General features: G+C 45.1%; 4 protein-coding genes across 4 annotated transcripts; 1 reads left to right on the top strand and 3 right to left on the bottom strand.

The window, feature by feature from the left end:
• The first annotated feature begins 46,626 nt into the window (after positions 1–46,626).
• Positions 46,627–126,293, top strand: LOC120992511 (phospholipase A2 inhibitor and Ly6/PLAUR domain-containing protein-like). Its single transcript, XM_040421539.1, has 5 exons — positions 46,627–46,686; positions 97,245–97,361; positions 119,519–119,665; positions 124,325–124,465; positions 125,990–126,293. Exons 1-5 carry the CDS (start codon positions 46,635–46,637, stop codon positions 126,208–126,210), a joined length of 678 nt encoding a protein of 225 aa, XP_040277473.1. The 5' UTR covers positions 46,627–46,634; the 3' UTR covers positions 126,211–126,293.
• Positions 126,294–129,110: 2,817 nt separating this feature from the next.
• On the bottom strand, positions 129,111–132,315 carry LOC120992497. The gene is made up of 2 exons (XM_040421513.1): positions 131,504–132,315; positions 129,111–129,159 (listed from the first exon to the last, which is right to left on the bottom strand). Exons 1-2 carry the CDS (start codon positions 132,212–132,214, stop codon positions 129,151–129,153), a joined length of 720 nt encoding a protein of 239 aa, XP_040277447.1. The 5' UTR covers positions 132,215–132,315; the 3' UTR covers positions 129,111–129,150.
• A 1,276-nt stretch (positions 132,316–133,591) lies between these two features.
• On the bottom strand, positions 133,592–136,797 carry LOC120992489. The gene is made up of 2 exons (XM_040421501.1): positions 135,986–136,797; positions 133,592–133,640 (listed from the first exon to the last, which is right to left on the bottom strand). Exons 1-2 carry the CDS (start codon positions 136,694–136,696, stop codon positions 133,632–133,634), a joined length of 720 nt encoding a protein of 239 aa, XP_040277435.1. The 5' UTR covers positions 136,697–136,797; the 3' UTR covers positions 133,592–133,631.
• Positions 136,798–138,073: 1,276 nt separating this feature from the next.
• LOC120992507 lies at positions 138,074–141,279 on the bottom strand. Its single transcript, XM_040421525.1, has 2 exons — positions 140,468–141,279; positions 138,074–138,122 (listed from the first exon to the last, which is right to left on the bottom strand). The coding sequence occupies exons 1-2, from the start codon at positions 141,176–141,178 to the stop codon at positions 138,114–138,116; spliced, it is 720 nt and encodes a 239-aa protein (XP_040277459.1). The 5' UTR covers positions 141,179–141,279; the 3' UTR covers positions 138,074–138,113.
• Between the last annotated feature and the right edge of the window lie 2,900 nt (positions 141,280–144,179).

Raw genomic sequence — 144,179 nt, 5'->3', positions numbered from 1 at the left:
TCTCTCCTCCACCTGTGATTCATCTGAACAACTGCAGCTGAGCTGCTTTTTTGATAGGGATTGGCTATTTTTAGAGTGGCCAGAGTGATTTTTCCATCCACATGTACCTGGGCTGACCGCCGGCCGCCATTTTGCGACTTGTAGTGCTGCAGCAGAAGCTGCCACAGTGTGCATTCCAAAGCTCCAAACAAGTCAGACATCTACACCTGGGATTCAGACCAATAGCGATTTAGCAGCACAGTCCAAGGCTATTTTTTTTAAAGGTTGTGCAGACCATTTTGTGGCACATGTTACTGGGCTGATAGGCGGCGGCCATCTTGGGACTAGTGCTGCAGCACAATCTCTCCCAACGTCCATTAATCACTTGTAATAGTGGTCTGTGCCATAGAAATCCTACATCAGGGACTTGGGTGTGCTTGTGTCACCCCTACTAATACCAGTCCACCTGTAATCCATACAGTGAAAAGCCATAAAGTATTCCAGTGAGGGAATTTTTTTTTTATTTAAAAAAGGCCAAGTTAGTTTATCTGGCGTTCAATATACTAGATACAGTTAGGCCTGCGTTTCATACATCTGGAATTAGCAAACTAATGTGCTGGGGTTGGGAAAACATATATGTACCCATACTAGAATCTGTCAAAGAAAGCGGTACTCACATATAACAGTCATTCCATCTGTAATCCATACAGTCAAAAGACTGAAAGTATTCCAGTGAGTGGATTTTGCTTATAAAAAATAATATATTTCATTGTGGTGCGAGTTGAATCGCAACAATGAAGAAAAATACTATTAAGGGACGAGGACGCGGTCGTGGTGGTGTCCGTGGAGCCTCTGTTGCTGGTAGAGGACGTGGCCGTTCGGCCCCAGGCGCACACAGTAGGGAACGAACTCCCTCAACTAGCCGGCAGAATGTACCGCAATATCTCGTGGGGCCCAATGCCGCTCTTAGGATGGTAAGGCCTGAGCAGGTACAGGCATTAATCGATTGGGTGGCCGACAGTGCTTCCAGCACGTTCACCACATGGTCTTCCACCCAGTCTTCTGCGGAAAGCGCACAGGTGGCACCTGAAAACCAAGCCCATCAGTCTGTCACATCACCCCCAAGCATATCAGGGAAACGGTCTGAGCCACAAGTTATGCAGCAGTCTCTTCTTCTGTTTGAAGACTCTGCTTCCAGGGTTTCCCAGGGGCGTCCACCTAGCCCTTCCCCAGTGGAGGAAGACATACCATGCACTGACGCACAACCACTTATGTCTCCAGATGAAGAGGACATGGGAATACCACCACAGCAGAGTCACCGACTCTCTGATGATGACGAAACACAGGTGCCCACTGCCGCGTCTTTTTGCAGTGTGCAGACTGAACAGGAGGAGGTCAGGGAGGGAGACTGGGTGGAAGACGATGCAGAGGACGATGAGGTCTTAGACCCCACATGGACTGAAGGTCGTGGCGATGACTTTCACAGTTCAGAGGAAGAGGTAGTGGTGAGACCGAGACAACAGCGAAGCCAAAGAGGGAGCAGGGGGCCAAAGCAGACGAGCCGCCGCCCCCAGAGTTCGCCTGCTACTGGACATCGCCAACAGGGACCCAGCCCCACAAAGGCAGCTTCAAAGAGTTCCCTGGCATGGCACTTCTTTAAACAATGTCCTACCGACAAGACCCGAGTGACTTGCACGCTCTGCCATCAGAGCCTGAGGCGAGGCATTAACGTTCTGAACCTCAGCACAACCTGCATGACCAGGCATCTACATGCAAAGCATGAACTGCAGTGGGGTACACACCTTAAAAACCAGGCACTCGCTGAGGCTCCCCCTGCTCCCTCTACCGCTGCTGCCTCGGCTTCCGCCTCGAGAGGAATGTTGCCACCTGCCGAGCAGCAAACAGAGGATGTGCCACCGACACCACCACCACCGCCACCGTCAACTAGCGTCTCCACTATATCACACAGCAGCGTTCAGCTCTCAATATCTCAAACCTTAGAGAGGAAGCGCAAATTCCCCCCGAGTCACCCTCGAGCCCTTGGCCTGAACGCCAGCATTTCTAAACTGCTGGCCTTTGAAATGCTGTCATTCCGGCTGGTGGACACAGACAGCTTCAAACAGCTGATGGCCATGGCTGTCCCGCAGTATGTGGTTCCCAGCCGCCACTACTTCTCCAAGACAGCCGTGCCTTCCCTGCACATGCAAGTGTCCGATAAAATCAAGTGTGCACTGCGCAACGCCATTTGTGGCAAGGTCCACCTAACCACAGATACGTGGACCAGTAAGCACGGCCAGGGACGCTATATCTCACTAACTGCACACTGGATGAATGTAGTGGCGGCTGGGCCCCCGGCGGACAGTTCCTTGGCGCACGTCCTTCCGCCCCCTAGGATCGCAGGGCATCATTCTCTGCCTCCTGTAGCCTCCTCCTCCTACTCGGCTTCCTCCTCCACTGCTTCCACCAGCTCATCCGGTCAGCCACACACCTTCACCACCAACTTCAGCACAGCCCGTGGTAAACGTCAGCAGGCTATTCTGAAACTCATATGTTTGGGGGACAGGCCCCACAGCGCAAAGGAGTTGTGGCGGGGTATTGAACAACAGACCGACGAGTGGTTTCTGCCGGTGGGCCTCAAGCCAGGCCTGGTGGTATGCGATAATGGGCGAAATCTCGTGGCAGCTCTGGGACTAGCCGGTTTGACGCACATCCCTTGCCTGGCGCATGTGCTGAACTTGGTGGTGCAGAGGTTCATTCACCACTACCCCAACATGTCAGAGCTGCTGCATAAAGTGCGGGCCGTCTGTGCGCGCTTCCGCCGTTCACATCCTGCCGCTGCTCGCCTGTCTGCGCTACAGCGGAACTTCGGCCTTCCCGCTCACCGCCTCATATGCGACGTGCCCACCCGGTGGAACTCCACCTTGCACATGCTGGAGAGACTGTGCGAGCAGCAGCAGGCCATAGTGGAGTTTCAGCTGCAGCACGCTCGCGTCAGTCGTACTGCCGAACAGCACCACTTCACCACCAATGATTGGGCCTCCATGCGAGACCTGTGTGCCCTGCTGCGCTGTTTCGAGTACTCCACCAACATGGCCAGTGGCGATGACACTGTTATCAGCGTTACAATACCACTTCTATGTCTCCTTGAGAAAACACTTAGGGCAATGATGTTAGAGGAGGTGGCCCAGGTGGAGGAGGAGGAGGAGGATGAGGGCTCGTTTCTAACACTTTCGGGCCAGTCTGTTCGAAGTGGCTCAGAGGGAGGTTTGTTTAAGCAGCAGAGGACAGGTTCACAAGTCGCCAGCCAAGGCACTGTACTGGAGGACGAGGAGGATGAGGAGGAGGAGGTGGAGGGGGACGAGGATGACGCAAGTTCACAGCGGGGTGGCAGCCCAGGCCCATCACTGGTGCGTGGCTGGGGGGATACGGTGGACGATGACGATACGCCTCCCACAGAGGACAGCTTGTCCTTACCCATGGGTAGCCTGGCCCACATGAGCGAATATATGCTCCAATGCCTGCGCAACGACAGCAGAGTTGCCCACGTTTTAACGTGTGCAGACTACTGGGTGGCCACCCTGCTGGATCCCCGGTATAAAGACAATGTGCCCACTTTAATTCCTGAACTGGAGCGCGACCGTAAGATGCGCGAGTACAAGCGCACGCTGATAGAGGCGCTCTTGAGAGCATTCCCACATGTCACAGGGGAACAGGTGGAAGGTGAAGGCAGAGGAGTGGCAAGAGGTCGCCAACGCAGCTGTGTCACGGCCAGCTCATCTGAGGGCAGGGTTAGCATGGCAGAAATGTGGAAAAGTTTTGTCTCCACGCCACAGCTATCTGCACCGACACCTGATACGGAACGTGTTAGCAGGAGGCAGCATTTCACTAACATGGTTGAACAGTATGTCTGCACACCCCTCCACATCCTGACGGATGGTTCGGCCCCATTCAACTACTGGGTTTCGAAATTGTCCACGTGGCCAGAGTTAGCATGTTATGCCTTGGAGGTGCTTTCCTGCCCGGCGGCCAGCGTTTTATCTGAACGCGTATTCAGCACGGCAGGGGGCGTCATTACTGACAAGCGCAGCCGCCTGTCCACAGCCAACGTGGACAAGCTGACCTTCATAAAGATGAACCAGGCATGGATCCCACAGGACCTGTCCCTCCCTTGTGCAGAGTAGTCCTTATTAACTGCCTAAAACATGTCTTGTTGTGCTACGGGCCACTTCTTTATTTGATACAAATTTTATGAAACCCACAGTTGAATGAAACTCTTCTCTGTCTGGGCGCCGGGGCCTAACCAGATGAAAGTGGCCGGTTAAACTAACGGGTGACATGAAGCCATAACCTCTGCCATGCTACCTCTGTCTTCTGTCTGGGTGCTGAGGCCTAAGTCAAATAAAGCGGTCTTCTGCTGTGCTGGGGGATATGAAGCTAATCTCTGACCTCTCTCCTCTGTCTGGGTCCAAAGGCCTAAATCACTGAAAGAGGCCTTCTCCTGTGGTGTGTGATATGATGCCAGAATATGTGCTGTGGGGCCTCTCTCCTCTTCCTGGGTGCAGGGGTCAAATAAACTAAATTGTGGCCTACTTCTGTGGTGGCTGATATGATGCCAGAATATGTGCTGTGGTGCCTCTCTCCTCTTCCTGGGTGCAGGGGTCAAAGTAACTAAATGGTGGCTTCTCCTGTGGTGGCTGATATGATGCCAGAATATGTGCTGTGGGGCCTCTCTCCTCTTCCTGGGTGCAGGGGTCAAAGTAACTCAATGGTGGCTTCTCCTGTGGTGGCTGATATGATGCCAGAATATGTGCTGTGGTGCCTCTCTCCTCTGTCTGGGTCCAAAGGCCTAAATCACTGAAAGAGGCCTTCTCCTGTGGTGTGTGATATGATGCCTGAATATGTGCTGTGGTGCCTCTCTCCTCTTCCTGGGTGCGGGGGTCAAAGTAACTCAATGGTGGCTTCTCCTGTGGTGGCTGATATGATGCCAGAATATGTGCTGTGGTGCCTCTCTCCTCTTCCTGGGTGCGGGGGTCAAAGTAACTCAATGGTGGCTTCTCCTGTGGTGGCTGATATGATGCCAGAATATGTGCTGTGGGGCCTCTCTCCTCTTCCTGGGTGCAGGGGTCAAAGTAACTCAATGGTGGCTTCTCCTGTGGTGGTTAGTATGATGCCAGAATATGTGCTGTGGGGCCTCTCTCCTCTTCCTGGGTGCAGGGGTCAAAGTAACTCAATGGTGGCTTCTCCTGTGGTGGCTGATATGATGCCAGAATATGTGCTGTGGTGCCTCTCTCCTCTTCTTGGGTGCGGGGGTCAAAGTAACTCAATGGTGGCTTCTCCTGTGGTGGCTGATATGATGCCAGAATATGTGCTGTGGGGCCTCTCTCCTCTTCCTGGGTGCAGGGGTCAAAGTAACTCAATGGTGGCTTCTCCTGTGGTGGTTAGTATGATGCCAGAATATGTGCTGTGGGGCCTCTCTCCTCTTCCTGGGTGCAGGGGTCAAAGTAACTCAATGGTGGCTTCTCCTGTGGTGGCTGATATGATGCCAGAATATGTGCTGTGGGGCCTCTCTCCTCTTCCTGGGTGCAGGGGTCAAAGTAACTCAATGGTGGCTTCTCCTGTGGTGGCTGATATGATGCCAGAATATGTGCTGTGGTGCCTCTCTCCTCTGTCTGGGTCCAAAGGCCTAAATCACTGAAAGAGGCCTTCTCCTGTGGTGTGTGATATGATGCCTGAATATGTGCTGTGGTGCCTCTCTCCTCTTCCTGGGTGCGGGGGTCTAAGTAACTCAATGGTGGCTTCTCCTGTGGTGGCGGATATGATGCCAGAATATGTGCTGTGGTGCCTCTCTCCTCTTCCTGGGTGCGGGGGTCAAAGTAACTCAATGGTGGCTTCTCCTGTGGTGGCTGATATGATGCCAGAATATGTGCTGTGGGGCCTCTCTCCTCTTCCTGGGTGCAGGGGTCAAAGTAATTCAATGGTGGCTTCTCCTGTGGTGGTTAGTATGATGCCAGAATATGTGCTGTGGGGCCTCTCTCCTCTTCCTGGGTGCAGGGGTCAAAGTAACTCAATGGTGGCTTCTCCTGTGGTGGCTGATATGATGCCAGAATATGTGCTGTGGTGCCTCTCTCCTCTTCCTGGGTGCAGGGGTCAAAGTAACTCAATGGTGGCTTCTCCTGTGGTGGTTAGTATGATGCCAGAATATGTGCTGTGGGGCCTCTCTCCTCTTCCTGGGTGCAGGGGTCAAAGTAACTCAATGGTGGCTTCTCCTGTGGTGGCTGATATGATGCCAGAATATGTGCTGTGGGGCCTCTCTCCTCTTCCTGGGTGCAGGGGTCAAAGTAACTCAATGGTGGCTTCTCCTGTGGTGGCTGATATGATGCCAGAATATGTGCTGTGGTGCCTCTCTCCTCTGTCTGGGTCCAAAGGCCTAAATCACTGAAAGAGGCCTTCTCCTGTGGTGTGTGATATGATGCCTGAATATGTGCTGTGGTGCCTCTCTCCTCTTCCTGGGTGCGGGGGTCAAAGTAACTCAATGGTGGCTTCTCCTGTGGTGGCTGATATGATGCCAGAATATGTGCTGTGGTGCCTCTCTCCTCTTCCTGGGTGCGGGGGTCAAAGTAACTCAATGGTGGCTTCTCCTGTGGTGGCTGATATGATGCCAGAATATGTGCTGTGGGGCCTCTCTCCTCTTCCTGGGTGCAGGGGTCAAAGTAACTCAATGGTGGCTTCTCCTGTGCTGATTGATATAAAGCTGATGGTTGTGCCATCTGACATGGTTGCCAGGGTCTGATTCAATGGGGGCCTACTCCTGTGGTGGGTGATCTAAATGCCTGATTCTCTGCTGTGAAACCTCTCTCCTCCGTCTGGGTGTAGGGGTCAAAGTCTTTCAAAGTCGCCTTCTCCTGTGCTGATTGATATGAAGCTGATGGTTGTGCCATCTGACATGGTTGCCGGGGTCCCATTAAATTGTGGCCTACTCCTGTGGTGGTTGATATGATGCCTGATTCTCTGATGTGGAACCTCTCTCCTCTGTTTGGGTGAAGGGGTCAAAGTAACTAAATGGTGGCTTCTCCTGTGGTGGCTGATATGATGCCAGAATATGTGCTGTGGGGCCTCTCTCCTCTTCCTGGGTGCAGGGGTCAAAGTAACTCAATGGTGGCTTCTCCTGTGGTGGCTGATATGATGCCAGAATATGTGCTGTGGTGCCTCTCTCCTCTTCCTGGGTGCGGGGGTCAAAGTAACTCAATGGTGGCTTCTCCTGTGGTGGCTGATATGATGCCAGAATATGTGCTGTGGTGCCTCTCTCCTCTTCCTGGGTGCGGGGGTCAAAGTAACTCAATGGTGGCTTCTCCTGTGGTGGCTGATATGATGCCAGAATATGTGCTGTGGTGCCTCTCTCCTCTTCCTGGGTGCAGGGGTCAAAGTAACTAAATGGTGGCTTCTCCTGTGGTGGTTGATATGATGCCTGATTCTCTGCTGTGAAACCTCTCTCCTCCGTCTGGGTGTAGGGGTCAAAGTCTTTCAAAGTCGCCTTCTCCTGTGCTGATTGATATGAAGCTGATGGTTGTGCCATCTGACATGGTTGCCGGGGTCCCATTAAATTGGGGCCTACTCCTGTGGTGGGTGATCTAAATGCCTGATTCTCTGCTTTGAAACCTCTCTCCTCCGTCCGGGTGTAGGGGTCAAAGTCTGTCAAAGTCGCCTTCTCCTGTGCTGATTGATATAAAGCTTATGCTTGTGCCATCTGACATGGTTGCCGGGGTCTGATTCAATGGTGGCCTACTCCTGTGGTGGGTGATCTAAATGCCTGATTCTCTGCTGTGTAACCTCTCTCCTCCGTCTGGGTGTAGGGGTCAAAGTAACTAAATGGTGGCCTACTCCTGTGGTGGGTGATATGATGCCTGGTTCTCTGCTGTGGGACCTCTCTCCTTTGTCTGGTTGCTGTGGTCAAAATAATAGTAAGTGACCTTCTCCATTGGTGGGTGACTTGAAGCCTGATTCTGTGCTATGGGACCTCACTCCAATTAATATTGTTTAATTTTTATTTATTTTATGTTTACTCATCATTTCCCTATCTACATTTGTTTGCAGGGGATTTAACTACATTTTGCTGCCTTTTGCAGCCCTCTAGCCCTTTCCGGGTGTGTTTTACAGCCTTTTTAGTGCCCAAAAGTTCGGGTCCCCATTGACTTCTATGGGGTTCGGGTTCGGGATGAAGTTCGGGTCGAGTTCGGATCCCGAACCCGAACATTTTTCGAAAGTTCGGCCGAACTCGTCGAACCCGAACATCCAGGTGTTCGCTCAACTCTATCCAGGACACTAGGGGCATTCACCCTTACTCACACGACCCCCGCCTCGTTTAAACCTATCCAGTACACAGATCTTAAAACAGACTAATATCCACACCCAGGCCATCCCACCTCCTTTCGCTATAACCCACCGAACCGTTAAAAATCACCAACTTTTACAGTCCCATCCTGAATCCCAAAAAGGCAAAACCCCATTACAGAGGATGCAGAAGTGGTAGGAAACGACACACCAATAAACAAAAAATACAAACCGAAAATCCCATCCCCCAAAAGTCAGACTCCAAGTATCTAAAAGAAAAAGGCATTTTTAATCTATCTAGTTACACTCTAAAGTAGAATAAGATCCAACTACTTAGCAAGGGTCTGTCTTTTTGCCCTACCAATAAACCGGACCTGTTTGAGCTCTTTGTAGACCTCAATCAGTTTGTTAGAAGACTGACTCTTCAACGCCATTTCTGTTTAAAGAATTCTCTTGTTAAAAAAAAAAACACAATCTGTCACCCCCCCCAATATAAGCTTGTATGGCTTCCACCTCATCAACACAAGATGCAGACAACACAACCACTTTACAAACAATAAGTCCCATAAAACCACAGTTAAAAAGCAGATCCTCTTTCTACCCTCTAGAGAGCAGAGGCCCTCATTCGGAAAGCTACTATAACATGGTTTTAGATTAGCTTAAAGAAGCCTTCCCCACCTTTTAGTCAAAAAGACCCACCCCCCAGTAAAAAGAGAAAATCAACATTTCTCGAACCAGAATCGGACAACCTTAATCTTAACCTCAAAAAAGCCCTAAAAAACCTTAAAGAAAACAGAAACATTGTTATATAAAATGCTGACAAGGGGGATGGAATAGTCATCCTCGATACAAGTTACTATGAAAAAGAAGCTCTAAGAATCCTATCTAATAGCGATTACTATAGACCCCTCATAGATGACCCCACAAAAGACTATAAAGACCCAACTCCATGACCTCATAGATCATGGATGCTCTATAGGGGTCCTAGACAAAAAAGAAAAGAACTATCTAAAAGTAACACACCCCACCGTTGCACGTTTTTATTTTCTCCCCGAAATACACAAGTTCCTAATGAACCCCCGGAAGACCCATAATGTCTGGTATTGATTCTCTCACTTCAAACCTATCAGAATACATTGACGGCATTCTCCAAAGATATGTAAACACACTACCTTCATACTTGAGAGATTCGGCACATCTTATCCAAAATCTAGAAGATGTAACCTGGCAAGATGACTTCATCTGGGCAACTTTAGATGTCACGGCACTGTATAGTAATATTGTTCACCTAATAGGCCCAAAAGCCGCTAAAGATTTTTTAGAAGCTGATACCCTCATGCCCCCCACACAGAAAGATTTTACCCTTAGATCCATAGATTTCATTTTACGCCACAATTATTTTTCTTATAATGACAAATTTTATATCCAAGAGAAAGGAACAGCAATGGGTACGAAATTTGCACCGTCATAAGCTAACTTATTTATGGGTGCTTTTGAAAACCACTTTGGCCTACTGAAACACCCTAATGTTGCTTTTTACAGAAGATACATTGACGACATTATCCTTATCTGGCAAGGGAGCAATGACAATCTGAGGGCATACATTGAGACATTAAATAAGAACGATTGGAACCTAAGCTTCACCCTCGAGTCCCACCACAAAGAAGCAATTTTTTAGACCTTTATCTTAACAGTATTAATAACACCATCTCCACCAGTACACATTTTAAAAATGTTGATGCAAACAGTTTCTTAGATTTTAGAAGTTGCCACTATCACAAATGGAAGACCAACATACCATTTAGCCAGATGAAACGAATTAGACGCAACTGTACAAACAACGACACTATGAAAAAACAACTAGACGTCCTCGGTATAAGGTTTATAGATAAGGGCTATCCCCCACAGCTTATTAAAGACTCGAAAAAAAGGATCTCACAAATTGATCAAAAACAAAGCCTCCTACCCAAAATAAGTAAAAATAAAACTACAGAAACCCCATTCAGACCAGGCCTTACAACAAGGTACAACCACAACCATAAACTAATTAGACAAATAATAACAAAACATTGGACCATATTTTTAAAAGACCCCATACTGGGCAAATGGGCCGTGTTCATTACATAATATGCGTCAATACAGGATGGCGCGCACGTGCACGTGCACGTGAGGACGCGCGCTCGTAGGTGGGGAGGTTGAAGCGCTGGGAGCCTGAGGGGGGATGAGGACGGACCGCATCCAATGAGGGAGAGGGGCTGGCAGCTCCCCGTCTGTTAGCCGCACGCCGCACGCCGCACATCGATCGCGGCGTTGGCAATCAGCTGCCCAGGTACAACAGCGGCGTAGAGGGGGACGGCTCCCTGCACGGACCGAACGAGCTCAAACAGCACAAACGACGTCAAGTCAAAGATGCCAGGAAGCAGGTCAGTGCAGAGGAATACAGCAGGTGAGAGACGGAGAGAGTGCTGCCGGCGGTCTGTATCCTAAGGAATGTGGTAAAAACAGCAAGGCCCTCCCGCCACCACCGGAGTCAAGGTCGGATTCTCCTTTTATGTGTGTATTATTTGTATTATTTGTGTCCTCTCTCGGTCTACCCTACTGAGCATTGGGAGGAGGAAGGAGAGGTAAGATTGAGGACTTTTAAGGGCCCCTAAGGGGAAAGGATCAACTATGAAGAAAGGGTTAATGCGGTAGAGATCTGGAGGAAAGAGAAGGGGAAAAAAAAAAAAAAAAAAAACCCTGTGATGTTACATGATTGTTACTAATGACACTGGGAAAGTGAATAATACACAAAATACCTACTGATTCAACGATAAGCATAAAGTAATATCCTGGCGCCGTGACAACGAGTGATTGATCTAAATAAGGGGTATCGTTAAAGCCGGTCTAAGGGGACTAGACTAACCCTTAAGCTTAAACGCAGAGACATGTTTTACTTGAATATAGAAGCATCTCACACCGTATAGATAAGTGACCCAAAGGGGGAGGGAAGAAGAAAGAAAAAAAAAAAAAAAAAAAAAAAAGAAAAATAATAATTTCTTGGATAAAATAAGGAAACACCACAGACATCCCCCCCCCACCCTAGGAAGTACCATACTAGGCCTGGTTGGGCCGGGGCCGACAGCGGCTAAAAGAACCGGCAAATAGAGGGGTGAGGAGGAGAGTGGACCGAGTGGTAGGAGGTCTGAATTAGAATAGACCATATAAGCTCTCTCTCCTGATTCTCTTCGGAAGGGACCCCGTGGAAGGTATGAGAGGAGACCCCTAAAAAACGGGGGAAATTTGCTGGAAAAATCAGAAGAGGGACACAGCAGCAAAGTTGGAAAAGGAAGGAGAAGGAAAAAAAAAAAAAAAAAAAAAAAAATAAGGAGGTCACATGACTGCTGCCAATGTATTGGGGAACGTAAATAACGCACAAAATACCTTCTAATCCAATGATAAGCATAAAGTAATAACCTGCTGCCATAGCAAGAGTGATTGACTCATATAAAGGGGTACTGTAAAAGCCGCTCTAGGGAGACTGTACTAGTCCTCAACCTAAATCGCTAATTTTCCAAGAGGAGGAAGGTTAGTAGAGAGGACCCTTATAAAGCGGAGGAAATCTTCTGAAGGAATCAGAGGAGAAGACACCCCCCTCCCGCCCGGATATAATGCTCATATACCACAGGGTCTACAAAGGGATTTTCTATCAGTGTGAGAAATATATGATAAGATCCTAAGATCCTAAATCCTTCGAGAACTCGCCCAGGATTTCTAGGGCCAGGAAGACAAATACATAAACAAAGGCATCTGGGACTATTCCCCCTAGAACGGAGGGGAACGTATATATGCCGGACTTGTGGGGTACCATTACTTAGAGTATCCACATGACAAGGGAGGCTCTGAAAAAATTGGAAAACTAGGGAACTCACAAAAAAAAAAAAAAGGGAACAGACACCCCACCGAGTACTTCCCCCCTTGCCTTTTGGAAGATAGGGGGGGCTAGGTAGAGAGTAAAGAGGAAACCGGGGGAGGCAGTCGAAGGTCAAGCTGGGGAAAAGAATTAGAAAAAGGGAAAATATGAGCAGAATGACGAGTAGGTCTACAAGGGGGGGACCCCCGACAACCCCGAGTAATACATCAACAACAAGCTCTATAAGATCTTTCATGACTAAAGGGGTAAGTCCGCAAACACAAGGAGCCCCGGGAGGGACAAAGCAACAGCAATCTAATAAAGACCAAAAGTCTGTAAATAAAAAACCCCAGGGGGAAAACATCAGCGAAACATCAATAGAGTCAAGAGAAGAAGGTAATATAGAGCATAGATCGGAGAGCAATGGGAATAAGGGACACCGATCAGATGCACAGCCCCCCCATAACGGAGAAATTGTAGAGATGCTACAAAGGATGGAAATGGCGATTAAGGAGGAAATCAAAGGGGAAATACGGAATCTGCGTACAGACTTGGGACATTTCATGTCCAGAATTGAAACAATAGAAGGACGAATAGAGACGACCGAACAAGAAGTAAAAGGGTTAAAGCATCAAATAGACCAGACACAACGACAACAGAGACTTATCCTCTATAAAATAGAAGATCAGGAAAATAGAAACCGCAGACAAAATCTAAGGATAAGATCGATCCCAGAGGAAAGGGGAGAAGATCTCAGGAAAAAAATGCAGATGATATTCAATCCCTTCTTGGAAAAACCAATAGAAGAACCCATAAGGATAGAAAGGGTTCATAGAGTGGGGAATCCACAAAGAGTGAACTCAGAGCGAACAAGAGATGTGATAATTAGATTCCGACTCTATGAGGATAAAGAAATAGTGTGGAAGAAACTGCGAGGTCAATCCCCGATAGTGCTTGATGGGAGAGAGTTACAGATATTCTCTGACCTATCCGCCGAGACCCTGGCAAGGAGACGAGTACTGAAGCCACTTCTAAAGCAGATGATAGACTCAAATATTAAATATACTTGGGGACATCCGGCATGCCTGATTGGCACAAAAGACGGAAGATCGACAACACTGAGATTTCCGGAAGATTTAGAAGAATTCTGTAAAAAACTAGATATTCAGATACCCGACCTACCAGGATGGGAATAGAGGAGTAGGAGATAAGGGAGTAGGGAGAAGGGGAGAGGGGAAGGAGGAAAGGGAAGGAAAGGGAAAGAAATATAGATGAGTCAGGTTATGATGATTTAGTCCTTTCTTTTTCCTTTCTGGGAGGATCCGGTTTTTTACTGTCTTGACCCTTGTTGGTGGTGTTGGGTGCGTTGGGGGATCTACCTATCCCCCCTCCCCCCCGCACAATGAGTGGAGCGGAGGAGAGGCAACCCCAGGACCCCACCTAGAGGAAACTGGGCCAGACATGGAGGATGGCCCAGAGGCCAAAAACTGGCCGAATGGGGAGGGAGGGGGAGGGGGGGGGGGGGGGGGAGGGGATTGGAGGAGATGGGGGGGAGGAGGGAGGGTGGAGGGGCATGGGAGGAGAGGGAGGGAAGGGGGGGGAGGGACCTATCTCACCAAAATAACCAGAAAGAAGGGGAAGATTAAAAGATGCCACAAATCAAATGTATATCTTATAATGTGAAAGGTCTCAATAGCCCGACCAAGAGGCATAAGGTCCTCAAGGAATTGAAGGGATATAAAGCAGATATATCCTTTTTACAGGAAACCCATATTACCCTAGGATCAAATATTAGACTATATGCCCCAGAGTTCCCCATTTGGTACTACGGGGATTCAATATCCAAAAGAGCAAGAGGGATAGCAATCGGGATCTCAAAAAGGGTACGGTTCGAACTAACCGATAGACTGACAGATCCAGAGGGGAGATTCCTTTTCCTTAGAGGAAAATTGGAAGGATTAGAATGTACTCTGGTAAATGTCTATGCCCCAAATGACTCACCGACAAAATTTCTCTTGGGGATACTAGGGAAATTGATAGACTTCAGGAGGGGAAGTGTAATCATAGGAGGAGATTTCAACCTAAGTATGGACCCAAAAATAGATAGGACATCCCAGACGTCGAGCGTGCGGGGCGTACAGTTAAGAAAGCTTAGGGACGCCTTATTTAGGAGTCAACTGATAGACGCTTGGAGAGTCCTTAACCCGGACAAACGAGACTACACTTTCTACTCCCCGGTGCATGGGACCTATTCTAGGATCGACCACATATTGGTAGATCACAGAACCCTAGATATCGTGGTGGAAGCAAAAATAGAAACCACGACGATTTCGGACCATGCACCGGTTAGTATTATAATAGATATATCAGGAAATCCGAAGCCTAAACAAAATTGGAGGCTAGACGAACATCTGCTGATAGAGGAAACCAGTTTAATAAGAGTAAAAAAAGAGTTGGAAGAGTATTTTAAGTTAAACGAGACGAAGGAAGTATCGGTGGCAACAGTGTGGGACGCCCATAAGGCAGTGATAAGAGGAACTTTGATCTCGGAAGGGGCAAGGAAAATAAAAGAAAAAAATAGGAAAAAAGAAGAATTAATAGAAGAAATTTTCCTCTTAGAACAAGAACATAAAAAGATAGAGAAACAACGGGATCTATATTTAAAACTGGTTAATAAACGTAATGAACTGAAAGATATTATGAATCAAGAAACCCGAAAGGAATTTAATTTAATCGCAAGGGAAAGATATAGGTGGGGGAATAAAACCAATAAACATCTAGCAAGAATGGTGCAGAAAAAGAAATCAAAAAACTACATAGATAAAATCAAAAACGAAAAAGGAGAGATTTTACATACAACAAAGGAAATCGCGGAGACCTTTAGGCTATATTATGAGAGACTGTATGCGGTGGAACAAAGGAAAGGACAGGAGGGAGAAAAAATAAAGAAAACGGTAAATTTCCTAAGGGAAGCAGGACTGCCAAAAATAAATAGAAGCGAATCGGAGATAATGGATAGACCAATATCGGAAAAAGAGATTAATTTTGCATTAGCGAGTACAGCATCAGGTAAAAGTCCGGGACCCGACGGTTTCACCAACCTGTATTATAAAAAGTGTAAGGAGATCCTCCTACCAAAATTGTGCCAATATTTTAATGGGCTGGGTGAAGATTTCTTTTTTAGCCGGGAGGCCTTAGAGGCTAGCATAACAGTTATCCCCAAGGAGGGGAAGGATAAAGGGGACTGCTCAGGGTATCGACCAATATCTTTGTTAAATACAGATGTAAAACTTTTTGCAAAGGTCTTGGCCGAGAGAGTAAAACAGGAAATGGTAAAGTTGGTACACCCAGACCAGACGGGATTCATCCAGGGAAGAGAGGGGAGGGATAATGGAGTCAGAGCGGTATTAATAATGCAAAAAATGAAAATAACTGGAATCCCCAGTCTGCTCTTGTCGATAGATGCGGAGAAGGCATTTGACAGAGTAGACTGGGGATTCATGCTGCGTACCCTGGATGAAATGGGGTTTGGCCAAAGGATGAGGAAGTGGATAACAACCTTGTATCAGGAACCAAGGGCAAAAATAAAAATAAATGGAAGCCTATCCCAAGAATTGCTAATGAAAAACGGAACTAGACAGGGATGCCCCCTGTCTCCACTCCTGTTTGTGCTCTCCCTGGAGCCATTATTGGCCAGGATACGTAAGTGCCCCGACATAAGAGGAGTCAAAATAGGGGAGGACGAACATAAACTCTCAGCATTTGCTGATGACGTCCTCTTCTATTTGTCAGACCCTAAAACATCAATTCCAAAATTATTAGACTTATGCACGTCATATGGAGAATTATCAAATTTTAAAATTAATGTAGCTAAAACTGAGATCCTGAGTATCAACGTCAACGGACGAGAGGAAAGGGATTTGAAACAGAAATACTGCTTCTCCTGGGTAAAAGCACTTAAGTACCTTGGTATTCTCCTTATCCCATCAATAAAAAAAATGTATGAGAAAAATTATATTCCTTTGCTAAATGAAATTAGGGAGGAAATTGGGAGGATAAAAAATAGACCAATATCCTGGATAGGACGAATAAACTTTTGCAAAATGGTAATCCTACCAAAGATTACATATAAGTTCCAGATGATACCCATAAGTTTACCCGGAACACTATTCTCAGCTCTTAAAAAACAGATTATGAACTTCATATGGAGAAATAAGAAACATAGAGTATCTCTCCAAATCCTAAGACAACCCAAAAGTAAGGGGGGACTAGCAGTACCAGACATTAAAACATACTATGAGGCAGTGGTTCTGTCGAGGGTGGTGGAATGGGCTAGGGCCAGTAAGGAAAAAAGATGGGTTAATATCGAAAACGAAATGGCAAAAGCCAGCTTGGACAAGATTATATGGAACCCACCTCAATATAGGATACTAGATAAGAATTCTCACGAGATAACTAAAAATGCACTAAAAATTTGGGGTATTAAATATAAAAAAATAGAAAAGGAATTTAACTCACCATTACTGGCACTAAAAAATAATGATTATTTTGCACCGGGCAAAACACAGATTGGTGGAAATTGGATAAAAAATGACACCACTCAATTAAGGGAGGTAATAAAAGATGGGCACATTATAACACTACAAGAATTAAAGGGGAAAAATTGTTTTTTGGAAATTGACGAATGGAGATACCATCAGCTAGCCCACTTTATACAAAGACTGCCGCATCCACTGAGGTCAGGGGAGCAGCTAACCGATCTAGAAAAATTATGCACATCGGAAAAGGTTAAGGGAACGATCTCAAAATTATATAAGATCCTGTTAAAGGTGGACGAGCGGATGATCCCTCCTTTTGTTAAAAAATGGGAGAGGGAACTTGGATCAAAGCGAGATAGGATCACAATAGAAAAAATGCTGACACTGGTCCATTCATCGGCAGTAGACAGCCGTACAGCTGAGATGAGCTATAAATGTATGACTGGATGGTACATGACCCCAGATAAACTATCTAAATTCAAAGAAGGACAAACGGGAGAGTGTTGGAGGGGATGCGGATCCCTAGGAACTATGGCACACCTGTGGTGGAAATGCCCTAAGGTGGAAGAATTCTGGAAAAAAATATTGGGATGCATAGAAGAGATCATAAAAGAAAAAATTAAGCTAGACCCGTGGGTAGTATTGTTTCATGGGGGTGGGGAAAAAATCAAAAAATATAAAAAAACCCTGGTCCCACATCTATTAAATGCTGCCAAAAGAATAATACCGAGAAATTGGCAGGAAGTAGACTGCCCCCACATTTGGGAGTGGATAGACTCCGTGGAAGAAACTTACAGAATGGAAGAATTGAGAGTAGGAGTGGAAGGCAATGATATAGTCCAAGATAAAAAGTGGGAAAACTGGAGGATGTTTAAGAGATCCTGGAGTTATGCCGAAAAATTAAGGGCTGAGACCTAAAGATAAAGCGAAACAGAGAAGTAGGCATCAGGAGAAAGTATTCTGGATTGTTTTTGGTGAGATAGGGGGGAGGGGGGGGGGGATGGGGGGGGGGGAGGGAGGAATGGGGATAAGGTAAAGGAAGTGAAGAATCATCCTACCTGAGATCACTAACAAAAAAAAAAAAAAAGGAAGGAGTAATACCTTAAACCCCAAAAAAAAAAAAAAGGGGGGAAAAAAAAAAAAAAAAAAAAAAAAAAAAAAAAAAAAAGATATAATAATAAAAGATTTTCACATATTGGGGTAAGAGAAAAATAAAGTAAGAAAAAATAACTACACTAATGATGCGAAACCTGCTTAGAGACGCTAATGGGCTGGTAAACGGAACATGAGCGTATAAGTGTACACCCTAGGAGGTTGAAGTCTGAAGTGAAAGAAAAAAAAAAAAAAAAAAAAAAAGAAGACTGACTCTTCAACGCCATTTCTGTTTAAAGAATTCTCTTGTTAAAAAAAAAAACACAATCTGTCACCCCCCCCAATATAAGCTTGTATGGCTTCCACCTCATCAACACAAGATGCAGACAACACAACCACTTTACAAACAATAAGTCCCATAAAACCACAGTTAAAAAGCAGATCCTCTTTCTACCCTCTAGAGAGCAGAGGCCCTCATTCGGAAAGCTACTATAACATGGTTTTAGATTAGCTTAAAGAAGCCTTCCCCACCTTTTAGTCAAAAAGACCCACCCCCCAGTAAAAAGAGAAAATCAACATTTCTCGAACCAGAATCGGACAACCTTAATCTTAACCTCAAAAAAGCCCTAAAAAACCTTAAAGAAAACAGAAACATTGTTATATAAAATGCTGACAAGGGGGATGGAATAGTCATCCTCGATACAAGTTACTATGAAAAAGAAGCTCTAAGAATCCTATCTAATAGCGATTACTATAGACCCCTCATAGATGACCCCACAAAAGACTATAAAGACCCAACTCCATGACCTCATAGATCATGGATGCTCTATAGGGGTCCTAGACAAAAAAGAAAAGAACTATCTAAAAGTAACACACCCCACCGTTGCACGTTTTTATTTTCTCCCCGAAATACACAAGTTCCTAATGAACCCCCGGAAGACCCATAATGTCTGGTATTGATTCTCTCACTTCAAACCTATCAGAATACATTGACGGCATTCTCCAAAGATATGTAAACACACTACCTTCATACTTGAGAGATTCGGCACATCTTATCCAAAATCTAGAAGATGTAACCTGGCAAGATGACTTCATCTGGGCAACTTTAGATGTCACGGCACTGTATAGTAATATTGTTCACCTAATAGGCCCAAAAGCCGCTAAAGATTTTTTAGAAGCTGATACCCTCATGCCCCCCACACAGAAAGATTTTACCCTTAGATCCATAGATTTCATTTTACGCCACAATTATTTTTCTTATAATGACAAATTTTATATCCAAGAGAAAGGAACAGCAATGGGTACGAAATTTGCACCGTCATAAGCTAACTTATTTATGGGTGCTTTTGAAAACCACTTTGGCCTACTGAAACACCCTAATGTTGCTTTTTACAGAAGATACATTGACGACATTATCCTTATCTGGCAAGGGAGCAATGACAATCTGAGGGCATACATTGAGACATTAAATAAGAACGATTGGAACCTAAGCTTCACCCTCGAGTCCCACCACAAAGAAGCAATTTTTTAGACCTTTATCTTAACAGTATTAATAACACCATCTCCACCAGTACACATTTTAAAAATGTTGATGCAAACAGTTTCTTAGATTTTAGAAGTTGCCACTATCACAAATGGAAGACCAACATACCATTTAGCCAGATGAAACGAATTAGACGCAACTGTACAAACAACGACACTATGAAAAAACAACTAGACGTCCTCGGTATAAGGTTTATAGATAAGGGCTATCCCCCACAGCTTATTAAAGACTCGAAAAAAAGGATCTCACAAATTGATCAAAAACAAAGCCTCCTACCCAAAATAAGTAAAAATAAAACTACAGAAACCCCATTCAGACCAGGCCTTACAACAAGGTACAACCACAACCATAAACTAATTAGACAAATAATAACAAAACATTGGACCATATTTTTAAAAGACCCCATACTGGGCAAAGAAATACCGAGACAACCAAAAGCAGGTTGTCAAAACCCTCAAAAACATGTTGGCCTCTTATCTACTGTACTCTTCTTTTTTTCTTTTATAGTTTATAGTTTATATAATTGGTAAACTTATTATAAGTATTATTTTGCCTATCATTAATAATTTATTTTTATAGATGCTATATCATTACCTATAACATACAATAGAAAACATATAATCACACAAAGGCTGTATGCCAAAAGCTAGGTATGTGCAAGCCAACAATCTATCCATAAGACAGGTAGTCAGCATACCTTACAAGAGCAGCCTTGCATGTAATGAGACATTCAAGCCGATCTCTTATCTGACTGAAAGCTGGTAACCCTTAAAATTGCCTGATCTGAGTTGGATGGCTTGGGGGACCTGCACACCTATACCATTATAATTAGAGGGGCAAAGGCTTAAAAGCAATATCAGGAAGTATTACTTTACTGAGAGAGTAGTTGATGCATGGAATAGACTTCCTGTAGAAGTGGTAGCTGCAAATAGAGTGAAGGACTTTAAGCATGCATGGGATAGGCATAAGGCCCATCCTTCATATAAGATAGGGCCAAGGGCTATTCATAGTATTCAGTATATTGGGCAGACTAGATGGGCCAAATGGTTCTTATCTGATGACAAATTCTAGGTTTCTATGGTGACAAAAATAGTAAAAAAAAAATTGGGATGCCAGATAACTTTTCTCTCACTGCTTTGGAGGGCTGAATAAAAATGTTCAGTTTTTTTATTGTCCTAACATTTATATTCAATAACCTTTCTATACTGTTTTGTCGTGTAAACTAATTTGCATAAACATGGGCATATGGGAAAGACATGCAAATTAGCAGAATCTGTTTTTCAGCTGAAACACTATTTGCATGTCTTTCCCGTATGCCCATGTTTATGCAAGTGAGTTTACATGACAAAACAGTATAGAAAGGTTATTGAAAATAAATGTTGGTACAATTAGAAAACTAAACATTTTATGCAGCCCTCCTAAGCAGTGAGAGAAGAGTTAGACGGCAACCAAATAAAAATGCGCAACTTTCGTCACCATAATCATAATGGTCTAGGCGTGCAGGTCCCCCAAGCTATCCAACTCAGACTAGGCAAATTTGAGGCTTACCGGCTCTTAGTCAGATAAGAGATGGGTTTGAATGGCTCATTGCACATAAGGCTGCCATTGTAAGGTGTGCTGACTACCTGGCTAGATTGTTGGCTTGCACATACCCAGCTTTTGGCATACAGCTTTTGTGTGATTATATGTTATCTATCGTATGTTAGAGATAGCATATATATATAGCATTCATAAAAAGAAACTATTAATGGTAGGTAAAATAATACTTATAACAAGTTTATTAATGATTAGGGTTGAGTGAACCCGAACTGTAAAATTTGGGTTCGTACCAAACTTTAGGATTTTTGGACCCCGAACATTTCCGTAAAAATTTGTGTTCGGTGTTCGGCACTTTCTTGGCGCTTTTTGAAAGGCTGCAGAGCAGCCAATCAACAAGCGGTTAACTGTCTGACCTTAGAAGCCATCACAGCCATGTCAACTAATGGCTTGGCTGTGATTGGCCAGTGCAGCATGTGACCCAGGCTCTATATAAGCTGGAGTCACGTAGTGCTGCACGTCACTCTGCTGTTACTAGTGTAGGGAGAGGATGCTGCTGGACTTGTGATTTCAGGGAGAGAATAGGAGAGAATCCAACTGAGCGATCTACAGAGAAATAGTTGTGTGGGTGCAGGGCACAATTGTTTTACCCTGCCCTAAGGCCATTGACCAAAAAATCTATATCTTTTATAATTCTGTTAGGTGGGCGGCAGCGGTGGCCATTTTATGCAAGCTCAGTGCACCAGCACTGCATCTGAGCTTTTGGGACATTGCAAATCACCTTTTTTTTTGCAAACTACAACATCTGGATTAGTCAGTGTGCAATTTAAGCTAGAAATATACCCATCATTTTCTGGGGTTTGAAAAACACTTTTCTTTTTCCAAAAAACAGTATTTTCCTTATCCGCAAGTGTTAAATTGAAGTTTAATATATACAGCTTTCATATTCTGTTACCAAAAAAAAAAACACTTTTTGGGCAATCTACATCTGTATTAGTCAGTGTGCAATTTAAACTAAAAATACACACATCATTTTCTGGGGTTTTAAAAACACACTTAAAAAAAAAAGAAAAAACAACACTATTTTCAGGCCTTGCAGCATCAGCACGTGTGAAATTATAGGCTTACAGTATATACTGCTGTCAAATTCAGTTGTTAAAGAAACACTCGTTTGGGCCAAAAAAAAATTGTTGCCAGCCTTTAATGCAGATGTCATTGTGAGATACACCCTTATTTCATTTGGGTTAGATTCAGAGATTTGAAATACAGCCATTTGGTGCATCAATATTGAATTCAGGCCTACACTGGTTCAGGCCAAGTGAGATACACCCTCTACATACAAGGGTTTGATTCAGGCATTTGAAATACAGAAATGTGAAATACAGCCATTTTGGGCAAATAAATATTTAATTCAGCCCTACACTGGTTCAGACCGTGTGAGATACTCCCTCTACATACAGGGGTTTGATGCAGGCATTTGAAATACGGCCATTTTGGGCAAAGGAATATTTACTTCAGGCCTACACTGGTTCAGACTGTGTGAGATACACCCTCTACATAGAGGGGTTTGATTCAGGGATTTGAAATACAGTCATTTTGGGCAAAGGAATATTTACTTCAGGCCTACATTGGTTCTGGCCCTGTGAGATACTCCCTCTTCATACGGAATCAAGCGGGAAATCACTCTCTGACGCATGTGACGTCACCGGAAGTGACGACAGCAGCAGCAACCAACGGCTGGAGCGCACAGCAGGCGGGAACATCGCACGTGGACGCCGTCCTGCAGGTAAGAGCCGTCTACTATCCCACCAGGAGAGTAATGTACCTGCTTACATAGCAGCAGTCGTTTTATTACACAGATGTTGGATCTGTGAGGAATTATCCATACTCAATTGAATGCGATTATTCCTGTCATAAGGAGACATTTACCCCACATAATACTCTTTAAATACTTACCAGACATCTTTTTTTGCAGCAGGATTGTATACAAACTGACATTGATTAAATGATATATCAGGACATTGTTCTTTAGGCTACCTTATCCAATTTTTTTTTCCTATCGGACATTATAACATGAGACTGGATTTCCTTTCAACACGTTTTTTTCCAACAGGCCTATAAAACCTGCTTCCTTTTTCCAACAGGATTTTATCAAATTAACATCCATTATACCATTGTACCATCAAGACGTTTTTTTACGTTTTTTACATTTGATACTCATCAGTGATTTGTTTTATGATATTTGTTGTATGATATTGCACTTAGTTTTTACACAGCTTTTACTCGACCAGGCACACCGGGCCATCCCCTTAATAAATATATTTACCCATACAACACAAATGTTTTGAGTGCCATCCCTCTACTTTTACTTACTCTTCCCCACTACAAGCGTTGGGTTTGCTTTGTCTGGATTGAGCACCTTATTCCATCTTTTTGAATTATAGAGAGCCGCCACACTCTTGTACTACACTGGTTCAGACCATGTGAGATACCCCCTCTACATACAGGGGTTTGATATCCAAAAAGTCAACCATCTCTCTACTGACGTTAGTAGTAAACAGTAAATTTCTCTCATTAGTGCCTATATCTCGAATAAAAGACTGTAATTCCTCCTCTGATTTTTTTCCAAATAAAAATAATATCATCTATGTAGCGCTGCCAGAGCACCAGGTCAGCCCCCAGCCTAGGGCCAATGACATCCTCCTCCCACTGGGCCATGAAGAGGTTTGCGTAGCTGGGGGCAAACCTGGTGCCCATGGCGGTACCCCTAATCTGCAAATAAAAATCAGACCCATGATAAAAATAATTGTGATGCAAGATGTATTTTACACCATCTACTATAAAATCTATCTGGTCCTCCTGGAGGTCCCCACTACACAATAATCTATTTCTTAAGGCATTCAATCCTTGTGAATGATCTATAATCGTATATATTGAATGTACATCCATGGTTCCTAAAATCCAATCATCCTCTATTTTAAAATTCTCTAATATTACTATGATATCTGTTGTGTCTTATAATGTATGAAGGTGTATTCTTTACTATCGGATGTAATAACCTGTCTATATATTGGGATAACTTTGATGTGATAGAACCTATACCCGAAATGATAGGTCTACCAGGTAGGTTCTGCAGACTTTTGTGAATTTTAGGAATGCAATAAAATACTGGTACTCTCTGTTTTGTTTTTGTTATGAACGTGTATTCTTGCTCCAAAAGAATACCCTTCACAAGACTTGACTAATTCTCACAAATAGTCCTGTGTTGGATCTCTTTTTAGGGGTCTGTAGGCGTCCTTATCCATTAATTGTTTAATGCACTCTCTATTATAATGCTCCAAATCTAATATAACAATGGCCCCTCCCTTATCTGCAGGTCTTATGGTAATATTTTAAGATTTTTGTAACTTTTTACTAGCCTGAATCTCTTGATTTGACAAATTATTTTTCATTATTAATGTTTCTCAATTTCCTAATATCTGATTCTACACTCCTTCGGAATGTCGCACTTTCTTAGCCAATTTCATTTTTAGGATATTTTTTAGATTTCTGTTTTAATCCTGTATGTATTTAGATAAATCTGAATCGTTTTTTAAAAACAGATTTTTCCAAAAATATTTTTTCAAGCAAATCTTTCTAATAAATCTCTCTATTCCTATTTAACATAACATTTGTCCATCCCCACAGTTGGTGCAAATTTCAAACCCTTCTTTAAAAATTGAATTTGGGAATCTGCTAAATTCGTTTTGCTCAAATTAACAACTACATCCTCATTCAGTAACGTGTTTGGTGTCTTCTGTGTATTTCTTCCTCATCCCCCTCTACGTGTCCTTTTGTATGCTTGTTCCTGTAAGATATTTTGTGATGCTGATTCCTCTGATGGGTTCCTCTCCAGTGGTGTTGTTTGTCTTGTGTGTGTGGACCCGAATGTCCATATTGGTGATATATTTCTCATGTACCTCTGTTCTTGATGTCGGTGTCTTAAATTGTACTTGTGTGTTGGTGATGGTGTCCTCTGGTGTCTTTTCTCTATTGATTGTGGTTGAGCCTGACAATCTCTTATCCGATGATGTGGTGGTGTCCTGTCTAGAAAAAATGGGGGTTAATTAGTGGTTCAAAACGGTTTGTGACTGAAATATCGCATTGTGTTTTTGCTTTAATCCGATTTTTATTCTTCTCAGTTTCCTTACCATTTGTTGTCTCCAAATGGGTTGTTGTATTATTATCTCTATTTTTATTATGCATATCTGTTTGATGATTATATCTCAGTTTTTTTGTTTTTTTAGTAATAATTTCGTGCTCCAGTTTGTTAAAGCCTTTACATATACGATGTTGCCATTCAGTAAACTCATCTATTGTTTCTTTAATCTAACTAATTTGACTAATGGTCTCTTCCAGGATTTGGGTTCTCCTTTTAATAATCATCTGCACCAACACTATTGACTGCATGTTCAAAAAAGTTCTCCACTCTCTGTCAAAGTCCTCATTTACAAGGTCTTGTACTGGATTTTTCACCAGCATTAGACCCTTAGGTATCATTCCTATCTCCAAGTATTGAATCAATAATTTTATTTCTCATTTTTATCTAAGTTGTTTGTGTAACAGGTTCTCCAAATCTCTGAATATATCAACCATTGATCTAGATACACTCGACATATTAGACCCATCTATTTAATCAAACTTATACATTTCCACCATTTTACATTTATGCTCAATACAGTTCCAGATGTCCATAGTAGCAAAAATGAGGAGCAGTGCCAAAAGGAAGTGAAAAATTGCAATAATTTCTCTATATATGGCGGCTCACCCTTATTGGTCTACAGAAATAGGTGCACTGTATATAGATTGCCCACCAGTCTATAATCAAAACAGAAATAAATATAGGATAATACAGGCACTCTCTCATCCAAGAACGTATCAAGGAAATTGCAAAAAAATAGAGGATTTTATTATATCCACAAGTAGGTCACATCATACATATTAGTCAATAAAACCCGTTAAAATTGGGGGTCATGCACATGGGGTGCAATTCTTCACCCGGCCCGTGGACACTAGATGATGTAGTCCAGAGCAAGTGAAGGCAAACACCACCGTATGCAAACCACCCAAATCTCAAAGGGCACTAGCTGAGTACTTATAACATAAATCCCACCCTAAAAATGTGAATCCCACCCTAAAATAAATAGATGAAAAACTGTAACTGCAAAAGGTGTATAGTGATAGATTGTGCAAATTTGAAGCCAGATGTAGTTGATAGTCAATATACATGATTGATTAATCAATTTAAATCCATGATTGTTGTTAGTGGCTGAATTGATAAACTGCTCACGATGTTACTCAATATATCAGTTCAAATATGGCTTTTGAATGTCAGTGGCACGTTGTGCATCCCAAACATACAGGTGGCAGATGGGGTCAGCAATATAGCCAGAGCTAATGTTCATAAAACGCTCTGTAGCACAGCGGATGTTACCACATTTATTCACATATACCCATGCTGGGTGAGAGAAATATCTTGGCAAAGGACAACTTTTCCCATTTTTTTATACAAAGTTGGCATTTGACCGAGATATTTATCTCACCCAGCATGGGTATATGTAAAATGACACCCCAAAACACATTGCCCAACATCTCCTGAGTACGGCAATACCAGATGTGTGACACTTTTTTGCAGCCTAGGTGGGCAAAGGGGCCCACATTCCAAAGAGCACCTTTCGGATTTCACAGGCCATTTTTTACAGATTTTGATTTCAAACTACTTCTCACGCATTCGGGCCCCTAAAATGCCAGGGCAGTATAACTACCCCACAAGTGACCCCATTTTGGAAAGAAGACACCCCAAGGTATTTCGTGATGGGCATAGTGAGTTCATGGAAGTTTTTATTTTTTGTCACAAGTTAGTGGAATATGAGACTTTGTAAGAAAAAAAAAAAACATCATTTTCCGCTAACTTGTGACAAAAAAATAAAAAATTCTAGGAACTCGCCATGCCCCTCACGGAATACCTTGGGGTGTCTTCTTTCCAAAATGGGGTCACTTGTGAGGTAGTTATACTGCCCTGCCATTCTAGGGGCCCTAATGTGTGGTAAGTAGTTTGAAATCAAAATGTGTAAAAAATGACCTGTGAAATCCTAAAGGTGCTCTTTGGAATGTGGGCCCCTTTGCCCACCTAGGCTGCAAAAAAGTGTCTTTTCACATATACTCATGCTGGGTGAGAGAAATATCTCGGCAAAAGACAACTTTTCCCATTTTTTATACAAAGTTGGCATTTGACCGAGATATTTATCTCACCCAGCATGGGTATATGTAAAATGACACCCCAAAACACATTGCCCAACTTCTCCTGAGTACGGCGATACCAGATGTGTGACACTTTTTTGCAGCCTAGGTGGGCAAAGGGGCCCACATTCCAAAGAGCACCTTTCGGATTTCACAGGCCATTTTTTACAGATTTTGATTTCAAACTACTTCTCACGCATTCGGGCCCCTAAAATGCCAGGGCAGTATAACTACCCCACAAGTGACCCCATTTAGGAAAGAAGACACCCCAAGGTATTTCGTGATGGGCATAGTGAGTTCATGGAAGTTTTTATTTTTTGTCACAAGTTAGTGGAATATGAGACTTTGTAAGAAAAAAAAAAAACATCATTTTCCGCTAACTTGTGACAAAAAAATAAAAAATTCTAGGAACTCGCCATGCCCCTCACGGAATACCTTGGGGTGTCTTCTTTCCAAAATGGGGTCACTTGTGAGGTAGTTATACCGCCCTGCCATTCTAGGGGCCCTAATGTGTGGTAAGTAGTTTGAAATCAAAATGTGTAAAAAATGACCTGTGAAATCCTAAAGGTGCTCTTTGGAATGTGGGCCCCTTTTCCCACCTAGGCTGCAAAAAAGTGTCTTTTCACATATACTCATGCTGGGTGAGAGAAATATCTCGGCAAAAGACAACTTTTCCCATTTTTTATACAAAGTTGGCATTTGACCGAGATATTTATCTCACCCAGCATGGGTATATGTAAAATGACACCCCAAAACACATTGCCCAACTTCTCCTGAGTACGGCGATACCAGATGTGTGACACTTTTTTGCAGCCTAGATGCGCAAAGGCGCCCACATTCCTTTTATGAGGGCATTTTTAGACATTTGGATCCCAGACTTCTTCTCACGCTTTAGGGCCCCTAAAATGCCAGGGCAGTATAAATACCCCACATGTGACCCTATTTTGGAAAGAAGACACCCCAAGGTATTCAATGAGGGGCATGGCGAGTTCATCCAAAAAAAAATTTTGGGCACAAATTAGCCACATGGATCGGATCCGCAAAACACATACGGACATCTGAATGGAGCCTTATAGGGGGGGTGATCAATGACAGGGGGGTGATCACCCCATATAGAGTCCCTGATCACCCCCCTGTCATTGATCACCCCCCTGTCATTGATCACCCCCCTGTATGGCTCCATTCAGATGTCCGTATGTTTTTTTACGGATCCACGGATACATGGATCGGATCCGCAAAACACATACGGACATCTGAATGGAGCCTTACAGGGGAGTGATCAATGACAGGGGGGTGATCAATGACAGGGGGGTGATCAGGGAGTCTATATGGGGTGATCACCCCCCTGTCATTGATCACCCCCCTGTCATTGATCACCCCCCTGTAAGGCTCCATTCAGATGTCCCTATGTGTTTTGCGGATCCGATCCATGTATCCGTGGATCCGTAAAAAACATACAGACGTCTGAATGGAGCCTTACAGGGGGGTGATCAATGACAGGGGGGTGATCAATGACAGGGGGTGATCAGGGAGTCTATATGGGGTGATCACCCCCCTGTCATTGATCACCCCCCTGTAAGGCTCCATTCAGATGTCCGTATGTGTTTTGCGGATCCGATCCATGTATCTGTGGATCCGTAAAAAAAACATACGGACGTCTGAATGGAGCCTTACAGGGGGGTGATCAATGACAGGGGGGTGATCAATGACAGGGGGGTGATCAGGGAGTCTATATGGGGTGATCACCCCCCTGTCATTGATCACCCCCCTGTCATTGATCACCCCCCTGTAAGGCTCCATTCAGACGTCCGTGTGTTTTTTACGGATCCACGGATACATGGATCGGATCCGCAAAACACATACGGACGTCTGAATGGAGCCTTACAGGGGGGTGATCAATGACAGGGGGGTGATCAATGACAGGGGGGTGATCAGGGAGTCTATATGGGGTGATCACCCCCCTGTCATTGATCACCCCCCTATAAGGCTCCATTCAGATGTCCGTATGTGTTTTGCGGATCCAATCCATGCATCCGTGGATCCGTAAAAAACATACGGACGTCTGAATGGAGCCTTACAGGGGGGTGATCAATGACAGGGGGGTGATCAGGGAGTCTATATGGGGTGATCACCCCCCTGTCATTGATCACCCCCCTGTCATTGATCACCCCCCTGTAAGGCTCCATTCAGACGTCCGTGTGTTTTTTACAGATCCACGGATACATGGATCGGATCCGCAAAACACATACGGACATCTGAATGGAGCCTTACAGGGGGGTGATCAATGACAGGGGGGTGATCAATGACAAGGGGGTGATCAGGGAGTCTATATGGGGTGATCACCCCCCTGTCATTGATCACCCCCCTGTAAGGCTCCATTCAGATGTCCGTATGTGTTTTGCGGATCCGATCCATGTATCCGTGGATCCGTAAAAAACATACGGACGTCTGAATGGAGCCTTACAGGGGGGTGATCAATGACAGGGGGGTGATCAATGACAGGGGGTGATCAGGGAGTCTATATGGGGTGATCACCCCCCTGTCATTGATCACCCCCCTGTCATTGATCACCCACCTGTAAGGCTCCATTCAGACGTCCGTGTGTTTTTTACAGATCCACGGATACATGGATCGGATCCGCAAAACACATACGGACATCTGAATGGAGCCTTACAGGGGGGTGATCAATGACAGGGGGGTGATCAATGACAGGGGGGTGATCAGGGAGTCTATATGGGGTGATCACCCCCCTGTCATTGATCACCCCCCTATAAGGCTACATTCAGATGTCCGTATGTGTTTTGCGGATCCGATCCATGTATCCGTGGATCCGTAAAAAACATACGGACGTCTGAATGGAGCTTTACAAGGGGGTGATCAATGACAGGGGGGTGATCAATGACAGGGGGGTGATCAGGGAGTCTATATGGGGTGATCACCCCCCTGTCATTGATCACCCCCCTGTAAGGCTCCATTCAGATGTCCGTATGTGTTTTGCGGATCCGATCCATGTATCCGTGGATCCGTAAAAAACATACGGATGTCTGAATGGAGCTTTACAAGGGGGTGATCAATGACAGGGGGGTGATCAATGACAGGGGGGTGATCAGGGAGTCTATATGGGGTGATCAGGGGTTAATAAGGGGTTAATAAGTGACAGGGGGGGTGTAGTGTAGTGGTGTTTGGTGCTACTTATTACTGAGCTTCCTGTGTCCTCTGGTGGTCGATCCAAACAAAAGGGACCACCAGAGGAGCAGGTAGCAGGTATATTAGACGCTGTTATCAAATATACCTGTTAGGGGTTAAAAAAATCGCATCTCCAGCCTGCCAGCGAACGATCGCCGCTGGCAGGCTGGAGATCCACTCGCTTACCTTCCGATCCTGTGAACGAGCGCGCCTGTGTGCGCGCGTTCACAGAAAATCTTGCATCTCGCGAGATGGCGCGTAGATGCGTGACTGTGCGCAGGGCTGCCGTCTCCGGAACACGATCCTGCGTTAGGCAGTCCGGAGGCGGTTAAAGGGTTTCTGTCACCAGATTTAACCCTATTAAGCTAGCTGACATTAGTGATGTGCTAATGTCAGCTAAACCTAACTAGCCGATTCCTACTTTTATCAGTGCCTCCGTTAAGCCAGAAATCGAACTTTTATAATATGTGCAGTACGCAGCCCTGCAGGGTGAGCGAATGTGAGGTCATGGTTAATAGGCAAAACGAGGGTTGCTCTTGGTACTCACAGTTTTTATTTACCCTGGGCAGGCGTACAGCAGTGATGGAGAGGCTGGCACATGAATCCTCTGGGGCACTCTCTGTGTATAGGGACCAGGCCAGGTGGTAGGTGAGGTGCCCTGGGTGTTGGAAGTTTAATGTGCCGGTGGCAAGATCCCTTATAGTTCGTGACGCCAGTGCCGGTAACGGTGGCACACCGATTTGTTGTAGGAATAATTGAGGTACACAAAGCTGCAGTGAACCAGAACTTCTTTTTACTGAACAGTTCAACTATATACAGTCCTCAGTTAGTTCCATAGGTATAATGTTGAATACAGGCAGGCTTCATACAAATGGCAGGCAATTGCTGGCTTTATCCTTGGGTTGGGAAAACTTCCTCAGGTATATATCTTCTTGCTGTAAATATCCTTCTGCCCTTTAGCTTTCTATTTGGCTGGATAAAAGTGGCTCTGCACTGTACTTGGTAGAGTGCTATATATCCTCAGGAGGTAACTTCTTCCCCTGGAAGCAAGCTAGGGGCCTGGGCTATCTAGCTGCATGTCAGAAGCTGCTTCCCAGCTAACTTCTGGTTGAAGTGCACACTGGCTTCAGACTCTACACTCCCTCTCTCTGGTCTGGACCTGACTATATATACTAGGGGGTTCCCTAGCTCCTTCTACTGCCTAGGAGGAGGAACTACACCCCTAACAGGCCTGGTACACAGGAGATATGAAAATACACATTACAATGCAATGTAAAATGCCATAACCATGTTCCACAGGAGGTGGAGAACAACGTGATCCAATTGACCCTTGTGTAGTGCCCACCCTTACATAGTGGGACAGTACATACCCCGCTACTTTGAGGTTGCCCGACCTCGGCGCAACATAGGGGGCCCGCCCAGCTGGAAACTGTCACCTGAAAGACAAAGATGAAAAGCAGGCATATACACAATCACTACATTTGCAAGAAAAATATCAGGCAGCTCCGCTGGCAAAGGAACAAGTGCGGTGAAAAGGGGCGTCGTTCTCTTCACACAGGATAATACAGGGAACCAAAACCTAAAAACATCAATAGGAATTATATTCCAATCATGATCAGTGATGGGGTTATTTAATTTGCTGTTTGTCTTGCCCATTTTTGATGAGTGTCTATGTATGTTGCCTCTACTCTTGGATGTCGTGTTATTATATCATATACTGCATTCGCAATTTACCATTTGGAATGAAATGACATCCATTCGATTAAAAATTGGTGGCGTGCCTGTATTTGTTGTGAATAATGTGAATATGTAATAGGGGTCGGTCCACATGCCCTCACCTGACATGATGGTTGCGGAGCGCCTGATATTCCACGCATACGCCGGGTTGGGGCGCCGCCCGCCGCTCCTGGATGACGATAGTCGCGCAGGAAGTGCGTGACCTCCCTCCTCCGGGCCGGCGTGGCGTGGCCTACGGCACGGTGTTCATTGTGGAATGCCGGGCGCCATGTGTGGGGCACTCACCATGTGATAGTGTTCAGGTGAGTTGAAGCATGCGGATGACAGGCCAACCAATAAATACATTAGTTTTGTTGAATGACAGCCCACTAGTAAATGAGATACAGTTGTTCCACCTACTTAAGGCATCATCTTCACCACACCAACCAGTACCCCTTGAAAAAGCTGTACGCGAAACGTGCGTTGGGGAGTGGACCAGTGGTGTTGCTGTACGGTATACTATAATTGTGTGGTCAGTATATATGTGCTGGTTACAACTTTATTTACCTCATTGCTCCAGATAGCCAAAGGTGGTGTGTATTATCACGTCCATTTCTGGCACCTGTTGTACAAATAATGCAATTAGGTAACTCATGATAGCTTTTGAGCCATAGTGTGTGGATATTACATATCCTTTTATTGATGACCAACTGGAAAGTCTTATGCACATGCACTTTATTCATATGTACCGGCAGTTCACCATCGGTCCCCTTGGTTTTTAATATGTATTGTGACCTGTATTAATTGTTTTTGTGTGACTTGTGCTAATTATGTCTCCTCTTGTAAAATTATGCTAATTTTTGAACTATTCCAGTATTATTAGTGATATTTGTAATAGATTTGACTCACTCCTCTTGGTCGGTTTTCTATGCTTTAATTAGGGGTGGGCCCTTAACTTTGTTTGGGCTATATATAGGTTCCCTATATATACTAGGGGGTTCCCTAGCTCCCTCTACTGCCTAGGAGGAGGAACTACACCCCTAACAGGCCTGGTACACAGGAGATAATATGAAAATACACATTACAATGCAATGTAAAATTCCATAACCATGTTCCACAGGAGGTGGAGAACAACGTGACCCAATTGAACCTTGAGTAGTGCCCACCCTTATATAGTGGGACACTACATATGCTAATTAGCCTCTAGGGGTAGGGGGGGGGCGTTGTTCCTGCTCTTAGAGGCTCCGTTCTCCCACTTCTGTCACCTCCTTCCATGTCCTGATTGACAGGGCCAGGCAGCGCTCGCATCCGTCTGCCAGCCCTGTGCTCTGATGAAATCTTGTGCCGTTCAGTATTCGTCACAGACGCGGTGAGGAAGCTGGCAGCCGGCGAGCATCTTTCCCTCACGGCGCCTGCGCTGAATACTGAACGGCGCGAGAATTCACCAGAGCACAGGGCTGGCCGACGGATGCGAGCACTGCCTGGCCCTGTAAATCAGAACATGGAAGGAGGTGACAGAGGTGGGAGAACGGAGCCTCTAGGAGCAGGAACAACGCCCCCCCCCCCCCGATCCTAGAAGCTAATTAGCATATTATAAAAGTTCTGGCTTAATGGGGACACTGATAAAAGTAGGAATAGGCTAGTTAGGTTTAACTGACATTAGCACATCGCTTAATAGGGTTAAATCTGGTCACAGAAACCCTTTACCTATGTTGCAAAGAAGGTGTGGACCCAAACGTTCTTTGCTACATAGTTAAGTTAATTAATTTCTCTGGCCCCACCCCACACCTGCAAGTATGCTCAAATATAGATGTAATTGCTGACACATGACACAGATTGACTATTCTCAGAAATATCTGATAAATATGTCCCTGACTCTATGATATGTAAGCAAACCACATACCAAGCCCCAGAGACACATGCTTGAAGTCAAGGAGGCAGCGGCCTCCTTGCTTCAGGTCACGGTAACCAGCCCCCTTCGCTGCCCCTTCGCTGTGACTGACAGCGCTCATGCACGAATGTACGGCTGCCTTTGCTGAACAGCCGGCTGTCAGTCACAGCGAAGGGGAAGGGAAGGGGGCTGTTTACCGTGACATGAAGTAAGGAGGCCGCTGCCCTCTTGACTTCAAGCATGTGTGGAGAAGCGCGCCGGGCAGGGGATAAAACAACGTTTTCAGTACTTCTGTTGCATCTGCCTTCAGGAAGAAAGGCATCATCAGAAACACGCTGCTCGCTACACGCAGGTACTTCTGGCGGCTTGGGATGGTTTTGGGAGGTGACAGGTTCCCTTTAAAGAGGTTTTCTCACTAGTTACAAAGATTAGCTTTCAACATAAAGTTAAAAGAAGACATTTTCTAAATACAACTCTGACTGAGGTAGCAATTAGGGTGAGTGGGCTACAGGACTGCCAAGAGCAGGAGGAATTGGGTCTGGACAGTGCTACTGCTGCCATATCGTTAGCCTCATCAGATGAGGAGTTTAAATTGACAAGTATTTGGATGAAATGGAGCAGGCAAAGCGTTGCCACAGGGGAAAAGATTCCGCTCCCAAAGCAAACAGATTGACCGTATTTCGAAAATTATTTTCACTTGTTCTCACAGAAGTAGAAAAGTTCAACCGATCATCAAAACTGACTGTGCAGGAGGCAATTCCTTCATACCCTGAGATTGTTAGAGATGTTGTCCATGTGGTCACCGCTTTGCCACCAACCCAAGTTGGTGTAGAGAGGCTGTTCTCTAGCCTTAAAATAATTCGATCAGATTTGAGGTCATCTATGAAGGAGAATCTGATGGAGCTAATACTACAATACATCTGTATTGTAATGCATTGGCTGTAAGTGTATTACACAGTGAAATAGCTTTCAGCCTGCTTGTCTGTGAGACCCAGGGGGCTGGATCTCACAGGCTAACAAGTAAGGCAGCCACGATGCCTAAGGAAGGCATCGGGCTGCCCTTCCAGCCATCGGGTCCTTGTCACCGCAGCGCAGGTAACCGATGGACACCCAGGACCTCGGCAGTACAAGGGAAAATGCACCAGCATCAGTATTTTCACTGATGCCAGCGCATACAGCAGGGGTCCTATCAGTGGCTGCCGGACCCCTGTAGCTGATCGGGCGGGCGCAGCTCCTGCTCCCACCCGATCAGCGCTGTAGGAGAACTTAAGGCCATCTGTCCACCAGCTGAAGCTCAACAGAAGATGGATGTTGCAAAAGGACAACGACCCAAAGCATAGTAGTAAATCAACAACAGAATGGCTTGAACAGAAGAAAATATGCCTTCTGGAGTGGCCCAGTCAGAGTCCTGACCTCAACCCGATTGAGATGCTGTGGCATGACCTTGAGAAAGCAATTCACACCAGACATCCCAAGAATATTGCTGAACCGAAACAGTTCTGTAAAGAGGAATGGTCAAGAATTACTCCTGACTGTTGTGCACGTCTGATCTGCAACTACAGCAAACGTTTGGTTAAAGTTATTGCTGCCAAAGGAGGTTCAACCAGTTATTAAATCCAAGGGTTCACATACTTTTTCCACCTGCACTGTGAATGTTTACATGGTGTTCAATAAAAACATGGTAACATTTAATTCTTTGTGTGTTATTAGTTTAAGCAGACTGTGATTGTCTATTGCTGTGACTTAGATGAAGATCAGATCACATTCTATGACCAATTTGTGCAGAAATCCATATCATTCCAAAGGGTTCACATACTTTCTCTTGCAACTGTATATATGGTGCTGGTAACCTATGGGTTAAAAACTCTCACTTCCCCTGGTCGGAGGTAATAGAGTTTGGAAACTCCGCCATTTCCCAGGAGAATTAGGAAATTATTCATGAGAGTTTGGTGAATATGTAACACTTTTAATCACATTTTAAATGTATTATCCGCACTTATATAGCGCTGATATATTCCGCAGCACTTTACAGACATTAGCATCATGCCGCCCCCAGTGGGGCTCACAATCTAAGTTCTAGGAAACCGGAGAACCCAGAGGAAACCCACGGAAACACAGGGAAAACATGCAAACTCCATGCAGATATTGTCCTTGGTCAGATTCAAACCTAGGACCCCAGCACTGCAAGACACCAGTCTAACCACTGAGCCACCGTGCTGTCCACCAGTGCTAACCACTGATCCACCGTGCTGCCCACCAGTGCTAAGCACTGAGCCACCATGCTGCACACCAGTGCTAACCACTGAACCACCGTGCTGCCCACCAGTGCTAACCGCTGAGCCACCGTGCTGCACTCTATGCTTTGGTTCAATTTAGTATAATTTATAGGTTTCAAAAGCTCCCATTCTTATAAATTAGATGGGAATTAAGGCTGTAATGATCATTCGGCTGATTTATTACAATTTAGGGGTTTGATATTCAATGTTCTAAAAGACAGACTGAAAACACAGATCCCATTTAGGGCACAATATAGAATTCTTAAAGTGTAACTGCCTGTCACAGGGCGCCGGCGGTGTGCTTCTCCTCTCCTGCGCCGCCGGCTCCCTCGGATAACACGGCGGCAGACACGCTCGCCATGTCTTTCTGTAGCGCCGAGTGGGGAGCCGCTCGGCGTCTTGGATGCCGGAGTAACGGGGGGCAGAGCGCGCCCGGCCGCAAGCTTCCTCTCTGTGTGGCCGGCGTCCCCCGTTCCCATAGTTACCCTCAAGGGGGCTGAGTGCCGAGCTGGACAGGTAAGAGACACCGTTGACACCATTATCGCCGCCATACAGAGACATTACACCACTCTGGCATTCCTTACCTGGGGCGTGAGTTATAACATCCTTAAAGGGCCCTGTGATTGTACCCTGCTCACGCTGCAATTGGCGTCATGAACAAACTATAGACTATTATACCCATATCCTGACCCACTGCATAATTTGGCATCGGTGTAACCGTACCACGGTTCTGCTCATTGCACTTGCTGAGTTCTTATAACATAAATCCCACCCTAAAAATATGAATCCCACCCTAAAATAAATAGATGAAAAAATGTAACTGCAAAAGGTGTATAGTGATAGATTGTGCAAATTTGAAGCCAGATGTAGTTGATAGTCAATATACATGATTGATTAATCAATTAAAATCCATGATTGTTGTTAGTGGCTGAATTGATAAACTGCTCACGATGTTCCTCAATATATCAGTTCAAATATGGCTTTTGAATGTCAGTGGCACGTTGTGCATCCCAAACATACAGGTGGCAGATGGGGTCAGCAATATAGCCAGAGCTAATGTTCATAAAACGCTCTGTAGCACAGCGGATGTGACCACATTTATTCACCCGATGATCTCCATCTCCTGGACTCGGCCTCCCGACTCTCCCAGCTGCTGCCGGCGTGCGCTGCTCCTTGGCGTCCCACGTGATCGGACTCTCCCCTGGAAGGTTGGTGGGAGCGCGCTTGTATGGCTTAGAATAGTCCAAGTTTCTTAAGTCAAATTCTTTCTGTAACCGCCGGTCATCCTAGGCAGCTCGGTCAGGGGTCTTTTGGGGCTGCTTATAGTACCAAACGCGTTTCGGAGCAACAAGCTCCTTCCTCAGTGGCTCCTATTCTCACTCCCCACTTCCTGCTTTTTATACCCAAAATATGGGTGGACCGGCTTATTCCATAGGTTTCACAAAACACTGGGATGGATTCCTGGATGGGTATATATGCTTAGCAAAAAGAATAGCATAAGTCCATATGCAATGAGCAGGACCTTGGTACGGTTACACAGACGCTAAATTATGCAGTGGGTCAGGATAGGGATATAATAGTCTATAGTTTTGTTCATGATGCCAATTGCAGCGTGCGCAGGGTACTGTCACAGGGCCCTTTAACCACCTCAGCCCCCAGTGCTTAAACACCCTGAAAGACCAGGCCACTTTTTACACTTCTGACCTACACTACTTTCACCGTTTATTGCTCGGTCATGCAACTTACCACCCAAATGAATTTTACCTCCTTTTCTTCTCACTAATAGAGCTTTCATTTGGTGGTATTTCATTGCTGCTGACATTTTTACTTTTTTTGTTATTAATCGAAATTTAACGATTTTTTTGCAAAAAAATGACATTTTTCACTTTCAGTTGTAAAATTTTGCAAAAAAAACGACATCCATATATAAATTTTGCTCTAAATTTATTGTTCTACATGTCTTTGATAAAAAAAAAATGTTTGGGTAAAAAAAAAAAATGGTTTGGGTAAAAGTTATAGCGTTTACAAACTATGGTACAAAAATGTGAATTTCCGCTTTTTGAAGCAGCTCTGACTTTCTGAGCACCTGTCATGTTTCCTGAGGTTCTACAATGCCCAGACAGTACAAACACCCCACAAATGACCCCATTTCGGAAAGTACACACCCTAAGGTATTCGCTGATGGGCATAGTGAGTTCATAGAACTTTTTTTTTTTTGTCACAAGTTAGCGGAAAATGATGATTTTTTTTTTTTTGATTTTTTTTCTTACAAAGTCTCATATTCCACTAACTTGTGACAAAAAATAAAAAGTTCTATGAACTCACTATGCCCATCAGCGAATACCTTGGGGTCTCTTCTTTCCAAAATGGGGTCACTTGTGGGGTAGTTATACTGCCCTGGCATTCTAGGGGCCCAAATGTGTGGTAAGGAGTTTGAAATCAAATTCTGTAAAAAAAATGACCTGTGAAATCCGAAAGGTGCTCTTTGGAATATGGGCCCCTTTGCCCACCTAGGCTGCAAAAAAGTGTCACACATCTGGTATTGCCGTACTCAGGAGAAGGTGGGGAATGTGTTTTGGGGTGTCATTTTACATATACCCATGCTGGGTGAGAGAAATATCTTGGCAAAAGACAACTTTTCCCATTTTTTTATACAAAGTTGGCATTTGACCAAGATATTTATCTCACCCAGCATGGATATATGTAAAAAGACACCCGAAAACACATTCCCCACCTTCTCCTGAGTACGGAGATACCAGATGTGTGACACTTTTTTGCAGCCTAGGTGGGCAAAGGGGCCCATATTCCAAAGAGCACCTTTCGGATTTCACAGGTCAATTTTTACAGAATTTTATTTCAAACTCCTTACCACACATTTGGGCCCCTAGAATGCCAGGGCAGTATAACTACCCCATAAGTGACCCCATTTTGGAAAGAAGAGACCCCAAGGTATTCGCTGATGGGCATAGTGAGTTCATGGAAGTTTTTATTTTTTGTCACAAGTTAGTGGAATATGAGACTTTGTATGAAAAAAAAAAAAAAAAAAATCATCATTTTCCACTAACTTGTGACAAAAAATAAAAAATTCTAGGAACTCGCCATGCCCCTCACGGAATACCTTGGGGTGTCTTCTTTCCAAAATGGGGTCACTTGTGGGCTAGTTATACTGCCCTGGCATTTTCCAGGGGCCCTAATGTGTGGTAAGTAGGTAAATGACCTGTGAAATCCTAAAGGTGCTCTTTGGAATGTGGGCCCCTTTGCCCACCTAGGCTGCAAAAAAGTGTCACACATGTGGTATCGCCGTATTCAGGAGACGTTGGGGAATGTGTTTTGGGGTGTCATTTTACATATACCCATGCTGGGTGAGAGAAATATCTTGGCAAAAGACAACTTTTCCCATTTTTTTATACAAAGTTGGCATTTGACCAAGATATTTATCTCACCCAGCATGGGTATATGTAAAATGACACCCCAAAACACATTCCCCAACTTCTCCTGAGTACGGCGATACCACATGTGTGACACTTTTTTGCAGCCTAGATGCGCAAAGGGGCCCAAATTCATTTTAGGAGGGCATTTTTAGACATTTGGATACCAGACTTCTTCTCACGCTTTGGGGCCCCTAGAATGCCAGGGCAGTATAAATACCCCACATGTGACCCCATTTTGGAAAGAAGACACCCCAAGGTATTCAATGAGGGGCATGGCGAGTTCATAGAAATTTTTTTTTTTGGGCACAAGTTAGCGGAAATTGATATTTTTTATTTTTTTTCTCACAAAGTCTCCCGTTCCGCTAACTTGGGACAAAAATTTCAATCTTTCATGGACTCAATATGCCCCTCACGGAATACCTGGGGGTGTCTTCTTTCCGAAATGGGGTCACATGTGGGGTATTTATACTGCCCTGGCATTCTAGGGGCCCTAAAGCGTGAGAAGAAGTCTGGAATATAAATGTCTAAAAAATTTTACGCATTTGGATTCCGTGAGGGGTATGGTGAGTTCATGTGAGATTTTATTTTTTGACACAAGTTAGTGGAATATGAGACTTTGTAAGAAAAAAAAAAAAAAAATTCCGCTAACTTGGGCCAAAAAAATGTCTGAATGGAGCCTTACAGAGGGGTGATCAATGACAGGGGGGGGTGATCAATGACAGGGGGGGGGTGATCAATGACAGGGGGGTGATCAATGACAGGGGGGTGATCAGGGAGTTTATATGGGGTGATAACCACAGTCATTGATCACGCCCCTGTAAGGCTTCATTCAGACGTCCGTATGCGTTTTGCGGATCCGATCCATCTATCAGTGCATCCGTAAAAATCATGCGGACATCTGAATGGAGCTTTACAGGGGGGTAATCAATGACAGGGGTGTAATCAATGACAGGGGGGTGATCAGGGAGTCTATATGGGGTGATAACCACAGTCATTGATCACGCCCCTGTAAGGCTTCATTCAGACGTCCGGATGCGTTTTGTGGATCCGATCCATCTATCAGTGCATCCGTAAAAATCATGCGGACGTCTGAATGGAGCTTTACAGGGGGGTAATCAATGACAGGGGGGTAATCAATGACAGGGGGGTGATCAGGGAGTCTATATGGGGTGATAACCACAGTCATTGATCACGCCCCTGTAAGGCTTCATTCAGACGTCCGGATGCGTTTTGCGGATCCGATCCATCTATCAGTGCATCCGTAAAAATCATGCGGACATCTGAATGGAGCTTTACAGGGGGTTGATCAATGACAGGGGGGTGATCAGGGAGTCTATATGGGGTGATAACCACAGTCATTGATCACGCCCCTGTAAGGCTTCATTCAGACGTCCGGATGCGTTTTGCGGATCCGATCCATCTATCAGTGGATCCGTAAAAATCATGCGGACATCTGAATGGAGCTTTACAGGGGGTTGATCAATGACAGGGGGGTAATCAATGACAGGGGGGTGATCAGGGAGTCTATATGGGGTGATAACCACAGTCATTGATCATGCCCCTGTAAGGCTTCATTCAGACGTCCGGATGCGTTTTGCGGATCCGATCCATCTATCAGTGCATCCGTAAAAATCATGCGGACATCTGAATGGAGCTTTACAGGGGGTTGATCAATGACAGGGGTGTGATCAGGGAGTCTATATGGGGTGATAACCACAGTCATTGATCACGCCCCTGTAAGGCTTCATTCAGACGTCCGGATGCGTTTTGCGGATCCGATCCATCTATCAGTGGATCCGTAAAAATCATGCGGACATCTGAATGGAGCTTTACAGGGGGTTGATCAATGACAGGGGGGTAATCAATGACAGGGGGGGTGATCAGGGAGTCTATATGGGGTGATAACCACAGTCATTGATCATGCCCCTGTAAGGCTTCATTCAGACGTCCGGATGCGTTTTGCGGATCCGATCCATCTATCAGTGCATCCGTAAAAATCATGCGGACATCTGAATGGAGCTTTACAGGGGGTTGATCAATGACAGGGGTGTAATCAATGACAGGGGGGTGATCAGGGAGTCTATATGGGGTGATCAGGGGCTAATAAGGGGTTAATAAGTGACGGGGGGGGTTGTAGTGTAGTGTAGTGGTGCTTGGTGGGACTTTACTGAGCTACCTGTGTCCTCTGGTGGTCGATCCAAACAAAGGGGACCACCAGAGGACCAGGTAGCAGGTATATTAGACGCTGTTATCAAAACAGCGTCTAATATACCTGTTAGGGGTTAAAAAAACACATCTCCAGCCTGCCAGCGAACGATCGCCGCTGGCAGGCTGGAGATCAACTCTCTTACCTTCCGTTCCTGTGAGCGCGCGCGCCTGTGTGCGCGCGTTCACAGGAAATCCCGGCTCACGCGAGATGACGCGTATATGCGTCACTGAGCGCAGGGCTGCCACCTCCGGAACGCGAATCTGCGTACAGCGGTCCGGAGGTGGTTAAGGTGTTATAACTCACGCCCCAGGTTAGGAATGTCTCTGTATGGTGGTGATAATGGTATCAACGGTGTCTCCTACCTGGGTACGGCTGGACTCCTGGATCCTGGCTCACTTGCAATAAAATGAGTGTGGTGCTAGTAGGAGTAATAGAGGAATTTGCAGCAGTAATCGAGATCCAGACCTTTGATAAAGTTCAAACTTGTCTTTACTGATGGTAACTTTCATCCAAGCAAGATACAGCTTTAGTCTTGGGTCCCAGCAGGTATTGGCAATGGTTGGCAGGAATTTATCTTCTGCTCTATCAACCTGGAGCTTGCAGGAAAGGACGTCTGCTTGTTAGCTCTATACTGTGGCAGGAATTTGGCTTCTGCACTCTCTATCTTCTGCTGTGTGGGGACTGACTAGCTGAGGAGGAATATGGCTTCTCCTGAGTCTCTGGACTTTACTCACAGCTATCTTCACAGGGTATGCTTCTTCCTGGAACTGGAGTTGTCTGCTTGCTTCTTCCAGCTGAGGCTGAAGGGCTCAGGCTGGGGATGATGATCAATGTCTCAGCCGAGACAAGATCCTGGCTTGATTCTCTATATCTGGGAGCTCCTACATGCACAGTCTTCCCCTAGCAGGGGTGGCTGGCACACTGACTTAACTTCCTTCCCTCACCATGAGGCAGGATGTGGGTGCAGCCCACTCTGCTCACAGAGGGGGAGCTAAACTGGAACAAACTATTTCATTTGCAATGCACATTTGTGAGGGTATAATGTAAAATTACATCAGATGACAATGTAAAGGCTCTTAACAGATTGTAGCAGGATAAAAGAGTTTAGTAACACAACTCTGGGGTGTTACACATATAATATACAAATTTCCTTAATACCTAATTGAATATAGTCTTATTGAGCAATACCCATTTAAGGTCATAAGTATATAGGCAAGAAGACGCATCAGTATATAGGCAAGAAGACGCATCAGATCACGAAAAAAAATGCATCAGATCATGGAAAAACGCATATGCGTTTGTGGTGCGATATAGATGCAATTTCAATGTATTATCCATAATAGCCATATATCTATCACTGTATGTCTTTCAAAGAGGGTATATATGTTTTTCCCCCATAAATATCATATCAATTCTATACTAGTACAATCAATAGTACTACATACGTTATTATTCTGGAGAAATAAATTAGCTTAAAGGGAACCTGTCACCGGGATTTTGGGTATAGAGCTGAGGACATGAGATGAGTCAGGGACAGGACTCATCTCAGGGTAATTTGCATATGTTTCAAATCGTTTTTTTTACACAATAAAAGCACAGAGAGCTATGGGGACTGGGTATTGCGGATGTGCTAACGGCGATCTAGCAGCCCATGTCCTCAGCTCTATACCCTAAGTCCTGGTGACAGGTTCCCTTTAAAGGGTTTCTGTCACCATATTTAACCCTATTAAGCTTGCTGACATTAGTGATGTGCTAAACCTAACTAGCCTATTCCTACTTTTATCAGTGCCCCCGTTAAGCCAGAAATCAAACTTTTATAATATGCTATTTAGCCTCTAGGAGTAGGGGGGGGGGGGGGGGCGTTGTTCCTGCTCCTAGAGGCTCCGTTCTCCCACTTTTGTCACCTCCCTCTATGTCCTGATTGACAGGGCCAGGCAGCGCTCGCATCCGTCTGCCAGCCCTGTGCTCTGGTGAAATCTTGTGCCATTCAGTATTCGTCACAGACGCGGTGAGGAAGCTGGCAGCCGGCGAGCATCTTTCCCTCACGGCGCCTGCGCTGAATACTGAACGGCGCGAGAATTCACCAGAGCACAGGGCTGGAAGCATCAGGACATGGAAGAAGGTGACAGAGGTGGCAGGCTGGAGATCAACTCTCTTACCTTCCGTTCCTGTGAGCGCGCGCGCCTGTGTGCGCACGTTCACAGGAAATCCCGGCTCACGCGAGATGACGCGTATATGCGTCACTGAGCGCAGGGCTGCCACCTCCGGAACGCGAATCTGCGTACAGCGGTCCGGAGGTGGTTAAGGTGTTATAACTCACGCCCCAGGTTAGGAATGTCTCTGTATGGTGGTGATAATGGTATCAACGGTGTCTCCTACCTGGGTACGGCTGGACTCCTGGATCCTGGCTCACTTGCAATAAAATGAGTGTGGTGCTAGTAGGAGTAATAGAGGAATTTGCAGCAGTAATCGAGATCCAGACCTTTGATAAAGTTCAAACTTGTCTTTACTGATGGTAACTTTCATCCAAGCAAGATACAGCTTTAGTCTTGGGTCCCAGCAGGTATTGGCAATGGTTGGCAGGAATTTATCTTCTGCTCTATCAACCTGGAGCTTGCAGGAAAGGACGTCTGCTTGTTAGCTCTATACTGTGGCAGGAATTTGGCTTCTGCACTCTCTATCTTCTGCTGTGTGGGGACTGACTAGCTGAGGAGGAATATGGCTTCTCCTGAGTCTCTGGACTTTACTCACAGCTATCTTCACAGGGTATGCTTCTTCCTGGAACTGGAGTTGTCTGCTTGCTTCTTCCAGCTGAGGCTGAAGGGCTCAGGCTGGGGATGATGATCAATGTCTCAGCCGAGACAAGATCCTGGCTTGATTCTCTATATCTGGGAGCTCCTACATGCACAGTCTTCCCCTAGCAGGGGTGGCTGGCACACTGACTTAACTTCCTTCCCTCACCATGAGGCAGGATGTGGGTGCAGCCCACTCTGCTCACAGAGGGGGAGCTAAACTGGAACAAACTATTTCATTTGCAATGCACATTTGTGAGGGTATAATGTAAAATTACATCAGATGACAATGTAAAGGCTCTTAACAGATTGTAGCAGGATAAAAGAGTTTAGTAACACAACTCTGGGGTGTTACACATATAATATACAAATTTCCTTAATACCTAATTGAATATAGTCTTATTGAGCAATACCCATTTAAGGTCATAAGTATATAGGCAAGAAGACGCATCAGTATATAGGCAAGAAGACGCATCAGATCACGAAAAAAAATGCATCAGATCATGGAAAAACGCATATGCGTTTGTGGTGCGATATAGATGCAATTTCAATGTATTATCCATAATAGCCATATATCTATCACTGTATGTCTTTCAAAGAGGGTATATATGTTTTTCCCCCATAAATATCATATCAATTCTATACTAGTACAATCAATAGTACTACATACGTTATTATTCTGGAGAAATAAATTAGCTTAAAGGGAACCTGTCACCGGGATTTTGGGTATAGAGCTGAGGACATGAGATGAGTCAGGGACAGGACTCATCTCAGGGTAATTTGCATATGTTTCAAATCGTTTTTTTTACACAATAAAAGCACAGAGAGCTATGGGGACTGGGTATTGCGGATGTGCTAGCGGCGATCTAGCAGCCCATGTCCTCAGCTCTATACCCTAAGTCCTGGTGACAGGTTCCCTTTAAAGGGTTTCTGTCACCATATTTAACCCTATTAAGCTTGCTGACATTAGTGATGTGCTAAACCTAACTAGCCTATTCCTACTTTTATCAGTGCCCCCGTTAAGCCAGAAATCAAACTTTTATAATATGCTATTTAGCCTCTAGGAGTAGGGGGGGGGGGGGGGGGGGTTGTTCCTGCTCCTAGAGGCTCCGTTCTCCCACTTTTGTCACCTCCCTCTATGTCCTGATTGACAGGGCCAGGCAGCGCTCGCATCCGTCTGCCAGCCCTGTGCTCTGGTGAAATCTTGTGCCATTCAGTATTCGTCACAGACGCGGTGAGGAAGCTGGCAGCCGGCGAGCATCTTTCCCTCACGGCGCCTGCGCTGAATACTGAACGGCGCGAGAATTCACCAGAGCACAGGGCTGGAAGCATCAGGACATGGAAGAAGGTGACAGAGGTGGGAGAACGGAGCCTCTAGGAGCAGGAACAACGCCCCCCCCCCCCCCCCGATCCTAGAGGATAATTAGCATATTATAAAAGTTCTGGCTTAACGGGGGCACTGATAAAAGTAGGAATAGGCTAGTTAGGTTTAGCTGACGTTAGCACATCGCTTAATAGGGTTAAATCTGGTGACAGAATCCATTTAACTATGTTGCAAAGAAGGTGTGGGCCCACACGTTCTTTGCAACATAATTAAGTCAATTAATTTCTCCGCCCCATATGCTGAAATATAGATGTAATTTCTGACACATGACACAGATTGACTATTCTCAGAAATCTCTGATAAATATAGCCCTGACTCTATGATATGTAAGCGAACCACATACCAAGCCCCAGAGATCTAGGTTTACTAGAAAAACCTGTAATAATGTGTGAAGGAATGTTTCATTTTATTATGAGTTTACCTGTTGAACACACCCAAAAAGAATTTAATTTAAATTTGAAAATGACGCATATCCTCCTACGCCCAACCTTATTGAAACCTGTATACTTAAATACCCCCAACCAAGTGCTTCATCACAGAAGACGACTGTCAAGAGTTCATCATGGTCTCTCCTCTTGGATTTCTGAGCCTCTTTTCAGTAATGGCAGCGAAAAGTAAGTCTTTTTTCTTTGCTTTATAGTTGTGAAGAATGATCAGAGGGCTGGACCGGCCTTATAGCATAACTTTTATTGAGAACCCATAAATTCCATTGCTATAGAAAAAAGAAAGTGGGTCCAATCAACCATTTCACCTGTAACCGCTAAAGGGCCAAGAAAGCCCAACATTTTTTCGTATTTTTTTTAACCATTGCATCGCTAGATCCATAACATTATTTTTCCTATATGTAGCTGTAGGAGGGCGGTTTTTTTGGATGAGTTGTATTTTTTTTAATGGCACCATTTCGGGGTACATACTGTATTTTACAGGTCAGCTATATATAGAATGCAGTAGCATGATTTAGGCAAATTATAAAATAACTCTAAGGCTACATTCACAGGAACGTTGTCACGAGTTGGAGGTCCCAGGAGAGACCTCCGTGTCGTCAAGCAATAAACAAACGGAAATCAGGTACAGACACACAAGAGTTTATTGCACAAACAAAAACCAGGGAAGGCAGCACAGACAAAACATGAGCTCTATGTACCGTCAGCACAGTGGGAGAAAACCCCCACTGCGCAACTAGGGCCCCAGATGGTAGGGTTAGACTTTGCAGCAGGAAGTTGCCAGGGTCCACTCCAGAGCGTGAACTAGACAGTGACAACAAGAACGAATGGACAACAGGTACCAGAAGGTACCGATGGCACATAGGCAAACATAACATAGACAGGCAAATACAAACAGGGCAACTAATAACACAAGCAGGAGTACATAGCAAAGAAACAGGAGTGACAATGAGCAGAGAAGGACTTGCTCCACCAGTAGTAAACTGCATGGCCTTACCCATGGCACTCTGCTGCAAAGAAAGGTGCAGCAAGGGCTTGCTGAACAGAGACATGAATACACACAAGGTAACTAAAACATAACTGGCAGAACAGATAACAGAAACACAGGAAAGAGGACATCAATGAACAAGTAGGGAAACCCACAGAGCACAGACAGACACAGATCCCATGGGTCAGCAGCATGGGAGAGTGAGTACAAACAAGGAGCAGGACAAGACAACACACACCAGGAAAGCTGACACAGAACTGAGGAAACCTCAGCCTTATATACAGGTTCCATGTGTGCAGCAGAGAGGCCACACCCATGGAGCAGACAGAGAGGATTAGCTCCTAATAGGAACACAGGGGAGTTAACCCATACAGAACCACAAATAACACACAGAAACGAAACTTCAGCGAGGAGCGCTGAACGAGCAAGGACGGAAGGTCACAGCCAGAGATAGTGGCTGTGACAAAAACGTATTTTGCTTCCGTGCCTGTTCCCTTTTTTTTGCGGATAGGATGTGGATCCATTCATTTCAATGGGTCCACAAAAAATGCGGACAGCACACCCTTATGTTATCCCCATCTGTATGTCTGTTCCGTAGCCCTGCAAAAATAAATAAATGTTCTATTCTTGTTGGTTTAGGCATTGTAGGCATTGTTACAATGGATCATCATATGGACGTCATCCGTTTTTTTTTGCGGACCCGCAATTAGCGGGTCACAAAACACATACGGTCGTGTGAATGTAGCCTTAGGCTACTTTCACATCAGCATTTTGGCAATCCGATATTTAGATTGGGCAGAGGATCTCAAAACTGACCCAGAAGGGATCGTTTTGTCCCCATTCATTGCCAAAGGGGACAAGACTGATCAGTATGCATTAGTTCCGTTTTGTAGTAGTGTTGAACCATTACAAAAAAAAAAATGATCTGTCACCCATTGACTCACAATTATTTTCATAATGGATCCGGTTTGTTCCATTTTGATTTAATACAACCAATGGAACCAGGGCTGTGGAGTCGGAGTCGGTGTCCATTTTGGTGGAGTTGTTATAAAATGTACCAACCCAGACTCCAAAAATATATGATAAATTGGTAGAGTTAGTTCAATGCAGTATGTGCTGAATTTTGGGAGGTGACAGGTTCCCTTTAAAGAGGTTTTCTCACTAGTTACAAAGATTAGCTTTCAACATAAAGTTAAAAGAAGACATTTTCTAAATACAGCTCTGACTGAGGTAGCAATTAGGATGAGTGGCTACAGGACGGCCAAGAGCAAGAGGAATTGGGTCTGGACAGTGCTACTGCTGCCATATCGTTAGCCTCATCAGATGAGGAGTTTAACTTGACAAGTATTTGGATGACATGGAGCAGGCAAAGCGTTGCCACAGGGCAAAAGATTCCGCTCCCAAAGCAAACAGATTGACCGTATTTCAGCAACATTTTTCACTTGCTCTCACAGAAGTAGAAGAGTTCAACCGATCATCAAAACTGACTGCGCAGGAGGCAATTCCTTCATACCCTGAGATTGTTAGAGATGTTGCCCATGTGGTCACCGCTTTGCCACCAACCCAAGTTGGTGTAGAGAGGCAGTTCTCCAGCCTTAAAATAATTCGACCTGATTTGAGGTCATCTATGAAGGAGGATCTGATGGAGCTAATACTACAATACATCTGTATTGTAATGCTTGGCTGTAAGTGTATTACACAGTGTAATAGCCTTCAGCCTGCTTGTCTGTGAGACCCAGGGGGCTGGATCTCACAGGCTAACAAGTAAGGCAGCCACGATGCCTAAGGAAAGCATCGGGCTGCCCTCCCAGCCATCGGGTCCTTGTCACCGCAGCGCAGGTACCCAATGGACACCCGGGACCAGTCGAGATACCACACATGCCGCGTTCATTTACTGTGTGGTAAAAATGACATAATTTTACTATGTGGGTCACTATTAGTGATGGACCAACATCGGCCGGGACGGTTTGCGAACCGTGTGTTCACGGTCGGCCCCATAGACTTGAATGGCAGGCGAACCTGAAAAACCTTCAGTTCATATTTGCAGCCACCAAATAATTACTAGAAGAGCACAAATAGTCCCACAACATGGACAGTGACATACCAGAAGTATTATGTGAATTTGCGATCTCCATTCATTATTTTTGATTATTTTTTTCATAGCAAAATATTGGCAATGTAATTTCGCGCATGCGCAAAATAGGGGTGGCCTACTAAAGCAACTGGTTTCCACCAGACCAAAGTTGGATGCGATCAGAAAAGATGGTTGGCAGCAATTTTTGCGACGTTAAAGAAGAACTCCTGATTAGAGTTGAGCGAACACCTGGATGTTCGGATTCGAGGGGTTCGAGAAGTTCGGCCGAACTTCCCGAAAATGTTTGGGTTCGGGATCCAAACTCGACCCGAACTTCGCCCCGAACCCGAACCCGAACCCCATTAAAGTCAATGGGGACCCGAACTTTTCGGCACTAAAAAGGCTGTAAAATAGCCCAGGAAAGGGCTAGAGGGCTGCAAAAGGCAGCAACATGTAGGTAAATCCCCTGCAAACAAATGTGGAAAGGGAAATGAATTAAAATAAAAGAAAATAAATAAAAATTAACCAATATCAATTGGAGAGAGGTCCCATAGCAGAAAATCAGGCTTCATGTCACCCACCACTGGAACAGGCCACTGTCAGATATTTAGGCCCCGGCACCCAGATAGTGGAGAGAGGTCCCATAGCAGAGAATCAGGCTTCATGTCACCCACCACTGGAACAGGCCACTGTCAGATATTTTTAGGCCCCGGCACCCAGACAGAGGAGAGAGGTCCCATAGCAGAGAATCAGGCTTCATGTCATAGCAGAGAATCAGGCTTCATGTCACCCACCACTGGAACAGGCCACTGTCAAATATTTTTAGGCCCCGGCACCAAGACAGAGGAGAGGTTCATTCAACTTTGGGTTGCCCCACAATATAATGGTAAAATTAAAAAAAGAAGATTGAATGAAGAAGTGCCCTGGAGTACAAGAATATATGGTTAAGGGGAGGTAGTTATAAATGTCTAATCTGCACAAGGGATGGACAGGTCCTGTGGGATCCATGCCTGGTTCATTTTTATGAACGTCAGCTTGTCCACATTGGCTGTAGACAGGCGGCTGCGTTTGTCTGTAATGACGCCCCCTGCCGTGCTGAATACACGTTCAGACAAAACGCTGGCCGCCGGGCAGGCCAGCACCACCAAGGCATAAAAGGCTAGCTCTGGCCACGTGGACAATTTGGAGACCCAGAAGTTGAATGGGGCCGAACCATCAGTCAGTACGTGGAGGGGTGTGCACACGTACTATTCCACCATGTTAGTGAAATGTTGCCTCCTGCTAACACGTTCCGTATCAGGCGTGGTGCAGTTAGCTGTGGCGTGGTGACAAAACTTTTCCACATCTCTGCCATGCTAACCCTGCCCTCAGAGGAGCTGGCCGTGACACAGCTGCGTTGGCGACTTCTTGCTCCTCCTCTGCCTTCGCCTTGGGCTTCCACTTGTTCCCCTGTGACATTTGGGAATGCTCTTAGTAGCGCGTCTACCAACGTGCGCTTGTATTCGCGCATCTTCCTATCTCGCTCCAGTGCAGGAAGTAAGGTGGGCACATTGTCTTTGTACCGGGGATCCAGCAGGGTGGCAACCCAGTAGTCCGCACACGTTAAAATGTGGGCAACTCTGCTGTCGTTGCGCAGGCAGTGCAGCATGTAGTCGCTCATGTGTGCCAGGCTGCCCAGAGCTAAGGACAAGCTGTCCTCTGTGGGAGGCGTATCGTCATCGTCCTACATTTCCCCCCAGCCACGCACCAGTGATGGGAACCGAGCTGCGTTGGGTGCCACCCCGCTGTGAACATGCTTCATCCTCATCCTCCTCCACCTCCTCCTCATCCTCGTCCTCCAATAGTGGGCCCTGTCTGGCCACATTTGTACCTGGCCTCTGCTGTTGCAAAAAACACTCCCACTTTTAAGAGACTGGCCTGAAAGTGCTAAAAATGACCCTTCTTCCTCCTCCTCCTCCTCCTCCTGGGCCACCTCCTCTTCCATCATCGCCCTAAGTGTTTTCTCAAGGAGACATAGAAGTGGTATTGTAACGCTGATAACGGCGTCATCGCCACTGGCCATGTTGGTGGAGTACTCAAAACAGCGCAACGGGGCACACAGGTCTCGCATGGAGGCCCAGTCATTGGTGGTGAAGTGGTGCTGTTCTGCAGTGCTGTAGTGTACGGGAACTGTAATACCCGTCACTACCAAAGTGTCACTTGGTGTGCTGTCGTCCCTCCTTAACTATGGAGAAGTTGGTATATGTCAGTTTTATAAGATGTCATGTAATGTAATGCATGTATTTCCCTGTTGCTATGAAACTTGCAAGTACAGGCCGGCTAGGGGTGTCATTCCAGCTCTTAGGCATTAGAGGGAGCTAGGGAGCCCTAGTTTATATAAGGGCCAGACAAGGAAGGGAAAGTCAGTGTAACCTGATCTAGTGTGGAGTGCAGAAGTCAGTCTAGACCACAGCTCAGAAGTTTCTAGAGCCTGAGGAAGTTTCCAGAAGCTGAGAGAGACAGAGGCAAAGATCAGGAAAGCAAGAGGTACTCAGAAAGACAGAGGAGGTACTGATGAAAGCTATAGCCAAGGATATAAAGCCAGAACTAGGTTAATGGGCCTTGGTGAAGATATGCTATATTCCAGGATCAGACAGAATTAGAGTGCTAGCTCCTGTGCTGCAAGTCCTGTGTTCAACACTCTGTAATTACCCTGCTGTAACTGAATTGCCTGCATCGACCGAATTGCAAAATCGACTGTATGCCAAGGAACTGCGATTCCACTATTGTCTCTGCTGGAAAACTACTAAAGTTGGAGTGCTGTTTTAATACTACGTTTCCTCAATTTATTCCTGCATCCGCAAACGGCGTGCCACCGTTTACTTGGCACTGGCGTCACGAACTATTTCTACCTATACCTGCCCTTGCAGAGAGTCAGCTGTACCAGGTTAGTGTATATTGCACTACATCACCCAGAAACACCTACTGCACACAACTTGAGTACACTGCACCTCTCTTTTGGCGTTCCACGAACAGGATACGCACGCTTTCTAGTGCAAGAAGCGTGAACTTTGTGCCTTATACAGTTGCCCTGTGACCAAAGTGACAATTTGCCTGTTTTATTCAAGTGGACTTTGTGGACTGAAAATCGTACCCAAAGTGTACCAAAAACCTCTAAAAAGCGCTGTGCAGTGTTGCGCTACCCAGAGGAAGAAAATCGCCGCATTGGAGTGTGGTTTTGTGGACTTTTTACAATCCTGCTTGCTGTCAGTGAATGGACAGCGTTTTGCTAAAGATGGCCACCGGCTGCCTGGAGTAAAGTTTCCCGCGCCGCTGAGGACATTCGTGGGCGGATCCCTGCAAAGACACAGAGAGTCCCGCCCCTCTTCATCATCGCACCGCTGCGGCCCTGCTTCTCCTGCGTCACCGCGGTCTCAGGACGTCCGGAACCTCGCGAGACTTGGCCTGCGCAAGACCAGCGATACCGGTAAGCACTTGTAACCGGAGGGAAGGGGATTGTTCCGGCCCCTTTAGTCGCCAGCGGCCACCTCTCAATAGACTACCATGTCAGAGCCAGGAGTGCCTGAGCAGCCGGCCCCGGGAGAGCTTGCGGCTCCTAATCATCCTACAGCCCCCAGCATGATGCCCTTTACCATGCCTTACTATTTCGGGGCCCCATGGTTCCCCCGCTACAGGGGAGAGACCCATACCCTAAGGGACTTTAAAGAAAAGTTGCTGGCACTATTCCGATTGTACCCTATAAATGCCGACCAGCAAATGGAAATCATGCTGGCGCAACTGGAGGGAGCTGCCCGCAGGGAAGTGTTATCATGGCCTGCTACTGAGCGGAGTACTCTAGAACAGATCTTCACCCGCCTCAGAGCCACTTTTGAAACTAGGACTGCCTCAGAGATAAAGATGCACTTCTTTGGCAAGAAACAGAAGCCCGGTGAGTCCCTCCGTGACTTTGCCCTATCACTTCAGGAGGCTTTAGGGGCTGTAATTCAGATAGATCCCAAAGAGGCTGATAACCAGGACCAGACCCTGAGGGAACAATTTATCAACGGGGTGTCTAGTGAGCAAATAAGGACCCAATTAAAGATGCTGTCCGCCCAGCACCCTAACAGTGCCTTTCTGGACTTTAAAGAACTGGCTATAAAAATTCTGGGGTCCACAGTATCTCCTGAGTTGAGCGCCCTATCTGAGTCATCAGCCTGCAAGCCAAAACCGCTTGTCACTAACCGAGCTGAGGCCGGCCAAGCTGTTCAAGTGTCAGCTACTGATACTATTGCCATGCTGACAGAGCAAGTAAATCACCTCACTAAAAGTTTAGAGAAAGTGTGCAGAAAAATAGAGGAATGGGAAAAACCCATAATGACAGAAGAAGAATTCCTGTCATCTCCCAGGCGTTCCCACCTCCTTACCAAGAGACTCACCCCAGGGATCCTGGGAGGCGTAATAGAGGTCGCAAGAAGCCCGTGTGTACATACTGCAAAAAGCTGGGACACACAGAATCCATGTGCTGGCAGTTAAACGGGCAACCCCTGAGGCTGAGGACCACCCCTCGGGAGGTAGAACACTAGGTCCAGAGGATCCAAATTGGATGCCACGTTATGTAGGATCCCATCCTAAAATCAATATAGAGATCAACGGGGTCCCCTTTGAAGCCTTATTAGATACTGGGTCTCAGGTCACTACTATTCAGCTGCCTGCATTTGAAAAGTTCTGGGACACCAACCAGTTGACCCAACCGCCTGAATCCTGGGTGGAAATTATCGCCAGCAATGGCAAACCAGTAAAGGTTCATGGATACTGGGAACCCACCCTGCAGGTGGGAGAAGTAACCCTGCCTCAACAGGGAGTGATCGTAGTACAGGCCGGTGACAGAGGAGGACATCCTGTCATTCTAGGCACCAATGTTTTCAAAAACTGTTATTCAGAAATACTTGCTGTATTACATCAGACTTTGCCCACTGCTTCCTCTGCATCCAGGAGGGTGATTCAAAAGACTATTACTGTGTTAAGTGCCCAGCAGAGGTTTGCTAATGGGAAAGGAGAAATTTGTACTGCCAGGATCCGTGATATTAAGCCTGTGACTTTGCCTCCTAATTCTCAAACTCTTTTGTGGTGTCGTGCTGTCCTGGGAGTCGAAGGCCGAGATTATCCAGCCCTGGTAGAACCAATCCAGATGGAGGATTATCCTTATGTGAGAGCTGCCAAGTGCCTGGTGAACGTCTCCCAAGGTAAAGTACCTGTCCGTCTGATTAACCTGAGTAATCATCCTGTTGCGCTTACTAAGCATTGCCCTGTTGCCCAGCTGTCCCAGGTGTCCTTCCAAGACATCATTCGTCTTCCAGTGACAGAAAAGCCGCCAGCTGCAGACAGCAGATGTTCGCCGGGGACCCAGCCACAAGTGCCCTGGTGGGAAGAGCTCCATGTCGGGGACGAGAATACCCCCCAACGGCAACAAGAAGGGATTATACAGCTTGTCAAGGAGCACCACCAGGCCTTCAGTAAGCATGCCACTGATTATGGAGAGGTGAGTGCCATACAACACACCATACCTACTGGCTCTCATCCTCCTATCAAGGAGAGATACCGACCTTTACCGCCTACTTCATATCAGACTGTAAAGGAAATGATCCAAGAGATGAAGGACTCTAATGTAATCCGGGACAGCCGTAGTCCGTGGGCTGCACCCCTGGTCCTTGTAAAGAAGAAGGACGGTGGTATCCGTTTCTGTGTGGATTATAGGAAAATTAATCAAATAACCCACAAAGATGCATACCCACTGCCACGCATTGAGGAGTCACTAACTGCTCTGGGCTCCTCTGCCTATTTCTCCACATTGGACTTGACCAGTGGCTACTGGCAAGTACCCATGGCCCCTGCAGATAGGGAAAAGACTGCCTTCACTACTCCCATGGGCCTGTTCGAATTCAATTGTATGCCGTTCGGGCTATGTAATGCCCCAGGAACTTTCCAGAGACTAATGGAGCGGTGTTTGGGTCACAAAAACTTCGAAACAGTGCTGCTGTATCTAGATGACGTCATTGTGTACTCAAAAACATATGAGGACCATCTGAAACATTTGGCAGAAGTATTTGAAATCCTTATCAAATATGGCTTGAAGGTAAAGCCATCCAAGTGTCACCTGCTCAAACTTGCAGTAAGATACCTGGGGCATATAGTAAGCGGAGAGGGAGTGCAACCTGACCCTGATAAATTGGCAGCTGTCTGTAATTGGCCGGTTCCTACTACTGTCAAAGAGGTGAGGAGTTTCCTGGGTTTTGCCGGCTACTATAGACGTTTTATCCCCCATTTTGCTCAAATAGCTGATCCTATCCAGGAGCTCTTGAGGGGGCAACCCAAAAAGAGTCCTAGAACTCCTGTGCCCATTGAGTGGAATGAGAAAAGAGAGATAGCGTTCCAATTGCTAAAAAAGAAACTGACCGAGCCTCCAGTGTTAGGTTATCCAGATTATAGCAAGCCCTTCCATCTCTATACTGATGCTAGCAAGCGAGGCCTGGGAGCTGTGTTAGCCCAGATCCAAGAGGGAAAAGAGAGAGTGATAGCATATGCAAGCCGCTCCCTGAAAGGAGCTGAGAAAAATGACCAGAATTATAGTTCCTTCAAACTAGAGTTCCTGGCATTAGTGTGGGCAGTGACAGAAAAATTCAAGGATTATCTAGCCGCCACCCCGTTCATTGCATTCACTGACAATAACCCTCTGGCACATCTCAATACAGCTAGATTGGGGGCCTTGGAGCAGAGATGGGCCTCTCGCCTTGCCAACTATAATTTCTCTGTAACGTATCGTGCTGGACGTACTAATGATAATGCTGATGCTTTATCCAGGCTTCCCACAGAGACAGCTCCTGATGATGTGCGAGATGCTTGGGAAGATGTAGAGATGCCGGCTTTCTATAACAAATTTGCTCAACAGGATCAGGCTCGAGCTACCAATAACAGAGCGGCAGTTCCTTCACCCTCCAGTAGGCTTGAACCTAAAGAAGAAAGGTGGGTGAAACTACAGTCTGAAAGTAGAGTGCTGGGTGAGTTGTTGGACTTCATTACTAGTGGCAGAGCCCCTGAGAGGATTCGGCGTAAGAGTGCAGATCCTGAGCTCATCAAACTGTGGAGACAGCGCCATCAACTCTTCATACAAAAGGGCCTATTGCTACGGAGAAGCCTAGACCCAGTGTCCAACGAAAGAGTACACCAGATTCTCATACCCCGACGAGATGCAGGTATGGTGTTGGAGATGTACCACAATCAATCCGGTCACTTTGGGGTCCAAAAGACTGAAGCTACTATCCGCCAGCGGTTTTACTGGGTAGGCATGAGAGAAGACATGGAGAAGTGGTGTCGAGAGTGTGTAGCCTGTGCCTTGAAACGAAGTGAGCACCATGATCAGAGGGCACCACTGAGACCCATTGTAAGTACTCGTCCTCTTGAACTTGTCGCCATCGACCATGTAAAACTGGAGCCTAGTCGCTCAGGGTATGCTTATGCCATGACTATTATTGACCATTTCACAAAGTTTGTTGTAGCAGTGCCTGTGAGAGACCAGACAGCCAAGACTACAGCCGAAATGTTCTGGAAGCACTTCCTCCTGCCCTATGGATGTCCAGAAAAGATCCTCACCGATCAAGGACCTGCTTTTGAGTCCCATCTGTTCCATGAACTGTGCCACTTACACAACTGTAAGAAGATCCGGACGACGGCCTACCATCCTCAAGGTAACGGATTATGTGAAAAAATGAATCAGACCTTGATAGAGATGCTGAGGGCCGTGCCTCCTGAGAACAGAGGAGATTGGCCCAGTCTGTTGCCACAACTCATGTTCACATACAATCATACCATACATTGTTCCACCGGGTATACCCCTTTTTACTTGATGTTTGGGCGCCAAGGAACATTGCCTGCTGATCATTCATTGGACATACATGTGCCTGATTGCATTAACCCATTACCTAACACCGACTGGGTTGCTGAGCACCAAAGGCGATTAGATGCAGCCAAAGCCATTGTTCAGGAACGTATGGACCTTGCTAGAGACCGACAGCAGAGAGACTATGATCAGGCAGCCCATGCAGAACCCTTGACCATAGGGGCCGTGGTATGGTTAAAGAATAACCGTCGTACCAGCAAATTGGACAGTAAGTGGGAGCGAAGTCCCTATGTTGTCACTGCAATCCCAAATGTTGGAACTCACACTTATGAGATTACCCGGGAAGACAAGGGATCCCAAATTGTACACCGAAACCGGTTGAAGCTCTGCCTGACACCAGAACCTAGTGCCGAGAGTTCCGGATCTGAATATCTTGTGTCAGAGTCAGCAATACCGCCCGAGGATCCTATGCAGGCTGTCAGTAATCTCAGGTATGACGCTGATCCCATGCATTGGCTTCTGACACCGTGGTTGAACTTGCTGGTGCCTGCTCCGGCACCTACTGTAGTTTTACCTCCAGAAGAGCCGGTTCAAGATGCCCTGGATCCAGTTCCCCCTGTAGTGGATATTGTTGTTCCTGTTGTTCCAGTTGTTCCTGTTGTTCCAGTTGTTCCTGACCGAGGTCTCACGGATGGAGACCCTCCTGTTGCTCCTCTCCCTTCTACCTCGTTGCTAAGGGAAGAGGAGACCCCTGTGTTGAGAAGGTCTACCCGGATGACCAGGGGACGTCCGCCAGTCCGTTTAGGAGACTTTGATTATTCTGGTGGTGTCTCCTCCCAAACAGTTGCCACGGGCAATACCTTGTTGGACATTTGTGCGCAAGAATGGACTCCCCCACGTGAGCCCTTGCCTGTGCTACACCCACAGGAAACCCCTGGGTAGTTCCGTTATTATGCTGTCATTTTATTGTGCAACTTCATACTAAGGAAATGTGCCCAGAGATGGACTCCACCGCATGAGAGCCTCTGTGATTTAATAAGAAATAACCTGGGTACGGACTCATGTTTGTTATTTGAGCCTCCAAGAACTTTTATACCGTTTTCTACTGTTTTATCATGGACTTATTCATTGTCATGGACTATCCTGGTTCTAATGTTACGCTGTGCCAGGTCAGCACCCCCGTTCCATTCACTATCCTGAGAGAAGAGAACGACGCCCCTTGTCACCACACTTCACTTTTGCCAATTGGACCTGATGTAAATGTAAATGCAGATGAATTACATGTATGTATGCCTGCATGTCTCTATTTTCTATTTCAGGTAGAGATTCCAGTTGGGAGACCCATGATGGAGTACGAGGTCGTACTCAGCTTAAAGCAGTGGGGTATGTAGTGTACGGGAACTGTAATACCCGTCACTACCAAAGTGTCACTTGGTGTGCTGTCGTCCCTCCTTAACTATGGAGAAGTTGGTATATGTCAGTTTTATAAAATGTCATGTAATGCAATGCATGTATTTCCCTGTTGCTATGAAACTTGCAAGTACAGGCCGGCTAGGGGTGTCATTCCAGCTCTTAGGCATTAGAGGGAGCTAGGGAGCCCTAGTTTATATAAGGGCCAGACAAGGAAGGGAAAGTCAGTGTAACCTGATCTAGTGTGGAGTGCAGAAGTCAGTCTAGACCACAGCTCAGAAGTTTCTAGAGCCTGAGGAAGTTTCCAGAAGCTGAGAGAGACAGAGGCAAAGATCAGGAAAGCAAGAGGTACTCAGAAAGACAGAGGAGGTACTGATGAAAGCTATAGCCAAGGATATAAAGCCAGAACTAGGTTAATGGGCCTTGGTGAAGATATGCTATATTCCAGGATCAGACAGAATTAGAGTGCTAGCTCCTGTGCTGCAAGTCCTGTGTTCAACACTCTGTAATTACCCTGCTGTAACTGAATTGCCTGCATCGACCGAATTGCAAAATCGACTGTATGCCAAGGAACTGCGATTCCACTATTGTCTCTGCTGGAAAACTACTAAAGTTGGAGTGCTGTTTTAATACTACGTTTCCTCAATTTATTCCTGCATCCGCAAACGGCGTGCCACCGTTTACTTGGCACTGGCGTCACGAACTATTTCTACCTATACCTGCCCTTGCAGAGAGTCAGCTGTACCAGGTTAGTGTATATTGCACTACATCACCCAGAAACACCTACTGCACACAACTTGAGTACACTGCAGTGCGACTGACCCATGCGTGCTGCAGCTGAAACTCCACTATGGTCTGCTGCTGCTCGCACAGTCTGTCCAGCATGTGCAAGGTGGAGTTCCACCTGGTGGGCACGTGGCATATGAGGCGGTGAGTGGGAAGGCCGAAGTTACGCTGTAGCGCAGACAGGCGAGCAGCGGCAGGATGTGAACGCCGGAAGCGCGCACAGACGGCCCGCACTTTATGCAGCAGCTCTGACATGTCGGGGTAGTTGTGAATGAACTTCTGCACCACCAAATTCAGCACATGCGCCAGGCAAGGGATGTGCGTCAAACCGGCTAGTCCCAGAGCTGCGACGAGATTTCGCCCATTATCGCACACCACCAGGCCGGGCTTGAGGCTCACCGACAGCAACCACTCGTCGGTCTGTTGTTCAATTACCCGCCACAACTTCTGCACGGTGTGGGGCCTGTCCCCCAAACATATGAGTTTCAGAATGGCCTGCTGACGTTTACCCCGGGCTGTGCTGAAGTTGGTGGTGAAGGTGTGTGGCTGACTGGATGAGCAGGTGGAAGAAGAGGAGGAGGAAGCCGAGTAGGAGGAGGAGGCTACAGGAGGCAAAGAATGTTGCCCTGCGATCCTTGGCGACGGAAGGACGTGCGCCAAAGAGCTCTCCGCCTGGGTCCCAGCCGCCACTACATTTACCCAGTGTGCAGTTAGGGAGATATAGCGTCCCTGGCCGTGCTTACTGGTCCACTTATCTGTGGTTAGGTGGACCTTGCCACAGATGGCGTTGCGCAGTGCACACTTGATTTTATCGGATACTTGGTTGTGCAGGGAAGGCACGGCTCTCTTGGAGAAGTAGTGCCGGCTGGGAACAACATACTGTGGGACCGCAAGCGACATGAGCTGTTTGAAGCTGTCTGTGTCCACCAGCCTGAATGACAGCATTTCATAGGCCAGTAGTTTAGAAATGCTGGCATTCAGGGCCAGGGATCGAGGGTGGCTAGGTGGGAATTTACGCTTTCTCTCAAATGTTTGTGAGATGAAGAGCTGAACACTGCCGTGTGACATGGTGGAGATGCTTGGTGACGGAGGTGGTGGTGTTGGTGGTACATCCTCTGTTTGCTGGGCGGCAGGTGCCATCGTTCCTCCAGAGGCGGAGGAAGAGGCCGAGGCAGCAGCAGAAGAGGTAGCAGGGGGAGCCTGAGTGAGTTCCTTGTTTTTAAGGTGTTTACTCCACTGCAGTTCATGCTTTGCATGCAGATGCCTGGTCATGCAGGTTGTGCTAATGTTCAGAACGTTAATGCCTCGCTTCAGGCTCTGATGGCACAGCGTGCAAACCACTCGGGTCTTGTCATCAACACATTGTTTGAAGAACTGCCACGCCAGGGAACTCCTTGAAGCTGCCTTTGGGGTGCTCGGTCCCAGGTGGCGGTGGCCAGTAGCAGGCGAACTCTCTGCTCCCTCTTTTGTTACGCTGTTGGCTCGGTCTCACCACTGCCTCTTCCTCTGAACACTGAAAGTCAGTGGCACGACCTTCATTCCATGTGGGGTCTAGGACCTCATCGTCTCCTGCATCGTCTTCCACCCAGTCTTCCTCCCTGACCTCCTGTTCAGTCTGCACACTGCAGAAAGACGCAGCAGTTGGCACCTGTGTTTCCTCATCATCATAGACGTGCTGAGGTGGTATACCCATGTCCTCATCATCAGGAAACATAAGTGGTTGTGCGTCAGTACATTCTATGTCTTCCACCTGCCAGCAGAGACTTCAAACAGCATAAGAGACTGCTGCATAACTTGAGGCTCAGACAGTTTCCCTGATATGCATGGGGGTGATGTGACAGACTGATGGGCTTGGTTTTCATGCGCCATCTGTGCGCTTTCTGCAGAAGACTGGGTGGGAGATAATGTGAACGTGCTGGATGCACTGTCGGCCACCCAATTGACTAATGCCTGTACCTGCTCAGGCCTTACCATCCTTAAAACTGCATTGGGCCCCACCAAATATTGCTGTAAATTCTGGCGGCTACTGGGACCTGAGGTAGTTGGTTCATTAGGACGTGTGGCTGTGGCAGAACGGCCACGTCCTCTCCTAGCACCAGAGGGTCCACTAACACCACCACGACCATGTTCACATCTGCGTCCCTTACTAGATGTTTTCCTCATTGTTACCGTTCATCACAATAAGAAAATAATTATTTGGCCCAATGTATTGAATTCAAATTCAGGCCTTTTTTTACAGGCACCTAACACTATCTGGCTATCTATTTATGTACCGTATTACACTAATACAGGCACAGCAGTAACTACAGATTTAGCTGAATATAAATTGTAGGCCTAGTATTTAGGCCCTGGATGAAAGGTTTACTTTTACAGACAGAATTACACTTGGAGATGCACGGTAGCGTGTGAAGTTATTGAGGATGACCCTATCAGCACTTGAATTTGCACCTTGAATGTAAAATACCCTTTTATGGACAGAAATACACTATGAGATGCACAATAGTGCGTGCAAATTTGAAGGCTTATGCTATCAGCAATTGTAATGAAACACTTTGTGTAATATACCCATTTACGTAAAAAAATACACTTGGAGATGCACGCTGAGTGTAATATCCCCTTTTACGGACAGATTTACACTTGGCCTGCAACAGCAGAAATCACTGATTTAGGCCTCATGTACACGACCGTATTTTTTCACGGTCCGCAAAACGGGGTTCCGTTGGTCAGTGATCCGTGACCGTTTTTTTGTCCGTGGGTCTTCCTTGATTTTTGGAGAATCCACGGACATGAAAAAAATGTCTTTTTGGTGTCCGTCTAGGGTCGGATCCGTTTTACGTTGACACAATATGGTGCAATTTCAAACGGATCCATCCCCCATTGACTTTCAATGTAAAATCAGGAGTTAATATACCATAGGATCAGAGTTTTCTCCAATCCGATTTAACTTGAAGCGTTCCCATGACCATGGGAACGCCTCTATGTTAGAATATACCATCGGATTTGAGTTAGATCGTGAAACTCAGATCCGACAGTATATTCTAACACAGAGGCGTTCCCATGGTGATGGGGATGCTTCTAGTTAGAATATACTGAGAACTGTGTACATGACTGCCCCCTGCTGCCTGGCAGCATCCGATCTCTTACAGGGGGCTGTGATCCGCACAATTAACCCCTCAGGTGCTGTACCTGAAGGGGCTAATTGTGCATATCATAGCCCCCTATAAGAGATCAGGGGCTGCCAGGCAGCAGGGGACAGACCCCCCTCCCTCCCTAGTTTTAATTTCATTGGTGGCCAGTGCGGCCCCCCGCCCCCCTCCCTCCCTCTATTGTATTATTTTCATTGGTGGCCAGTGTGCGCCCTCTGTCCCTCCCTCTATTGTATTATTTTCATTGGTGGCACAGTGTGCGGCCCCCCCGCCCACCCCCCTCCCTCTATTGTATTATTTTCATTGGTGGCCAGTGTGCGGCCTCCTCCCCCCCCCCCCCCCCCCCCCGATCATTGGTGGCAGCGGAGAGTTCCGATGGGAGTCCCAGTTTATTCGCCGGGGCTCCGATTGGTAACCATGGCAACCAGGACACTACTGCAGACCTGGTTTCCATGGTTACTTAGCAATGTTAGAAGCATCATACTTACCTGCTGCGCTGTCTGTGACTGGCCAGGAGCTCCTCCTACTGGTAAGTGACAGGTCTGTGCGGCGCATTGCTTAATGATCTGTCACTTACCAGTAGGAGGAGCTCCCGGCTGGTCACAGACAGCACAGCAGGTAAGTATGATGCTTCTAATATTGCTAAGTAACCATGGCAACCAGGTCTGCAGTAGCGTCCTGGTTGCCATAGTTACCGATCGGAGCCCCAGCAATTAAACTGGGACTCCGATCTCCGATCGGAACTCTCCGCTGCCACCAATGATCGGGGGGGGGGGGGGAGAGGGTAGGCCGCACACTGGCCACCAATGATATTAATACAATAGAGGGGGGGGCGCACACTGGCCACCAATGATAATACACTGCTCAAAAAAATAAAGGGAACACAAAAATAACACATCCTAGATCTGAATTAATTAAATATTCTTCTGAAATATATTTGTTCTTTACATAGTTGAATGTGCTGACAACAAAATCACTCAAAAGAAAAAAATGGAAATCAAATTTTTTAACCCATGGAGGTCTGGATTTGGAGTCCCCCTCAAAATTAAAGTGGAAAAACACACTACAGGCTGATCCAACTTTGATGTAATGTCCTTAAAACAAGTCAAAATGAGGCTCAGTAGTGTGTGTGGCCTCCACGTGCCTGTATGACCTCCCTACAACGCCTGTGCATGCTCCTGATGAGGTGGCAGACGGTCTCCTGAGGGATCTCCTCCCAGACCTGGACTAAAGCATCTGCCAACTCCTGGACAGTCTGTGGTGCAACGTGACGTTGGTGGATAGAGCGAGACGTGATGTCCCAGATGTGCTCAATTGGATTCAGGTCTGGGGAACGGGCGGGCCAGTCCATAGCATCAATGCCTTCGTCTTGCAGGAACTGCTGACACACTCCAGCCACATGAGGTCTAGAATTGTCTTGCATTAGGAGGAACCCAGGGCCAACCGCACCAGCATATGGTCTCACAAGGGGTCTGAGGATCTCATCTCGGTACCTAATGGCAGTCAGGCTACCTCTGGCGAGCACATGGAGGGCTGTGCGGCCCTCCAAAGAAATGCCACCCCACACCATTACTGACCTAATGCCAAACCGGTCATGCTGGAGGATGTTGCAGGCAGCAGAACGTTCTCCACGGCGTCTCCAGACTCTGTCACGTCTGTCACATGTGCTCAGTGTGAACCTGCTTTCATCTGTGAAGAGCACAGGGCGCCAGTGGCAAATTTGCCAATCTTGGTGTTTTCTGGCAAATGCCAAACGTCCTGCACGGTGTTGGGCTGTAAGCACAACCCCCACCTGTGGACGTCGGGCCCTCATATCACCCTCATGGAGTCTGCTTCTGACCGTTTGAGCAGACACATGCACATTTGTGGCCTGCTGGAGATCATTTTGCAGGGCTCTGGCAGTGCTCCTCCTGTTCCTCCTTGCACAAAGGCGGAGGTAGCGGTCCTGCTGCTGGGTTGTTGCCCTCCTACGGCCTTCTCCACGTCTCCTGATGTACTGGCCTGTCTCCTGGTAGCGCCTCCATGCTCTGGACACTACGCTGACAGACACAGCAAACCTTCTTGCCACAGCTCGCATTGATGTGCCATCCTGGATAAGCTGCACTACCTGAGCCACTTGTGTGGGTTGTAGACTCCGTCTCATGCTACCACTAGAGTGAAAGCACCGCCAGCATTCAAAAGTGACCAAAACATCAGCCAGGAAGCATAGGAACTGAGAAGTGGTCAGGTCACCACCTGCAGAACCACTCTTTTATTGGGGGTGTCTTGCTAATTGCCTATAATTTCCACCTGTTGTCTATCCCATTTGCACAACAGCATGTGAAATTGATTGTCACTCAGTGTTGCTTCCTAAGTGGACAGTTTGATTTCACAGAAGTGTGATTGACTTGGAGTTACATTGTGTTGTTTAAGTGTTCCCTTTATTTTTTTGAGCAGTGTACAATAGAGGGAGGGGGGGCCGCACACTGTGCCACCAATGAAAATAATACAATAGAGGGAGGGAGTGGGGTAGGCGGGGCGCACACTGTGCCACCAATGAAAATAATACAATAGAGGGAGGGAGGGGGGGCGGGGGGGGGCCGCACACTGGCCACCAATGAAAATAATACAATAGAGGGAGAGAGGGGGGCGGTGGGCCGCACTGGCCAAAAATGAAATTAAAACTGGGGAGGGAGGGGGGTCTGCCCCCTGCTGCCTGGCAGCCCCTGATCTCTTATAGGGGGCTATGATATGCACAATTAACCCCTTCAGGTGCAGCACCTGAGGGGTTAATTGTGCGGATCACAGCCCCCTGTAAGAGATCGGGTGCTGCTAGGCAGCAGGGGGCAGTCATGTACACAGTTCTCAGTATATTCTAACTAGAAGCGTCCCCATCACTATGGGAACGCCTCTGTGTTAGAATATACTGTCGGATTTGAGTTTTCACGAAGTGAAAACTTAGCTCTGAAAAAGCTTTCATACAGACGGATCTTCGGATCCGTCTGTATGAAAGTAACCTACGGCCACGGATCACGGACGCGGATGCCAATCTTGTGTGCATCCGTGTTCTTTCACGGACCTATTGACTTGAATGGGTCCGTGAACCGTTGTCCGGCAAAAAAATAGGACAGGTCATATTTTTTGGACGGACAGGAAACACGGATTATGGATGCGGAAACACGGATCACGGATGCGGCTGCAAAACGGTGCATTTTCCGATTTTTCCACGGACCCGTTGAAAGTCAATGGGTCCGCGGAAAAAAACGGAAAACGGCACAACGGCCACGGATGCACACAACGGTCGTGTGCATGAGGCCTTAGGGTATTGCTATTTTGGGAATTGAATTTCAAGCCAGAACAAAAATTATGCTTTGACGGACACTATAAAACTTGTCCTGCCACAGCTGCAACACCAGATTTAGGGTATTGCTATTTTGGCAATTGAATTTCACCCCAGAAAAAAATATATCCTTTGCCAGACAGCAGACAGTATTACACTTGGCTAGCCACAGCTGGAACACCAGATTTAGGGGATTGCTATTTTTGGAAGTGAATTTCACCCCTCAATAAAATATAGAAAATTCTATCCTGAGTTTCTAGGGGTGACAATAAGCACAGCCAAGCCCCTGATGTAGGATATAGCAAAAAAAATAAAAAATACTATTGATGGTTAAATGCACTTGGTGGCAGCTTGTGCTGGCGCACCACAAGACACAAAGTGGCCGCCGATCACCCCAGAAAAAAGTGACAGAAAAACGCTCTGGGCAGCCTAAAAACAGTGAGCAATTAACTAGCAGAAGTTGAATGATTCACAGCTGTAGATCGATCACTTCATTAAATGTTTTTGCTGAGTTAATCCCTGCCTAATATCGCCCTAACAGCAGCTGCATCCTCTCACTACACTGATCATAGCAGAGTGACGTGCGGCGCTACGTGACTCCAGCTTAAATAGAGGCTGGGTCACATGCTGCACTGGCCAATCACAGCCATGCCAATAGTAGGCATGGCTGTGATGGCCTCTTGGGGCAAGTAGTATGACGCTTGTTGATTGGCTGCTTTGCAGGCTTTCAAAAAGCGCCAAGAAAGCGCCGAACCCGAACTTTTACGTACTATACAGTTCGGGTTCGCTCATCCCTACTCCTGATCACTGTAAGTAATTTGACAATAAAGCAGTGTATTTGATTACATTTCTCATGCATGTCAGAACAATCGCAGTATATGCAGATAGAATGTTAAAAAAAAAAGCGCTGTTGCGAAAATCCCTAATGAGTAGATATTAGTGATTGGTGCACTAAGTATTGTTGTGACATCACAGCCCCATGTCTGTAGCTGATATCTGGCAGGCCTCAATCAGTAGTTAATTCAATCAGGTATATAAAAATCTGTATTTTGTGGACGCAGGTCTATGGAAAACCTCTACCACTATTCTGTGGAAGCTAATAGATCGCAGCCCTTAATCAGTATTTTCTGGAAGCATACAAATGCACATAATATACTTTTTTTTATGTTAGAAAGTATATTATAGGTATATCACACCCCTCTGTGAATCACACCTATCGATAGCACAATGTTACCAGTCCTTAACCACCTCCTGTCCGCAGGTTTACTATAAACGTCCGGGAGGTGGTTCTCTATTTCTGAACAGACGTTCCAGAACGTCCGTTCAGAAACCTCAGCTGCACGCTAATCGTGCAGCTGCTGATCGGGTTGCCCGCTGTCAGTGACAACCCAGAGAGAAGGCAGGGACTGTGCCCAGGTGTCCCTGCCTTCTGGAGCGCTGCATACACAGTCATGTGACCGCCGGGACCGGAGAGTGCAGGAGCTGTGTGAGGTCTTTCAGAGACCTCGATCAGCCCTGCACTGACACTGTACAGCGCTGTATTATGCTGTACAGCCTCTCTGGGGGGTGCATTTCTTCTGTAACTGGGGCTACTATGTCAGCCCCAGTTACAGGAGAAATCAACAGTGAAAAAAAAAAAGAAAAAGTGAAGTAAATTTCCCCAAGAGGTCTTGTATGACCTTATGGGGGACGAAAAGTGTAAAAAAATAAAAAATAAATAAAGTGTTAAAAAAATTAATAAAAAAAAAGGTTTCACATGTAAAAAAAAAAATTCCCCAAGTAAGGAATAATTTTTTATTTTTTTTATAGAAATAGACATATTTGGTATTGCCGCGTCCGTGACAGTTGGCTCTATAAATATATCACATAATCGACACAGTCCGATAAACACCATAAAAAATAAAAATAAATAACTGTCAAAAAAAGCAATTTTTGTCACTTTACATCACAAAAAGTGCAACACCAAGTGATCAAAAAGGCGTATGTCCCACAAAATGGTACCAATAAAACCGTCACCTCATCCCTCAAAAAATGAGCCCCTACATAAGAAATTATCAAAAAAAAATAAAAAAATATTGCTCTTAGAACATGGAGACCCTAAAACATCATTTTTTTGGTTTAAAAAATGCTATTATTGTGTTAAAGTGAAATAAATAAAAATAAGTATACATATTAGGTATTGCCGCATCCGTAAAAACCAGCTCTATAAAAATATCACATGACCTAACCCCTCGGGTGAACACCGTAAAAAAAACAAAAAATAAAAGTGTCAAAACAAGCAATTTTTTGTCACCTTACATCTCAAAAAGTGCAACACCAAGTGATCAAAAAGGCGTATGTCCCACAAAATGGTACCAATAAAACCGTCACCACATCCCGCAAAAAATGAGCCTCTACATAAGAAAATCTCTCAAAAATAAAAAAATATATAACTCTCAGAACATGGACACATTAAAACATATTTTTTTTGTTTCAAAAATGCTATTATTGTGTAAAACTTAAATAAATAAGAAAAAGTATACATATTAGGTATCGTCACGTCAGTAACAATCTGCTCTATAAAAATCTCACTTGACCGAACCCCTCAGGTGAACGCTGTAAAAAGAAATAAATAAAAACTGTGCTAAAACAACCAATTTTTTGGTCACCTTGCCCCATAAAGTGTTATAATGAATGATCAAAAAATCATATGTACCCAAAAATAGTATCAATAAAACTGGCACCTTATCCCCTAGTTTCCAAAATGGGATCACTTCTTGGGAGTTTCTACTGTAAGGGTGCATCAGGGGGGCTTCAAATGGGGCATGGCATCTAAAAACCATGTGGAGTTCCTTTTCTTCTGCGCCCATACAGCACTTTATGACCACATGTGGGGTGTTTCTGTAAACCGCAGAATCTGGGTAATAAATATTGGAGTTTTGTTTGGCTGTTAACCATTGATGTGTTAAAGAAAAAATTGGATTAAAATGGAAAATCTGCCAAAAAAGTGAAATGAAAAAATTTGATTTCCATTTTCCTTTAATTCTTGTGGAATGCCGAAAGGGTTAACAAAGTTTGTAAAAATCGGTTTTAAGTAACTTGAGGGGTGTATTTTCTACAATGGGATCATTTATGGGGGTATCCACTATATAAACCCCACAAAGTGACTTCAGATCTTAACTGGTCCTTAACCACCTCCGGACCGCTGTACGCACAGACGCGTCCTGGAGGTGGTTGATTCATTCCGCCTGGACGCATATACGCGTCATCTCGCGAGACGCGAGATTTCCTGTGAACGCGCGCACACAGGCGCGCGCGTTCACAGGATCGGAAGGTAAGCGAGTGGATCTCCAGCCTGCCAGCGGCGATCGTTCGCTGGCAGGCTGGAGATGTGTTTTTTTTAACCCCAACAGGTATATTAGACGCTGTTTTGATAACAGCGTCTAATATACCTGCTACCTGGTCCTCTGGTGGTCCCCTTTGTTTGGATCGACCACCAGAGGACACAGGTAGCTCAGTAAAGTAGCACCAAGCACCACTACACTACACTACACCCCCCCCCCGTCACTTATTAACCCCTTATTAGCCCCTGATCACCCCTGATCACCCCATATAGACTCCCTGATTACCCCCCTGTCATTGATCACCACCCTGTAAAGCTCCATTCAGACGTCCGCATGATTTTTACGGATCCACTGATAGATGGATCGGATCCGCAAAACGCATCCGGACGTCTGAATGAAGCCTTACACGGGCGTGATCAATGACTGTGGTGATCACCCCATATAGACTCCCTGATCACCCCCCTGTCATTGATTACCCCCCTGTCATTGATTACCCCCCTGTCATTGATTACCCCCCTGTCATTGATTACCCCCCTGTCATTGATCACCCCCCTGTAAAGCTCCATTCAGATGTCCGCATGATTTTTACGGATGCACTGATAGATGGATCGGATCCGCAAAACGCATACGGACGTCTGAATGAAGCCTTACAGGGGCGTGATCAATGACTGTGGTTATCACCCCATATAGACTCCCTGATCACCCCCCTGTCATTGATTACCCCCCTGTCATTGATTACCCCCCTGTAAAGCTCCATTCAGACGTCCGCATGATTTTTACGGATCCACTGATAGATGGATCGGATCCGCAAAACGCATCCGGACGTCTGAATAAAGCCTTACAGGGGCATGATCAATGACTGTGGTGATCACCCCATATAGACTCCCTGATCACCCCCCTGTCATTGATTACCCCCCTGTAAAGCTCCATTCAGATGTCCGCATGATTTTTACGGATGCACTGATAGATGGATCGGATCCGCAAAACACATCCGGACGCTTGAATGAAGCCTTACAGGGGCGTGATCAATGACTGTGGTGATCACCCCATATAGACTCCCTGATCACCCCCCTGTCATTGATTACCCCCCTGTCATTGATTACCCCCCTGTAAAGCTTCATTCAGACGTCCGCATGATTTTTACGGATCCACTGATAGATGGATCGGATCCGCAAAACGCATCCGGACGTCTGAATGAAGCCTTACAGGGGCATGATCAATGACTGTGGTGATCACCCCATATAGACTCCCTGATCACCCCCCTGTCATTGATCACCCCCCCTGTCATTGATCACCCCCCCCTGTCATTGATCACCCCCCTGTCATTGATCACCCCCCCTGTCATTGATCACCCCTCTGTAAGGCTCCAGACATTTTTTGGGCCCAAGTTAGCGGAATTATTATTTTTTTTTTCTTACAAAGTCTCATATTCCACTAACTTGTGTCAAAAAATAAAATCTCACATGAACTCACCATACCCCTCACGGAATCCAAATGCGTAAAATTTTTTAGACATTTATATTCCAGACTTCTTCTCACGCTTTAGGGCCCCTAGAATGCCAGGGCAGTATAAATACCCCACATGTGACCCCATTTCGGAAAGAAGACACCCCCAGGTATTCCGTGAGGGGCATATTGAGTCCATGAAAGATTGAAATTTTTGTCCCAAGTTAGCGGAACGGGAGACTTTGCGAGAAAAAAATTAAAAATATCAATTTCCGCTAACTTGTGCCAAAAAAAAAATAATTCTATGAACTCGCCATGCCCCTCATTGAATACCTTGGGGTGTCTTCTTTCCAAAATGGGGTCACATGTGGGGTATTTATACTGCCCTGGCATTCTAGGGGCCCCAAAGCGTGAGAAGAAGTCTGGTATCCAAATGTCAAAAAATGCCCTCCTAAAAGGAATTTGGGCACCTTTGCGCATCTAGGCTGCAAAAAAGTGTCACACATCTGGTATCGCCGTACTCAGGAGAAGTTGGGGAATGTGTTTTGGGGTGTCATTTTACATATACCCATGCTGGGTGAGAGAAATATCTTGGTCAAATGCCAACTTTGTATAAAAAAATGGGAAAAGTTCGTATCGCCGTATTCAGGAGAAGTTGGGGAATGTGTTTTGGGGTGTCATTTTACATATACCCATGCTGGGTGAGAGAAATATCTTGGCAAAAGACAACTTTTCCCATTTTTTTATACAAAGTTGGCATTTGACCAAGATATTTCTCTCACCCAGCAAGGGTATATGTAAAATGACACCCCAAAACACATTCCCCAACTTCTCCTGAATACGGCGATACCACATGTGTGACACTTTTTTGCAGCCTAGGTGGGCAAAGGGGCCCATATTCCAAAGAGCACCTTTAGGATTTCACAGGTCATTTACCTACTTACCACACATTAGGGCCCCTGGAAAATGCCAGGGCAGTATAACTACCCCACAAGTGACCCCATTTTGGAAAGAAGACACCCCAAGGTATTCCGTGAGGGGCATGGCGAGTTCCTAGAATTTTTTATTTTTTGTCACAAGTTAGTGGAAAATGCTGATTTTTTTTTTTTTTTTTTTTTCATACAAAGTCTCATATTCCACTAACTTGTGACAAAAAATAAAAACTTCCATGAACTCACTATGCCCATCAGTGAATACCTTGGGGTCTCTTCTTTCCAAAATGGGGTCACTTGTGGGGTAGTTATACTGCCCTGGCATTCTAGGGGCCCAAATGTGTGGTAAGGAGTTTGAAATCAAATTCTGTAAAAAATGACCTGTGAAATCCGAAAGGTGCTCTTTGGAATATGGGCCCCTTTGCCCACCTAGGCTGCAAAAAAGTGTCACACATCTGGTATCTCCGTACTCAGGAGAAGTTGGGGAATGTGTTTTATGGTGTCATTTTACATATACCCATGCTGGGTGAGAGAAATATCTTGGCAAAAGACAACTTTTCCCATTTTTTTATACAAAGTTGGCATTTGACCAAGATATTTCTCTCACCCAGCATGGGTATATATAAAATGACACCCTAAAACACATTCCCCACCTTCTCCTGAGTACGGAGATACCAGATGTGTGACACTTTTTTGCAGCCTAGGTGGGCAAAGGGGCCCATATTCCAACGAGCACCTTTCGGATTTCACAGGTCATTTTTTACAGAATTTGATTTCAAGCTCCTTACCACACATTTGGGCCCCTAGAATGCCAGGGCAGTATAACCACCCCACATGTGACCCCATTTTGGAAAGAAGAGACCCCAAGGTATTTCGTGATGGGCATAGTGAGTTCATAGAAGTTTTTATTTTTTGTCACAAGTTAGTGGAATATGAGACTTTGTAAGAAAAAAAAAAAAAATCATCATTTTCGCTAACTTGTGACAAAAAATAAAAAGTTCGATGAACTCACTATGCCCATCAGCGAATACCTTAGGGTGTGTACTTTCCGAAATGGGGTCATTTGTGGGGTGTTTGTACTGTCTGGGCATTGTTTAACCTCAGGAAACATGACAGGTGCTCAGAAAGTCAGAGCTGCTTCAAAAAGCGGAAATTCACATTTTTGTACCATAGTTTGTAAACGCTATAACTTTTACCCAAACCATTTTTTTTTTACCCAAACATTTTTTTTTTATCAAAGACATGTAGAACAATAAATTTAGAGCAAAATTTATATATGGATGTCGTTTTTTTTGCAAAATTTTACAACTGAAAGTGAAAAATGTCATTTTTTTGCAAAAAAATCGTTAAATTTCGATTAATAACAAAAAAAGTAAAAATGTCAGCAGCAATGAAATACCACCAAATGAAAGCTCTATTAGTGAGAAGAAAAGGAGGTAAAATTAATTTGGGTGGTAAGTTGCATGACCGAGCAATAAACGGTGAAATTAGGGTAGGTCAGAAGTGTAAAAAGTGGCCTGGTCTTTCAGGGTGTTTAAGCTCTGGGGGCTGAAGTGGTTAAAAAGTGGGTTTTGTCAATTTTCTTAAAAATTTGAAGAACTGCTTCTAAATTTCTAAGCCTTCTGATGTCCTAAAAAAATAAAATGACATTTCCAAAATGATGCAAATATGTAAGAGGGGCACACCTACATCTGATTCACACCAAACGCTAATCAAGGTTTAGTATTAATATTTAAAAATTTATTAAATACAGTTTAATATAATATGCTGAATATGGTACCTTATCGCTCTAAAATCATAAAATACATGCTTAAAATATAGCCATGCCAAGGGTTAATGTGTACTTCAATCTGAGATTTCAGTAGTGGATATAATGTCTATTTCAATACTACCGAGTCTCAGTTTATAAAATGATAGTGAATGCAGTCTCTGTGTTAATCCGCAGTTTATCAGCGATATTTTCAATATAGGAATTTGCTGAGATAGAAATATTGTCCTTTGCAATTTCTTGCATATGATCTTTCACAGTTATAGCTCAAAAAGGTGTTTGGCTAGTGCACTGTGATAATATAATGATAAATTACTCACTGTTTGGAAGCAGTAAAGTGTTCAGATTTTTGCGCTTAACGTGGCGTCCCACGAATTATCAGCACAGGTAGTCGTACCACCGATCAATTTTACATGTGAGCTATGAGCTTGCAAACAAAGAAACAGTCCGTTTGGGTGCCGGGGTAGGTGTGTGGTTACACCCGCTTGAAGTTTGTAGTGGCTTGGTATCTTTTTTCCCAGGACAATACCGGACTTTCGTTTCTTTACAAAATATATTCGGATATTGTTGCAAGTTGAGTAAAGATGCGCAGATAGTGAACTGCGGTTTTTCTTCCTTTTGTAGAGACTTGTGTACACCAGACGCGTTTCGGAGTTAACACGACTCCTTCCTCAGTGGTCAAGTCTCATCTATTGAATGGCTATTTTTATAGGGCTGAATTCCTTTACCCATTTAGGGCTGTGACATCATTTAGTGAAAACACCTGGAAGCTTGGATTCGGCCCGATATGAGCATGTACACTAGCAAAGAGTAATATATGTGTATATGCCTATATTTTGCAAAAATAACCACTCTGCAAAAACCACTACTTACTAACACTCAACACCTGCCTACATATGGTGCAATCTACTACCAATACCATGTTTTAACCATATGATTCCCTTATACAACATGGAATGCAACCCAATGGATTTATTTATTTGGTTTCCAATATTAGGTTCCCATATATATATAGTGACAATATATGAACACCACTCTATATTTTATATACTCATCTCATCCATTTGAGCGTGAAAAGACCTCCGCGGCCATCTTGATTGAAGATCCTGCACAAAATATCGTCACCACGATTTTGTGCAGGATCTTCACGCTCAAATGGATAAGGTGAGTATTATTTTTTCCCCCAAAAGGATTAACCCCTGTCCTCACTAGAGTTGAGCGGACACCTGGATGTTCGGGTTCGCCGGGTTCTGCCGAACTTCACAAAAAAGTTCGAGTTCGGGACCCAAACTTGACCCCGAACCCCATTGAAGTCAATAGGTACCCGAACTTTGGAGCACTAAAATGGCTCTAAAAAAGTCATGGTAAGGGCTAGAGGGCTGCAAAAGGCAGCAACATGTGGTTAAGAGCATGGCAAGTGCTCTGCAAACAAATGTGGATAGGGAAATGACTTAAAATAACATAAAATACGTAAAAATAAAAAATAATAATCTTGATCTAGGAGGAGGAGGTCCATATGGAGTAGGAGGTTGAGGAGGTGGTGGATGTGGCGGTGTAGGTGGAAGCGGCGGTGGAGGAGAAGGTAGCCTACACTGCTTTTTTGTTTTGCTTTTTATTTTATTTTATTAATTTTTTTGTTTAAATTTGGGTAGACTCCAAAACATTGGGAAATATAAAAAATAAAACAAAGAGAAAGTGCGCTGGAGTACAACAATGGCTGGTTATACATGTCTATTCTGTGCAAGGTATGGACAAGTCCTGTGGGATCCCTGCCTGGTTCATTTTAATGAACGTGAGCTTGTCCACATTGGCTGTGGACAGGCGGCTGCGCCTGTCTCTGATAACCCCCTCCTGCCGTGCTAAACAAACGGTCAGACAATGCACTGGCTGCAGGGCAGGCCAGCACCTCCAAGGGGTAAAGGGCAAGCTCAGGCCATGAGCCCAATTTGGAGACCCAAAAGTTGAAGGGGGCAGACCCATCAGTCAGTACGTGTAGGCATGTGCACACATACTGCTCCACCATGTCGCACGTCCCTGTGACGTCCACGATCCAATTGGATATTTTCTCTATCAATTTTCTATGTTCTTTTATGTGCCTACCATGGTGATCACGGGTAACAGGGAATCAGTGTTCCATGCTGGAGAGGGAGCCTGAGAAAGGGATACCACATCCAAGGGAGGTCAATGACTGATATCTGATCGGGTGGAAATGTGGGACAAGTTATTAAAGCGGAAGAATCGAAGGAAAGGAGGGGGCGCACGGCAATTACCCACTCCCGGGAGGTAGTGACAATAAAAAACAATACAGGACTCTTAAGATGCCCTGTTATTGGAATGAGTAATACAAAATTACAGGGAATGTCACTGCGGTAATTTGGATGAGGAAACGTTATACAGGAGAGGCCCTGCTACCCCTTTGTTGACTCTAGATAACTTCTGCCTGATCGCACCTCCCTGGTCCAATATCGTCCCTATCAACTTTCGATGTTCCTTTATGCGCCTGATTCAAGCCATGTGAGATACACCCTCTACATACAGGTGTTTGATTCAGGCATTTGAAATACCGCCATTTGGTGCACCAATATTGAATTCAGGCCTACACTGGTTCAGGCCGTTTGATATACACCTTCTACATACAGGGGTTTGATTCAGGAATTTGAAATACAGCCATTTTGGGCAAAGAAATCTTTAATTTAGGCCTACACTGGTTCAGGCCCTGTGAGATACACCCTCTACATACAGGGGTTTGATTCAGGCTTTTGAAATACAGCCATTTGAAATACAGCCATTTTGTGGAAATAAATATTTAATTCAGGCCTACACTGATTAAAGCCGTGGTGATATACACTTTCTACATACAGGGGTTTGATTCAGGTATTTGAAATACAGCCATTTGAAATACAGCCATTTTGGGCAAATAAATATTTAATTCAGGCCTACACTGGTTCAGGCCGTGTGAGATACACCCTCTACATAGAGGGTTTTGATTCAGGCATTTGAAATACAGCCATTTTGTGCAAAGAAATATTTAATTCAGGCCTACACTGGTTCAAACCGTGGGAGATACACCCTCTACATAGAAGAGTTTTATTCAGGCATTTGAAATACAGCCATTTTGTGAAAGTAAATCTTTAATTCAGGTCTACACTGGTTCAGGCCCTGTGAGATACACCCTCTACATACAGGGGTTTTATTCAGGCATTTGAAATACAGCCATTTGAAATGCAACCATTTTGGGCAAAGAAATATTTAATTCAGGCCTAAACTGTTCAGACCGTGTGAGATACACCCTCTACATACAGGGGTTTGATTCAGGCACTTGAAATACAGCCATTTTGGGCAAATAAATCTTTAATTTAGGCCTACACTGATTCAAGCCGTGTGAGATACACCCTCTACATACAGTTGTTTTAATTAAGGCATTTAAAATACCGCCATTTAGTGCACCAATATTGAATTCAGGCCTACACTGGTTCAGGCCGTGTGAGATACACCCTCTACATACAGGGGTTTGATTCAGGCATTTGAAATACAGCCATTTTGGGCAAAGAAATCTTTATTTCAGGCATACACTTTTTAAGGCCGTGTGAGACACACCCTCTACATACAGGGGTTTGATTCAGCCATTTGAAATACAGCCATTTTGGGCAAAGAAATCTTCAATTCAGGCATACACTGATTCAAGCCGTGTGAGATACAACCTCTACATAGAGGGGTTTGATTCAGGCATTTGAAATACCGCCATTTAGCGCACCAATATTGAATTCGGGCCTACACTGGTTCAGGCCGTGTGAGATACACCCTCTACATACAGGGGTTTGATTCAGGCATTTGAAATACAGACATTTTGGGCAAAGAAATCTTTAATTGAGGCCTAGTCTGGTTCATGCCGTGTGAGATACACCCTTTTCATACTGTCGTTCTATTCTACTATTATTTAAACACCCATTTAGGGCAAGATCCTAAATTTGAAAAATATGAGGAGAGCGTCAAATAAGGGACGTGGCCCAGATCGTGGTGCTGCTGGTGGAGCTCCTGTTGCAGGGAGAGGACGTAGTCGATCTGTGCCAGCTACACGCACAAGTGAAACCCCTTCCTCAGGTGGGCGTAGGCAACACATCCTGCAGCGGTATTTGGTCGGGCCTAATGCTGCTCTACGAATGGTGAGGCCTGAACAAGTACAGGCAATAGTAGATTGGGTTGCTGACAGTGGATTCAGTTCCTTCACATTGTCTCCCACCCAGTCTCCTGCTGAAAGACCACAGTTGGCACCTGCAGACGATGTTGATCAGTCTTTCACCTCACCCCCTTGCAAATCAGCCAAGCCAGTCTGAGCCCCAAGTCATGCAGCAGTCTCTTCTGCTTTTTGATGACTCTGTTAGCAGGGTTTCCCAGGGCCATCCACCTAACCCTGCCCCAGAAGTGGAAGAGATTGAGTGCACCGATGCCCAACCACTTATCTTTCAAGATGAGTACATGGGAGGACCATCGCAGCAGATGATGACGAAACACAGGTGCCAACTGCTAGGGCTTTATAAAGTGTGCAGACCGACAAGGAAGGCAGGGGTGAAGACTGTGTGGATGATGATGTGGAGGACGATGAGGTCCTCGACCCCACATGGAATCAAGGTCATGCGAGTGACCTATGTAGTTCGGAGGAAGAGGCGGTGGTCGCACAGAGCCAACAGCACAGCAGAAGAGGGAGCAGGGTGCAAAAGCGGAGCGGCCGTCCTCTAGACAGTATGCCTGCTACTGCCCACCGAAGCAAGGGACCGAGCACACCAAATCCAGCTCCAAGGCGTTCCCTGGCGTGGCAGTTCTACAGACAATGTGCTGACGACAAGACACGAGTGATTTGCACGCTGTGCAATCAGAGCCTGAAGCGAGGCATAAACGTTCTCAACCTGAGCACAACCTGCATGACCAGGCATTTAAGTGCAAAGCACAAGCTGCAGTGGAGTAGACACCTCAAAAACCAAGAAAGGTCTCTGGCTCCTCCTACTTCCTCTTCTGCTGCAGTCTCGGCCTCTTCATCCACCTCTGGAGTGACAGTGCCACCTGCCACCCCGCAAACAGAGGATCTGCCAGCAACACCAACACCTGGGTCACCAAGCAACTCCACAATGTCCCAAGGAAGCGTTCAGCTCTCAAGCTCCCAAACGCTGGAGAGGAAGAGGAAGTACCCCCCTACCCACCCGCGATCCCTAGCCCTGAATGCCAGAATTTCTAAATTAATGGCCTTTGAAATGCTTTTATTCCGTCTGGTGGAGACAGATAGTTTTAAAGGCCTTATAGCGGTGGCTGTCCCACAGTACGTCGTGCCCAGCCGCCACTACTTTTCAAGGCGAGCCATCCCTTCCCTGCACAACCAAGTAGGGGACAAAATCAGGTGTGCACTGCGCAACGCCATCTGTGGCAAGGTGCACCTGACTATGGATACGTGGACCAGTAAGAATGGTCAGGGCCATTATATCACCATAACAGCACACTGGGTAAATGCAGAGGCAGCTGGGCCTGAGGCGGATAGCAGTTTGGCGCATGTCCTTCCACCACCAAGGATTGCAGGGCGCTTCAGTTTGCCTCCTCTTGCTTCCTCCTCCTACTCTGCTTCCGCATCCTCTACCAGCTCCTCATCCGGTCAGCGTAACACCTTCACCACCAACTTCAGCACAGCCGGGGTAAATGACAGCAGGCAGTTTTAAAACGTATCTGTTTGGGGGACAAACCCCACACCGCGCAGGAGCTGTGGACGGGCCTTGAACAACAGACCGATGAGTGGTTTGGGCCAGTCAGCCTCAAGCCCGGCCTGGTGGTGTGCGATAATGGGCGAAATCTCGGAGCAGCTCTGGGACTAGCCGGTTTGACGCACATCCCTTGCCTGGCGCATGTGCTGAATTTGGTGGTGCAGAGATTCCATAAAAATTACACCGAAGTGTCAGAGCTGCTGCATAAAGTGCGGGCCGTCTGTGTGCGCTTTCGGCGTTCTCACCCTGCTGCTGCTCGCCTGTCAGCGCTGCAGCGTAACTTCGGCCTTCCCGCTCACCGCCTCATATGCAACGTGCCAAGAAGGTGGAACTTCACCTTGCACATGCTGGCCAGACTGTGCGAGCAGCAGCAGGCGATAGTGGAGTATCAGCTGCAGCACGCATAGGTAAGTCTCTCGGCGGAACAGCACCACTTCACCACCAATGACTGGGCCTCCATGCAAGACCTGTGTTCCTTGTTGCGCTGTTTCGAGTACTCCACCAACATGGCCAGTGCGGATAACGCCATTCTCAGCGTTACTATCCCACTTCTATGCCTCCTTGGAAAAATGCTCCTGGCGATGATGGAAGAGAATGTGGCACAGGAGGAGGAGGAGGAAGAGGGATCATTTCGTAGGGTTTCCGGCAAGTCATTCACAAGTGGCACCGAGGGTGGGTTCCTGCACCCACAAACCCAAGGTACACAATTATCCAGCCAGGGCACAGTTCTGGAGGATGAGGAGGTGGAGGATGAGGAGGAGGAGATGGAGGAGGAGGAACCATGTTCATAGCAGGGTGGCACCCAGACCAGCTCATGGCCATCACTGGTGCGTGGATGGGGGGATACAGAGGACACAGACGACACACCTCCCACAGAGGACAGCTTTTCGTTGCCTCTGGGCAGCCTGGCACACATGAGCGATTACATGCTGCAGTGTCTCCGCAACGACCGCCGAGTTGCCCACATTCTAACTTGTGCTGATTACTGGGTAGCCACGCTGCTGGATCCCCGTTACAAGGACAACATACCATCCTTAATTCCCTCACTGGAGCGTGATCGTAAGATGCGCGAGTACAAGCGCACGCTGGTAGACACGCTGCTGGTGGCATTCCCACCTGACAGCGGGGGCACAGTGGAAGCACAAGGCAAAGGCAGAGGACGAGGAAGAGGTCGCCAACGCACCGCCATCACCTCAGAAGGCAGGGTTAGCATTGCCGAAATGTTGAAAAGCTTTATCAGCACGTCACAACAACCAGCACCACCAGCTGATATGGAACGTCTTAGCAGGAGGCAGCATTTCACCAACATGGTGGAGCAGTATGTGTGCACACGCCTACACGTACTGAATGACGGGTCTGCCCCCTTCAACTTCTGGGTCTCCAAATTGGGTACATGGCCTGAGTTTGCCCTTTACGCCTTGGAGGTGCTGGCTAGTGATGAGCGGCAGGGGCAATATTCGAATTCGCGATATTATGCGAATATTTGGGCGAATATTCGCCATATATTCGAGAATTCTCCGGCCATTATTTTCTTGATTGCGAAAATTTGCAAAAAATTTGCATAAACATTTTCGCATTAACTGGTATTTTTAAAAAAAATAGAATATTCGTGATTACGAATATATTTTGGGATATTCAAAATATTCGCAAATTCTCGAAGTGCCGAAATTCGCGATTAAAATTCGCAATTCGGATATTCGTGATCAACACTAGTGCTGGCCTGCCCTGCAGCCAGTGCATTATCTGAACGTGTGTTTAGCACGGCAGGGGGCGTCATCACAGACAAGCGCAGCCGCCTGTTCACAGCAAAAATGAACCAGGCATGGATCCCTCAGGACTTGTCCGTAGACAAGTATACCGGCCTCACCCAGCCATTGTTATACTACAGCGCAATTGCTTATTCTTGTATTTTGGATATTTCACACTCTTTTGGAGTGTACCCTAATTTTAAAATATAAAATTGAAACCAAAAACCTGTTTTGGCTACTTCGTCCTCCTCCACCGCCGCTTCCACCTACACCGCTACGTCCACCGCCTCCTCAAACTCCTACTCCATATGGAACTCCACCTCATAAATCTAATTTTTTTATTTTATTTGTACCTATTTTATTTTATATCATTTCACTACTTTGTCATTTACATTTTCTGGTGAAATTTACCAATTTTTTGGTGTATAGTACCACTGCTATACCTAGTAGGCCGTTTAAAAAAAGAAAAATTGTCATTTACATTTTCGGGTGAAATTCACAGACGTTTTGGATGTATAGTACCACTGCTATACCTAGTAGACCGGTAAAAAAAATATAAAAATTGTCACTTACATTTTCTGGTGAAATAAACAAATTTTTGGGTGTAAAGTACCACTGCTATACCAAGTAGACATCAAACCAATAAAAAATTGCCATTTACATTTTCAGGCGAAATTAACAAATTTTTGCGTGTATAGTACCACTGTTATACCTAGTAGACCGGTTAAAAAAAATATAAAAATTGTCACTTACATTTTCTGCTGCAATAAACAAATTTTTAGGTTTATAGTACCACTGCTATACCTAGTAGACAGGTTAAAGAAAAACAAAAAATTGTCATTTACATTTTCAGGTGAAATTCACCAATTTCTATACTATATAGACAGGTTAAACAAAAAAAAATAGTCAGTTATATATTCTGGTGAAATTCACCATTTTTTGGGTGTATTATACCCCTCCTCTATACCTAGTTGACAGCTTAATAAATTTCAATAATTTTTCTGTTACATTCTTGGGTTGACATTATACAATTTTAGACGTGAATAAACACCTGCTATGCATAGGTGACAGGGAATAAAATTTAATATATTATTCAGTAATTAATGTGCGCCACATCCTTTCATTCAATACTTAAACTTTGAAAAGTTGTCACACTTTTACGCTTTAATAATTTATCCCATATTTCAACTCTATAATTGTAAATTTGAAAAAATGAATCCTACCTTGGATGTGGTCTCTCTTTCTCACGCTCCCTCTGTTCTGGAACCCTGATTCCCCGCCACCCGTGATCACCATGGTAGGCGCATAAAAGAACATCGAAAGTTGATAGAGCAGATATCAAATTGGATCATGAACATCACGGGGACGTGCGACATGGTGGGGCACTAAGTGTGCACACGCCTACATGAACTGACTGACAGGGGTCAGCACCTGCAACTTCTGGGTCTCCAAATTGGGCACATTGCCTGAGCTTGCCCTTTACCCCGTGGAGGTGCTTGCCTGCCCTGCAGCCAGTGTATTGTCTGAATGTGTGTTTAGCATGACTGCAGGGGGTTATCACAGGTTATATTTCCCAATGTTTTGGGGTGTACCCTAATTTTAAAAATAAAATTTAAAACCAAAAAGCAGTGTAGGCTACATCCTCCTCCTCCTCCACCATCGCCGCTTCCACCTACACCGCCACATCCACCGCCTCCTCAACCTCCTACTCCATATGGACCTCGTCCTCCTAGATCAAGATTTTTATTTTTTATTTTTACCTATTTTATGTTATTTAACCACCTCAGCCCCTATGGCTTAAACACCCTTAATGACCTGACCAGGCCACTTGTTACACTTCTGACCTACACTACTTTCACCGTTTATTGCTCGGTCATGCAACTTACCACCCAAATGAATTTTACCTCCTTTTCTTCTCACTAATAGAGCTTTCATTTGGTGGTATTTCATTGCTGCTGACATTTTTACTTTTTTTGTTATTAATCGAAATTTAACGATTTTTTTGCAAAAAAATGACATTTTTCACTTTCAGTTGTAAAATTTTGCAAAAAAAACGACATCCATATATAAATTTTGCTCTAAATTTATTGTTCTACATGTCTTTGATAAAAAAAAAAATGTTTGGGTAAAAAAAAAAATGGTTTGGGTAAAAGTTATAGCGTTTAGACACTATGGTACAAAGATGTGAATTTCCGCTTTTTGAAGCAGCTCTGACTTTTGAGCACCTGTCATGTTTCCTGAGGTTCTACAATGCCCAGACAGTACAAACACCCCACAAATGACCCCATTTCGGAAAGTAGACACCCTAAGGTATTCACTGATGGGCATAGTGAGTTCATAGAACTTTTAATTTTTTGTCACAAGTTAGCGGAAAATGATGATTCCCCAACTTCTCCTGAATACGGAGATACCACATGTGTGACACTTTTTTGCAGCCTAGGTGGGCAAAGGGGCCCACATTCCAAAGAGCACCTTTCGGATTTCACAGGGCATTTTTTACAGAATTTTATTTCAAACTACTTACCACACATTTGGGCCCCTAGAATGCCAGGGCAGTATAACTACCGCACAAGTGACCCCATTTTGGAAAGAAGACACCCCAAGGTATTCCGTGAGGGGCATGGCGAGTTCCTAGAATTTTTTATTTTTTGTCACAAGTTAGTGGAAAATGATGATTTTTTCTTTTTTTTTCTTACAAAGTCTCATATTCCACTAACTTGTGACAAAAAATAAAAACTTCCATGAACTCACTATGCCCATCAGTGAATACATTGGGGTGTCTTCTTTCCAAAATGGGGTCACTTGTGGGGTAGTTATACTGCCCCGGCATTCTAGGGGCCCAAATGTGTGGTAAGTAGTTTGAAATCAAATTCTGTAAAAAATGGCCTGTGAAATCCGAAAGGTGTTCTTTGGAATGTGGGCCCCTTTGCCCACCTAGGCTGCAAAAAAGTGTCACACATGTGGTATCTCCGTATTCAGGAGAAGTTGGGGAATGTGTTTTAGGGTGTCATTTTACATATACCCATGCTGGGTGAGAGAAATATCTTGGCAAAAGACAACTTTTCCCATTTTTTTATACAAAGTTGGCATTTGACCAAGATATTTCTCTCACCCAGCATGGGTATATGTAAAATGACACCCCAATACACATTCCCCAACTTCTCCCGAGTACGGAGATACCACATGTGTGACACTTTTTTGCAGCCTAGGTGGGCAAAGGGGCCCACATTCCAAAGAGCACCTTTCGGATTTCACAGGGCATTTTTTACAGAATTTGATTTCAAACTCCTTACCACACATTTGGGCCCCTAGAATGCCAGGGCAGTATAACTACCCCACAAGTGACCCCATTTTGGAAAGAAGACACCCCAAGGTATTTCGTAATGGGCATAGTGAGTTCATGGAAGTTTTTATTTTTTGTCACAAGTTAGTGGAATATGAGACTTTGTAAGAAAAAAAAAAAAAAATCATCATTTTCCACTAACTTGTGACAAAAAATAAAAAATTCTAGGAACTCGCCATGCCCCTCATGGAATACCTTGGGGTGTCTTCTTTCCAAAATGGGGTCACTTGTGGGGTAATTATACTGCCCTGGCATTCTAGGGGCCCTAATGTGTGGTAAGTAGGTAAATGCCCTGTGAAATCCTAAAGGTGCTCTTGGGAATGTGGGCCCCTTTGCCCACCTAGGCTGCAAAAAAGTGTCACACATGTGGTATCGCCGTATTCAGGAGAAGTTGGGCAATGTGTTTTGGGGTGTCTTTTTACATATACTCATGCTGGGTGAGAGAAATATCTCGGCAAAAGACAATGTTTCCCATTTTTTTTATACAAAGTTGGCATTTGACCAAGATATTTATCTCACCCAGCATGGGTATATGTAAAATGACACCCCAAAACACATTGCCCAACTTCTCCTGAGTACAGCGATACCAGATGTGTGACACTTTTTTGCAGCCTAGATGCGCAAAGGGGCCCACATTCCTTTTATGAGGGCATTTTTAGACATTTGGATCCCAGACTTCTTCTTACGCTTTAGGGCCCCTAGAATGCCAGGGCAGTATAAATACCCCACATGTGACCCCATTTTGGAAAGAAGACACCCCAAGGTATTCAATGAGGGGCATGGCGAGTTCATAGAATTTTTTTTTTTTTGGCACAAGTTAGTGGAAATAGATTTTATTTATTTTTTTCTCACAAAGTCTCCCTTTCCGCCAACTTGGGACAAAAATTTCAATCTTTCATGGACTCAATATGCCCCTCACGGAATACCTGGGGGTGTCTTCTTTCCGAAATGGGGTCACATGTGGGGTATTTATACTGCCCTGGCATTCTAGGGGCCCTAAAGCGTGAGAAGAAGTCTGGAATATAAATGTCCAAAAAATTTTACGCATTTGGATTCTGTGAGGGGTATGGTGAGTTCATGTGAGATTTTATTTTTTGACACAAGTTAGTGGAATATGAGACTTTGTAAGAAAAAAAAAAATAATTTCCGCTAACTTGGGCCAAAAAAATGTCTGAATGGAGCCTTACAGGGGGGTGATCAATGAGAGGGGGGTGATCAATGACAGGGGGTGATCAGGGAGTCTATATGGGGTGATCACCCCCCTGTCATTGATCACCCCCCTATAAGGCTCCATTCAGATGTCCGTACCTGTTTTGCGGATCCGATCCATGTATCCGTGGATCCGTAAAAATCATACGGACATCTGAATGCAGCCATACAGGGGGGTGATCAATGACAGGGGGGTGATAAATGACAGGGGTGATCAGGGAGTCTATATGGGGTGATCAGCCCCCTGTAAGGCTCCATTCAGATGCCTGTATGTGTTTTGCGGATCCGATCCATCTATCAGTGGATCCGTATAAATCATGCGGACGTCTGAATGAAGCTTTACAGGGGGGTGATCAATGACAGGGGGGTAATCAATGGCATGGGGGTGATCAGGGAGTCTATATGGGGTGATCACCACAGTCATTGATCACGCCCCTGTAAGGCTCCATTCAGACGTCCGTATGCGTTTTGCGGATCCGATCCATCTATCAGTAGATCCGTAAAAATCATGCGGACGTCTGAATGCAGCCTTACAGGGGGGTGATCAATGACAGGGGGGTGATCAATGACAGGGGGGTGATCAGGGAGTCTATATGGGGTGATCACCACAGTCATTGATCACGCCCCTGTAAGGCTCCATTCAGACGTCCGTATGCGTTTTGCGGATCCGATCCATCTATCAGTGGATCCGTAAAAATCATGCGGACGTCTGAATGGAGCTTTACAGGGGGGTGATCAATGACAGGGGGGTAATCAATGACAGGGTGGTGATCAGGGAGTCTATATGGGGTGATCAGGGGTGATCAAGGGTGAATAAGGGGTTAATAAGTGACAGGGGGGGGTGTAGTGTGGTCCTTGGTGCAACATATTACTGAGCTACCTGTGTCCTCTGGTGGTCGATCCAAACAAAGGGGACCACCAGAGGACCAGGTAGCAGGTATATTAGACGCTGTTATCAAAACAGCGTCTAATATACCTGTTAGGGGTTAAAAAAATCACATCTCCAGCCTGACAGCGAACGATCGCCGCTGGCAGGCTGGAGATCCACTCGCTTACCTTCCGTTCCTGTGAACGCGCGCGCCTGTGTGCGTGTGTTCACAGGAAATCTCGCGTCTCACGAGAGGACGCGCCGGCGCGTCCACTCGGAATGAATCAACCACCTCCAGGACGCGTCGCTGCGTTCGGCGGTCCGGAGGTGGTTAAAGTCATTCACTTATCCACATTTGTTTGCAGAGCATTGGCCATGCTCTTAACCACATTTTGATGCCATTTGCAGACCTCTAGCCCTTTCCATGACATTTTTACAGCCATTTTAGTCCTCAAAAGTTCGGGTCCCCATTGACTTCAATGCGGTTCGGGTTCGGGGTCAAGTTCGGGTCCCGAACTCGAACTTTTTTCTCAAGTTTGTCCAAAACCGTCGAACCCGAACATCCAGGTGTCCGCTCAACTCTAATTATGAGCTATTTTTATAGAGCAGGTTGTTACGGACGCGACAATACCAAATATGACTACTTTTTTGTTGTTTGCTTCAGTTTTATATAATAAAACATTTAAAAAAAAAAATATTCAGTGTCTCCATATTCTGAAAGACATCGTTTTTTTATTTTTTTGCTCATTTGTTTCCGTATGAGATGACGGTTTGACTGGTACTATTTTAGGGTGCATATGACTTCTTGATCGCTTGGTATTACACTTTTTGTGATGTAAGGTGACAAAAAAATAGCTTTTTTGACACAGTTTTATTTTTATTTTTTTACAGTGTTCATCTGAGGGGTTAGGTCATGTGATATTTTTATTGAGAAGGTGTCACCGCCACTTCTGTGAGAAGGTCTGACAGACGTCCTTCTCTACCTCTTGCATGATGTTCTTTGTTTTGGTTTCACTTTCTCATCTAATTTTCTTCTCCCAGGTGTCACCTATTTAGACTAATCCTCTTTCCTTTATATTCCCTCCCATACTGCCTCACTTTGCGGTTTATACTACTTCCTGGATTGAAGTGTTCACTGCTGGAGTCTTTTGCTGCTGCTTGTTCAGATATGTCCTTTCATGTATTATGTTTCCTTGCTGGCTTGATTCTAGGTGACCCTAACTCCCTCCGTATGAAGTGCAGGGAGCCGGTGGTCGTGTCCCCTCACTATTATAGGGTTTTCAGGTGTCACGATGTCTTAGGTACGGGGGCATACAATCGTCTACCTTTGAGACCCTTGTATGTGCTTAGCAGTCAGGGTGAGCTCTTAGGGTTTTATAGGGGTCACCTATATGCTCCTTACTTTGGGATCAAGCCAGTCGGACGTTTATTCATTACTTCCAGCTATCTGCAACTTCATCCGTGACATTATAAACCGTCATTACCGTCTTAAACATGGATCCGGTTTCAGCCTTGATTGACCGCATGCAGGGTCTTTCACTGGAGGTAGCAGATCTCCGTAAAACTGTGTCTCAGTTTCAGGTGACCGGTTCTGCTTGCGTTCATGGAGTTTGTTCCGAGCCTAAGATCTCGCTTCCGGATACGTTCTCCGGGGGGTAGTGAGAATTTTGTTCGCTTTAGAAAGGCTTGCAAACTCCATTTTTGCCTACTTCCCCATTCCTCTTGTGATGAGAAGCAGAGGGTGGGGATCATCATTTCGCTGCTCAGGGATAACGCTCAGTCTTGGGCCTTTTTGCTGTCGGTGGGGGCATGGCCCCTCCGATCGGTGGATTAATTTTTTGTAGCCCTGGGGCAGATATATGATGACCCGGATAGTATTGCTCTGGCTGAATCTAAACTGCGTCTTTTATGCCAGGGTAAACAGTCCACAGAGATATATTGTTCTGATTTTCAGAGATGGGCAGCTGATACTGGTTGGAACGATGCTGCACTCCAAAGTCAATTTAGCCATGGTCTTTCGGAGGGATTGAAAGATGCATTTGCTTTTCATGAGAGACCTGCCTCGTTGGAGTCTGCCATGTCTCTAGCTGTTCATATTGACAGGCGTCTTACAGAGAGAGGAGAGACCACTCCTTCCTGTCATATTCAGCCCAAGGACAGTAGGGCTCCCCTCTGAGCAGGAGGCCATGCAGCTGGGTTTGCTTGTCTCTGATAGTAGAGGATTCAGCTCTCAGAGGAGGGTTTGTTTCTGTTGTGGGGGTATAAATCATTTGGCTAATGTTTGCCCCTCTAGGAGATTCATGGAGTTTTCTGAGGGTAATAAAAAGGAAACAAACAAAAAAAAAACTCTAAAAACTTTCCATTTGCTACTATTGGCAAGGTTGATGCGGAAATTGAAGGTTTGCCGTTTGCTTGTAGTTCCTGTTTTCTCCTACCTGCCAGGGTGGCGCTAGACAGCAAGAACATTGTGAGATTTTTGTAGATAGTGGAGAAGCTTTCAATCTCATTGATAATCAATTTGCTATAATGCATGGTTTAGAGGTATGCACTTTGGAAAAGGATATACCTGTTTTTGCTATCGATTCCGCTCCACTTTCTCAAAGATCGTTAAAGGGCATAGTTCACAATATCTGTTTGACTGTGGGTGATGCTCATGTTGAGGATATGTCATGTTTCGTCCTAAGCGGATTACCTACTCCTCTAGTGTTGGGGCTACCCTGGCTCACTAAACATAACCCCACCATTGATTGGCAAGCAAGGCAAATAAATGGTTGGAGTGAGTTTTGCAGAGAGAATTGCCTCACGGCGTCTCTTTCAGAGGTTTCTACCAAGACTTTTTTTCCTCTATATTTTTTTGAATGTATTGTTTTAATGAACTATATGAAAAGAAATTTTGGTATGTTTTTACCTATGTGCACACTTGTAGTTGGGAGGGGACGACTCTCAGCCTGATTACTTCAGGTGGAGGAGCCCTTCCCCTCTCCTCTATAAGAACAACTCACAGTGTATTTGAAATTGTCATGAGTAAGGGCTGAAATTGCATTGTGCCCGAAACATGTAGACTCTGCTTTCTGTACCTGGATTTTACTGATTATTGAATAAAAGCCTTTGGATTGCCACAAATACAAGCTGGACAAAACCTATCTTTTTTCTTCATTTCTACCAAGACTGTACCATCTTTTCTCTCAGAATTTTTGGATGTGTTTTCTGAGAGTAGTGTCCAGGAGTTGCCCCCTCACCGGGAGTATGATTGCCCTATTAATCTCATTCCAGGCGCCAAGCTGCCAAAATCACGTTTATACAATCTCTCCCAACCTGAAAGAGTCGCTATGCGTACTTATATATCTGAGAGCCTGAGAAAGGGACACATGCGACCCTCGAAGTCACCTGTTGCCGCAGTTTTTTTTTTTGTTAAGAAAAAAGATGGTTCTTTAAGACCTTGTCTGGATTTCAGGGAGCTGAACTGTATCACAATTCGTGACCCATATCCGCTTCCTCTGATCCCAGACCTGTTTAACCAGATTGTTGGGGCTAAAGTTTTTTCTAAGTTGGATTTAAGAGGGGCATACAACCTAGTCAGGGTCAGAGAAGGGGACGAATGGAAGACGGCCTTCAATACCCCTGAGGGTCATTTCGAGAATTTGGTTATGCCCTTTGGTTTGATGAATGCTCCGGCCGTCTTCCAACATTTTGTGAGCATTTTTTATCATTTAGGCCTCATGCACACGACCGTTGTGTGCATCCGTGGCCGTTGTGCCGTTTTCCGTTTTTTTTTTCGCGGACCCATTGACTTTTTCCGTGGAAAAATCGGAAAATGCACCGTTTTGCAGCCGAGACCGTGATCCGTGTATCCTGTCCGTCAAAAAAATAGGACCTGTCCTATTTTTTTGACGGACAACGGTTCACGGACCCATTCAAGTCAATGGGTCCGTGAAAGAACACGGATGCACACAAGATTGGCATCCGTGTCCGTGATCCGTGGCCGTAGGTTACTTTTTATACAGACGGATCCGAAGATCCGTCTGCATAAAAGCTTTTTCAGAGCTGAGTTTTCACTTCGTGAAAACTCAGAACCGACAGTATATTCTAACACAGAGAATATGGTGATGGGGACGCTTCAGGTTAGAATATACTAAAAGAACTGTGTACATGACTGCCCCCTGCTGCCTGGCAGGTGCTGCCAGGCAGCAGGGGGCAGCCCCCCCCCTGTAGTTAACACATTGGTGGCCAGTGCGGCCGGCCCCTCCCTCCCTCCCCTGTAGTTAACTCATTGGTGGCCAGTGGGCCCCCCCCTGTAGTTAACACATTGGTGGCCAGTGCGGCTGGCCCCCACCCTCCCTCCCCTGTAGTTAACTCATTGGTGGCCAGTGGCCCCCCCCTGTAGTTAACACATTGGTGGCCAGTGCGGCCGGCCCCCACCCCTCCCTCCCCTGTAGTTAACTCGTTGGTGGCCAGTGGGCCCCCCTCCCTCCCCTGTAGTTAACTCGTTGGTGGCCAGTGCGGCCGGCCCCCCTCCCTCCCCTGTAGTTAACTCGTTGGTGGCCAGTGGGCCCTCTCCCCTCCCTCCCCCTCCTAATTAAAATCTCCCCCCTATCATTGGTGGCAGCGGAGAGTACCGATCGGAGTCCCAGTTTAATCGCTGGGGCTCCGATCGGTAACCATGGCAACCAGGACGTTACTGCTGTACCGGTTGCCATGGTTACTTAGCAATTTGTAGAACCATTATACTTACCTGGAGCTGCGATGTCTGCGTCCGGCCGGGAGCTCCTCCTACTGGTAAGTGAAAGGTCATTAAGCAATGCGCCGCACAGACCTGTCACTTACCAGTAGGAGGAGCTCCCGGCCGGACGCAGACATCGCAGCTCGCAGGTAAGTATAATGGTTCTACAAATTGCTAAGTAACCATGGCAACTGGGACAGCAGTAGCGTCCTGGTTGCCATGGTTACCGATCGGAGCCCCAGCGATTAAACTGGGACTCCGATCGGTACTCTCCGCTGCCACCAATAATAGGGGGGGAGATTTTAATTAGGAGGGGGAGGGAGGGGAGAGTGCCCACTGGCCACCAACGAGTTAACTACAGGGGAGGGAGGGGGGGCCCACTGGCCACCAACGAGTTAACTACAGGGGAGGGGGGCCCACTGGCCACCAACGAGTTAACTACAGGGGAGGGAGGGGGGCCCACTGGCCACCGAGTTAACTACAGGGGAGGGAGGGGGGCCCACTGGCCACCAATGTGTTAACTACAGGGGAGGGGGGCTGTCATGTACACAGTTCTTTTAGTATATTCTAACCTGAAGCGTCCCCATCACCATGTGAACGCCTTTGTGTTAGAATATACTGTCGGATTTGAGTTTCACGATGTAACTCAAATCCGACGGTATATTCTAACATAGAGGCGTTCCCATGGTGATGGGGACGCTTCAAGTTAAAATATACCATCGGATTGGAGAAAACTCCGATCCTATGGTATATTAACCTCTGACTTTACATTGAAAGTCAATGGGGGACGGATCCGTTTGAAATTGCACCATATTGTGTCAACGTCAAACGGATCCGTCCCCATTGACTTGCATTGTAATTCAGGACGGATCCGTTTGGCTCCACACGGCCAGGCGGACACCAAAACGACTGTTTTTTCATGTCTGTGGATCCTCCAAAAATCAAGGAAGACCCACGGACGAAAAAACGTTTTTGCGGACCGCAAAAAAATACGGTCGTGTGCATGAGGCCTTAATGGGGAAATTTGTACTGGTGTATCAAGATGACATTTAGATTTTTTCTCCTGATTTCAAAACTCATAGGGACCACCTTTGTCAGGTTTTGCTCATTCTGCGGGAGGATAAATTGTATGCTAAACAGGAAAAATGCGCTGATGCGGTTTTTGGGTTTTGCCAATTATTACAGAAAGTTAATTTTGAATTATTCCTCTGTTGTTAAGCCACTCACTGGTATGACTAAAAAGGGGGTGGATTTTTCCTCGTGGTTGGTAGATGCGCTTAAAGCCTTTTCTAGTATTAAAGAGAGTTTTGCTTCCGCTCCCATTTGGTACAACCTGATGTCTCTCTACCTTTTATTGTTGAGGTGGATGCTTCTGAGGTGGGTGTGGGTGCGGTCTTATCTCAGGGTCCCTCTCCTGCCAAATGGCGACCGTGTGCCTTTTTCTCAAGGAAACTATCCTCTGCAGAGAGAAATTGCGATGTGGGAGATAGGGAGTTGTTGGCCATCAAATTAGCTTTTGAGGAATCTGGCCTACTTGGAATCGGCCAAGCGTCTGAATCCGAGACAGGCCAGATGGTTGTTGTTCTTTTCTAGGTTTAATTTTGTTGTTACGTTCCGCCCTGGGGTTAAAAATGTGAAGGTGGATGCCCTGTCACGTTGTTTTCCGGGAGTAGGGAACTTTGAAGACCCGGGTCCCATTTTGGCTGAAGGGGTGGTCGTCTCTGCTCTTTATCCTGATTTGGAGGCAGAGGTTCAGGCAGCCTAGGCAGAGGCTCCTGATCTTTGTCCTCCTGGGAGGTTGTTTGTGCCTCTCTCGGTTTACGACACAAGGTTTTTAAGGATCACCACAATACTGTCCTTGCTGGGCACCCGGGGAGTAGAGCCACAGTGGATCTCATTGCTCAGAGATTCTGGTGGCCGGCTCTTTGTAAGACGGTTGAGGGTTTTGTGGCAGCCTGCGAGACCTGCGCTCGTGCCAAGGTCCCTCATTCACGGCCATCGGGTTCTCTCCTCCCGTTACCCATTCTTTCCCGTCCTTGGCCGCATCTGTCCATGGACTTCATTACGGACCTGCCTCATTCCTCGGGGAAGACTGTGATTCTGGTAGTAGTGGACCGTTTTAGCAAAATGGCACATTTCATTCCCTTTCCTGGGTTACCGAATGCTAAGACGCTGGCGCAAGCGTTTATTGATCAGATTGTTAAATTGCATGGCATTCCTTCAGACATAATTTCTGATATGGGCACGCAATTTGTTTCAAGATTCTGGAAGGCCTTCTGTTCTCGCTTGGGAGTTCGGTTGTCGTTCTCTTCTGCTTTTCACCCGCAGTCGAATGGTCAGACCGAACGCATCAATCAGTATCTTGAGACATATCTGCGCTGTTTTATGGCGGAGAATCAGGAGGATTGGTATTCTTTTTTGTCCCTTGCTGAGTTTGCTTTAAATAACCGTCGCCAGGAGTCCTCTGATAAGTCACAATCAATTTTTTGGTGCATATGGGTTTCATCTGCAGTTTGGGACATTCTCTGGAGAGGGGTCTTCTGGTTTACCTGATGAGGAGAGATTTTCCTCGTCTTTGTCATTTATTTGGCAAAAGATTCAGGGTAACCTGAAGAGGATGAGTGAGATATATAAGCATGTGGCGGATAAGAGACGTGTGCCTGGTCCGGACCTGAATGTTGGTGATCTGGTGTGGTTGTCTACAAAGAATATCAAACTGAAGGTTCCCTCCTGAAATCTTGGGCCTTACAAGATCTTGTCCGTCATCAATCCCGTTTCCTTCCGTCTTGATCTTCCTCAGACTTGGCAGATCCCTAATATTTTTCACAAGTCCCTATTAAAACCTTATGTCCAACCCACTGTACCCTCCTCTTTGCCTCCTCCTCTGATTTTTGTTGATGGTAATCTTGAATTTCAGGTCTCTAGGATTGTGGATTCTCGCATTATCCGCGGTTCTCTTCAGTACCTCGTTCATTGGGAGGGTTATGATCCTGAGGAGAGGATGCGGGTCCATGTGGCGGAAATTAAGGCCACTCGTCTCATCAGGGCTTTCCATAGGTCTCATCCTGAGAAGGTGGCTCTGAGTGTCCGGAGTCCACCCGTAGAGGGAGGGGTACTGTCACCGTCAGTTCTGTGAGAAGGTCTGGCAGACGTTCTTCTCTACCTCTTGTATGATGATCTTTGTTTTGGTTTCACTTTATCATCTCCTTTCCTTCTGCCAGGTGTCACTTATTTTGACTAATCGTCTTCCTTTATATTCCCTCCCATACCGCCTCACTTTGTGGTTAATACTACTTCCTGGATGAAGTGTTCACTGCTGGAGGCTGATTCTGCTGTTTGTTCAGATAAGTCTTTTACTTTATTGTGTTTCCTTGCTGGCTTGATTCTAGGTGACCATGACTCAGTCTGTATTAAGTGCAGGGAGCCGGTGGTCGTGTCCCCTCACTATTATAGGGTTTTCAGGTGTCACACAGTCTTAAGTATGTGGGCATGCAATCGTCTACCATACAGACCCTTGCATATGAATAGCATTTAGGGAGAGCTCTTAGGGTTTTATAGGGCTCACCTATAAGCTCCTTAGTTTGGGATCAAGCCAGTCGCTCGTTTATTTATATGTTCCAGCTATCTGCTAACTTCATCCATGAGACAGTGTCAATAGTCTGAGAGCCATAGTTTTTTTTTATTTTTTGGGCGATTGTCCTATGTAGGTGCTCTTTTTTTTGCAGGATGAGGTGAAGGTTAGATTGGTACTATTTTGGGGGGCATACGCCTTTTTGATCGCTTAGTGTTGCACTTTTAGTGATGCAAGGTGACAAAAATGGCTTTTTTTGACACTGTTTTTACTTTATTTTTTTTTCTGATGTCTATCGGCTGGGGTGGATCATGTGATATATTTATATAGCCGGCCGTTACGGACGCAGCAATATCTAATATGTGTGTTTTAATTATTATTTTTTTATTATAAAATTAGGGGGAAAGGGGCATTTTTACTTTTTTTAACTTGAAAGTAATTTTTTTTTTTTGAAAACTTTTTATTACTTTTTTTTAAACTTGTTTTCTGTCCCACTCTGGGACTTTAACTTTTGGGGGTCTGGTCCCCTCTGCAATGCATTACAATATATCTGTATTGTAATGCATTGCCTGTTAGTGTATGAAACAGAGTCATACACTAACAGGTTGCCTAGGAGACCCAACCTGAGGCTGGATCTCCTCGGCTCCCATAAAGGGCAGGTCCCGATGCCGTGCAAGGCATTGGGCAGCCTCTGCACCACATCAGGCTACCTTCTCACCCATCGGGGACTCGATGGGCTCCCTCAACCACAAACAACTTCTATGTCGCGGTCAGTGCAGACCGCAGCATAGAAGGGGTTAATCCGCAGCGATCGCCGATATGAGGGGGTCACAGGACCCCCCTCGGCATTGTCACAGTGTGCCTGCTGAATGATTTCAGCAGGCACCCACCTCCGACCACTGCCCGCTGCGAGTTGGTGATCGGAAATACACAGAGGGTACCTGTACGCCCTGTGTCCTTAAGGACTTGGACATCAGGGCGTACAGGGAAGAGGCTAAATGATAAAAAAAAAAAAAGAAGTAGAATCACCATGCAAATATGTCCCATTTATTGAAGAAACAATTATTTAGTGACACTGACTGTGGACTTTGGAATGTAAATTAAATTACACCATTAAAAAAATACAACTTGGCCTGAAAAAATAAGCCTCAGGACGGCGATACTGCCAGAAACTGCTGCGCGGTTACCTGCCCCTCTTTTACCTCTAATAGGCTCCAGGACTAGGCCAGAGTATGTCTTTAGGGCCAGACACACATGAGTGCGTTGAATGCGATAAACTTGCATCCTGTGTCAGTGAGAGTTCCCATTCTGTCCTCCACTCCTCTGATAGGATCGGACAGTATTATACTGATTTATAATGCTGTGTAACCCTGACAGAAGTATAATGCTGTGCAATCCTGCCAGAGGAGCGGAAGAAGGCCAGAATGGAAGTCTCACTGACAAACGCTGCGAGTTTGTCGCATTTAACTCTCCCGTGTGCATCTGGCCTAACAGTACAGATGGAATGAAGGGGTTAGGTTGAGAAATTGGCATAGGGGGGTGCAGTTAAAGTTTTTGCCTCAGGCAGCAGAAAGATGGGTGGCCTTACCCTTGCCACAAAGCACTGAGGGAAGGGGGACCCAAGCTGAACTCTTGCACCAGGGCCCATGAGCCTCTAGCTAAGCCCCTGCTTAAGGGGTTAGTAAAGCTCTGTCTATTATATAACCCTATGTAAATCTAGGTGAAGTACAGTGTATAATGTCAGAAGGGAAATATATATATTTAGGCAAAGTATGAAATAATGTATTTGTTTAAAGTAACATTCTATTAAGCTTTTTACTTGTCCCACTCAAGTGCTTCTTCAGATAACTGATATAATGCTATTAAGCAGGGCGTAATAGGAGGGCTAAAATGGCAAATTAAGGTTGTGTTCACATCTGAATTAGAGATGATCCGGCAGCCTGATCCGGCATAAATACCACCTTTCAGCCGGACAAAAACCTTTGCATGTGGTGGAATTTGTTCAGATGAAATTCGGCATTTATGCTGGAAAGCAGCAGGTATTCGGCCGGAGCCGATTATAGCCAATAGGGTTCCAGCGGTGATCTGTTGAAACCAGTAATGCCATATCAAGTGAACACCGGCAGGTAGTTCTCTGCCAGAAGACCCTGCCATAAATGTTCACAGGAGATGTGAACACAGCTTTAGGGGCCATTGTTAAGTCCAGAGGGAACGGGGAGGGTTATAACGGGATCTTTTGCTTAATATTGGGGAAGCCAAATTGAACAGAAGTCAACAGCAGAGTCTATCTCTGTGTCAGGTGGAGTGGGTTCTAAGACTCCAGCACTGCAAAGCAACCGTACTAACCACAAAGCTACCATCCCGTCCTTCATGTGGAGCTATTCCATTGATACAGTACAGTTTTCAGAGCCATCCAACCCCGAGTATTGATTGTAATAAGAGATCATTTATATATTTTCAGGTTACGCTCTCTCGTGCACAAGTTGTTATTCAAACTCTCCCACTACATGCTCAGGTAATAGCGTGACTTGTTCTTCTGGTTTTCAGTGTGGATCGAGATATCAAGAGTACACCATTGGTGAGTTATGATTAAATTTTATAATTTGTCTTTTTTTTATTACATTTATTTTCTGTTCTTTTACAGGAAATTCTTGTTGCAGAATAAGGCCTCATGCACACGGGTCCGCAATACATGGACACCGGCCATGTGCCCCCTGCATCATGGATGCGGACCCAATCACTTGAATGGGTCCTCAATCCGGAAGGTGGATGCGGAACAGAGGCACGGAACCCCACGGAAGCACCGCGCAGTGCTTCCATGGGGTTTCTGTCTGTGCTTCCGCACTGCAAAAAAGTGGTGCATGCACTACTGCGGACCGACAGATGCGGATCGAGGACCCAATTTAAGTGAATGAGCACAGAGCAGAGCAGGGGGCATTTTTGTGAGAACAGGTGTATTTTAGACTCAGGTGGACCATCCAAGAGCAGGGAGGATTGTCTCTGACTACCAATGCACAGTGAGGGATATTTATCAAACTGGTGTAAAGTAGAACTGGCCCCCCTAGCAACCAATCACATTCCACCTTTCATTTTCCAAAGGAGCTGTGAAAAATGAAAGGTGGAATCTGATTGGTTGCTATGGGCGACTCAGACAGTTCTACTTTACACCAGTTTGATAAATCTCCCCCAATGTGCGTAGGCTAGTCCAAGACACTTACTGCCATTGTACAGAAATAAAGAATGGGAACCAGAGAGATTAAAAGGGTTCAACTGTTTTAACCCTACGTTATGCATTTGTTTCAAATTTAGTTAAGGACTCCAATTTCTCATGAACCAATGTCATACAATATTGTGAGATGCCAGAACAATCCTTGACAGAATAGAATGATAACGTACAGAATGATGTTCCAGCAGGAACTCTAAGGGCTCATGCACACAGCCGTTATGCGGCCGTTCCGTGCATTGGGGACCGCAATTTGCTGTCCCCAATGCACAGGCAACATCCGTGCGGTGGCCGTGACGGATCGAGAACCATTCAGCTTGAATGGGTCCGTAATCCGTCCGCACCATAAAAAAAATTAGAACATCTCCCGGATTGCGGAGCCATTCAAATGAATGGGTCAGAATCCATAATGTCCGCAATACGGCCACGACTGGGCAACGGTCTTTTGCATGAGCCCTAAGGCAGACTCCGTTTACCCCACCCTATATCCCAATTGAACCAAAAGTATTGGCCCAGACTAACTTTTTTCATCAGCAATTTAGACTAAACAGTTTTCTGACACATAGACAAATGTTTGGTGCACAGACGGAATTTGAAAGTAAATCTGCCGCAGGATTTACAATACTCCACATTTATGAAGGTCCATGTGCCAGTAAATTTGTCAAAAAAGGCCTACATGTCTAGGCAATTTTTTGTGATTTTGTGCATGTGGTGGTTTAGTGACCCTAACTTTATTATTTGCTTAACTTAGAAAATAATTTTTGAGATTTTTTTTTACTTGACACTTAGGACTTTTATTAGCATTGTTTTTTTAAGATTTATTTTTCCTTTTTTTAGGTTTAATTTGGAGGAAAACCATTAATTCTTATCAAAAAGTTTTTTTTTTTTATTATAGCTTTATATTTATTACATATTAAAACTGGCACAAATATTTATTGCAATGGGTTCCCTATTTTGTGACAATCGTTTTGATATATAACATGTATAGTTTTGCTTGAACGGCGCAACTATGGAGACAGTTTCCGTTAGCAATAGCATATTTTTTTTTTTACTTATACTTTAATTTATTTTTGGCACATAATATTTCCCCCAAGAGGTCATTAAAATACATCTAAAGGAAACTGACATTTTTTTTTTACTTTTTTGTTTCCATTGTAACTGGGGCATCCACAGGAGCCCCATTTATAGGAGAAAACTGACCCCCCTAGCGGCATTACACACAGGCATTGCTGGTTGCGCAACAGCTGTTGCTAGGTAGCCCTAGCCTTAACCACCTCAGCCCCTATAGCTTAAACACCCTTAAAGACCAGGCCACTTTTTACACTTCTGACCTACCCTACTTTCACCATTTATTGCTCGGTCATGCAACTTACCACCCAAATGAATTTTACCTCCTTTTCTTCTCACTAATAGAGCTTTCATTTGGTGGTATTTCATTGCTGCTGACATTTTTACTTTTTTTGTTATTAATCGAAATTTAACGTTTTTTTTTGCAAAAAAATGACATTTTTCACTTTCAGTTGTAAAATTTTGCAAAAAAAAACGACATCCATATATAAATTTTTCTCTAAATTTATTGTTCTACATGTCTTTGATAAAAAAAAATGTTTGGGTAAAAAAAAAATGGTTTGGGTAAAAGTTATAGCGTTTACAAACTATGGTACAAAAATGTGAATTTCCGCTTTTTAAAGCAGCTCTGACTTTCTGAGCACCTGTCATGTTTCCTGAGGTTCTACAATGCCCAGACAGTACAAACACCCCACAAATGACCCCATTTCGGAAAGTAGACACCCTAAGGTATTCGCTGATGGGCATAGTGAGTTCATAGAACTTTTTATTTTTTTTCACAAGTTAGTGGAAAATGATGATTTTTTCTATATTTTTTTTTTCTTACAAAGTCTCATATTCCACTAACTTGTGACAAAGTTGGCATTTGACCAAGATATTTATCTCACCCAGCATGGGTATATGTAAAATGACACCCCAAAACACATTCCCCAACTTCTCCTGAGTACGGCGATACCACATGTGTGGCACTTTTTTGCAGCCTAGGTGGGCAAAGGGGCCCACATTCCAAAGAGCACCTTTCGGATTTCACCGGCCATTTTTTACACATTTTGATTTCAAACTACTTACCACACATTTGGGCCACTAGAATGCCAGGGCAGTATAACTACCCCACAAGTGACCCCATTTTGGAAAGAAGACACCCCAAGGTATTTCGTGATGGGCATAGTGAGTTCATGGAAGTTTTTATTTTTTGTCACAAGTTAGTGGAATATGAAACTTTGTAAGGAAAAAAAAATCAAAAAAAAAATCATCATTTTCCGCTAACTTGTGACAAAAAATATAAAATTCTAGGAACTCGCCATGCCCCTCACAGAATACCTTGGGGTGTCTTCTTTCCAAAATGGGGTCACTTTTGGGGTAGTTATACTGCCCTGGCATTTTCCAGTGGCCCTAATGTGTGGTTTGTAGGTAAATGACCTGTGAAATCCGAAAGGTGCTCTTTGGAATGTGGGCCCCTTTGCCCACCTAGGCTGCAAAAAAGTGTCACACATGTGGTATCTCCGTACTCAGGAGAAGTTGGGCAATGTGTTTTGGGGTGTCATTTTACATATACCCATGCTGGGTGAGATAAATATCTTGGTCAAACGCCAACTATGTATAAAAAAATGGGAAAAGTTGTCTTTTGCCAAGATATTTCTCTCACCCAGCATGGGTATATGTAAAATGACACCCCAAAACACATTCCCCAACTTCTCCTGAGTACAGCGATACCAGATGTGTGACACTTTTTTGCAGCCTAGGTGGGCAAAGGGGCCCACATTCCAAAGAGCACCTTTCGGATTTCACCGGCCATTTTTTACAGATTTTGATTTCAAACCACTTCTCACGCAGTCGGCCCCTAAAATGCCAGGGCAGTATAACTACCCCACAAGTGACCCCATTTTGGAAAGAAGACACCCCAAGGTATTTCGTGATGGGCATAGTGAGTTCATGGAATATTTTTTTTTTTGTCACAAGTTAGTGGTATATGAGACTTTGTAAGGAAAAAAAAAAAAAAATAAAATCATCATTTTCCGCTAACTTGTGACAAAAAATATAAAATTCTAGGAACTCGCCATGCCCCTCACGGAATACCTTGGGGTGTCTTCTTTCCAAAATGGGGTCACTTGTGGGGTAGTTATACTGCCCTGGCATTTTCCAGGGGCCCTAATGTGTGGTTTGTAGGTAAATGACCTGTGAAATCCTAAAGGTGCTCTTTGGAATGTGGGCCCCTTTGCCCACCTAGGCTGCAAAAAAGTGTCACACATGTGGTATCGCCGTATTCAGGAGAAGTTGGGCAATGTGTTTTGGGGTGTCTTTTTACATATACTCATGCTGGGTGAGAGAAATATCTCGGCAAAAGACAACTTTTCCCATTTTTTATACAAAGTTGGCATTTGACCAAGATATTTATCTCACCCAGCATGGGTATATGTAAAATGACACCCCAAAACACATTGCCCAACTTTTCCTGAGTACGGCGATGCCACATGTGTGACACTTTTTTGCAGCCTAGATGCGCAAAGGGGCCCACATTCATTTTATGAGGGCATTTTTAGACATTTGGATCCCAGACTTCTTCTCACGCTTTAGGGCCCCTAGAATGCCAGGGCAGTATAAATACCCCACATGTGACCCCATTTTGGAAAGAAGACACCCCAAGGTATTCAATGAGGGGCATGGCGAGTTCATAGAAATTATTTTTTTTTGGCACAAGTTAGCGGAAATTGATATATATTTTTTTCTCACAAAGTCTCCCTTTCCGCTAACTTGGGACAAAAATTTCAATCTTTCATGGACTCAATATGCCCCTCATGTGGGGTCACATGTGGGGTATTTATACTGCACTGGCATTCTAGGGGCCCTAAAGCGTGAGAAGAAGTCTGGAATATAAATGTCAAAAAAATTTTACGCATTTGGATTCTGTGAGGGGTATGGTGAGTTCATGTGAGATTTTATTTTTTGACACAAGTTAGTGGAATATGAGACTTTGTAAGAAAAAAATAATAATTTCCGCTAACTTGGGCCAAAAAAATGTCTGAATGGAGCCTTACAGGGGGGTGATCAATGACAGGGGGGTGATCAATGACAGGGGGGTGATCAGGGAGTCTATATGGGGTGATCACCCCCCTGTCATTGATCACCCCCCTATAATGCTCCATTCAGATGTCTGTAGGTGTTTTGCGGATCCGATCCATGCATCAGTGGATCCGTAAAAATCATACGGACATCTGAATGCAGCCTGACAGGGGGGTGATCAATGACAGGGGGGTGATCAATGACAGGGGGGTGATCAGGGAGTCTATATGGGGTGATCACGCCCCTGTAAGGCTCCATTCAGATGTCCGTATGTGTTTTGCGGATCTGATCCATGCATCAATGGATCCGTAAAAAATATTACGGACATCTGAATGCAGCCTGACAGGGGGGTGATCAGGGAGTCTATATGGGGTGATCACCCCCCTGTAAGGCTCCATTCAGATGTCCGTATGTGTTTTGCGGATCCGATCCATGCATCAGTGGATCCGTAAAAATCATGCGGACGTCTGAATGGAGCTTTACAGGGGGGTAATCAATGACAGGGGGGGTAATCAATGACAGGGGGGTGATCAGGGAGTCTATATGGGGTGATCACCTCTGTCATTAATCACTCCCCTGTAAGGCTCCATTCAGATGTCTGTACGTGTTTTGCGGATCCGATCCATGTATCAGTGGATCCGTAAAAATCATACGGACATCTGAATGCAGCCTTACAGGGGGGTGATCAATGACAGAGGGGTGATCAGGGAGTCTATATGGGGTGATCACCCCCCTGTAAGGCTGCATTCAGATGTCCGTATGTGTTTTGCGGATCCGATCCATGTATCAGTGGATCCGTAAAAATCATACGGACATCTGAATGCAGCCCTACAGGGGGGTGATCAATGACAGAGGGGTGATCAGGGAGTCTATATGGGGTGATCACCTCCGTCATTGATCACTCCCCTGTAAGGCTCCATTCAGATGTCCGTACGTGTTTTGCGGATCCGATCCATGTATCAGTGGATCCGTAAAAATTATACGGACATCTGAATGCAGCCTTACAGGGGAATGATCAATGACAGGGGGGTGATCAATGACAGGGGGGTGATCAGGGAGTCTATATGGGGTGATCACCACCGTCATTGATCACGCCCCTGTAAGGCTCCATTCAGACGTCCGTATGCGTTTTGCGGATCCGAACCATCTATCAGTGGATCCGTAAAAATCATGCGGACGTCTGAATGGAGCTTTACAGGGGGGTGATCAATGACAGGGGGGTAATCAATGACAGGGGGGTGATCAATGGTGATCAAGGGTGAATAAGGGGTTAATAAGTGACAGGGGGGGTGTAGTGTAGTGGTGCTTGGTGCAACATATTTCTGAGCTACCTGTGTCCTCTGGTGGTCGATCCAAACAAAGGGGACCACCAGAGGACCAGGTAGCAGGTATATTAGACGCTGTTATCAAAACAGCGTCTAATATACCTGTTAGGGGTTAAAAAAATCACATCTCCAGCCTGCCAGCGAACGATCGCCGCTGTCAGGCTGGAGATCCACTCGCTTACCTTCCGATCCTGTGAACGCGCGCGCCTGTGTGCACGCGTTCGCAGGAAATCTCGCGTCTCGCGAGATGACGCATATATGAGTGACTGTGCGCAGGGCTGCCGCCTCCGGAACGCGATCCTGCGTTAGGCGGTCCGGAGGCGGTTAAAGGGATTCTGTCATCAGATTTTACCCCTATAACCTAAAGATATCCTCATGTCCGGACTAATAAGAAGAATCCTAAGCTGGCTTTATTGAACCTCACTGTGGCTCTATTTGTCCAAAAAACAGGTTTTTATAACCTGCCAATCACTTACTTAAGGTGTCCAAGGGGAGGTCCGTTAATACAGGGTGCCCGGCCGCACCCCTCACCGTCCGGTGCCCAGCGCCGCCTTCCGTCTTCATCGCCGCCTTCCCTGTCTTTAGCGCCGCCTTCTACAGCTCAGCACCGCCTCTGCAATCCTCCCGTCCCTTTGCCAGATCCCGCGCCTGCGCACTAAGCTCAGCCAATCTGCAGGTCATATTAGGGTTTAGCGAAGTGCGCATCAGCCCGCGCATGCGCACTTCGCTCAATGAAGCCGCTGCCAGGACTCCGCACGACAGTCGCAAAAAATCCATCCAAGACTTTGTGCTGCGAGGACGTATATAGTCAGTGGGCAGTCGTGAAGTGGTTAAGACTATTTATCATGCCTTTATTTCAGAATTCTGTCTTCAAAAAGTCACAAAATAGGGCTTTTGCAACATTTTTGGATTCACTTGTCCACAAATGTTGCTATTTTTTGCATTTTTACCCCACTCCCTCCAGTTTTGAAATATGGGTAGGAAAGTAGATGTGGTTAGCTATGGTTTCACTCCAGATTTAATCACTGAGTCTTTTTTAAAGAGCTGCAAAATAGTTGCAACCGCACTCCGGTAAGAGGATGGAGTAGGAAAACTGGAGTAGCTTTTCTACTCAAAAAGTGTTAGGTTTGAAGGGATTGTCCACTTTTTTTACATTCATGACCAATCCTTAAGGATAGGACATCAATATCCGATCGGCTGGGGTCTGACACCTGACACCCAAGCCGATCAGCGTCTTACACGTCTCATTCAGTTCAATAGTATGGGGTAATTACACTGCTCGCCATCTACATTGCAGCAGCGAGCAGATAAACAGTGAAAAGAACAGTACTTTTCAACCAGCTGATCAGCGGGGGTGCCAGCAGTCAGGCCCCCTCCAATCTGATATTGATAACCTAGCCTGAGAATAGGTCTTCAATAGAGATGGGCAAATTTTTCAAAAATTTGATTCGGCCGGTTCGCCGAATTTATTCACAGAAAATCACGTTAAAAACATGGTATTTCGAATTCAGGATATGATTATGTCCATATACTGCTAATACTGTTATTCCAATAATGTACAATCTAAGTCAAATCTTATGGAATCTCATATTGTGATCCTCTTTTTGATATACTTGAAATAATAAAAAGAGATTTCCAAAAAAAAAAAAGGTATTTCCTGGCTGTAGAGAGCCTCTATAGTGGTGTAGAACTTAAGGAACCGGTTGACAACCAAATGTGCCATGTAGGGCGCATGGCTCAGCCCTCCTTTTCTCTGCACATCTTGTTCTTCCCGTTGTCGGTCACCATGGTTCAGATTTTGAATTGTTGCGGAGAAAGGCAGGATTTGACTTTTTGATGAAGGACATTGAGCAGTTCCTCCCCTGTGTGACTCCATTTGCCTAGGCAAACGAGGTGCAGAACAGCATGTGGTGTGCTCGAGGGGCACTGTGAATTGTCCCTGCAGCGGAGGCTGAGGACACAGTGGAGGATGAGGAGGCAGAGGCAGACATTGTCGCAGTACAAACATCGTGACAACGTTGAGGTGGAAGCGGCGTCACCTGGCCAAGTTGCTGGTGTGTGTCACGGAACCATGAACCAGACGTACAACAAGAGATAAGTGAAAATAAGAAGGCTTTATTGAAAATAAAGCAGTAAAGCAAAAGTCCAAACGGATGGCGAAACCGAAGCAGAGTCTTAGCGAAGCCAGAGGTCAGGAACCAGAAGGGTAGTCAGACGAAGCCAGGATCAGGAACCAGCAGGGTAGTCAGACGAAGCCAGGATCAGGAACCAGCAGGGTAGTCAGACGAAACCAGGATCAGGAACCAGCAGGGTAGTCGGACGAAACCAGGATCAGGAACTAGAAGCAGCAGCAGACTAGAAGCATGTGAACACAGGAGGACCAAGCAAGGAACTGAAGCCACAGACCTCCTATATATATGAGCTAGGCATCCAGCTCCTCCCAGTGGGAAGGAGGAGCCGCAGGGTGGGAGGCTACAAGAAACCCAGAAACCAAGATGGCCGCCAGCACATGTCAAACGAAGGAGAACAGCAAGAAGGTAAGACCATGACAGTACCTCCCCCTCAAGGGCCCCTCCTCCGCGGAGTAAAGAACGGTTTCTGAGGGAAGCGTGCGTGGAAGGCTCGGAGCAAGGCAGGAGCATGGACATCTGCGGAGGGAACCCAGAACGCTCCTCTGGACCATAACCACGCCAATGGACCAAAAACTGCACCCGACCGCGGACCAGGCGTGAGTCCAGGATATTGCTCACCTCATACTCCTCACGATTACCCACTTGGACCGGACGAGGCCGAGGAACCGAGGAAGTGAAACGATTACACACCAGTGGCTTCAACAGGGAGACATGAAACACGTTGGAGATCCGCATGCCAGGAGGAAGCGCAAGGGCATAGGCTACCGGGTTTACCCTGCGAAGCACTCGGAAGGGACCAACAAAGCGAGGTGCCAGCTTGGGAGTGGGCACTCGAAGGTTGAGGTTGCGGGTGGACAACCATACACGGTCTCCGACCTGGTAGGAAGGAGCAGGCGCTCGTCTGCGATCAGCCTGGAGTCTCTGGCGCTGCGCAGAGACCTCAAGGGACTTCTGGATGAGTACCCAAGAAGCACGTAGGACGGAAAGGTGATCCTCCACAGCCGGAATATCCTGGGGAGAGAATACCTCCGGTAGCACGGCAGGTTGGAACCCATAATTGGCCATGAAGGGAGACGTCCCAGAGGAAGAGTTCACCGCCGTGTTCCTGACAAACTCAGCCCAAGGCAGGAGGTCAACCCAATTGTCTTGGTGATCGGAGACATAGCAACGAAGGAATTGCTCCAAGGCCTGATTGGATCGTTCTGCGGCCCCATTGGACTGAGGGTGGTAGGCCGAGGAGAAGGAGAGATGAATCCCCAACTGGGAGCAAAAGGCGCGCCAGAACCTGGACACAAACTGACTCCCCCGATCCGACACAATCTCCTTGGGCAAACCGTGCAACCGGAAGACCTCCCTGGCAAAAATCGTGGCCAACTCTTGTGCAGAGGGTAACTTCTTGAGAGGAACACAGTGGCACATTTTGGAAAACCGATCCACAATCATGAGAATGACCGTATGGCCTCGGGATGCAGGGAGGTCCACAATGAAATCCATCCCCAGGTGTGACCATGGGCGCTCCCCGGTGGCTATAGGTTGCAGAAGGCCCAACGGAAGGTGCCGAGGGGACTTACTCTGGGCACAAACGGAGCATGCCGCTACATATGCGGCGATGTCGGAACGTAGGGAAGGCCACCAGAACAGACGTGAAACAGCCCAGGACAGCTGATTCTTTCCAGGATGCCCCGCGGTCTTGGAGTTATGGTAGGTTCGCAACAACCGAGTGCTCAACTCCTCAGGCACAAAACATCTGCCGTTGGGTCCCCCAGAGGGAGCACCAGATTGAGCCGCCAAAATCTGCTCACCCAGGGGAGAGGTCAGGCTGGTGCGAATGGCGGCCAAGATCTGATTCGGAGGTATGACCGAAGTCGGAATCGACTCCTCCCTGGACAGCTCGGAGTACTGCCGTGATAAGGCATCCGCCCTGATGTTCTTGGAACCGGGTAGGTAGGAGACCACGTAATTAAAACGTGACAAGAACAGGGCCCATCTGGCTTGACGTGGTGTCAATCTCTTGGCCTCAGAAAGGTAGGTCAGATTCTTGTGGTCCATCAGGATGAGGACCGGAACCACCGAACCCTCGAGCAAGTGCCTCCATTCTTTAAGGGCCTGCACGATGGCCAATAACTCCCTGTCACCAATCTGATAGTTGCACTCCGCGGAAGACAGTTTCCGGGAGTAAAACCCACAAGGAAGGTGGTGTTCTACGCTGAGACAGAAGGGCGCCTACTCCCGTCTCAGACGCGTCCACCTCGAGGACAAAGGGCAACCCAGGGTTGGGATGCGACAGAATCGGAGCCGACACAAAGGCGGACTTTAGAGCCTCAAAAGCTCGGATGGCCTCGAGCGGCCAGACCTGGGAATTACTGCCCTTCCTGGTCAGATCCGTGAGAGGCTTGGCTAGCATGGAAAAGTCCCTGATGAACTTCCGATAATAATTGGCGAAGCCCAAAAAGCGCTGCAGGGAACGAAGACCACTGGGCTGGGGCCACTGTAAGACAGCCGAAACCTTCTCAGGATCCATGGAGAACCCCTCAGCGGAAATGATGTAACCTAAGAAGATTACCTGGGATCGGTGAAATTCGCATTTCTCAAGCTTACCGAACAGCTTGTTCTCTCGTAACCGTTGCAACACTCGTCTGACATCCAGAATGTGGGCCTCCATGGATTCAGAATATACCAAGATGTCATCCAAATAGACCACCACACACTGCTGCAACAGGTCATGGAAAACATCGTTGATGAATTCCTGAAAGACTGCGGGCGCATTGCACAACCCAAAGGGCATAACCAAGGATTCATAATGACCGGTCCTGGTGTTAAACGCGGTCTTCCACTCATCGCCCGCCTTGATCCTTACCAGGTTATATGCCGCCCTCAGGTCGAGTTTGGTAAAGACCGTGGCCCCTTTAAGGCGATCGAACAGCTCGGAAATCAAGGGTATCGGGTAAGCGTTCTTGATCGTGATGCGATTGAGACCCCTGTAATCGATGCAAGGCCTCAACTCACCGCCCTTCTTTTTCACAAAGAAAAATCCAGCCCCTGCCGGGGACGAGGATTTGCGAATGTGTCCGCGTGAAAGCGCCTCTCTCACGTACTCCTCCATGGCCTCATTCTCCGCTACCGACAGTGGATAGACCTTGCCACGAGGAGGAACGGCACCAGATTGTAACTCTATGGCACAATCGTATGGGCGGTGCGGAGGTAGGGCAACCGCGCGCACCTTATCGAATACATCCCGGTACTCCTCATATTCAGGAGGCAACAGAGAGTCCGAGGAAGTACACAGCAACTTGACAGACCCATGGATGCAACTAGCCCCACACTGCGGTGACCACGAGAGGATCTCGGCCGATCTCCAATCGAAAGTCGGATTATGCTTCCGGAGCCAGGGGTACCCCAAGACCACCGAGTAGTGTGGAGACGAAATAACCTGGAGGCAGACCGACTCTCTGTGAACGGCACCAATGGCTATCCCCACTGGAAGGGTCTCATGAGTCACGTGTGGCGGCAGAATGGGTCTGCCGTCTATCGCCTCAAGAGCCAGTGGGGAACCTCGAGCCTGCAGAGGAATGGAATTGGCGGCAGCGAACACCTTATCAATGAACAAACCACCAGCACCAGAGTCCACCAACGCCTGGGTCGTCACCGAGCCCCCGACCCAGGAGAGGACAACAGTGATCAGTGGTTTGTCAACACGGGAAACCGGGGACGAGGAGACTCCACCCAAGATCTGCCCCCGACAGGATCTCAGGTGCGAGCGTTTCCCGGACGGTTCGGACATGCCAACCGAAAATGCCCACCGAGACCACAGTACATGCATCGGCCCTCGCGTCTCCGGAGTACCCTCTCCCCCTCGGACAGGCGAGCAAACCCCAGCTGCATGGGTTCACCCCCAGACAAGTCATCCCCAGGAGGCGTGGGAGGAGAGGGAGGCACGGGTGGGACAGCAAACGTAGGCGCCAATCTGTTAGAAAACCTCCGCAGGCTCTCCTTAAAGGAAGGTCTCTCCCTGAGTCTGGTGTCAATCAAAATCAGGAAAGAAATAAGAGACTCGAGCTCCACTGGTAGGTCCTTAGCTGCAACCTCATCCTTCAAGGCATCCGAGAGACCATGAGAGAAAGCAGCGACCAGAGCCTCATTATTCCAGCCCACCTCTGCTGCCAGGGTACGAAACTCAATGGCGTATTCAGCTACGGATCGTGAACCCTGTCTGATGGACATAAGGAGCTTCGCAGCAGAGGCAGCACGAGCCGGCACATCGAATACCTTCCGAAGAGAAGCAACAAAACCGGAAAACTCGGCAACCACCGGATTGTTGTTCTCCCATAAGGGGCTGGCCCAGGCCAAGGCCTTGTCCGAGAGCAGCGAGATCAAGAAGCCCACCTTTGATCTCTCAGTAGGAAAGGCATGTGGCAGCAACTCGAAATAAATGCCCACCTGGTTAAGGAAACCTCGGCACTGAGTTGGCTCTCCCCCAAAGCGCTGTGGAAGAGGGGCAGAACCGGTCATACCCCGAAACACCGCAGGTGCAACAACAGGTGTCGGGGTAGACTCTGGCGCAACAACCGGAGCGGCAGTAGGAGCGGGCCCAGGAGCGACAACTGACCCATCGGCAACGGGAGCGAAATGAGCCGTGCGTTCAAGCAGGGTTTGCAACGCCACAGCGAACCGACCCAACAGGTGATCCTGCTGATCAAGTCTGGCAACCAGCGTGGGTAGCGAGGATGACCCTGTACCGTCAGAATTCATGGCTTGGTCCTAATGTCACGGAACCATGAACCAGACGTACAACAAAAGATAAGTGAAAATAAGAAGGCTTTATTGAAAATAAAGCAGTAAAGCAAAAGTCCAAACGGATGGCGAAACCGAAGCAGAGTCTTAGCGAAGCCAGAGGTCAGGAACCAGAAGGGTAGTCAGACGAAGCCAGGATCAGGAACCAGCAGGGTAGTCAGACGAAGCCAGGATCAGGAACCAGCAGGGTAGTCAGACGAAACCAGGATCAGGAACCAGCAGGGTAGTCGGACGAAACCAGGATCAGGAACCAGAAGCAGCAGCAGACTAGAAGCATGTGAACACAGGACCAAGCAAGGAACTGAAGCCACAGACCTCCTATATATATGAGCTAGGCATCCAGCTCCTCCCAGTGGGAAGAAGGAGCCGCAGGGTGGGAGGCTACAAGAAACCCAGAAACCAAGATGGCCGCCAGCACATGTCAAACGAAGGAGAACAGCAAGAAGGTAAGACCATGACAGTGTGGCTGTGCAGGAACCACATTCACCCAGTGGGCAGTAAAGGACATGTATTGTCCCTGACCGTAGTTACAGCTCCACACATCAGTGCTGCCGTGCACTTTGGCAGACACTGACAGGCTCAAGGACTGGCCCACCTTCTGTTCTACATGTGTGTGCAGGGCTGGTACTGCCTTTTTGGCAAAGAAATGACAGCTTGGGACTCTACCCTTCTGCTCGGCACAAGCCATCAGTTCTTTGAAAGGTGCAGAGTCCACAAACTTGGAAAGGGAGAGACTGCAGCACCAGCAACTTGGACTGAAGCACATTCAGCTTCTGCGCCGTTGGATGAGTGCAGGCATACTGTTGTCTCTTGGCAATCGCTTCTGTGATCGTTTGCTAACAGAATGACTGACGAGGAGGAGGAGCAGCAGGAGAATCAGGACCAGCAGATGATGGGAAGGACAGACAGCTCCCTTCAGCTGAGGTGGTAGAGCCTTGACTGCCTGAAACTGGGTGCGTACCACTGGGTGATGCAGCGGTTGCTTCGGCAGGCTGGACCACCACATCGGAGCAATGGTTCTCCCAGGCCACTTTATGGTGACGCTGCATATGCTGACGCAGGGCGGTGGTGCCAAAATTGGCACCCTGGCCACTCTCCACCTTCTGCCCACAGATTCTACATATGGCCATGTTCACCTCCTCCAGCAGCTTAACAAAAAACTGCCACACCGCCGAGTAGGTGATTTTACCCCCAACACTACGCACAGACTGACTGCTACAGCCGATGCTTCTGTGAACCCATGCACCACTACTTTACGGGCAGGTAGGTTCCTGCGAAGCAGGTGGTCTACCCTGGCACGTTTGACTACCGACCTCCCAATGCTGCCACCCTGCTGACTCCCGGCGATGCTAGCGACTTGCTGGCTCACTGGCAAGCTGTCACCCCCTTTTCACGATGATGAAGCCCCTTCGTCACCCGGCTCCCAAGTGTGATCAGCTACATCATCATCGATTACTGTCTGCACGTCACTGATGTCCTCCTCAACGGTCTCTGGGTCAGAAGCCTCACCGCTCGTAACACCAGTTCCCACGCCACTCTCCTCATCACTACTTGCCCATCTAGCGGAGGAAGCGGTGCATGTCTCCTCCACATCTTGGCTGGGCAGTAGCTGCTGACTGTCCTCTAGTAGCTTGTCCTCGCGAGCTGAGCGAGCTGAGCCCAGAGTGAACAGAAAAGGACAGAGGCAGGCTGAGGACAGGTGAGGGCACAGGGCCTGCTCCCAGGCCATGCCAACTAAGGGTTGTGTCTGACAAACCCACCGACTCTTGGCTGGGGGTGTCTGATGTCACTTGGGACGAAGTGAATGACCGAGTCAACCATTCAAGAACCGCTGGATTGCTGGTCAAGACACGACCGCCAGGGATTTCAGGCCTCTCGCTACGACTCCTGCTGACTTGCCCTCTTACCCAGCTACGACCTGTGCCTGCACCAGAAACATTTAGGCTTTTGCCACTCCCCTGTGCAAGGCCTGGCACTTCTCTTTTTGACATACTGTTAGATCTAATAAATAAATAAAAAGAAAATTAAAACACCACAAAAAAGTCTGTAATTTTCTCACTTCACCACACAAAGGCTAATAAGCCCTTTTTCCCACTAATACACGCCAAACAGGGCTGTAATTATCTCACTTCACCACACGACAAATACTATTTTTGTTCCACTAATACACGCCACAAAAGGGTTTCATAACATAAAACTGCACCGCTGAACGGCAAATATATATACACTGCTCAAAGAAATAAAGGGAACACCTAAACAACACAATGTAACTCCAAGTCAATCACACTTCTGTGAAATCAAACTGTCCACTTAGGAAGCAACACTGAGTGACAATCAATTTCACATGCTGTTGTGAAAATGGGATAGACAACAGGTGGAAATTATAGGCAATTAGCAAGACACCCCCAATAAAGAAGTGGTTCTGCAGGTGGTGATCACAGACCACTACTCAGTTCCTATGCTTCCTGGCTGATGTTTTGGTCACTTTAGAATGCTGGCGGTGCTTTCACTCTAGTGGTAGCATGAGACGGAGTTTACAACCCACACAAGTGGCTCAGGTAGTGCAGCTTATCCAGGATGGCACATCAATGCGAGCTGTGGCAAGAAGGTTTGCTGTGTCTGTCAGCGTAGTGTCCAGAGCATGGAGGCGCTACCAGGAGACAGGCCAGTACATTAGGAGACGTGGAGGAGGCCGTAGGAGGGCAACAACCCAGCAGTAGGACCGCTACCTCTGCCTTTGTGCAAGGAGGAACAGGAGGAGCACTGCCAGAGCCCTGCAAAATGACCTCCAGCAGGCCACAAATGTGCATGTGTCTGCTCAAACGGTCAGAAACAGACTCCATGAGGGTGCTATGAGGGCCCGACGTCTACAGGTGGGGGTTGTGCTTACAGCCCAACACCGTGCAGGACGTTTGGCATTTGCCAGAGAACACCAAGATTGGCAAATTCGCCACTGGGTCCCTGTGGTCTTCACAGATGAAAGCAGGTTCACACTGAGCACATGTGACAGACGTGACAGAGTCTGGAGACGCCGTGGAGAACGTTCTGCTGCCTGCAACATCCTCCAGCATGACCGCATTGGCATTGGGTCAGTAATGGTGTGGGGTGGCATTTCTTTGGAGGGCCGCACAGCCCTCCATGTGCTCGCCAGAGGTAGCCTGACTGCCATTAGGTAACGAGATGAGATCCTCAGACCCCTTGTGAGACCATATGCTGGTGCGGTTGGCCCTGGGTTCCTCCTAATGCAAGACAATGCTAGACCTCATGTGGCTGAAGTGTGTCAGCAGTTCCTGCAAGACGAAGGCATTGATGCTATGGACTGGCACGCCCGTTCCCCAGACCTGAATCCAATTGAGCACATCTGGGACATCATGTCTCGCTCTATCCACCAACGTCACGTTGCACCACAGACTGTCCAGGAGTTGGCAGATGCTTTAGTCCAGGTCTGGGAGGAGATCCCTCAGGAGACCGTCCGCCACCTCATCAGGAGCATGCACAGGCGTTGTAGGGAGGTCATACAGGCACGTGGAGGCCACACACACTACTGAGCCTCATTTTGACTTGTTTTAAGGACATTACATCAAAGTTGGATCAGCCTGTAGTGTGTTTTTCCACTTTAATTTTGAGTGTGACTCCAAATTCAGACCTCCATGGGTTGAAAAATGTGATTTCCATTTTTTAATTTTTGTGTGATTTTGTTTTCAGCACATTCAACTATGTAAAGAACAAAGTATTTCAGAAGAATATTTAATTAATTCAGATCTAGGATGTGTTATTTTTGTGTTCCCTTTATTTTTTTGAGCAGTGTATATATTTGTATTATAGCATAGGATGCGCATTATATTATAGCACAGGATCTTCCATCATAAGAACGGCTACCTGCCAAATTACTGTACATGAACAGCCATACGCACAATCCCAGAAACACCTGTAAGACAACCAGGCTAATAACCTACCAGACATTCTATATCCTTCAGACGTAATGATATGCCCCTGTAAGTGATATTTCAATCACAAGTTCTCTATATGCGGCATCATATAAGATTTACCGCAACATCACTATATCTTATGTCCACCCCACACTGGGGTTTCTGATGTATCTAGAGCTTCACAACAGTGTGAAGTTCCATAGTACAGCAGCCCACAATGCACTCCATCATGTAATTAAGGCCTAGTTCACACAAACGTTTTTTTTGCGAGTGTACGGGCCGTTTTTTTGTGTTCCGTATACGGTCCGTATACGGAACCATTCATTTCAATGGTTCCGCAAAAAAACTGAATGTGTTCCGTATGCATTCCGTTTCCGCATTTCCGTTTTTCCGTTCCGTTGAAAGATAGAACATGTCCTATATTTGGCCGCAAATCACGTTCCGTGGCTCCATTAAAGTCAATGGGTCCGCAAAAAAAACGGAACACATACGGAAATGCATCCGTATGTCTTCCGTATCTGTTCCGTTTTTGCTGAACCATCTATTGAAAATGTTATGCCCAGCCCAATTTTTTCTATGTAATTACTGTATACTGTATATGCCATACGGAACAGAAAAACGGAGCAGAAACACAACGGAACTCAAAAACGGAAAACGGACCGCAAAAAGCTATAAAAGCCATACATTCGTGTGAACTAGGCCTAAGGCAGAGATTCCGACACCCTGCTGTTGCTGAGAATCCTATCCTGGATACAGCGCTTTGCAGGGACACTGCCATCCACAGATCCCCCCCATAACAGTGCCATCCACAGATTCCCCCATAACAGTGCCATCCACAGATCCCCCCCATAACAGTGCCATCCACAGATTCCCCCATAACAGTGCCATACACAGATCCCCCCATAACAGTGCCATCCACAGATCCCCCATAACAGTGCCATCCACAGATTCCCCCATAACAGTGCCATCCACAGATCCCCCATAGTAGTGTCATGCACAGACCACCATTAGTTGAAAAACCCAACAAAAGTACACCTTTTGGTTAAAAATATTTTTTTTCTTATTTTCCTCCTCAAAAACCTAGGTGCGTCTTATGGGCCGGTGCGTCTTATAGGGTGAAAAATACGGTATATGATGTCTGATTTTCATTTTTTATATAAGTCATAGGATAATCCCTTTAAAGGGAACACGTAATCAGAAAACGGCCTACTGTTTAAAGCAGAGATCAGAAACCTCCGGCACTCCAGCTGGTCTGAAACTATAACTCCCTGAGTGCTCCATTCACTGCTGTGGGAGTTAGAAGAACAGCCGAGTATGTTTGCATGCTGGGAGTTGTAGAATCACAGCAGCTGGAGTGCCAAAGGCTGCTGATCCCTGGCTTAACCCCTTAAGGACTCAGGGCGTACCGGTACGTCCTAACTTTAAATCGCGATTCCGGCGCCGCGGGGGTTAATCGGAATGGGATGCCGGCTGAAATCATTCAGCCGGCATCCTGTCACAACGCCAGGGGGGGTCATGTGACCCCCCCGTATCGGCGATCACCGCAAACCGCAGGTCAATTCAGACCTGCGGTTTGCTGCACTTTCTGCAGTTTCTGATCCGCGGGGATCAGAAACTTTAGTGTCCCTAAAGTTTGGGCGGTGGGGGCGGTGCGGGAGGCGGGCGGTGTGGGCGGTGCAGGAGGCGTGCGGTGCGGCAGGCCTCCTCTTGAAAATTCGTTGGTGGCCAGTGGGTATACCAGGGTGTCAGCACATTGCTGACACACTGGTATAAACGGCTGACATCTGTGCAGATGTCAGCCGTTTAACCCTTTCCATACCGCGGTCCGTACGGACCGCGGTATGGAAAAAGTCAACAGTAAGAGGGAGCTCCCTCCCTCTCCCATCGGGGGGCTGCTGTGCCTTTGCAGCCCCCCGATGGAGAGGGAGAGAGCCCCCAGACAGCCCCCTGACAGCTCCCCTCCTTACCCTTCCCCGTCTGCGAAGTTCTGACTACTACTGAGCAGACGGGGAAGGTTCCCATGGCAACAGGACATCCTGCTGTCCATGGTGCTGAACAGATCTGTGCTAAAGGCAGAGATCTGTTCAGACAAAGTGTAAGTAAAATACAGTACAAAACACTATATAGTGTACTGTACTGTATTATACAGACATCAGACCCACTGGATCTTGAAGAACCAAGTGGGTCTGGGTAAAAAAAAAAAGTGAAAAAAAAGTAAAAATCAAAAAACACATTTATCACTAATTAAAAATGAAAAAAATTAAATTCCTAAGACATGTTTGATATCGCCGCGTCCGTAGCGACGTGATCTATAAGACGGTCATGTTACTTTCCCCGCACGGTGAACGCCATAAAAATAAAAAAATAAAAACTATTAGGAAATTGAAATTTTGCCCACCTTACTTCCCAAAAAAGGTAATAAAAGTGATCAAAAAAGTTGCATGTACGCCAAAATAGTACTAATCAAACCGTCATCTCATCCCGCAAAAATGATACCCTACCCAAGATAATCGCCCAAAAACTGAAAAAACTATGGCTCTTAGACTATGGAAACACTAAAACATGATTTTTTTGTTTCAAAAATGAAATCATTGTGTAAAACTTAAATAAATAAAATAAAAGTATACATATTAGGTATCGCCGCGTCCGTGACAACCTGCTCTATAAAATTACCACATTATCTAACCTGTCAGATGAATGTTGTAAATAACAAAAAAAAAAAAACGTGCCAAAAAATCTATTTCTTTTTACCTTGCCGCACAAAAAAGTGTAATATAGAGCAACCAAAAATCATATGTACCCTAAACTAGTACCAACTAAACTGCCACCCTATCCCGTAGTTTCTAAAATGGGGTCACTTTTTTGGAGTTTCTACTCTAGGGGTGCATCAGGGGGGCTTCAAATGGGACATGGTGTCAAAAAAAACAGTCCAGCAAAATCTGCCTTCCAAAAACCGTATGGCATTCCTTTCCTTCTGCGCCCTGCCGTGTGCCCGTACAGCAGTTTACGACCACATAAGGGGTGTTTCTATAAACTACAGAATCAGGGCCATAAATAATGAGTTTTGTTTGGCTGTTAACCCTTGCTTTGTAACTGTAAAAAAAATATTAAAATGGAAAATCTGCCAAAAAATTGAAATTTTGAAATTGTATCTCTATATTCCATTAAATCTTGTGCAACACCTAAAGGGTTAACAAAGTTTGTAAAATCGGTTTTGAATACCTTGAGGGGTGTAGTTTCTTAGATGGGGTCACTTTTATGGAGTTTCTACTCTAGGGGTGCATCAGGGGGGCTTCAAATGGGACATGGTGTCAAAAAACCAGTCCAGCAAAATCTGGCTTCCAAAAACCAAACGGCACACCTTTCCCTCTACGCCCTACTGTGTGCCCGTACAGTAGTTTACGGCCACATATTGGGTGTTTCTGTAAACGGCAGAGTCAGGGCAATATAGATACAGTCTTGTTTGGCTGTTAACCCTTGCTTTGTTAGTGGAAAAAATGGGTTAAAATGGAAAATTAGGCAAAAAAATGAAATTCTCAAATTTCATCCCCATTTGCCAATAACTCTTGTGCAACACCTAAAGTGTTAAAGAAGTTTGTAAAATCAGTTTTAAATACCTTGAGGGGTGTAGTTTATAGAATGGGGTCATTTTTGGGCGGTTTCTATTATGTAAGCCTCACAAAGTGACTTCAGACCTGTAGTTGTCCCTAAAAATTGGGTTTTTGTAAATTTCTGAAAAATTTCAAGATTTGCTTCTAAACTTCTAAGCCATGTAACATCCCCAAAAAATAAAATATCATTCCCAAAATGCTTCAAATATGAAGTAGACATATGGGGAATGTAAAGTCATCACTATTTTGGGGGGTATTACTATGTATTACAGAAGTAGAGAAACTGAAACTTTTAAATTTGCAATTTTTTTTAAATTTTTGGTAAATATGGTATTTTTTTATGTAAAGAAATTTACTTTTTTGACACAATTTTAGCAGTGTCATGAAGTACAATATGTGACGAAAAAAACAATCTCAGAATGGCCTGGATAAGTCAAAGCGATTCAAAGTTATCAGCACTTAAAGTGACACTGGTCAGATTTGCAAAAAATGGCCAAGTCCTTAAGGTGAAATAGTGCTGAGTTCTTAAGGGGTTAAAGGGATTGACCAGGATTACAAAAACATTGCTGCCTTCTTTCAGAAACAGTGCCACATTTATTTACAGGTTGTGTCCGTTATTGCAGCTCAGTTCCACTGAAGTGAATTTGACTGAGATGAAATACCACACACAAACCACTGACACTGTTCTGAACAGATCACTGTTCAGCAGTCATCTCATTATCATTACAGACAGGGTTACAATGACAGATAACACCTCTATATAGATAACTCAGGACCTGTCATTAACAGTAGATGACAGTCAGAGCTTATCTACTCCCCCTACCTGCAGAGTGACCTCTGCAAAGGTCAAAGAGCATGCCCACAATACTTTCCTATAGAAGCCATCAAACATCTCATGTCTATCGGACTAATGAGCTATGTGGCTGCTGTAAAGCATATCTGTAAATGCTGCTAACAACAACTCAGGCAAAATGGCCGCTCCCATAAACATGTTCAGAAAAAAAAGAAAATAAAACAGATTTAAAAAAAATATTTTATTACTATCTGGTTTAATTGGGAAAATACATGTAGGTGATACATTCCCTTTAACTCCCATAGACCAGACTGAGAGAGCGGCGCCCACCTCTCACCCCTCTCCATCCTCTCTGCATGGATGTGGCAGCCTTTGGTCATCTCACCAAACAGGAGAAGGTTTGAGGGCCACATCTGTCAGACATCTATGGCAGATCCTGTGGATTTTACTCTGCAAAACTGATATCTTTTATTAGGGTCCTACTCTGGACGCGGCCACCAATCAGCTGATTGAGCGGGCTGTGGCGCTCTTGCAAACCCAACGTCCTCTTCATTGATTACACTCGTCCACAGTGTACAATGCTGTACTTTTAGCAGCGTCTTGGTATTGCATCTTTGTCCCCACAAACCTATTATTGATGGACTATCCTAAGGACTGAGCATCAGATTTTAAGAAAAGAACAAGTCTTTTATAGAAGCCAGAACAGGAGTGATCAACTGATTGTAATGGTGCTCACATGTATTCTTTATCTCCACACTGCAGTCTCTTTCCTTCTTTAAAACCTCCTTTATGTACATTTGCAGGTGGAGCATCTTCTACAGGTTTCATCAGGGGATGTTTTCCTGAATCTCAATGTAACTTCCAGGGAAATGTCGACATGAATGGAGTTAAATTAAGGATAGCCTATACTTGCTGCTCTACTGACGACTGCACTCCTCCTGTTCCTATATGTAAGTCGGTCACTTTATGTTGATGACATTACGCAGATGATACTTGGTCATTCATGGCTGACTGTTGGAAGTGAGAGAAGAGCTCTTCTAGTAGATTGATATTACATTAATAGTAGGTTGGATCTGTCCCCATACTATGGTGCTCTCAAATTGTAGAACACTATGCGGTAGATCCTCCAATAATGACCAGATCACAGAAGGTCTGGCTATGGGGACTCTCAGTGATCATCTGTTATCATTGCAAGAAGTAAGACATACATAGGACATGCACATGGTTAGCCATGTAATATGTTATTGTGTCGGTTCTGCCAAGGCAAAAGCTTCTCCTCCAAGTAAATAAGTGAAACACTCCTCCCCCCCATCATCTAATATCCACATACCCTCAAAGGGGATATAGATAATAGTGATCGCCCATATTCAAAAAGATAACTTCCACCTACTTTCTCAGTGTCCTTATAACAATGCCTACTCAAACTGGCCAAGGAGGTGAGAAACATAAAGGGCTCCCAAAGGAAACAAAAATCAGATGGGCCAAACCTGCCTGACTCTTGCTTTCCTGGAAGAGAGACGTTCCTGCTTGAGCTCTTAGAATAAATGAACCTGACATTGCATTACATGCCGACGTTACACACTACCCCTGGTTTATTCACATGTTGTATAGTGTTGAGCAAAGTTCTCTAAAATTCGATTCGGCTGCTTTAACAAATTGTACAAAAAAATTAGCTACGTGACGAATTACTTCATCATGAAGCGCATTTCTTTGTAATTAGTGAGTGCAATGTCATGGAGCGGCGATTGCATCGTTCCCCGTCATTGTACCCGTCAGATGCAATGTTCATCGCTGATCGCGGCATTTGACTTTAATATTTAAGTCTATAATTGAAATAAATAAAATCATACTTATCTCAATCATTTTGAGCATGAAGAGCCCACCACCGCCAACTTGATTGAAGATCTCCACATCATACGTCGCCACATGCGGGATTTTGTGGGATCGTCAATCACGATGGCGGTGGTGGGCTCTTCATGCTCAAAATGATGAGGTAAGTACAGTATGATTTTTTTTATTTCTTTTTTCCCAATTTCAGGGAAAATCGATTCGGTACCACTTACCACGAGGAAATTCAGCTTCGCAGTGAATCAAATTTTCACCTAAATTTGGATTGAAGTCCACTTCGTGCACCCTGATTCGCTCAACACTAGTTGCATCCATACAGCGCATTAGTTCAGTTTGATCACCCCAGCACAACTTCTCCTTGTGCTTGCCGGCTGCAGCTCATCTGTACCTTTATAGCAGCATTGCTGGGTCTCTTAAATAGATATTAGGCACATCACTAACATATACTATCAATCATAGATAGGTGTGGGTCTCACCTTTTAGACCCACTCCCATGTCTAGCTTGAAAAAAAAGTTCGGGTTCGGTACCCAAACTTGACCCCGAAGCTGAACCCCAACCCCATTGAAGTCAATGGGGACCCGAACTTTTGGGCACTAATATGGCTCTAAAATAGTCCTGGAAAGGGCTAGAGGGCTGCAAAAGGCATCAAAATGTGCTTAAGAGCATGGCAACTGTTCTGCAAACAAATGTGGATAGGCAAATGACTTAAAATAACATAAAATACAGAAAAATTAAAAAATAACAATCTGGATCTAGGAGTAGGAGGTTGAGGAGGCGGTGGATGGGTGGAAGCGGCGGTGAAGGAGGAATAGGTAGCCAACACTGATTTGTGTTATTTTTTATTTTAATTTTTTTTATATGCACTTGTGTACAAGAATGGATGGTTGAGGCTGGTATAAATGTCTATTCTGCACAAGGTACGGACAAGTCCTGTGGGATCCATGCCTGGTTCATTTTAATAAAGGTAAGCTTGTCCACATTGGCTGCTGCCTGTGATAATGCTCTCTGCCGTGCTAAACACACATTCACACTATACACTGGCTGCAGGGCAGGTCAGCACCTCCAAGGCTGACAAAGCTTTTCCACATTTCGGCCATGCTAACCCTGCCTTCTCAGGTGCTGGCGGTGCCCCAGCTGCGTTGGCGACCTCTTCCTCCGCCTCTGCCTTGTGCTTCCACTGTGCCCCCGCTGTCAGGTGGGAATGCCATCAGCAGCGTGCGCTTGTAGTCGCGCATCTTCCGATCAGTAACAGATGTTTTCACTAAATTTAGTTCCCTGTCAGCAATGCAGAGCAGGGGTTCAATCACGGCAAAAGGGGTTTCATGTCAACCAGCAATAGAACAGAGGATTTTGAGAGATTTAGGCCCCTGTCACCCAGGAACAGCAGGGGTTTGTATACGCCAAAAATGGTAAAATGTCACCTGACAATTGAAAATAAGATTTTTTTTTAATTTAGGGCACTAAAATTGGCACTTTTTTGCATTAAAATCGCTCTAAAATAGTCCTTGAAAAGGCTAGAGGGATGTAAAAGGCAGTAGAATGTGCTTAAGAGGATGGCAACTGCTCTGCAAACAAATGTGGATAGGGAAATAACTTAAAATGAAATAAAATAACTAAAAATTACAAATTATTAACCTGCAACTCAGAGAAGGAGGTGGATATGGAGTCGGAGGTTGAGGAGGCTGTGAATGTGGTGTTGTAGGTGGAGGCAGCAATGGAGGAGGAAGTCAACAATGGTTTTTTTTATTGGGGTAGGTAGCCCCCAAAATATTGGGACAAATAAAAAATAAGAAAACAAAGAATCATTGCACTTGACTTGAGTACAAGAATGTATGTTTGATGGTGGTATAAATGTCTATTCTGCACAAGGTACAGACAAGTCTTGCGGGATCCAAGCCTGGTTCATTTTAATGAACGTGAGCTTGTCCACGTTGGCGGTAGACAGGCGGCTGCGTCTGTCTGTAATGACGCCTCCTGCCGTGCTAAATACACGTTCAGAGAGTACACTGGCTGCAGGGCAGGCCAGCACCTCCAAGGCATACAGGGCAAGCTCTGGCCATGTGGACATTTTGGAGACCCAGAAGTTGAATGGGGCAGAACCATCAGTCAGTACGTGTAGTCGTGTGCACAGGTACTGTTCCACCATGTTGTTCAAATGCTGCCTCCTGCTAACACGCTCCATATCAGCAGTTGGGGCCGGTTGTTGAGGCAAGGTGACAAAGCTTTTCTACAAGTCGGCCATGCTAACCCTGCCTTCTGAGGTGCTGGCGCTGACACAGCGCAGGCACTGCAGCATGTAGTCGCTCATGTGTGCCAGGCTGCCCAGAGGTAAGGACAAGCTGTCCTCTGTGGGAGGCGTATCGTCTGCGTCCTCCGTATCCCCCCAGCCACGCACCAGTGATGGGCCCGAGCTGCGTTGGGTGCCACCTCTCTGTGAACATGCTTCATCCCCATCCACCTCCTCCTCCTCATCCTCCTCCTCCTCCTCCTCGTCCTCCAATAGTGGGCCCTGGCTGGCCAAATTTGTACCTGGCCTCTGCTGTTGCAAAAATCCTCTTTCTGAGCCACTTCTAAAAGACTGGCCTGAAAGTGTTAGAGATGACCCTTCTTCCTCCTCCTCGTCCTGGGCCACATCCTCTTCCATCATCGCCCTAAGTGTTTTCTTAAGGAGACATAGAAGTGGTATTGTAATGCTGATAACGGCATCATCGCCACTGGCCATGTTGGTGGAGTACTCGAAACAGCACAACAGGGCACACAGGTCTCGCATAGAGGCCCAGTCATTGGTGGTGAAGTGGGTCTGTTCCGCAGTGCGACTGACCCGTGCGTGCTGCAGCTGAAACTCCACTATGGCCTGCTGCTGCTCGCACAGTCTCTCCAGCATGTGCAAGGTGGAGTTCCACCTGGTGGGCACGTCGCATATGAGGCGGTGAGAGGGAAGGCCGAAGTTACGCTGTAGAGCAGACATCCGAGCGGCGGAAGGATGAGAATGCCGGAAGCACGAAAAGACGGCCCGCACTTTATGCAGCAGCTCTGACATGTCGGGGTAGTTGTGAATTAATTTCTGCACCACCAAATTCAGCACATGCGCCAGGCAAGGGATGTGCGTCAAAACGGCTAGTCCCAGAGCTGCAACGAGATTTCGCCCATTATCGCACACCACCAGGCCGGGCTTGAGGCTCACTGGCAGCAACCACTCGTCGGTCTGTTGTTCTATACACAACTCCTGCGCGGTGTGGGGCCTGTCCCCCAAACACACCAGTTTCAGAATGGCCTGCTGACGTTTACCCCTGGCTGTGCTGAAGTTGGTGGTGAAGGTCTGTCGCTGATCAGATGAGGAGGTGGTAGAAGAGGAGGAGGAAGCTGAGTAGGAAGAGGAGGCAACAGGAGGCAAAGAATGATGCCCTGCGATCCTTGGCGGCGGAAGGACGTGCGCCAAACAGCTCTCCGCCTGGGGCTCAGCTGCCACTACATTTACCCAGTGTGCAGTTAGGGAGATATAGCGTCCCTGGCCGTGCTTACTGGTCCACGTATCTGTGGTTAGGTGGACCTTGCCACAGATGGCGTTGCGCAGTGCACACTTGATTTTATCCGATACTTGGTTGTGCAGGAGGGCACGGCTCTCCTGGAGAAGTAGTGGCGGCTGGGAACGACGTACTGTGGGACATTCTGATTCTAATCTATGATTAGAATATTATATATGATACTTTATGTACTGCAGCCATTATATATTACTATTTACTACTCTTTTCCACAACAGTATTATCCAGCAGTTCTGAGACCAATGGCCTGGTGTGTCCATCATGCCGGTCTGATTTTTTCTCCACGTGTGACTCTTCAGTAACCGTAACTTGTACTGGTAATAATAATAAATGTCTTTTCATGACAGAAAATATAACAGGTAAGTCTTCTTGAATCTAAGATTTTAGGATTAATCATTGTTATGTCTATTATTTTCTTGTTTGTATAGATCCAAAATTTTAATTAATTTCATTATTTGTCCATCTAGTTTTTTTCAGATACAGAGATCCAAATCCTCTGTATAGACATACTGTTTGCCTGCAGCCACCACTAGGGGGAGCTCACTGAATTTTTTTTTATTTTTATAAAGGGGTTTCTGGGAGTTAACTATTGACATCCTATCCGCAAAATAGGTCATCAACATCAGATTGGTGAGGTTTACTGGCACCTCCACTTATCAGCTTTGGGCATGGGCGGACTGGGAACTTAAAGTAGCCCCAGAAAAAAAAAAACGTAAGAGTGGCCCCATGTTGTAGGTGGGCAACACAAGTAGGCAAGGTCAGCAATATCATAGTACAAAATACCATCCCATTATATACCACAGTGCAACACAATTTATTGCGCAGAAATCTGAACCACTGTGATAACCATCAGTAGATGACATTTTCTATCCTACTCCTGAAGTTTTCTCAGATTAAGATATGGAGCAGGGTGCTTAGGAGGGGAGATGGGGGGTTACAGCAGTTGAATTCAGGAGGGCATGTGTGGTCGCTGCCCGGGTACATGAGTACCTCATTCTCACCGCATTAATTAACGCTGACAGCTCATTGTGAGGAGTGAGGAGGGCTTGGGCAGCCTCCTGGGCATCAGCCCACTGGGAAATTTCCCTGTAAGGTCTATAGCCAATCCGCCCCTGGCTGTGGGAAGGGGCCACAGTGCTCAACCTCTTCCTTGGCCTGAGATGTCATGTCCATCAGTCACATCACCTGTTGGTGAAGTCAATAGGGTTGAGATGCGATACGAAGCTCAGCCACTATACAAAGCATGACACTGGGCTTGGTTTACTCAGATGCCAGAGACCTTGTGAGAGCACTGGAATCCCTTCAAAGAGGGCATTGGCAGGAGGAAGGAAGGTGGACCCCCCATTAATCAGATATTGATGACCTATCGTGAGGATAGGTTCACAGATGTTCAAATACCGGGAAACCTATTTAAATTAAATGTGTGACCATAAAATTACTTATTGTTTAAACCATGTATTATGTTAAATAATTTTTTTAGAATTTTGGATTTTTTTTTCCATGTTGCTATTCATAGATTTACTCTTCAGTAGCCATCTCATAGCATGACAGTACGGATTACAATGACAGATATCACCTTTGTATAGATAACACCACAATAGGTTATAGACACCGTCTATCTACTCCACCTACCTGCACAATTACCTCTGCACAGGTCACAGAGCAAGCCTACACAAATCTCCCATAGTAGTTTATGAGGTCAGCTCCAGACTTTGGCCCATGTGGCTGCTGTCAAAGAAGAGGAAGTATTGATATATTTTAAGCCTAATGGCAAGTGTGAAAATTGTATGAGTTATAGGATTTTTTAAATATAGACAGTGACATGAAAAATTAAAAAATATCAACAAAAATTCTAAACAAAAACTATAATGATAATATTTCAGCAGGAGAAGGCTCAGAGTTATCAGTCACTAAGGGATGTGCAACAGAAAGCTACTGTGTCCTTGGGGACTACTCCTATACTATTGAAGGTGTAACAACCAACATTACCATAGTCTGCTCCAGTGACCAGACTACAGCCGCTACTCCAACCAGTATCCAGACTACAGCCGCTACTCCAACCCGTGTCCAGACTACAGCTGTTAATCCAATCTGCTTCAATTGAGGCATAAGTGTCCAGAAAATTGTCCTGACTCCGGCCGTTGTGTGTCTTCTACTGCTGAAATGGCTTTTCTTGAAGATTTACAGGTCCATGTGGCCGATGCTGACGTTCCTGTCATTGTCAATGTCGAAGCCATGAAGATGCAATACATACAAGTTGTAAGTTGGCTATTGGTTTACAAAAGGGTTTGATGCTTTGATTCTCTTGGAATCATTCTAGCTGTAGCCGGTGAATAATCCCATCAATAAATCAGAATTTTGCTACTACAGATGAGTCTACGTTTTTGTTAAAGACTCCAATTTCTCACAAAATAAATTCAACACAAAATCACAACATGCTAGCAAAACGCTATAAAGGGAAACTTACTTACCTGCCTCTGAACGCTGACTCCCTGCTCCCTCTCCTCCCGGCCTACAATGCGGAGCATCACTGTCCGGAAGGAGGAGGAGCAGGAAGTCGGCACCAGAAAGCAGGTAAGTAGACTTCCCTTTACAGGTCTGGCCAAGAGAGGGTGGGGGAGTGGTTGGGGGGTGTTGCTAAAAACAAAAAACATTCTTGCATAACCCCTTTAAGGGCTGCAGTTCCTCACAACTATTGGGTGGTCAGACATAGACACATGTAAGATAAACATTGGGATATGATGAGCCAAGAGAAAAGGTAAGGCAGAACATACGGTATCTATATAAGATTTCACAAATGTTCCTTCATGTACAGTAGAAAATTGATATAATTATTTTTTATTTTTTAATGGAACATATGATCTGTGTCTACTAAGTGCTCTCCTATAGACGTTGCACACCCTATAGCAGGCATGCTCAACCTGCGGCCCTCCAGCTGCTGCAAAACTACAACTCCCAGCATGCCCGAACAGCCTACAGCTATCAGCCTACAGCAGGGCATTGTGGCAGTTGTAGTTTTACAACAGCTGGAGGACCGCAGGTTGAGCATGCCTGCCCTATAGCTACAGATAAGTAGTGATGGAAAAAAATTGGCCGGGACGATTCGCGAATCGCAAGTTCGCGGTGGGCCCTATTGACTTTAATAGCAGGAGAACCTGGAAAACCTTTAGGTCATATTTGCAGCCACCAAATACAAACTATGAGTGCAGAAATAGTCCCACAACATGGACAGTGACATACCAGAGGGGGATCAATGACAACAATTCCCACCAAAAATATATTTTAATCAGGGGCCATTTTTATGCATCTTAAAGGGAAACTCTAAAAAATGTGCCCTGCTGGAGCCTAGAAATATTGTATTTCCTTTCGGTTGGATGTATACAAATGTGCAGCTATCTCCGTAAAAAAAAAAAATTTCAATGCGAAAATCGCGTAGTTACATTTCGTATAATGCGCATGCGCAAAAAGGGCGTGGCCTAGTCTAGCAACTGTTTTGAACTACCCGAAGTTTGATGGGATTGGAAAAGATGATTGGAAGCAAATTTCGCGACAGTGAGGAAGAACCCCTGATCACTGTAAGTAATTTCACATTACACCAATGTATTTGATTACATTTCACATGCATGTCAGACCAATCGCTTTATATGCAGATAGAGTGTTATAAAATATTTCGATCGCGAAAATCGCCACTTATGATGCAAATATCTTTTTTGATATACGTACCTACAACTTCACTTTTTATCATTGAAGAAATAAACAACAGCACTCAATAAAGAACTATGTTCTGGTTATTTATTGGCAACTTCACCAAATTGTGACGTTTCGGTCGTAGGACCTTTATCAAACACTGTGTGACAAATAAGAAAATATTCCATAAGTACAAAAATAAAATAAAGTAAAAGTGGCAACATCAATGATTTATATATGCATTACCCATAACACCATCAGATAATACTAAAGCCTTACATACATAGTTTTAATCAAATATAGTTACAGCAAATTTCAGAAAAAATTGTGGTACAAAAAGTTCATGTACAAAGCTCCTGCTCTATATATACTTAGTTGACTTGTTATCAAAAAGAAAGAAAAAAATGAAGAAAAAATTACAGCAGTCAGGTAAAACTCCATATCTGTTGGATAGACATTCAGGATAACTATTTTGAATTCATGGAATAGATATTAGATGCTAACGTATATAGGAGTATATGAGAGTATATAATCTACAATCTGCGATCCCTTGATACACGCAACAGTTATTACAGCCTGGGGCGACATCAATCCCAGAGCAACATAGAAAAGTAGGACATTCAGATGCATGTATGGCTATAGGGTAGAACCGGGTGCCCCCATAAGGAAAAAAACACTTACCAAGTTGCCGTTGAGAAAATGTGTGAAGAGTAGATTGAGCTGATGGTGTATCCACACCCATATAGACGCTGAGGATAAGAGGTGCATGTGGCTAGATATATCAGGCCCGGAAGGAAATGACCGAAACCGGAAGTGCCTATGCGTCCCACTCTGGAACGCATCCACCTCTCATTTACCTACAAGTAACTATTAATATTCCGTACATTCAGGGGGTTGTATGTAAGTCTCTATGTGTGCCGGAGTGACAAGGGTATAGGGGACATATCTATGTATAATTACAACTAAATCGCCATGAGGAACGCAACCGGAAATGCGTTCCAGCCGCGACCGGAAGTAGCCGATGCGTTCCAACTTGGAACGCATCGGATCCTATCCTCCTATTCTGATTGAGCACTGTGGATTATATGTAATGTATTAGCTGGCAATATCAATCTAGGGACAATATTGATTAGATTACTATAAAGGAGGTATAGATCTAAAAGTAAAAATCAGCCAATAATCAACAATAAAGAAAAATAAAGAGAAAGGAAGAAGAAAAAGTAAAGGAAAAAATATATATATATCCTCTATAGTGAAACCCATTAGGTCTGTAGACAATAAGAATGAAAAGAAGAAAAGAGACCAACACCCAAAAGGATACAGAAACAGGACGGCAAGCATGGTGGGGGTCCGGTTCTTAGTGCATCTGAAAAAAACAAATAAATATTAGTAGTTAGTGATGATTTATATTATTTGACATATATACCAATCACATCACGGTAATTCAAATGAAAGAGGACAATTCGTAGTCCCTATTGAGCCCCTTAGGTTCTAGGCTTTGTAGTCTATGTATCCAGTAAGCCTCTCGCTTTTTGAGTATTTGTTGTCTATTGCCACCTCTTCTTGGTAATTCTATTTTTTCTATTATTTGAAATTTCAGTTGGGATACACTATGCTTCATTTTATGAAAATGGTGAGGAACCGGAAGTAACAGGTTCTCACATCGGATGGTAGACTTATGTTGACAGATGCGATCCCTAACATTTTGGGTGGTCTCCCCCACATATATTAGGCCACATGGACATTTCAAGAGATATACTACATAATTAGATTGGCATGTATGGAACCCTTTGATTTGTATGGACTCCCCGGTCTGTGGGTGATAGATTTTGTCCCCTTTCATTACATTTGAGCACTGCGCACAATGTAGACAAGGAAACGTACCCTGTCTCGCTTTTCCTAATAAGCGCTGATGTAAAGTGGTACTACTCGGACCAATATCCGCTCTGACAAGCCAATCCCTCAAATTTTTTGGTCTCCTACTACATGGTAGACACCGTGTCTGAAATTCCTCTATGTTGGGAAAGGAACGTGTAAGTATGTTCCAGTGCTTATTGAGGATATTTACAATTTTATAGGAATATGGGTGATAAGTGTGTACAAAGGGGATTCTCTTATGGGTCCCATTTTTTTGCCGCGACCTAGATTCTGACTTAGGTGAAATTATTGCCATGGGATATCCTCTCTGTTGGAATTTATGGGTCATTTCTATAACTCTTTTCTGTTTGTCCTCCTCTGATGTCACTATTCTCTTAATGCGTTCAAATTGTGATCTAGGTAGTGATTTTTTAGTAGAGGGTGCATGACAACTGTTGTAATGAAGTAAATTATTTCGATCCGTTGGTTTACGATACAGATCTGTATGTAAACAACCATCCTCTTGTTTGAGGACTAGAGTGTCAAGGAAACTAATACTATGCTGGTCATAGTGTATTGTGAACTGCAATTCTGGATAGATGGAGTTTAGATAGGAATGGAAGCTGAGGAGTGAATCCTCCGAGCATTCCCATAGTCAAAAAATATCGTCTATGTATCTTTTCCATGTTTTAGCATGTTGTAGGAATAGATACTGCGGATATACATGTTCAATTTCGAACCTTGTCATGTACCCATTAGCATAGGGTGGCGCTGCATGTGACCCCATTGCGGTCCCTTGTTTTTGTACATAAAAGGAGTCCTCGAACATAAAAAATTTTTTTTCAGAACTATAGCAAGTAGATCTAAATAGAATTCCACAAGTTGAGGTGTTGTGTTAGCTTCCTCTAAAAGGAGTTTAGTGGCCCTAATGCCTTTTGTATGATGGATGGACGTATAGAGGCTATTTACATCCCATGTGACAAGATAGCATTGATTGGAAAGGGGACCTACATGTCGAATGACGTTCAAAAAGGCAGTTGTGTCTAATAGAAATGACTGAGTGGTTTTGATTAATGGAGTAAGGACTTTTTCTAAGAAGATGGAGAGAGGGGCCAGAATTGAATCCGTTGAGGCAACGATGGGACGGCCTGGGGGTTTATTGAGAGTTTTGTGAATCTTGGGAAGTATATAGAATACAGGAGTGATGGGATATTGATTGGTCAAAAAATTTCTGATTTCTTCATCAATAGTACCCTGTGTTAGATGGTAAGTGAGTGTAGTTTGAATTAGGGACGCTATCTTGAATGTGGGATTAGAAGACACTTGCTCATAAATATTCCTATCACCGAGCTGACGTAGAATTTCTTCTCTATAATCTGTGCGGTTCATCACCACAATGGCACCGCCTTTGTCTGCGGGTTTAATTACTAAGTTGCGGTTTTTAGTAAGTGTTGACAAGGTCTGGCGTTCTATATTTGACAGATTCGGAGAAATGTAATATTCTCCTCCTTTTAACCTTTTAGTAAGATTAGAGGTATCTTTATTCACCAAGTTCACAAACGTCTCTATTGCAGAGTTAGTTCTTGGAGGGGTGAAATGTGATTTCACTCGTAAACCCAAAGATTTAAGGGTGATAGTGGCATCCTTCTTGGGTTCCTGTATTACAGTGGTAACCTTATCACTGAAATGTGCCTTCAATCTCAAATTGCGATAGAACCTTTGTAAGTCCATCTCTAGTTGAAAGGTGTTAAAATTATAAGTCGGGCAAAATGAGAGTCCTTTTTGAAGTAACATAAACTCCGCAGGACTAAGGAGAGATGATGAAATGTTAATCACAATGGGTTCTTCCTTACCTGTGAGCGCGTCGTGACTGTCGCTCGTCCTCTTTGATTGTCCACCCCTCCGTATCGGTTTCTGCCTTGTGTGCGTCGGCCTAAAAAACCGGTTGATCGAGAAGATTCCATATTGGTGTCTGTACTGGAACCTGAGGAAACTTGTGAAGATGATCTCCTGCGGTTTTGTGAGAAGTAGGATTCCTGCCATCTGTATACGCGATTGTTTCTGTAATCTTCCGAATCTCTCAAGAATTTTTTTCTCTTTGCTGCCTCTGATTCTTTTCTGTGATTTGCCAGAGTGGATGTTAGTCGATCTTGTAGTTGAGTAAGGGCTTCTGGTGCTAATGTCGTCCTGAGCTGCTGTTCTGCTGCAGTAATGGATTCCTTAATCGAGATTATGGATTTTTGCAAATGTGATATGGTCAATGTCATCAAATCAAAAGAACATTTATTTAATATTTGTTCAAATTGGTCGCAGAAGGTTTTATCTTCCTTGAAGATTGTAGGTCGGGTAGACATGCGGAGACCCCTCGGGATCCTCTGAGCTCGTACATACTCTGCTAAAGTGACGCAGTGTAATTCATGGTTTAGTAATTTTCTCGATTCGCGTTCATAATCCCGTGCTCTCAGCTCGGATGCCGGAGTCTGTAGAAAATCTGTAGGTAAGGTAACTTGAGACAGAATGGAAGCAGTCTCTTCTTGATTGTAAGAAAAGGTCAGGCTTGACATCGCCAGACAGGTGCCTTCCGTCTAGGAAAATGCTACTTTAAATAGACAAGACGTGGCACTCTTATCTATTGTGGACTGTGGTGCTTGTTGTGCTGGCTTCCCAGCCAGAATCATACATTGAAGAAATAAACAACAGCACTCAATAAAGAACTATGTTCTGGTTATTTATTGGCAACTTCACCAAATTGTGACGTTTCGGTCGTAGGACCTTTATCAAACACTGTGTGACAAATAAGAAAATATTCCATAAGTACAAAAATAAAATAAAGTAAAAGTGGCAACATCAATGATTTATATATGCATTACCCATAACACCATCAGATAATACTAAAGCCTTACATACATAGTTTTAATCAAATATAGTTACAGCAAATTTCAGAAAAAATTGTGGTACAAAAAGTTCATGTACAAAGCTCCTGCTCTATATATACTTAGTTGACTTGTTATCAAAAAGAAAGAAAAAAATGAAGAAAAAATTACAGCAGTCAGGTAAAACTCCATATCTGTTGGATAGACATTCAGGATAACTATTTTGAATTCATGGAATAGATATTAGATGCTAACGTATATAGGAGTATATGAGAGTATATAATCTACAATCTGCGATCCCTTGATACACGCAACAGTTATTACAGCCTGGGGCGACATCAATCCCAGAGCAACATAGAAAAGTAGGACATTCAGATGCATGTATGGCTATAGGGTAGAACCGGGTGCCCCCATAAGGAAAAAAACACTTACCAAGTTGCCGTTGAGAAAATGTGTGAAGAGTAGATTGAGCTGATGGTGTATCCACACCCATATAGACGCTGAGGATAAGAGGTGCATGTGGCTAGATATATCAGGCCCGGAAGGAAATGACCGAAACCGGAAGTGCCTATGCGTCCCACTCTGGAACGCATCCACCTCTCATTTACCTACAAGTAACTATTAATATTCCGTACATTCAGGGGGTTGTATGTAAGTCTCTATGTGTGCCGGAGTGACAAGGGTATAGGGGACATATCTATGTATAATTACAACTAAATCGCCATGAGGAACGCAACCGGAAATGCGTTCCAGCCGCGACCGGAAGTAGCCGATGCGTTCCAACTTGGAACGCATCGGATCCTATCCTCCTATTCTGATTGAGCACTGTGGATTATATGTAATGTATTAGCTGGCAATATCAATCTAGGGACAATATTGATTAGATTACTATAAAGGAGGTATAGATCTAAAAGTAAAAATCAGCCAATAATCAACAATAAAGAAAAATAAAGAGAAAGGAAGAAGAAAAAGTAAAGGAAAAAATATATATATATCCTCTATAGTGAAACCCATTAGGTCTGTAGACAATAAGAATGAAAAGAAGAAAAGAGACCAACACCCAAAAGGATACAGAAACAGGACGGCAAGCATGGTGGGGGTCCGGTTCTTAGTGCATCTGAAAAAAACAAATAAATATTAGTAGTTAGTGATGATTTATATTATTTGACATATATACCAATCACATCACGGTAATTCAAATGAAAGAGGACAATTCGTAGTCCCTATTGAGCCCCTTAGGTTCTAGGCTTTGTAGTCTATGTATCCAGTAAGCCTCTCGCTTTTTGAGTATTTGTTGTCTATTGCCACCTCTTCTTGGTAATTCTATTTTTTCTATTATTTGAAATTTCAGTTGGGATACACTATGCTTCATTTTATGAAAATGGTGAGGAACCGGAAGTAACAGGTTCTCACATCGGATGGTAGACTTATGTTGACAGATGCGATCCCTAACATTTTGGGTGGTCTCCCCCACATATATTAGGCCACATGGACATTTCAAGAGATATACTACATAATTAGATTGGCATGTATGGAACCCTTTGATTTGTATGGACTCCCCGGTCTGTGGGTGATAGATTTTGTCCCCTTTCATTACATTTGAGCACTGCGCACAATGTAGACAAGGAAACGTACCCTGTCTCGCTTTTCCTAATAAGCGCTGATGTAAAGTGGTACTACTCGGACCAATATCCGCTCTGACAAGCCAATCCCTCAAATTTTTTGGTCTCCTACTACATGGTAGACACCGTGTCTGAAATTCCTCTATGTTGGGAAAGGAACGTGTAAGTATGTTCCAGTGCTTATTGAGGATATTTACAATTTTATAGGAATATGGGTGATAAGTGTGTACAAAGGGGATTCTCTTATGGGTCCCATTTTTTTGCCGCGACCTAGATTCTGACTTAGGTGAAATTATTGCCATGGGATATCCTCTCTGTTGGAATTTATGGGTCATTTCTATAACTCTTTTCTGTTTGTCCTCCTCTGATGTCACTATTCTCTTAATGCGTTCAAATTGTGATCTAGGTAGTGATTTTTTAGTAGAGGGTGCATGACAACTGTTGTAATGAAGTAAATTATTTCGATCCGTTGGTTTACGATACAGATCTGTATGTAAACAACCATCCTCTTGTTTGAGGACTAGAGTGTCAAGGAAACTAATACTATGCTGGTCATAGTGTATTGTGAACTGCAATTCTGGATAGATGGAGTTTAGATAGGAATGGAAGCTGAGGAGTGAATCCTCCGAGCATTCCCATAGTCAAAAAATATCGTCTATGTATCTTTTCCATGTTTTAGCATGTTGTAGGAATAGATACTGCGGATATACATGTTCAATTTCGAACCTTGTCATGTACCCATTAGCATAGGGTGGCGCTGCATGTGACCCCATTGCGGTCCCTTGTTTTTGTACATAAAAGGAGTCCTCGAACATAAAAAAATTTTTTTTCAGAACTATAGCAAGTAGATCTAAATAGAATTCCACAAGTTGAGGTGTTGTGTTAGCTTCCTCTAAAAGGAGTTTAGTGGCCCTAATGCCTTTTGTATGATGGATGGACGTATAGAGGCTATTTACATCCCATGTGACAAGATAGCATTGATTGGAAAGGGGACCTACATGTCGAATGACGTTCAAAAAGGCAGTTGTGTCTAATAGAAATGACTGAGTGGTTTTGATTAATGGAGTAAGGACTTTTTCTAAGAAGATGGAGAGAGGGGCCAGAATTGAATCCGTTGAGGCAACGATGGGACGGCCTGGGGGTTTATTGAGAGTTTTGTGAATCTTGGGAAGTATATAGAATACAGGAGTGATGGGATATTGATTGGTCAAAAAATTTCTGATTTCTTCATCAATAGTACCCTGTGTTAGATGGTAAGTGAGTGTAGTTTGAATTAGGGACGCTATCTTGAATGTGGGATTAGAAGACACTTGCTCATAAATATTCCTATCACCGAGCTGACGTAGAATTTCTTCTCTATAATCTGTGCGGTTCATCACCACAATGGCACCGCCTTTGTCTGCGGGTTTAATTACTAAGTTGCGGTTTTTAGTAAGTGTTGACAAGGTCTGGCGTTCTATATTTGACAGATTCGGAGAAATGTAATATTCTCCTCCTTTTAACCTTTTAGTAAGATTAGAGGTATCTTTATTCACCAAGTTCACAAACGTCTCTATTGCAGAGTTAGTTCTTGGAGGGGTGAAATGTGATTTCACTCGTAAACCCAAAGATTTAAGGGTGATAGTGGCATCCTTCTTGGGTTCCTGTATTACAGTGGTAACCTTATCACTGAAATGTGCCTTCAATCTCAAATTGCGATAGAACCTTTGTAAGTCCATCTCTAGTTGAAAGGTGTTAAAATTATAAGTCGGGCAAAATGAGAGTCCTTTTTGAAGTAACATAAACTCCGCAGGACTAAGGAGAGATGATGAAATGTTAATCACAATGGGTTCTTCCTTACCTGTGAGCGCGTCGTGACTGTCGCTCGTCCTCTTTGATTGTCCACCCCTCCGTATCGGTTTCTGCCTTGTGTGCGTCGGCCTAAAAAACCGGTTGATCGAGAAGATTCCATATTGGTGTCTGTACTGGAACCTGAGGAAACTTGTGAAGATGATCTCCTGCGGTTTTGTGAGAAGTAGGATTCCTGCCATCTGTATACGCGATTGTTTCTGTAATCTTCCGAATCTCTCAAGAATTTTTTTCTCTTTGCTGCCTCTGATTCTTTTCTGTGATTTGCCAGAGTGGATGTTAGTCGATCTTGTAGTTGAGTAAGGGCTTCTGGTGCTAATGTCGTCCTGAGCTGCTGTTCTGCTGCAGTAATGGATTCCTTAATCGAGATTATGGATTTTTGCAAATGTGATATGGTCAATGTCATCAAATCAAAAGAACATTTATTTAATATTTGTTCAAATTGGTCGCAGAAGGTTTTATCTTCCTTGAAGATTGTAGGTCGGGTAGACATGCGGAGACCCCTCGGGATCCTCTGAGCTCGTACATACTCTGCTAAAGTGACGCAGTGTAATTCATGGTTTAGTAATTTTCTCGATTCGCGTTCATAATCCCGTGCTCTCAGCTCGGATGCCGGAGTCTGTAGAAAATCTGTAGGTAAGGTAACTTGAGACAGAATGGAAGCAGTCTCTTCTTGATTGTAAGAAAAGGTCAGGCTTGACATCGCCAGACAGGTGCCTTCCGTCTAGGAAAATGCTACTTTAAATAGACAAGACGTGGCACTCTTATCTATTGTGGACTGTGGTGCTTGTTGTGCTGGCTTCCCAGCCAGAATCATACATTGAAGAAATAAACAACAGCACTCAATAAAGAACTATGTTCTGGTTATTTATTGGCAACTTCACCAAATTGTGACGTTTCGGTCGTAGGACCTTTATCAAACACTGTGTGACAAATAAGAAAATATTCCATAAGTACAAAAATAAAATAAAGTAAAAGTGGCAACATCAATGATTTATATATGCATTACCCATAACACCATCAGATAATACTAAAGCCTTACATACATAGTTTTAATCAAATATAGTTACAGCAAATTTCAGAAAAAATTGTGGTACAAAAAGTTCATGTACAAAGCTCCTGCTCTATATATACTTAGTTGACTTGTTATCAAAAAGAAAGAAAAAAATGAAGAAAAAATTACAGCAGTCAGGTAAAACTCCATATCTGTTGGATAGACATTCAGGATAACTATTTTGAATTCATGGAATAGATATTAGATGCTAACGTATATAGGAGTATATGAGAGTATATAATCTACAATCTGCGATCCCTTGATACACGCAACAGTTATTACAGCCTGGGGCGACATCAATCCCAGAGCAACATAGAAAAGTAGGACATTCAGATGCATGTATGGCTATAGGGTAGAACCGGGTGCCCCCATAAGGAAAAAAACACTTACCAAGTTGCCGTTGAGAAAATGTGTGAAGAGTAGATTGAGCTGATGGTGTATCCACACCCATATAGACGCTGAGGATAAGAGGTGCATGTGGCTAGATATATCAGGCCCGGAAGGAAATGACCGAAACCGGAAGTGCCTATGCGTCCCACTCTGGAACGCATCCACCTCTCATTTACCTACAAGTAACTATTAATATTCCGTACATTCAGGGGGTTGTATGTAAGTCTCTATGTGTGCCGGAGTGACAAGGGTATAGGGGACATATCTATGTATAATTACAACTAAATCGCCATGAGGAACGCAACCGGAAATGCGTTCCAGCCGCGACCGGAAGTAGCCGATGCGTTCCAACTTGGAACGCATCGGATCCTATCCTCCTATTCTGATTGAGCACTGTGGATTATATGTAATGTATTAGCTGGCAATATCAATCTAGGGACAATATTGATTAGATTACTATAAAGGAGGTATAGATCTAAAAGTAAAAATCAGCCAATAATCAACAATAAAGAAAAATAAAGAGAAAGGAAGAAGAAAAAGTAAAGGAAAAAATATATATATATCCTCTATAGTGAAACCCATTAGGTCTGTAGACAATAAGAATGAAAAGAAGAAAAGAGACCAACACCCAAAAGGATACAGAAACAGGACGGCAAGCATGGTGGGGGTCCGGTTCTTAGTGCATCTGAAAAAAACAAATAAATATTAGTAGTTAGTGATGATTTATATTATTTGACATATATACCAATCACATCACGGTAATTCAAATGAAAGAGGACAATTCGTAGTCCCTATTGAGCCCCTTAGGTTCTAGGCTTTGTAGTCTATGTATCCAGTAAGCCTCTCGCTTTTTGAGTATTTGTTGTCTATTGCCACCTCTTCTTGGTAATTCTATTTTTTCTATTATTTGAAATTTCAGTTGGGATACACTATGCTTCATTTTATGAAAATGGTGAGGAACCGGAAGTAACAGGTTCTCACATCGGATGGTAGACTTATGTTGACAGATGCGATCCCTAACATTTTGGGTGGTCTCCCCCACATATATTAGGCCACATGGACATTTCAAGAGATATACTACATAATTAGATTGGCATGTATGGAACCCTTTGATTTGTATGGACTCCCCGGTCTGTGGGTGATAGATTTTGTCCCCTTTCATTACATTTGAGCACTGCGCACAATGTAGACAAGGAAACGTACCCTGTCTCGCTTTTCCTAATAAGCGCTGATGTAAAGTGGTACTACTCGGACCAATATCCGCTCTGACAAGCCAATCCCTCAAATTTTTTGGTCTCCTACTACATGGTAGACACCGTGTCTGAAATTCCTCTATGTTGGGAAAGGAACGTGTAAGTATGTTCCAGTGCTTATTGAGGATATTTACAATTTTATAGGAATATGGGTGATAAGTGTGTACAAAGGGGATTCTCTTATGGGTCCCATTTTTTTGCCGCGACCTAGATTCTGACTTAGGTGAAATTATTGCCATGGGATATCCTCTCTGTTGGAATTTATGGGTCATTTCTATAACTCTTTTCTGTTTGTCCTCCTCTGATGTCACTATTCTCTTAATGCGTTCAAATTGTGATCTAGGTAGTGATTTTTTAGTAGAGGGTGCATGACAACTGTTGTAATGAAGTAAATTATTTCGATCCGTTGGTTTACGATACAGATCTGTATGTAAACAACCATCCTCTTGTTTGAGGACTAGAGTGTCAAGGAAACTAATACTATGCTGGTCATAGTGTATTGTGAACTGCAATTCTGGATAGATGGAGTTTAGATAGGAATGGAAGCTGAGGAGTGAATCCTCCGAGCATTCCCATAGTCAAAAAATATCGTCTATGTATCTTTTCCATGTTTTAGCATGTTGTAGGAATAGATACTGCGGATATACATGTTCAATTTCGAACCTTGTCATGTACCCATTAGCATAGGGTGGCGCTGCATGTGACCCCATTGCGGTCCCTTGTTTTTGTACATAAAAGGAGTCCTCGAACATAAAAATTTTTTTTTTCAGAACTATAGCAAGTAGATCTAAATAGAATTCCACAAGTTGAGGTGTTGTGTTAGCTTCCTCTAAAAGGAGTTTAGTGGCCCTAATGCCTTTTGTATGATGGATGGACGTATAGAGGCTATTTACATCCCATGTGACAAGATAGCATTGATTGGAAAGGGGACCTACATGTCGAATGACGTTCAAAAAGGCAGTTGTGTCTAATAGAAATGACTGAGTGGTTTTGATTAATGGAGTAAGGACTTTTTCTAAGAAGATGGAGAGAGGGGCCAGAATTGAATCCGTTGAGGCAACGATGGGACGGCCTGGGGGTTTATTGAGAGTTTTGTGAATCTTGGGAAGTATATAGAATACAGGAGTGATGGGATATTGATTGGTCAAAAAATTTCTGATTTCTTCATCAATAGTACCCTGTGTTAGATGGTAAGTGAGTGTAGTTTGAATTAGGGACGCTATCTTGAATGTGGGATTAGAAGACACTTGCTCATAAATATTCCTATCACCGAGCTGACGTAGAATTTCTTCTCTATAATCTGTGCGGTTCATCACCACAATGGCACCGCCTTTGTCTGCGGGTTTAATTACTAAGTTGCGGTTTTTAGTAAGTGTTGACAAGGTCTGGCGTTCTATATTTGACAGATTCGGAGAAATGTAATATTCTCCTCCTTTTAACCTTTTAGTAAGATTAGAGGTATCTTTATTCACCAAGTTCACAAACGTCTCTATTGCAGAGTTAGTTCTTGGAGGGGTGAAATGTGATTTCACTCGTAAACCCAAAGATTTAAGGGTGATAGTGGCATCCTTCTTGGGTTCCTGTATTACAGTGGTAACCTTATCACTGAAATGTGCCTTCAATCTCAAATTGCGATAGAACCTTTGTAAGTCCATCTCTAGTTGAAAGGTGTTAAAATTATAAGTCGGGCAAAATGAGAGTCCTTTTTGAAGTAACATAAACTCCGCAGGACTAAGGAGAGATGATGAAATGTTAATCACAATGGGTTCTTCCTTACCTGTGAGCGCGTCGTGACTGTCGCTCGTCCTCTTTGATTGTCCACCCCTCCGTATCGGTTTCTGCCTTGTGTGCGTCGGCCTAAAAAACCGGTTGATCGAGAAGATTCCATATTGGTGTCTGTACTGGAACCTGAGGAAACTTGTGAAGATGATCTCCTGCGGTTTTGTGAGAAGTAGGATTCCTGCCATCTGTATACGCGATTGTTTCTGTAATCTTCCGAATCTCTCAAGAATTTTTTTCTCTTTGCTGCCTCTGATTCTTTTCTGTGATTTGCCAGAGTGGATGTTAGTCGATCTTGTAGTTGAGTAAGGGCTTCTGGTGCTAATGTCGTCCTGAGCTGCTGTTCTGCTGCAGTAATGGATTCCTTAATCGAGATTATGGATTTTTGCAAATGTGATATGGTCAATGTCATCAAATCAAAAGAACATTTATTTAATATTTGTTCAAATTGGTCGCAGAAGGTTTTATCTTCCTTGAAGATTGTAGGTCGGGTAGACATGCGGAGACCCCTCGGGATCCTCTGAGCTCGTACATACTCTGCTAAAGTGACGCAGTGTAATTCATGGTTTAGTAATTTTCTCGATTCGCGTTCATAATCCCGTGCTCTCAGCTCGGATGCCGGAGTCTGTAGAAAATCTGTAGGTAAGGTAACTTGAGACAGAATGGAAGCAGTCTCTTCTTGATTGTAAGAAAAGGTCAGGCTTGACATCGCCAGACAGGTGCCTTCCGTCTAGGAAAATGCTACTTTAAATAGACAAGACGTGGCACTCTTATCTATTGTGGACTGTGGTGCTTGTTGTGCTGGCTTCCCAGCCAGAATCATACATTGAAGAAATAAACAACAGCACTCAATAAAGAACTATGTTCTGGTTATTTATTGGCAACTTCACCAAATTGTGACGTTTCGGTCGTAGGACCTTTATCAAACACTGTGTGACAAATAAGAAAATATTCCATAAGTACAAAAATAAAATAAAGTAAAAGTGGCAACATCAATGATTTATATATGCATTACCCATAACACCATCAGATAATACTAAAGCCTTACATACATAGTTTTAATCAAATATAGTTACAGCAAATTTCAGAAAAAATTGTGGTACAAAAAGTTCATGTACAAAGCTCCTGCTCTATATATACTTAGTTGACTTGTTATCAAAAAGAAAGAAAAAAATGAAGAAAAAATTACAGCAGTCAGGTAAAACTCCATATCTGTTGGATAGACATTCAGGATAACTATTTTGAATTCATGGAATAGATATTAGATGCTAACGTATATAGGAGTATATGAGAGTATATAATCTACAATCTGCGATCCCTTGATACACGCAACAGTTATTACAGCCTGGGGCGACATCAATCCCAGAGCAACATAGAAAAGTAGGACATTCAGATGCATGTATGGCTATAGGGTAGAACCGGGTGCCCCCATAAGGAAAAAAACACTTACCAAGTTGCCGTTGAGAAAATGTGTGAAGAGTAGATTGAGCTGATGGTGTATCCACACCCATATAGACGCTGAGGATAAGAGGTGCATGTGGCTAGATATATCAGGCCCGGAAGGAAATGACCGAAACCGGAAGTGCCTATGCGTCCCACTCTGGAACGCATCCACCTCTCATTTACCTACAAGTAACTATTAATATTCCGTACATTCAGGGGGTTGTATGTAAGTCTCTATGTGTGCCGGAGTGACAAGGGTATAGGGGACATATCTATGTATAATTACAACTAAATCGCCACGAGGAACGCAACCGGAAATGCGTTCCAGCCGCGACCGGAAGTAGCCGATGCGTTCCAACTTGGAACGCATCGGATCCTATCCTCCTATTCTGATTGAGCACTGTGGATTATATGTAATGTATTAGCTGGCAATATCAATCTAGGGACAATATTGATTAGATAGGGTTCCATACATGCCAATCTAATTATGTAGTATATCTCTTGAAATGTCCATGTGGCCTAATATATGTGGGGGAGACCACCCAAAATGTTAGGGATCGCATCTGTCAACATAAGTCTACCATCCGATGTGAGAACCTGTTACTTCCGGTTCCTCACCATTTTCATAAAATGAAGCATAGTGTATCCCAACTGAAATTTCAAATAATAGAAAAAATAGAATTACCAAGAAGAGGTGGCAATAGACAACAAATACTCAAAAAGCGAGAGGCTTACTGGATACATAGACTACAAAGCCTAGAACCTAAGGGGCTCAATAGGGACTACGAATTGTCCTCTTTCATTTGAATTACCGTGATGTGATTGGTATATATGTCAAATAATATAAATCATCACTAACTACTAATATTTATTTGTTTTTTTCAGATGCACTAAGAACCGGACCCCCACCATGCTTGCCGTCCTGTTTCTGTATCCTTTTGGGTGTTGGTCTCTTTTCTTCTTTTCATTCTTATTGTCTACAGACCTAATGGGTTTCACTATAGAGGATATATATATATTTTTTCCTTTACTTTTTCTTCTTCCTTTCTCTTTATTTTTCTTTATTGTTGATTATTGGCTGATTTTTACTTTTAGATCTATACCTCCTTTATAGTAATCTAATCAATATTGTCCCTAGATTGATATTGCCAGCTAATACATTACATATAATCCACAGTGCTCAATCAGAATAGGAGGATAGGATCCGATGCGTTCCAAGTTGGAACGCATCGGCTACTTCCGGTCGCGGCTGGAACGCATTTCCGGTTGCGTTCCTCATGGCGATTTAGTTGTAATTATACATAGATATGTCCCCTATACCCTTGTCACTCCGGCACACATAGAGACTTACATACAACCCCCTGAATGTACGGAATATTAATAGTTACTTGTAGGTAAATGAGAGGTGGATGCGTTCCAGAGTGGGACGCATAGGCACTTCCGGTTTCGGTCATTTCCTTCCGGGCCTGATATATCTAGCCACATGCACCTCTTATCCTCAGCGTCTATATGGGTGTGGATACACCATCAGCTCAATCTACTCTTCACACATTTTCTCAACGGCAACTTGGTAAGTGTTTTTTTCCTTATGGGGGCACCCGGTTCTACCCTATAGCCATACATGCATCTGAATGTCCTACTTTTCTATGTTGCTCTGGGATTGATGTCGCCCCAGGCTGTAATAACTGTTGCGTGTATCAAGGGATCGCAGATTGTAGATTATATACTCTCATATACTCCTATATACGTTAGCATCTAATATCTATTCCATGAATTCAAAATAGTTATCCTGAATGTCTATCCAACAGATATGGAGTTTTACCTGACTGCTGTAATTTTTTCTTCATTTTTTTCTTTCTTTTTGATAACAAGTCAACTAAGTATATATAGAGCAGGAGCTTTGTACATGAACTTTTTGTACCACAATTTTTTCTGAAATTTGCTGTAACTATATTTGATTAAAACTATGTATGTAAGGCTTTAGTATTATCTGATGGTGTTATGGGTAATGCATATATAAATCATTGATGTTGCCACTTTTACTTTATTTTATTTTTGTACTTATGGAATATTTTCTTATTTGTCACACAGTGTTTGATAAAGGTCCTACGACCGAAACGTCACAATTTGGTGAAGTTGCCAATAAATAACCAGAACATAGTTCTTTATTGAGTGCTGTTGTTTATTTCTTCAATGTATGATTCTGGCTGGGAAGCCAGCACAACAAGCACCACAGTCCACAATAGATAAGAGTGCCACGTCTTGTC

Source organism: Bufo bufo, chromosome 1 (assembly GCF_905171765.1).
Source record: "Bufo bufo chromosome 1, aBufBuf1.1, whole genome shotgun sequence".
NCBI classification, from domain to species: domain Eukaryota; kingdom Metazoa; phylum Chordata; class Amphibia; order Anura; family Bufonidae; genus Bufo; species Bufo bufo.
The sequence above is the reverse complement of the archived record's forward strand: the minus strand, read 5'-3'. Positions and strand labels throughout refer to the sequence as shown.

What these genes read in the sequence shown, in the direction of transcription:
- LOC120992511 (XM_040421539.1), top strand. Translation starts at nt 46,635, where the DNA reads ATGGTCTCTCCTCTTGGATTTCTGAGCCTCTTTTCAGTAATGGCAGCG. An exon ending in TTCAGTAATGGCAGCGAAAA is followed by an intron (nt 46,687 to 97,244) that starts GTAAGTCTTTTT and finishes ATATATTTTCAG; the next exon opens with GTTACGCTCTCTCGTGCACA. An exon ending in ATATCAAGAGTACACCATTG is followed by an intron (nt 97,362 to 119,518) that starts GTGAGTTATGAT and finishes GTACATTTGCAG; the next exon opens with GTGGAGCATCTTCTACAGGT.
- LOC120992497 (XM_040421513.1), bottom strand. Translation starts at nt 132,214, where the DNA reads ATGTCAAGCCTGACCTTTTCTTACAATCAAGAAGAGACTGCTTCCATT.
- LOC120992489 (XM_040421501.1), bottom strand. Translation starts at nt 136,696, where the DNA reads ATGTCAAGCCTGACCTTTTCTTACAATCAAGAAGAGACTGCTTCCATT.
- LOC120992507 (XM_040421525.1), bottom strand. Translation starts at nt 141,178, where the DNA reads ATGTCAAGCCTGACCTTTTCTTACAATCAAGAAGAGACTGCTTCCATT.